Source organism: Schistocerca serialis, chromosome 5, assembly GCF_023864345.2.
Source record: "Schistocerca serialis cubense isolate TAMUIC-IGC-003099 chromosome 5, iqSchSeri2.2, whole genome shotgun sequence".
Taxonomy (NCBI): Eukaryota; Metazoa; Arthropoda; class Insecta; order Orthoptera; family Acrididae; genus Schistocerca; species Schistocerca serialis.
The window spans coordinates 460,573,334-460,717,512 of record NC_064642.1 but is presented as its reverse complement, the minus strand read 5'-3'; the positions used below and the strand labels follow the sequence as shown (position 1 = coordinate 460,717,512).

Genomic DNA, 144,179 nt, shown 5'->3' with positions numbered 1-144,179 from the left:
ACTGTATTCGCAATACATTTCGCAGACAGTGTCTGAGTATGCCGCTAAATGCATATAAAAAAAGTATATCATGTTACTAGATACAGTTCTGGAGATATGACGTCATAGTCACTGAGATGACTAAAAACAGCGGCATGATGCTTGACGCTTGCATTTATTATCCCTTTCATACTAATTCTTCTCTCAACATATTTCGCAGAAAGTACCACATACGCCGCTCAATGTTTCCACACAAATATTGTACGACGTACGGTTGAAGAGATATTACGTCATAAACACTGAGAAGGGCGAAAAATCGCCGCATCATGCATGAAGATTTAATGCATTTCTTCTTGACTACTGTGACACTCGTATAGTCTAGTCCACTCAACGACATTCCTGACCTCCTGGCAGCACTTTTGAGACCTTCCAGCTGCGAAGCGCAGACGGCTGTATGGAAAAACAGTAGCTGTCTGTAGAGCTATGAATCGACGTTGCTTTAGAAACGTTTAAAAAATCGCGTTGTAGGCACGTGAAGCAGCTGCGCGCAGCGTACAGAAACCGTTGGGGATCAGGTACCTTAGTATGGATATCGCACTCATACATTTCTCCGTTACGTACATTTCTTTGTACGACTGTTTCATATTTTCAAAGGTTTTTTCACGAACGGTTATTTTCTTGTGTTCGCTTCTAATAGAAAATTGAGAAAATGAATATCCGCCCATGCCGGTTTTATCAGCTGTTACATAAGTAATGCTACAAATTTAAATTCACGAAACACCTATGAAGAATTTACTAAACAATTATTTCTTTCTATTGCAGAAAATATGGAGCTAGAAAGTTTCTACTTTGCTCAGAATTAAGTAATTGGGAAAAAATAAAGATAAACACTGCATATTTTTGAAACTGCGTTAATTTGTGAATCTATAATTCATTGTTTATCCCTAAAATTAAGTATACTGAATACTTAGAGACTTCACTTGATCAGATTCCACTTTTAAACATTTCTGTGCCATTTTTTCATGTTTGTTTTATGAAACTCCTTTGACTTTTTATAGTTTATCCAGTTAACTATGCTTCTACCTAAGGCTATACCGTTACGTTCATTACGGAATACGCCTCAACCTAAGGTGAATTCTTAAAGGCCTAGACTCCATACGGTGTTATGCAAAAAGTCAATCGCAACAGTGCAACGTAAGGAATGTTTGCCTTTCACTACTGTACGCACAATCCTTCACATTAACTGTACTATCAGTAGGGCAGCAAGAGGTTCGATAACAATTCGAATTCAAGAGAGTAAGACGCAGTGCCGGAGATAGAACGGTTTGGTATTTTTTCCCATTCGACAACGATTTAGCTGTCCTACTGTCTCTAATCGGGCAAACTATAGCACGAAACTGCAAAAATTGGCTTCCCCTCAATGAAGAGCAGCTATGTGGCTAAACTCCTTCCCATTCCTGCGGTCCTACCCCACCGCCACTTGTCACCTCATCAGCTGACAGGAATAATATGAGCAAAGCGAAACGAATGAGGACAATATGTGATTCTAGAATTCCTCTGTTGGTTTCAGCTATAACATCCTTAAAAAATGAGAAAAGTACGCCAGCACTGATAAAATTTGCGAGACATTAACAAAGAACTGTCCGAAGCGATCCAAACTCGAATGACGTAGTTTAGGAACAAGTCCAAGAACTTCCGTTCATAGTGTACACTAGGACGATACAGGAAGCCAATGTATACGTTGAAAGCCTACTCGAGAGTAAGGAAGGATTACCAGCGCTGTAGCAGCAAATACGTTCACTTGAGAACTGATTGCTGTAACTTTGTGCATCACAATGTGTGTCGACGTCAGGGGATTATGCACAAACTACACTAATATTGAATATAGCAATGAAAATTTATGAGACGGAAACATAACACCAGGTTTAAAAAAAAAAAAAATATACTTTCGCGCTGTCAAAAAAAATTCAGGGTGAAGAAACGTGAGTAATACGATTGAATTAGAAAATGTCACTGTAGAATCTGTACTTATATCATCATATTCAAAACCATTCAAAATATTGAAGAGCAGTCCAGATTTACTATTTAAACATGCAGGCGTAAGAAGTTACTAGTTGACAGGAGAGTCAAGAAAAAGTCGAGATACATCCATTACGTTTGTAGATCCACAGTAACGTTCCGATCATACGATGGGCAAAAAGTTGAAGCCACCCAAACTAAACGGAAATAATGAAAAGGGAAAGACATGGAAATCACGTTCCTGTTAGAAAGAGAACGAAACTGTGTTGCGACTAATCACTCTTACCATTCGTCTTGTGTAGTAACGAGGTAACGAACTAAAGGGAAAGTATAGTTGAGGGGGTAGAGCGACTCACGCATCACGCTGTTGTTCGTACTGAATAAAAAAGAATGGAAGTGGACCAGTAGCTTTCTTCGGCATACTGTGTCATCGACATTTCGAGCAGCTGGGCGTATGCTGTTAAAGGGTCACATTTTCGAAACCCGATAATTGTCTCCCACTGCGACGGAGAAGTATGAAATTTGACTCAAAGGTGCCTACAAACTGTGGTGGTGCAGAAGCGTGGTGCCCTGCTACGAACCCCCGGGCTTGGCGACGCTTCGAACGGCAAGACGTCGTCACATCCGAAGAAAAGATAACAGCCCAGAAGTTCATGTGAGGTGTAAGGCGGATTAATGATATCACATTGGCACAAAATTTCACCTCAATCCGTACAACGCCTGCATGGACGTGTGACACGGTAGGAAGGTCGCCACTCCCTCTCTTAGCTACAGTTTATCCCTTCTTTTGACGCCTAAGCAATGGGGGTTTCAACCGCGATGCCTAGCACTGAAATCACGCGATTTTCTTATGTGTGGCCGAGGAAAACATTTCGAACTCAATGCCTCTCAGTATCGACAGAAAAAGGCTTATGGATGAGGCAGAAAGGGCGTCATTGAAAACGCTCCTTCCCTTATGGCTTTGAGTCTGTGACGGGACAACAGATTACTAGTGTCGTCATAGATTCTTTATCGCTTCAACATATTAGTTTATAGGTAGGAAAGATGTTAAAATCAAGTAGATTGTTGCCACTTTATTAATGTTATGTATCTAATGTCACTGTATGCCAATATGTAGGAGAAAAGCGAGTAAACGTTCGTGCTTGAAAGTACGAGCTAGTTGCTGCAAAGACTCTCCATGCACCCACAAAAGAAGCCAACAGCTAACCGCGCAAGAGATCCCATCTCACCTGGGAGGCTCTACAAGACATAGCGAAGGCTGCAGAAGAATAAATATTTAACTCCTAAAAGCAGTCGAATCGTAATGTTATCGTCAAAAAGTTGGTTTTTCTATGGTTAATATGGATTAGGTATTCAGATCTGTTTGAGACAGTGTAAAGTCGCTATTTAGATAACATTCGACTGGGAGAGACAAATGATCGGTGATCTGGCTGAGATGGTGAGAGCTAATTTGTTGGAAATATCGTAGATGAGCTGGTTTGATTTGAGAAATAAATTAAGATGATGTTGGGGATTTTGATCATTTAGTCGGTGTGATCGGTTACTGAATACGAGTTCTGCAGTGTGCCTGCCTATAATAGATGTCGTTCTGTAAAAGAGAATTAGGGTGCGTTGAGGGTAGTCAGTATTAAATTTTCTGGTCGTAAATCTTTGAAAAGTTGAGGTACCACGTTGTATATGGTAGTTGTGATAGTTGCCGCTATAAAGACGTGAATATTAATAGTTAGTGGTCACGGAAGCAATAAGTTACGGGCTATCTTGCTCAGCAAAAGTTGACGCACGAGTTGTAGAAGCTTTGTTATATATTCCAAAAAGCTAAATGTTTAGAGGAGCTTTAGTCTGTCACAGAACTGGACTGTTAGTTACGATTCGTAGTTAACCTGGCGCGCGCAAGACATCATTTGCACGAAAAATTGCAACTATATGGAACGAGTCATTCTACATTGACATCTATTTTTTTTAAAATACGCCTTCATGCTGATGACTTATTTTAGTCAGTAATTCCTACCCATCACCATTTACACATTACAGTAATTGATAATCGTCTGCGGAATAGGAGGAGTTATCAAAGAGAAAAGTTTTCAGTTTCAAATTTTAGTTTTCTGTACGTGAGGCATTTTATACCAATGAGTGAGTGATCAAAACCCCTGTTTGTGCTACACATTATCTTAATGTTGCTCAATGAATGTCATTTTTTTCCTTCTGGTATGGTAATTATGTACATCATTGGTCTTGTTGAAGTGCAGTTGACTATTTACAACATACTTCACGCGGGAGTAACTATACTTTGAAATGTATGGATAATAACTCATACGCCGAGCACAACGCAGGCACGACGAAAAGACTGTTCTCATAAATTTTCAGCAAAAGCCTTTTTTAGATGGGAAGCAAAGCACGCATACACATTCATACAATCATATCCACAAAACTCGCGCACACGAGACCTCTGTGATCGGCCTTTCCAGCCATTTTTTTTAAAATGGGCAGGAAATGTGAACAATGAACAATAAACATCGGCGAGAGGAATGTAGGACATCAGATACCGCCCCTACAGTAAGCACGGACGAGACTGTAGATACACCGCGACTCGGATGTCGGAGCGTTTGCGACTTGGAAGGCAATGAAGATCACAGGAAAGAAGAAGAAGAAGAACGGACACTGAGTAAAGTAAGGCAAATTTAAAGTCAAATGACAATGATAAAGCCATTACAATAAACGGAAACAGTGCACCCATAATTCATGTACACAAAAGAAAATATTGCTTGAATGGCCCCATTTAAGAATGAAATGTGGCTCCTCTAAACCTTTGACTACGATCAGATTGATTACGTATACAGCGGTAAACAACACCCACTCTGGATTCAGAACAAAGTACATCGTAAATCTATAGCGTCATCTCGCTTCTTTTTTATCCTCCATGGTTATTTGTCGTAATTATATTCAATTACAAAAAAAGTCAGTTTAATAGTGGAGAAGGTTTTAATACGAATTTCAATTGAGCGATATCAGAAATTGATAACTTCTTATTTCAAAGGTTTAAAGACAAAGGCGTAAAAATATAAAAGAGATCAGAGGTGAGAGGAGTAAATATTATCTCAGAGGTAGCGACGCTCTATTGTTGGTCCATAGTAAAATTATAATTCTGACTGCATCGATAGGAATTCACTTCCTAATACAAAAGTTTTGGAACTGAAATTATTTAAACAGAAACAACCGTAAGTAAAATTATCAGCAACTACGATCAATATTTATTCTGTTAATATATATCGAATTTACTGAAGTAATTTGACACGCTCCGTTGTAGAGTATCTCAGCGATCGATTGAAATTATTTGTAACAAAAGACGAGTCCTAGCCGAAGTTATCTCTCACAGTGAAGTTAAGAAATATCTTAACGTATTGGAAATTTCAATTGTCATATTTGGTAGCCTCATAGTTTGCATAACATTGCGTGAAAACAATTCCAATACGATTTTTTGATATGACGATTACCATAGCAACATTATTTATACACGAATTAAGAGTTCCTGGTTGACACTCATTTAACAAGTGCCAGCGGCACAAGGTGTATTTAAGTCATATTTGTTATCAGAGAATATACTAGTTCCGACTCGTAATACCTGTTTACAACTTCAAACGTGCCTTAATTTTACTAAGAGGAACAGTTAATTGAGTTCATATCTGTGGTGTGCGTACTGTAAGACCTTCGGTACACACACCATCAGATTGTTTGACTTATCGCTCTAACGAAGTAGGCGAGTGTCAGCAATATGTCTTGTGGTCTTATCGTGGCGTGTTTATCTTCTGCCATTAGGTCAGACGATAGAAATGTCACTTGCACCCTTAGAGTAGCAGATTGATGGTGACCAAATTTAAAGAGAACTTGATTAATTTTCACACACATTTATTAAAACAATAAAAAGCATAGACATTACTTAACTTGATTCAGGATGCTGTTTACAATTGACAATCTGAAGTTCCTTTGGTCTTGGTACGTTAATCTTATTCTCACATATCTCTGATACTGTACATTTCTCTTCATGGCTATATACAGGAATATGATAATCTTATTAGGCGCAGACTGAAACTTGACTATAGACTGGTACAGACTAATCTAGACTGGTACAGACTGGTGCAGACAAATGCAGACTGAGTAATTGGAGGTCTGTATACTCGTTATAATACCTCGCGCATTCAGGTATCACTGCGTGAGTGTGATCCACGAGGAGAAAAGGTTCTACCTTAGCAGCAATCTCATTGGCTGCGTTACATATTAATACGCGGATCGGCGGAAGCAGAATTTGGTCCATCTCTAAGGCAGCGCCATCTCGTAGTGCAGAGACGGACGAGCGCTGCGCCTGCGCTGTTGTGCTTAGTGGGGCGCGCTCTAGTGGGAAAGTAGTGTACGCGCGGACTATGCGGAACTATGTACACAACAATATCTGTTTGACGTTTTGTGCACGTAATAGTGGCTCACGCTCGTGCACTTTTTTTTTCTACTGCTACAGCAGCTGTGTTAACTAAGAGCAGCCACGAGGATGTAAATGTAATAAACAATCCTGGAGTTAACCTCCTATACGTACTAGGGACAAGATTTTGGTAGGACTGGAGTCTTATTGACAAGTTAGTGTAGCATCTCGCCACGACACAGTACAATTCGCACAGATTTTCTGCCGAAAACGACAGCTCATTATGCGATGTGCAATGGAATGACGTTCTCAACAATCTTTGGCACTGCTGACACTCCCCAAGCGATTCTACTGTTGCGCGATCACAATTTTTCCTGTTATACAAGGTGGAACTTCTAGAGACTGTTCAAGACCATCCGACGAAATCTGGATGTGATCCGAAGCAGCAACTGATGCTTACGCCTGTTTAGCTCCTCTGTTTCCCGTCCTCCTGTGGCGTAATCACAGAGCAGTGGGTGACGGGAGAGGGTGCGACATTGAACTGTGTGTGAATACAACGACAGAGGGTCACCCTGAGACGCCCCATTTCGGCAGCATCCTCGGTGCTAGTACAGGTGGACCTTTGTTGAATAGTGTAGAAGTATACTTGTACCGAGACAGAGAGTCACGTTTTACTACGTGCTGGCGTGACAGGCATCCCTTACGACATTCCTTAGATTTCACATGCTGCCAGCAGGAACTACTTCAGCGACATAGTGCCACTCATCTCAGCGGTGTAGCAATGGTGCCAGTCACTCCGGCACTTAGTAATCACTCACTGGCTGTCTGTGGACAGGGTCATTTCTAATGAGTTCAACGTAGGTGCGCAGTGTAACCGAGCGTGTGCTGAACCCAGAGGCACCATTTGCCGTATTATTCGCGCGTGTGTCGCAACCCTCCTGCCTTCCTCCCCCCTTCCCCTAGATCACGCCATAGGAGGGCGCGAAGCGGGAGGGTTGAAAAATCAAAAAGCATAAACACGCTTTACTCCGTCATTCAACTTTCGTCGAACGATTTTGAAGGATCGCTGGTGTCTTCACCCTGTGTACTAGAGAGAAATCTGTTTTTGCACTATAATACAATAGGGAGCGATCACGTTGTTTTAACAACAAACAGAATAGGATGTAAGCGCACATAACTAGCAATATTTCGTAAATATGCAACTCGCGAAATGTGGGAGCTAAACAAATTTCTTATTTGGCTCAGGGTACCAGCAGTATCAAATTTTATGTCGATGTTATAGCAATGTACTGACTGGTGGTTACAAATGTGTGTTATGCTAAGTGCAGATGAGTGAAAACCTGAAACGTGTATTGCCTTAAATAAAAAATAAAAATTTGGTGGTTGCTGTATTTCCTAAACTAACATCTGTGGGATTATCAACAGACGGGAAATTAATCTCATTGCCTGCGCTGCGATCGTCGGAAGGTGATAGATCAATAATCAGCAAAAAAACTATGAGCAAAGTTCATCATAAGGGCCGTTGATAATCGCAGTTAAGTTGAAAGTGGTATAGCCACATATTTATTTAGCGAACTGATAATCTACAAGTTGCTGAACAGTAATACAGAGGAAATACTTACTTCCTGAGCATAAAAATTCAGGTAGAAAAGAAAGATTTTGTACCACGTAAAACAGTGAAAGGTGGTCATGTCATTTTGATTTTTGTGTGTTATCGATGTGCACGTCAGCGAAAGAGCAAGTTACGTTACTGTTAAACCATCTTTGGTCTTGTCGTGACACAGTCTTTGCCTCTGAGCAGTCGGATACATCCTTAGCTGATGTGTGGTAGGTGATGGACGTAAGTAGTAGTGTTATCGACAGTACACAAATTCACTGAAAACAGAAGTCTAAAGAACTCAAGCGCCTTAATAGAAAAAATAAGAAATGAAAACATACCACACACAGCAACAGTGATTTTATTTGATCTGATTTCCAACTACACACACATCCCAACAGACGAAACCATCAACATCATAGAAAGAAACCCCCAGCTACAAGGAAAAATACTGGCAACAAACATACAAGAAATATCAACCATCCTTAGGCTCACCACAGAGCAAAACTACTTCCCACTCAGCAACAGATTTTACTCTCAACAAGGTGGACTACCTATGGGATCCCGTTAGTGGTCTCCTAGCTGACATTTTCCTCAATCAGATAGAAAAGCAAATCATTGACAAAATAGTAATATCAAAACAGTACAAAATAATATATTTGTACAGATATGTAGATGACATAATTTGCTTAATAGATGACCCACAGCCTTGCATAAAAGAACTTCATGACAACATAACCTCCATACACCCACAAATACAGTTCACCATTGAAACACAAACAGATGAAAAAATTTCTTAGATCTCACCATAAACAAAAGAAACAACAAACATGAATTCACAATCTACAGAAAACCCACAATCAGCAGCACCATTATTCATAACCAGTCCAATCACCCCATAACTCACAAAGAATCAAGCTTCAGATATTTAGTACACAGACTGAACAAAAGACCTATGAACAAACACAATTATACACAAGGACTGTACACCATAAAACAAATTGCACAGGAGAATGGATATGGTACAAAGAGAGTAGACAAAATAAACCACAAAATACTGAAACAAACAACACATAACCATGAAACATACACACAAACACAACACAACACACAACAAATCAGCAGACAGTAAGCAACAAATAAAACATAATGACTTACAGCAACAAAGTCACACACAGGGTGGGTAATATACTAAAGAAACAAGCACTCAACATAGCATACAGAATCAACAACAGAATAAAACGCAGAGTTGGAAGAAATACCACCGACACTGACAAATACAACCAGTCCAGTATATATCAACTTACTTGTAACTGTTATCCATCTGTATATGTGGGCCAAACATGCAGGAATTTCAGAACCTGGTACACAGAACACCTCAGACCATTTAAAAACCATAGCCCACACTCAACATTTACAGACGACCTGGTAGCACACAGTCACCACATAACAAACATTGAAACTGAATTATACATCCTTAAAACTAGTAGCAGCTTATACCAAAAATTAACTGTAGAAGAAAACTATCACATCCAAAAATCAATAGCCCAAGGAAAGAAAGTACTCAATGAATACACATCACTGTGCAGTAAAACCCTCTTCGCCACAATAGAAGATCTATACAAATACCACCCACACGAAAACTACTGATGAGAAAAAAATTCTTCCTCTCTCTCTCTCTCTCTCTACCTCAGTCCTGAACACACAAACGCGCGAGCACACACTCAAACAAACCATACCTAACACCACAGATACCAAATACACTTTAAACTCGCACGCCTCACCCATCCAAACGCACTACGAAACAAATGAATACTACACAGCCATAACAACGCGTAATGACGGCGAAAACTCTGCCTGTGTTTTGAGTCGGAGAAAGTGAAGTGCCAAGCAACCATAGGTCACGAATCGGCCTATTTTCTTCGGCAACAACATATGAGAAAGCACCACAAGATCAAAACCGTAAGTTACACACGAAAAACGGGATGTATACTCATTTCCGTCCGTAAATGCATAATAAACAGAAAAATAAAAATTACGTTTTGCTGTTTGCAGATGAGAAGTTGCAGATTATGTAGCAGAATAGCTACCAAAATAAATATCCAATAGTATCATGTAAGATATGTAAACTAATGCATACATTCACCCCTATTGCCAATTAGCTATAAATAGAACTTTGACATGTGTGAACTGCGAACAAATGATGTATAATATTTCACAACAATTATTCAGTCATTGTAAGTATTATGAATCAAAAGTTTCGCAAAAAGTTTAAATTTAATAACAATTTTACAGTTAGAAAATAAAAAATAACCCACTGAAGGTACCACAGAAGTGCTGAAACATGTCTGGGTGAAACAAAACAGAAAAAAACATGTCTTGCATGAGGTGGATTTCCTCTTCTCATTTTGTAGCAAGCACTGACATAACAAGAAGACCTGCAACACAACAAGATGATTGAAATGACATATGTCAGACCAGTTATGGAATGACGCCTCTAATCACACCCAACACTTACTAAAAATTTTTGCAGGTGTGGTTACACTAATGGCTTATGGTGTAACACCATCAATCCAATTTTGTTCCGTTTTTTTGTTTGTATGGCAGGTAGGAACACCATATCACTTGGAGAGGTAAGGTTGTCAGTGACATGGGAAGAAATGTTACTTTCCCTACATTTGAACATAAAATTCATTCCACTGTGGTTACCAAAACCAGCAAACTCATTCATTGCTGGTGTAGGTGCTGCAGGCTTTTATTAAAAGTGTTATTTATAATTGACACAAGTAAAATTCTTTTTAAGGAACATATCCAGTTCATAAATCCTACTCATTCTAAAATCATAACCTTTTTTTACAAATATCATTAGGTTTAATCCCATTCATTTTCTTATGTATTTACATTTCTTTTATATATCTTTCTGACTCACTCACTCACTCATTTGGTCTACTGATGGTTCCCCAGATCTACTCACTCACTACACAAATCAATAATTAGTAGAGAAACACTCTCATTCTTAGTTAATACTAATTCTGATCAATTATTTCTGGCAAACATAATCTTTTGTAGTCCTCTCAGTCTATCCACGTTCATTCTCTCTTACCACAAAAAAGTACAAGTTATTTTAGCAACACTTTAGTGATAAACACACAAAAATTAATGTATACATAATATAATTAATTATTAAGAATAATTGCAATAAAACATGGCTGTCAATGTATAATAGGGTGACATATGAAAAATATTACTTGATATTAATTTTTGCACATAATACATACAATAACATAAAAAGTTATGAAGTTTTACTTCTAATAATAGAATGAAATACGTAGGTCTACACTTCATTTATGTCAATTTATTATTACAAAAGTGTCTCGTCACTGCAAGGCAATCGTTCATGAATTCAGATGTACACACACATAGCTCACATCACATTTTACCGAACAAAATAAATGAAAGATAGTGTTTCTGAAAGAATGCAACCTAAGCGTCTATAACACAAAAGGATCAATGAAATTTACATGAACAGAAAAAGTAACATACTGAATTACTTGAACGTCTTGTCCTTTGTGGAAAGATCAGCTGAAAACAGAACAAAATATACAATAAACATTGACATCGAATCTTCCACTTTTACCTATAGTTGTGCCAACATAAGAGAAACTGTCTCACGACGAAATTGCGCTAACAAGAGATATATACATGCATTGGCCACACGAATGGAAGAACGACGTAGATCTGTTCAACGACGGAGAAAGATTGACCATTGTCGTCAGCTACTGGCACTTACACGTAGCATATCAGGCGATTTCCGCCGGCATGCTTATGCATTGAGCAGGTCTCCTTCGTTCATATGAAACGTTGTTCAGGCAAGCCTAACATAGCGGCCACTTGATTAGGTCTGAAAGTAAGAATTAACTTGGAGGCAAGAAAAAGCATGAGCTGCCAACATCATGTGGATCACCAGTGTTTCGTTGCTACTCAGTAAGGGAAGAAAAATTTGTTTGTACCGGCTCGACTTGGTGTGATAGACCGCACACAGAGAGATGCTAGTGTTACTCACAGAGTGCAATGGAAGGAATAGTTTCCAGAATAACACCGTCAGACATAGCACTGCCGTCTGCAGGTATTCGTTAACTCTGTGTTGCTTTTCACACCCGTTAGGTCAGGGCTGATAGATTAAGGGTTTCTCAAGAAGAGAAAGAAAACGAATAATGCATGGCAAACTGGCCAATATCGTCATCGTCATAAAAGCAATGCAATATGATGAGCACTGACACTACACTGTTTACCTCGCCAACTGTCTCGAGATGCTTTTAAAGCCTATTCTCTGTTGTTGAAGAGCCAGACGCAAATCAAATTTCATGCCACTGTAAAATCTCTGAGTACACAGTGTTGCCACAACAGGAGTGACCCTTCTATATACTGTCTTGACACGCACAGCTGAGGTACTGTCATGTTCTCCCCTCCAGCAGAGAGGCATGTTACCAGCCTTCCCTCGAGGTCTATAGGGTAAGCCGCTTAACAGAAGTGAAAGGGAAAGGGGCTTAGCTCTCACGGTGGCCCCTGATCGGTCTTGTCTGCCTGTCTTATACCGCCTCAGCATGTCTGCTTGTCGCACACAGCTGACCTTCCTGGAATGGCATCTTGTTCCGCAGTGGTGCCACTCTTCCTTCCCACAGCCATCCAACCGGTGTCTGTTACTATCATTCGCGTCATGTCTGCAGAGTACCCAAATGGTAAAATTGCTTTCTTGCCCTAAGTTATTGTTTAAATGTTATTTATAAAACATAAAGGAAAATTACTCCATCAAGATCTCTGTCTATTGGATCACACATTTACAATTATGTTAACTCTTCCAGAAAATTACTCTTCATTGATTACTGATTTATCCATGATATTTAATTCACTTATTGTACAGCTTCTCTTTCGTCGATATCTCATTTTCTGTTTATTATTTCCAAACAGAAATAAAGCTCTCGTCATGCCATCAAAATGTTATAATCAAAAGATAAGCTTAACTCTCGTTTGAGACACTGTTAGATTAATCAGAAGGTCTAGTTATATAAACACTGCTACACTCAGCTAATTGGTCGACCTTCTCTCCAACTCTCCTACGCTTCCGTTCATTTCTTTTTTCGCTCCTCATCGTCTCTCACCCTCTTTAGTTATAACTCATTTTCTCCCGTCATTTCTCATGTTTTTTGCATTCCGTGGGCGGTCATTACTGTCATGTGGCTGGGCTCTTACTTCTAATTACCCAAGAGAACGAAGCAGACAACACACTTTTGACCAATAAGTTGTAAAAATTAGAGAAGTCGTAGCACAACATCCGCCTCCATCGATACATGGGACCATAGTACAGAGAACAACAAACCTTCATATAACTGATCATTTACTTATTGTTTCTATTATGCGTATGCCTGTGTGGTAGCGTCAATAGAAATCATTTTCGTCTTATTTTATCCTTGTCAGTTACTTCCATCCGATTATAGTATTTCCTCCTGAACGTGTTCGTGGTGTTCTCGTGATTCTCTTCCTTCCTTGTGTCATTCCAGTCACCACTGGTTTCTATTTCAGTTACTTAAAGAGAGTAAACAATTGTTATCATATTTGCTCTCACGTCATTTTATCGTCTCTACTAAAGCTCATTAGTAGATTGTTGTCTATTTCTAGCTTTGCGTAACGCATTATCGCAGCTCCTCATCCCTTCTAATCTGCATAATGCAAGTAACTTGCTTACAAAAAATATGCTATTCTCGCACAACCTGCGCTCCAAAACAAAAATAAAAAATAAAAAGTGTTCCCAACTATCTACAACATGAGGTCACAAATACACCAGTAACTCTATCAGTTTCTCTTCTTTCTTCCCTCTCAACGTGGTCCAGATGGTCATTCGACCTTGACAGTAACACTCACGACCTCACCACCCAACTCTTCCTTCCAAATGAGGACAATTAAAAATTAAGGATACTTAGAGACCCGACTCTATGTTGAATACAGAAAACGTTCCCCACTTTTCCAATAACACTATCAAAAAGTGTATCCTTTTTTCCCACCTAACTCTTGATTTACAACAATCATTTTTGGACTGTCAATATTATTATGAACACCACCTGATAACTACACATTTGGCACTCATTTTGCCACAACAACATCACACACATTTTTTTCTTATTTCGGTCATCTCTTTTCTCTCTACACCCTTACAATATCTTCACAAAATGTCACAGGAGAACACACTTCACTAAGATCTCAGTATTGAACAGGGGATAGGCAAAATAATGTGAACAGTGGCAGTAATGGGGTGGTTGTGTTTGACGGTCAACAACGCAGGTAAGGCACGTGTTGGGCTGGACTGTGTGTGTTCAGTACGGAGTAGGCACCAATGCAGGTTGTTTCCGAGTAGTGCACACGTCGTATTTGCATTCAGAGGCTGAGGTCAACGTGCAATGAAAGACCTAACAGGGTTCCAAAGGGGGCATATTGTGGGGGCCCGATTAGCTGGAGCATCGGTAACCAAGACAGCCAACTTACTGAATGTTTTAAGATCAACTGTTTCAAAAGTCATGACAGCCTACATAAAACATGGAAAGACATTATCGTCTAAATGTAATACTGGGGACAAATCAACACTAAATGACAGAGATGGTGGTACGCTAACACAAATTTTGTCCAAACAACACAATAGTAAGGAGGCTAAAGTGACTGCCAAGTCAACAGCCATCTTCAGGACCTTGTATCTATCGACACCGTCTGCCGAGAGCTCCATGAAGCGAATATTCATGGACGAGCTGATATACCGAAACCATTAGTGACGACAACCAACGCAATGAAGCTTAAAACATGATGTCAGGAGCATAAAACCTGGACGACTGATCCGTGAAAACACATCAAGGCTCCGGTGAGTCAACGTTCTCGTTATTTCCAACATCGCGCCTGGTTTACATCTGGAAAACGCCAAAAGAAACCTGCAGTCCTGACTGTTTGATTCCAACGGTTAAGCATGGAGGTGGAAGTGTGATTGTGTGGACAGCCATATCATGGTATTCTGCTGGTCTCTAATGCACCCATTCACACAGCCATGACAGTACAATCGTGGTATGAGGAGCATGCAACTGAACTGCAGTGTTTTCCCTTGCCAGCACAGTCTCCGGACTTGAACATTGCCGAACCCTTGTGGGCCGTATTGGAATGCAGACTCCGGAGCAGATTTCCGCCTCGCTCGTCACTGCAAGAGTTGGGTTCTGATTGAAGAGTGACATAACATTCCACTGGAGACTACACGATCATTATATGCCAGTATTCCAAGAAGAATCGCAGCTGTATTACAAACAAATTGGGGTCCAACCCCTTATTAATAAACCATTCCACACTAAGTATAGGTGTTCGCATTGTTTTGCCTATCCCCTGTAAATCTATCAAGAATCCTACCTGTATATCCTACCTGTATTTCTTCTTATCTACTACTAGTAAACAGAACCCAAACTCTCCCTCCTGGCATCTATGCGAAAGAAGGTTACAACATATGAGTATCAGAGTAGATAAGTATCTTCCCAGGAATAGCAAATAACAAAAAACGTAGAAAAGTCATGGTCATGACAAACATAGAAAAAAAGATATACAATTAGACAACATCCACAGAGAACTATCTGTATCAATGAACGTAAAAAATTCCCAAGATCTCGAATACAGCTATAATAGCGTATTGCCCTTTAGATTTCTTGTACAATACTACGTACAACGTTTCACCTCACAGTAGGACATACACAGGATTTCACTCTTTATATCCTTCATTACTCATATTCGTCTCATCGTTTTCCATTTGTTTCTCATCATCATGGAGACACCACTTTCATTTTTCCCCTGCAGACATCCCAAACATTTCCTCTGCGTCTAGTCTCTCATCCCTGGTATATAGACAGTCGACCGCAGCCACATCTCCAATGTCGTCATTAAGCCATACTGACAGAAAGATAGTGTTATCCTTGTGATCAGCCCCTCCTTCTCGTTTGTGACTCGAGTGCCATAGTTTATGCAGCAACTCCCGAAATTCCTGCACCTCCTCGTTACCGCGAGCAGCGAGACCTAATTTATAGCCGGTGAGTAAATTCTGATAACATGTTCTTATGATCTAAGAACGTCTAAACGGAGCGTCAAGATACTGATTTTTATGTGTATCTCTTCCAAAATCTTTATCGGGTTACCATTGTGATCTTCCTCAAAACTATCGCTGAGCAACATCTCTTGTTTAGTCCTTCCTTGTTTCTCTCGGCACCAATAACTAGCCAAAAGCTCTCCCTTAACTCGTTATGTGATTTACAAAGTAACATCACCATCGTCATTTTCATTGCTGCACCACGGCAAGGTAGTCACACAATTATATCCAACTTTGTCTCAGTGATCAAGGTGAAGCCAATTATGTGAAGTGCCAACAAAGGTATGAACGGGACCCTTGTGGCTGCTATGAGGATCTGTATCACCTGGGCTGCTCAGTGGCAGATCGCTCCCCAATGAACTCAGATACTTCATTTAGAACTGTCAGCAAATGATTTCACAATATTAAATTTGCGTAGATCTGTAGTTAAGCTGACTAGGTCGTATAGAAAGCCATACATCAGGTGAAGAACAACATTATTGGTCGCAAAGTATGCATAACGCGTTTCTGAGTTGAAATTTATGTACATAACAGGAGATCTTGGTAAAGTTTACGGTAATGGATTTGAGGTTCAGAAATGATTATCATTCTAAGAAGATAATTACATGAAACATAGCCACGAGTAAACATACATTTCTTGTAGGATCATGACAATCGGAGGAGAGAAAACAACATCCAGCTACCCGTGTTTGCTTGGTCAGGGAGGAGTCAGCAAGACATTATGTTCCCAAAATGCCTAACTTCGCTCCGTCCTAGCCATCCAGTGCCGTCACATAATCTCGCCACAATCGTTGTGGAGGAATGTAAACTGCGTGCAATGGAGCTGGCTGCCATTGACACTCGTCAGACGACGTCCAGCCCACCTCTCCGTACAGAGGTTTCACTCTCTACCGTCGCCGAGGTCTGAGGCCTCTGGTCTTAACCCTGATGGGTGCATTGCCTCACGTCTCCTACCAGAGTCTCTTTTTCCTTCGCTTTCCTGTCCATGCTGTGAGCAGAGTCTGCGCCATAGAAATAATCCTCCAATGAAAAACGGTTTGCCGAACTCTGGCCAATGAGGAAGTTGTTATGACACTGTCTGTTAGCCCACCAAAGAACCAGCGTGCATAGTTCACCTGTCAGCTACCTACTCGCCAACGGTGTTTCTAGAACACTGTATGTCACTCTAGTCCAACGATTCATGGTCTTCCAAATTGCAAAATTTTGAGAACGTTGCTCGTAGAATTTGTTTAAGAAAATCCATTGAGAACAACTCCCATCTTTTGGTGGAAGAATTCCTCAGGACACCGGAGCTGGCACAACATTAAACCAACTCACTTTCACCGGTAGGCAGAAAACTCAGTAGACAAAGCCTGAATACCGTCGCTCCCTTCAGTTGTGCAAGAGATAGGCGTGATTTGACCGAATTGGATATGGTTGTAAAATGACCATTTATTTACTTTGGTGAGTCTCTGCCACGACTGATTATTCTTAACGTCTTTACTGTACTTGAGCTGCATGCACTGCCAACCTAAGACTTCCGTCCCCTACCCCTGCCTGTAATTACTGATTCAAATTAATTATTTTAATTCTGTCTCTGCGGACTTTCAGGACACAGACTTCGTCCTTCGTAACAGCACACTGGACAGGAACGGTGGAAAGTTCTGAAATGTTGATTGATAAAAATAGTTGGAATTTAGCTGGTAAAATTCTACTTAGTTAGTTTTCGTGGTTCACGTCAAGGTGTCTTCTTGCTAGCTTTCCTGTAGAATATCGACAAAGTATTTGGATTTGCAGAAGTTCACGGTCTTGATCTTGTTGTGTCAATTCTAATCAAAACAATGAACGTTTCAGTTTTCACTTTGTTGATATATTCTGGAAATCATTCCACAAAATGTAAATAACACTCTTTCTTTGAGGTTCACAATTATAAAAAGGCCCTTTTCAGTATTTTCATTTAGACATTATGGGAAACAATCACCCGACTTCGACCACATGTGCCCATACGCAACTTTTCTCGGGAAACTAACTTACTTTACCCGCTGATAGTCCATAGGTTGTTAAATGCAAAGAAAACAACACATTGGTCAAAGATTATTACATTTCTCCATGCTTACATATATCCCTGACATTTACATTCATTAAAATGATCTAGACCATTTTTTATAAGAATTATTTACAAAATTTCTGACAATCAAAAGAAAGGTATCGCAAAATTCACGAGAAAACGTCTTGTGTCGGAAATTACACTTGGGACATAGAACACGATGTACTCACACTAGTTTCATTACAGGCTCGTGGTAAAATTGTGCTGGGTCACCAGAACAACGCCCATCAGGACAGTGATAGTTTGGTGGTCAGAGCCACTACCTCTTCTCCTGCCGGCAGCTTACGGAGGAGTCAGCCCCTGTCCTTCAAAAAGTCTCTCAGCAGGGATCTCGGCCCACAGCACCAGCTGTGACATGCACTGGCTGCCAGGACGGAGGCTTACAAGCGAAGTTAACTAACCCACATGCAAAAATTCCCAATCAGAATAGAGACGGTTAATATATAGGAGCCGGCCGCTGTTGGCGAGCCGTTCTACGCGCTTCAGGATGACTAAAGCCGGCCGTGGTGGCCAAGTGGCTCTAGGCGCTTCAGTCCGGAACCGCTCGACTGCTACGGTGGCAGGTTCGAATACTGCCTTGGGCATGGATGTGTGTGATGTCCGTAGGTTAGTTAGGTTTAAGCAGTTCTAAGTCTAGGTGACTTTAAAATTTATTTACGAGACAGGGCAGCAAAATGTCACATATGATTACTTGGTTCGATCGCTAAAGGATCATCATCTGATCTGATTAGTCACCAGTTGTGGAAAGTCAAAAATTTTAAATATCTTTCTTTCTTTCTCATTTCTATTCTTCTTTCTATTCCCTCTCTCTCACAATTTATTGTTAGCAGTTCATAGTAGTTATTATTAGTTTTTTCTGTAATATTTGCTGGAGAGTAATTTCAAAGAGTAGTTCTAATGGATAAATTATGAATGGCTACCTTATAGACGAAACAAGTCCAGAGCAACACACTGCCACAATGGACGTCCTCTGGCAAGCAATGAAGTAACTAGTATTTATAGTATTAAGTACCCTAAGAGACAAGAACAATTTATGTGTTTTTTTTAAACCTGATTTAAAACATAATGTATAAGAAACGGCTGCCTTGGTTAACTAGGTGACTGAGCATCTATAAAGGTTGTTGTTGTTGTTGTCTTTAGTCCTGAGACTGGTTTGGTGCAGCTATCCATGCTACTCTATCCTGTGCAAGCTTCTTCATCTCCCAGTACTTACTGCAACCTACATCCTTCTGAATCTGCTTAGTGTATTCATCTCTTGGTCTCCCGCTACGATTTTTACCCTCCACGCTGCCCCCCAATGCTAAATTTGTGATCCTTTGATGCCTCAGAACAAGTCCTACCAACCGGTCCCTTCTTCTTGTCAAGTTGTGCCACAAACTCCTCTTCTCCCCAATTCTATTCAGTACCTCCTCATTAGTTAAGTGATCTACCCATCTAATCTTCAGCATTCTTCTGTAGCACCACATTTCGAAAGATTCTATTCTCTTCTTGTCTAAACTATTTATCGTCCATGTTTCACTTCAATACATGGCTAAACTCCATACAAATACTTTCAGAATCGACTTCCTGACACTTAAATCTATACTCGGTGTTAACAAATTTCTCTTCTTCAGAAACGCTTTCCTTGCCTTTGCCAGTCTACGTTTTATATCCTTTCTACTTCGACCATCATCAGTTATTTTGCTCCCCAAATAGCAAAACTTCTTTACTACTTTAAGTACGTAAATGTAATGTACGGAAAACTACAAATTTCTCCCGGAAAATAGGGGTAATTTAACGAAAAACCACTCTGTGAAAAAACCGTTGCTTTATTCTCATGATACATTGGAAATACACCGACGAAAACGGACAGCGCTACACCATGAATTAGCAGTCCAATATTATCCAACTTTTGTGTAGATGTTTATCACACAACAAGGGTATTAAGTGATTCAACTTTTAAGGCCGTCTACTTTGACGTGAAACACCTTTCAGTCACGGTAGTTACTTGTCTGCCTCAAAGACCTGAAGTAAACCATTTGTCTGCCAAAGCAGTACACATCTGGGTGGAAACAGTAGGGTTTGTCTTGACATGTCATGCAATCTTTGACTGGTGCCGTTCGACAGATTTGCGAGGTGGCAAAATTTGTTTTTGGGAGAGTCTTGGTCGCTCACAAAGGTAGTCTGCTCTCCTTCTAACTGCCGTGATGACAGGACATGCCGAAATGCCTCGTTGTTAGATACTTTGTTCTAGTAATAGTGAAATAGGTAGACTCATCCAAATTCGTCCTCGGTTAGGGTCAGATTCTTTCTGGCTTTGGGACTTTGCACTGTATTTAGTTGCTTGTAAATTATGTGACTTCTCATATCAGGGAGAATTAGATTTCTCTCTGTGATAAATCTTGCAGTTCTGTTTAACATGGGAATATTAGGTCTTTGCTTGCGCCTTCTCCTTCTTTGGAACAAGTGCAGATCAGTAACTTTTCACTCAGTCATCCGAGGTCGGACGTGACTTATCTCCACGTTCTTCCACTCGTAAAGCAATATTCAGAAATGACTCACAATAAACTGTGATTTCGTTTTGGGTATAGTATCCAATGGCATGTAAAAGCAAATTGTCTATTGCGTTGTGTTTATGTAAGGGTCGGTCAAATTTAAAACGGGACGGATTGAAGAAATGTAAGTAAACTGTTTATTTCAAAAGTAATCGGCAAAACTGTTAATATATTTATGTCACTTTGAGACAAGACGGCCAGTTCCTTCATGGAAAAATGTTTGCGGTTCCTGCGGAACCATGATTATACCCAGGTGTGCTCCTCTCCTTCCGAAGAAAATCGACGGCCACGAATGTATTTCGTCAGTTCTCCAAAAATACGGATATCACGTCGGGAGAGATCGGTACAGTATTGGTAAGGATTTTCCAGCGAAACATCTCCGATTTTGTTTGCTTCTGTGGAGTGTGCGTTCCTGCCCATTGCCCCTGACACCAGGCTGCAGGACAGTGCAGGCAACCCTTGCCCTGCGCATTACAGGAGAAACCGTGGCGCCGTTACTATTCTTTAAAGTCTAATATTTCAGGCTGTATTAGGTTTAGAACAATGCAGCCAAGTCTGCCATCACTAATTCTATCTCTAGTTTTTATTATTGTAGAAAAAACATATATGTATCATTAAAGAAACTAATTTTGTGTTTAAAACGGTGTTCGTTGATATTTAAGGATTATGCGTTCCTGCCCAATGTATAAGCGCCTGACATAGGTGCATCCATTGTCAAATGCATTTTTCAGTTTTGTTTCATTTCGGAAATACATGAAATAGGAGAGTTAGGTAGGACACCATGTATACAGGTAGTTCTTTATATTATTACTTAGCAAATGCTTGAGGTTTAAGGTGAGGATTGGGATTTCAGTCTAGCCTCTGTTGACTTTGATTACTCCCCCTCCTTTTTTCTTATCCTATTGCGCTTTTCGAAAGTACTTGCTTCTTTGAAACTTCAATAATTTCTAAGAGATTGCGTTTGTTTACGTACGGTTCAGACGTGATGCAAAGGGTTAACACCTCAAGCTATACTCTCTCATAAGCCTCAGGTCAAAGTAAAAGGAGTACAGAATTTAAATTGTGTTTCTTTTGCAGTTGTTGTCCATCAGTAACATTAGCATCAAGTATGATCCCAACAGTCACAAATAAACTCTACTATTCTTAGTGGTATGGAAGCAGACTGCATCGGAATGTCACTTTTAGCCACTTTCGCCCATTTCTAAAACACATCCGGTGTCAGTTGATGAAGATTGCTCGCTGGAGGTGTTGTATGAAAGTACTGTGTATCGCATCGTAGACATACTCTGTGACTGACAGATCAGAGGACTGGGCAGGCCAATCAAGGACCCGTACATTACTCAAGGCGTTTTTGACGCGAAATGCAGTGTGTGATTTTTCTTTATTCTACAGAAACATGTCATTTGGAAGCTTCGTCATCATGGGTACGATAACAGCGTTTATCTTGCTTGCCACATACTGGCAAGCATTCGACTTCCGTTCAGTAATTGTAAAATCAGTACTGTTGCCACACCCAACAGCTCTACACAGACTATGAATGTAGTTGGAGGACTGTGAGTCTCGGTAATCACTGCTACTTGTGACCTTCCAGCACTTCGTCCACAGACAGGAGCGAGATTTTTCATCTAACACCGCAAAATGCCACTCAGTGTCCCATTTGGCTAGGGTCTACACCATGTCAGTCTCTCTTGTTTGCACCCAACGTCCATTAAACTGTTCCTTATAGTTCGTGACGACAGTCCGCTTGTAGCCTCTGCGGGAATCCCAGCTGTTATCAAGTTTCTTTTCGTTAGCTCCAATCGAAAAATCGTAAGATCTACTCTGGGTGTAGTCTGTTTGAAGAATCTGGCCTGCTCTCCTTGTCATACTTTTAGTACCGAGTCCTCCTTGCGACCACTTGTTCTGCAACCATTTCACTACTGCCAGTTGTCTACGCTATCTTTCGGTATGATGCTCCTATGTCCTTCATGTCACTGGCTGTATTTTTCTTAAAGTTCGAAAGGAGGTGATAAACTGCACTGGCACGTTCTATGAGCATGATGAGTAACAATAACTACGTTAGTAACGTTAGAGATACCCCAGTAGTCACCATATATACCCAACAATCTTCATCCACAGGAATGGTTTTTTTTTCTCTTTAACGAAAATAATGAAAATAAGCTCACATGGACGATGAAATTTTAATAAACGTATTGCACATAGACTAAAATACTGGAATATGAGGTTGATAGCGTTCAATAAAAGTGTTCATGGTGTAACATTATTCATTTCCATCGGTGCAGTACATGTCGATGACCAGCTAGATTCCTCGTTCGTTGACTGTGGAAAGGAGCTGGACACTGTACGTGACTGTTGATTAATAAGCGAGATATGATTATACGGAGAAACTTTCAGATGTGTGGTTGGTTCGCAGAAAGTTTGAGTAGCATAACCGAGTACTTCATAACGGTTGGTAAAAGTTCAACAGAAAAGAAAATACCGTACGGAGTGACCCATGGATAAGTATAAGAGCGGCAACGTTCTAAAAATACATTAGCAATTTAACAGAGTATTAGTTAACAATGCAGTAATCTACGAAAAGTATCATCGTTGTACATCCATAAGGATGTAGATAGTGATGGACAGAAATTCCAACTGATGTCGTGTATAGCAGTACTCTTGAAATGTGAATAGACGCAAGTTAAGGCCCATAATAATGAGAAAGAATCAGACGTGCTTCATTACAAGATCAATGATAATTTCTGGAGCTTGTAACTCTTTAGCTATTTAGGAGTAATAGTAAGATGCGATAGCGATGTGAAATTGGAAAACATAAAATCAATTACAAGGAAGGTGAACGAAAGATTTACACTCGTTGGAAAAGGCCAGTGTACCTACAAAGGAAATTGTATACAAGGCTAGTACGATCTGTTACAGAGAGATACTGCAACGTTTGGTATCCTTATCGCGTGTACTCAGTAACAGGCAGCGAAAGAATTTAGAGACTCGCTGCTGTGATAATTATAGATCTGTACATCCCGCACAAAAGACCAGCTGAGACCCAGAGAATAGGGGCCGCTTTTCTCGTAAAACCCTGGTGGGTAAATATAGATGTTCAAGGAGAACTAGGTCTGCCGCCTCTGTGATGTGACTTGCGTAGGGGATATGTGGATAAAGGAGAGAGAGCCTCTTCATCTCAGAATAACTATCGCAACCTATGGCCTTCTAAATCTACTTGTTTGGTGTAATGTACAGCAGCTCTCCTGAAATGTGGATAAACGCAAGATAAGGCCAATAATAGTGCTCCCTCTACGATTCCCCCCCCCCCCCCTTCCCCACACTCACACAAATACACAGTTCCCACCAATACTGATCTATGCATCTAATCTTCGGCATTCTTCTGTAGCACCATATTTCAAAAGCTTCGATTCTCTTCTTGTCTAAACTGTTCATCGTCCACGTTTCCCTTCGATATATCGCTACACTCCATACAAATACTTCCATAAAACCTAACACTTAAGTCTATAGTCGATGTTATGAAATTTCTTTTTTTTTTTTCAGAAAGGTCTACATTTTATATCCTCTCTGCTTCGACCATCATCAGTTATTTCGTTGCCCAAATAGCAAAAATCACCAACTACATGAAGGGTTTCGTTTCCTAAGCTGATTCCTTCAGCATCGCCTGATTTAATTCGACTACAGTCAGTTATACTTTTTTTTATGTTCATATTATATCCTTCTCTCACAACACTGACCATTCTGATCAGCTGCCCTTCCAAATCCTTTGCTGTCTCTGACAGTGTTACTATGTCATCTCCATCAACTTTAGTTAGTACTCAAAATTTTTGTTTTGTTTCCTTTACTGCTTGCTCAATGTACAGATTGTATAATATCGGGGATGAAATATAGAACCCTGTTTCACTACCTTCTCTGTCACTGGTTTCCTCTCACGCCCCTCGACTCTTGTAACTGCCGTCTGGTTTCTTGGCAAGTTGTAAATAGCCTTTCAGTCCCTGTATTTTACACCCGTTTCCTTTAGAATTTCCAAGAGAGTGTTCCCGTCAACGTTGTCACAAGCTTTCTCTAAGCTTACAAACGCAATAAACGTAACTGCACCCTTCCTTCAGGTGTCTTGTGAGACAAGTCGTACATTAGATGGCGTAAAGAGGCACGTAAAGAAATATTTTTGTCTCGCTCAATATGGATCGATGAGCTCTCTTTTTGATTCCATCGATCAGACTTATTCATCCTCGCTCAAAATGCGAATGGAATAAGATAGATGCCTCTGAGCACTATGGGACTCAACTGCTGAGGTCATTAGTCCCCTAGAACGTAGAACTAGTTAAACCTAACTAACCTAAGGACATCACAAACATCCATGCCCGAGGCAGGATTCGAACCTGCGACCGTAGCGGTCTCGCGGTTCCAGACTGCAGCGCCTTTAACCGCACGGCCACTTCGGTCGGCTAAGATAGATAATCACTGTTAGGGGGAAGACGTAACCAATGCGACGCAAGGAGCAGTGGCTTGCCGAGTACGTAGAAATACCAAAGTAGTTGTTCTGTTTTTCTCTTCACCTGCGAATTACAGAAGACGTGGAAAGAACAGCACTGGTATTTAGCAGTCGCAATCACACTTTGGGTGGAGATAACATGGGAAGTAAATTAATCACGTAAATTATTTTCTAAAATATTAATTACATGTCGTCAAGTGACAGCAGGCTTCCAAGAGAATATTTGCCTCCACTGTCTCATTAATCTCCGTTCACTTCTATGAACTAAGTCATTTCCCAACAAATATATATTTCTTTTTTCCTTTTAAGGACTTTCAGATTTCAAGAAATAATGGTCTGGTTCTATTGCATACTGTTTTAACCCCACGTCCAACTTGCACAGTATCCTCCGTAAGTTTTCTTCAGTTACACACCTACGAGCTAATGCAATTATTCAGTCAGGATGAGCAGGAAATGTTTTCTGTAATGTAATAATGGAAAAATTGCTAATTTCTTTCAAGCAGAGTCACGTATTAATCTTGTTTGCGGGAAATCTTCACGTACATCGTTCTTAGTTGCCTCGTCTGACTGTTTAATGAGACTCATTTCAACGTGTAGTACCAACGATTAAAAAAAGAAAAAGATTACAGTGATCGGTTGCGACATTTTGCTCGAGGTAGAATAACCGAGTTATGAGGAAATATCTTTGAAGTAGTGCGGTAAGCGTTCTCCTAAAGATTAAGAACCAAAAGAGTTTGGAGGTTTTGGCTAGAATAAGACAGTTTTCCCATGACAAATTATTCGACATGGGACAGGTCCTCATAATTCTGAAGACATTTTACTTGGAGTTTTCTATTATAACTTTTATTTATGCTGATACGGTATTATACGATTAAATGAATATGCTTACATGTTGAAAGTGTCCCTGAGACTGCTCTTTATATAGCACCTTCAAAACTTCATTTGTTAGAAACATCGTCGTACACAACTTGTGAGTTACTATATGCTGTGCAGACAAGGGTACGTGTCATTGAAGTGTAATAGTTTTTCTCGTTTCTTTTACGCAAGGAACACGAGGAGAATGACTGTTACTACGTATCTGTGCTAGCTGTTGTTAGTCTAATTTCATCTTAACTGTCTCTGCAAGTCGGGTAAGTTAATGCCTGAAGATTATTCGTAGTTCCTGCCCGAGAACTGGTTTTTGAAATTTCTGAGCCGCGAACCACGAGTTCTACAGCGTCTTACCCCCAGCCCCAGCTACTTAAGAGTTTTCAGTCTACAATTGAATGAACTGTGGTGTCGACCAGAGTTAGCAGCAAAATCCTTCCAACTGACCACAAAAATACGCAATAAAGTATCTGAATAAATAATAAAACTACTAGAACCATTAGAAGTAGGTATCAAGCAGACTACATTAGTATTACACCGGATACGTGCAAATTCTGGACGATATTACTATTTCACTACGCTCTAGGACTGACCCCAGCGTAAGACAGCTAAGTCTTCATGTGCGGAAATGACACAAAAATAACTTTGTCACAGCAACTACAATTGATAACGATGTTATTTGGCATAGTGCCGAGAGAGATAAAGAATTGTACGAAGGTCGTTTGGAAACTACGAGGGCTATTCGGAAAGTAAGCAAACCATAGTGAAAAACACAAATGTTCTATAAGCAGCAGTTTGATACACCTTCCAGCTACTTCTGTACATGGCCACCGCTCTGACCTACAAGGAACCGCTTGAGTGTGATATCATAAGGTCAGTCTTTAGTAAAGCTCATTTGAACGTATTGTGTTAATAACTATGCCAGGAAAAATATTTTCGGCTAGTGGTTCTCAACGTGCATCAGGACGGCGGCAGAATACGAGTGTCTGGAAGGCGTAGAAATCAGCCTTCTATCGGATGTACGTATTACACTTCACCAAACGAACGTCGTCAACAGTGAAGAAATTAACTTACACCATGGACACGGTATGAAAAATGGCGTGCCACAGTGGTCACAAACGTTCGCACCATTAAGATCTAAGGATAAATTGTCGCAAGTTAGAAACCGTACCGGACGTTCAGCCAGTCATCTAATCTTAAACAGTGCATGTAGAACCATGATGGTGTAACGAGCGACGAGATCTGATGGAATGTGACAGCATGCAACCGAATGGGACATAGTCTTTCGCGGAACTTATCGTGAAAGTGGCTACCCTTTAAGGCACAGCTGCAGATAGTGCGATAATATGCTTTATAGGCACGGAAGAAACAAACATCCAGAGATTGAATTTATTCAGGGGTTCCAGGTGGTATTAACTGCAATGTAAACACTTTTCGGGAGGGATAGTTTTCTCTGAAGGACCATGACTTCTATACTCAGACCAGGAATGAAACAAAAGCAAGTTTTTTTGACCAGACATTGGCCAAAATCAGTGCTCGTACCATAGTTATAGTTCTCTTACGTCCATTTTCCCACTATTGCTTGCTGTGACGTAAATATTCCGTACTGCTCTTCCAAATTCACGCATACGAGAAAGATTCGGAACAGATCACCTCCAACTTCTCGCAGCACAATAAATAACTTTCCAGAAAATTCACCACACAGAGTAAAAGTCCGCGTAATTCTATACGAATGCATTAAGTCAATGATCTTAGCTGATCTTGATCCAACTCTCTTGGTACCTCAAATTTTCAGTCTTTTTTTTTTTTTTTTTCATGTGCATCTGGTCTTGAAATCGCGATTGGTCAGAGGTGGAAACAAATTCTTTACTGAACGGTGGGATAACTTTGTTTAGCTTATCTATAAATTTTCGGGCCGATTCCGCAGGTAGCTGTGCATTATCGAGTTGATGCTTCGTTTGAAATTTCGTTACCTTACGTCTTCTAATACTGTAGAACTATTTCAAGTTATGCAGCCATTCCCTGCTTCTCTTGAAATCACGTAATCTATGTCGCGTGCAAAGAGGCGACGTAGTAGTCACATACTCTGTACTGTATCGAGCATCCATGAAACACCCAAACGTTAGTTTTGTAACAAGTGCCCTCTGTTCTACCTTGAATATCCGTAATTTTTCTGGTGCACTACACGGTCATATTGCTGCAGACTGATTAGAAATGTGGTCTTTTTTTTTTTTTTACTATGCTGCGGATGATCTTCTGTGTACGTAATTATGCTTAAAATGGTTCAAATGGCTCTGAGCACTATGGGAATTAACAGTTATGGTCATCAGTCCCCTAGAACATAGAACTACTTAAACCTAACTAACCTAAGGACATCACGCAACACCCAGTCATCACGAGGCAGAGAAAATCCCTGACCCCGCCGGGAATCGAACCCGGGAACCCGGGCGTGGGAAGCGAGAACGCTACCGCACGATAATTATGCTTAAAACCCGCTAGTTGGACAACGACTGTCCTTCACTAAATTTCGTTGGAAATGGGCGTTCTGGCTCACTGTCCGACAAGTATGATGAACTACATGCCTCGACTCCTCTTTAAAAATCACTTTCACTTGTTAAGGACGTATCATCATCATTCTGCTCCTCGTGTGAATTATGCGCACAGCCGGGCGCATACGAGAGCACACATTACACTGATTTATCTTGCAGAAACGCTAATATTTGATCTGTCACTTTGCGAAATTTCTTGGGCTCCTTTCTGACGAAAAGTCGACTTCGGAAACTGTTATTGTACATATATAATGCAACGTCCCGTATTCTCATGCTGTCCTCATCACTGGACATCTCCAGTCCCGCCCCCTGTGGCCACTAGCAGCCCATATTGTGGGAGCATGGTCGCCAATGTGTGGCGCGAATGTCCTAAACATCTTCGGTCTTTTGCGACCTCGCACTGAAACTTAAAAGGGTTCCTTGTTAGATATTTGTCGTAGCGTTGTACCAACTTTCCAATACCTTCGTCATAGAAGGCAATCATATGTGTTTTCCGTCACTTCTCTACGGTGGTCTGCAGTTAGTTGTCTGTGTAAAGATGTTGTCTTCAAATGCAACGCTTCATGTGAGCAGAGATGAGCATCAGCGGGAGCCAGGTCCGGGTTGTATGAGTGGATGATCAAGGCTGCATTCTAGTTTAAATTTAGTAACTTATATCACCAAGTAAAACTCCCAAAGTAAACTCATGTAGAAGCAGTAGCACGTAAAACAGACGGCCTAGGAGAGAAGTATATGAAGCAGAATACTTATAACACTGGATATAATGATCAAAGGAAGATATTTTACTGAAATAAGCTACAATCACTAAGGGAGCTTCTGCGCTATGGAACACCTTAATTATGATGCTGTTAGTCCGTAATCCAGTGCTCTTTACTTCACCACAGGAAAGAGAGCGATAAAACGTGTGAATAACATTTTTATCAACTAAATATAAATTGCAGTTGTGGGGAAACAACTGCAGGACATAAAATACCGCGGCCAAAGTTTGTAGATTATAGAGGTGCAGTTCTCAACTGGACTGCACTCGTGAATACACATATACAGTATATTAATGAACACACAATTTTTGAACTGCCAACGAATGATGAAGACGCGACACGAGTAAAACATTTTATTTTTCTCTAAAGACGTTGAAATGCTAAATTTTTAACGAGTTTCTCCGACCCTTGTGACCTACTCGCGTCCCTATGAAAAACAAGAAGTCTATTATATGTATAAAGAACGAGAGAAATACACAGTTGCAATTACTTTCCTCGCTCAGCATGATTAGCTTACGCTGCAACACTACTGCACAAAAGGCGACCATCGCGACTTCGGTTTACTCCACTTAAAACAACGAATACCGAATTGCGCACTTTCTGTTATCCTTTTTGTTTGATGCGACTAACCACAGTTGTATGATGATGGATAGCGGTGTAGTGAAAGCAATCTTTTTGTTATCGTAATAGCCGGCTTTGAATAACGCTCGAGCACAAACTAAAGACTTTCATACAAATCTCTGGTCATTCCAGAAGATCTTGAGTTTCCCTTTCTTTTTAGTCCCTCACTACCTCTGATGATCTAGAGCCGCAGGGAATCCTAGTCCTAATAATATTTTTTTGCTCAAGTTTACTGATTATTCACCTGTCACAAATGAAACGCAATTCGTTACTATTATTACGTGATTGAACGAATGGACCATCCTAGTGGGAATCAATCTGACATTTCTCACATTCGCCACCGTTATATCGACCATTAGGGGTGTCCAGGGAGGCATCTGTCTTGAGTCAGCTAATGGGGTTTAAAAAGTGTGCTGCGACATTAAATTAACCTCGTCCTTCTGTAGCATATCTTACCATATGGGTATCAGATTATGTAACGTTGGGTATCTGCCTTTGCATTTAAACAGCTGACCATGATATGTCGTTCAATATTCCTTCCTCGAGTCCCGTAAGACGCACTTTTGTATGCAGAGATGCACCTACTGCCGTCGAGTAACTCGCTATCTCTGCCTTATTATGATGGCTACAGATTTCTCAATATACCTTGAATATCGTTTCTTGGAAATTACATTTAATATGGTTCATGTACTACTTTAATACCTGTGTTTTTTTTAAAAAGATTGTATCTAGCTATGTATTTCACTGTATCATCCTTTTGCAAAGACATGCCGTCAATTATGATAATCAAATATTCTAACCTATACGTTACCTCCATTGCATTATTCAGTCATCTCTTTGTTATAATTGTAGAATATTCCAGGAGTACTGAAATATAATAATACTGAAATATAATAATATTGTGATGTCCATGAAGTTACATCCCTCTGTTAGTATCTTTCTGGACAGGAGAACAGTTGAATCACTGATTGCAGAAACAGCATTAGTCCATGCTTGTTGATTTTGAGAAAAACGGAAAAATAGGTTTGTGGGCCTGAGTATTCTATTTTCTTTGACAGCTATTTTTTACTTTGAACGGCACAGTTTCTGGTGATGTTCAGACACTAGTTTCAATGATGTAATGATTAGATTATATAATGATTTAAATACGCAAAGTTCGTGGACATGTGCTGTTTCTGAAATCAATCGGTTGCCAGAAATGTAGGCCTGTGTTATTCAGCAGTTTATTTGTAAATTTATTATGTTCAATACAAAAATTGTTATTATTATGCTACATAAGTTTCTGAAGATCCGCTATATTATTTCTCATTACCAAAATTCTTATTTTGTGTGTACGTAACAGATTCTGAGCAACTACTTTTAACTACAAATTGCAATCGGGTAAATAGCAAGCTTAGTGAAATATTGCTTGTACCCATGTGTATTATTCACTGTCAGGCCCTCTGCTGTCTACTGAAGGTCAGATGTAGAGATCTCTGTAAAAGGATAGGTGATGTTCAGGGATATACGGCTCCAATTTCTTGTCAGCTATTTTCTTCTCACTTAGTGGTACACATTTTTCGTATGCTGCAGCCGTCGGTAGAGTTACTGTTTTTAAATCAAGAAGTAAACGAAACGTGTGCGTCACCAGGCTTCCAATGTATGATTTTGCAATGTCGTTCCCATTACACTCACTGTTGTATTCAAATTCCATGAATTCTGAAGCGGTGAAGGATTGTTTCTCATTCCGTGTGAGCACTTTGCTGTTCGTTGTTTCCAAAGACAAGGCATTGCGTTTGTAAAACTTAGGCCACCATTGTTTGAAAGCCAGTACAAACTCTGTTGAAACAACTTTAACCTGGTATTTGTTAAAGATACTTGCAGCAACAATAAGTTCTACAAACTGCATGATGCTATAAATCCTCTCGACAGCTCGAATTTTCCTCTTAATCTCTCCAAAGTCTCTGTCACAGGGTAAGAATGAATGGCCTCTGACCGGGAGATAATCATAAATTCTGAGTAAACGTTGAGATGCTGCAACTGCCATGAGGAACCTGACTGTAGTATTATTCTTATTCTGCCCTGGGCAGCCATCTGAAAATATATGCAGGTATTTTATGTTTGGTGGCAACTTGTTTCGTATGTAATCCAGCAGAAGCGTGCGGACTTCATCGGGACCCTTCTTTGCTACACCTTCGTGATAAATGTAGAATGCTGCATATCCTGTCTTCAGGTTGTGGATATTGAATACATTAACATTGAGTTGCCGAAGGTAAAAAACTTCCTGAACTGGAATGGTAGCAAGGGACAGATTTTGCATAAAATCTATGGCAGTACCTGCAACATCCTCATCTTTTTGACACAATACTTGTACTTCACGAATACGAGCAGAAAACGTTGGAGCCCTGCGTTTATGAACCATCATTTCTGCAGCGGCAACCCTCTTAGCCTTTTCATTCAGTGTTTTGTTTCGTAATTTATTTTGAAGCGCTTCACAAATACCACATGTGTCAACTTGTGGTCGACCAAATGTAAGTGAAAAACGTTCTTTGAATATTTTTAAATAAAATTCGTACTTAATATTACTTGCTTGGGAATGTCATAATCTGAACTGCTCATGCATGATTTTGACATTAAGTTGGCTATTTAAAGAACGCTTTTCTCTTGTGCCATAGTGAGTAATTTTTTGGGGATAGGAATTTATGTGATCAATTATCGAACTTATTTCTGCACCACCCAATTGATTTCCCGATGTATTTTTACCCCTCTGATCACTAGGCGAGTTTCCACAAGCCAGCAGATTGCTTATTCTCCTTACCCTTTGGTTTGGGACACCGTGGATGCTTAAGAAAGCTTTCTTGAATACCTCTGATCGTCCAGTGCTGGAATTAATAAAATACTGAAAATTGTTGCATCTTGGTTTGCAGTTGCCTCCTTCTGGTTCTCTTCGTCGTCTTCTGGAAATATTACCTACAGTAATCAGCCCTTGGAGATAAGAATCTTGTGCGTCCTTTGATGTAGAAAACTGAAAATACTTCATTTCTTTCCTCTTCAGGAATTCTTCCAAAGCAGTTTCTACGACATCTACAAAATTACACAGATATTTCAGTCACGCAATAAATCATTAGTTTACTATTTTACTGACGTATAACCTCCCGCATTAGAACATTACTTACTTGCAGTCCACATCAATGCTTTTCTTTGAAACTAACTTTCCACTGTAGTTTTTGTATTCTAAACCTTTAATTCGCGACCTTTTTATGATTTCACGCTGATACTCAACATTCTTTACATCTTTTTTCCTCTTTCTACTTTCACCACCATCATGTACATCCATATCTTCCCTGTTCAACATTGCTGTGCTTCACAAAGAAAAACCGTGCGAACACAGAGGTAATATTACACAACAGGCTAGCCAACGTTGGCTGCAGAAATAGCACTAGTCCTGGACAAGTGTTCTTTCTCCTCTCACTCATAACGTCGGGATCTTGTTTGTCCCGTTAAGAATGATGGACAAATGCTGTTTCTGCATTCATTCGACAGAGGGAGCGCCATAACATGGAAATCAGCTCTTAACTCAATTTAACCAAAAAGTGGACAAGTTTTGTTTCTGCAATCAGCGATTCAGTTGTTTTAGAGAAGCAGCTTTTGTGTAGTTCGCATGTTTTCTGCTTGTCTGCAAAAATAAGCAAGCTATGCCACATTTTACCACGTAAGACAAAATGCACAAGTTAAAGTAAAACTAAAATCATGGGCTCTGCAAGACATTGTCTTCGAGACTAAAAGTACATATCAAAAAGAAAGCAGTTGCTTAGATAATTTCAAGAGAGGACAACCAGCTCAATTAGCTACTTAGTAGTTCATAGTTATACAGCGTACTTTTAAGGTAAACTTTCTCTCTCTCAAAGTGTGAAATGTATTTCATCACTTTCAATCGTTCTTCTGGTTCTGTAGTTTGTACCTACATCTCAAGAATTAGAAAAAAATTATGAAAACATTAATTTTCATTTAGATCAAGTGTCTCATTGTAATAGTCTTTCGACCAGTGTCCTGAGATATATTCCGTAGTTGAAACATCAGGTGACAGTATCAATTGGAATCGACTTCTGCTTAATCTGAGTAATTCGTTCACGGAGACCTCCTACCTAAACATCACTTGTTTCAATTTTACATCATGAAGGCGCCTCTTCTGTGAGTGCTGTAACGCATATTAATCGCATCAAGTAAGTAACATAAATTCCTTTATTTACAAATTATATACATATAGCATACATAAAATACTGTAAATATAACGGAATGAGTAGACTAGATGAGGGGCCAAGTTTCTCGCCACCTGAAACAGTAAGAAAATTCAGCACGTTATTTTCAGTAAAGACTTACTCTAATTAATATGTTTGATTATTGGTAATGTATGAGGGACTATTTACAATATACAATAATGATTAATTTTGAGAACATTTCTCGGGAGGAAAACAGTAGTCTGGTTCAAATGGTTCAAATGGCTCTGAGCACAGTAGTCTGGTTAAAGTACTGAACCAACAACAGTCTTGAAGGCAATAAAATATTTATTTGCAATTGTTACCAGTTTCGGTCAGGATGTGACCATCTTCGGACCGTTTATACCATGAGGGTAAGCGGTGGCGATGAACGGAGCATATGTGAGTTCAGGAACGTCAAGTGCTTGGGTTAAGTTCACCGCCACCGCCTGTTGTCATGGTATAATGGTCTGACGATAACCACATTAGGACCAAAACCAGTAAAATTTGCAAATAAATATTTTATTGCGGTCAAGACTGTTTTAATTCATTATTAAACAGTAATGAATATTTTTCTAATTTCATTCTGATGTGTGGTTCTGTTAATATTTGAGGAGCGTTTACGTTCACGGAATTTGTACAATACAGTGAAAGTAGTTGGCAGAATTAGAAGTTTTATTAGCAATCTCTCACCCTGACGTCTTCTCCGTTTCCAAGATTATTCCATAAACGTAACGTCAAAGCTGACTTCGATTAAACTTAAAGAGCCCAGTATTGCCGCTGATGGTAACACCTGCACTTTTGAAACTGAATAAATTACTGTTTTAAAAATGAAAGCAGGTTTTTTTTAATATTTGGCCCATTCATTTGCTTAGAATCTTTTTATACCACAGGGAACATTGAAAGCAGTTAGAAAATAATAAACATAAGATATCATCGTTGTATTCGAAACACAGCAACAATGCTTATTAAATAAACTAAATGAAACTGAATCCATTATTTATCTTTCAGACACAGTTGCGGAAACACTGTACATGGAGTAGTGCAATCAGTGACCGACTAACGCGGCTCGATAACCATATTACAAGATGAGTCAATGGAAGTTACAAGTCTGAGCATTACAATCAATGATGGTCATGTTAAATGAAATACTTATGTTAAACAACTTGGTATACCAATATTCAGAAATATTTACTGTGCAAAGGTAAAGGTTGCAAATCGGCTTCAAAATACAGCTCATCGACAGTCAAAACAGAAATTATGTACGATATTGCACAGTACTTTTTATTGCTGTATTTTTGTATGTCTTTGTGTGTGCAATTCATGATCTTTAACACTATGTACTTCGGTGTATATTCACTCCTTACTGTTGTTTTGCGGCATATCTGATGACGGCGCTAACCCGAAATGAGTAGTGTTTGGTGACTCATCAAAACATAATTTTGTCGACCAAGACAAAAAGACCTGGTACTCATGAGAGGCTGCTGCATATAAGGACATTACATGTTATCCTATGGGACCAAGACACTGCTGTGTTCGAATATATTGTTTATTACAGTAGCCTTATTTCGGCATCATTGCCATCTTCAAGTTATATCAGGTGGTCTCCATCATGACATCAGTGTCTCAGTTGCTGTCACACTACTGTATAAATTTGCTTCTTTGATGTTGATGGAGCTATAGCATGTTTTAAACTTTTGCTGAAGCAGTTATTTATGAAGTTATCTAATTATAAAAATTTATTTTGCAAAGACACTACTTGACATCTGTACCGACAGTTGAGTCTGCGGTGTTATGTCGCATTATATAACAACAATCTGCTCTAGCAAACATATATCACCGGGCATAGCTCCACGACGGAGCAAATTCATACAGTAGTGTGACACCGACTGAGACGTCGATGTCATGTGGAGATCAGGACCCCTGATATGGCTTGAAGATGCCAATCACGCCGAAGTAAGCCTATTGTAATAAATAATATAATGGAACACACTAGCGTCTTGGCCTCATAACATAATATGAAATACAAAAAAACGGTTAAATGTTCAAATGTGCGCGAAATCTTATGGGACTTAACTGATAAGTTCATCAGTCCCTAAGCTCACACACTACTTAACCTAAATTATCCTAAGGACAAACACACACACCCATGACCGAGGGAGGACTCGAACCTCCGCCGGGACCAGCCGCACAAAAAAATGGTTCAAATGGCTCTGAGCACTATGGGACTTAATATCATAGGTCATCAGTCCCATAGAACTTAGAACTACTTAAACCTAACTAAGCTAAGGACATCACACACACCAATGGCCGAGGCAGGATTCGAACCTGCGACCGTAGCGGTCGCACGGTTCCAGACTGTAGCGCCTAGAACCGCTCGGCCACCCCGGCCTGCTTATAAAAGACAAAAAGAATTTACCAACAGCGCAGTAAAATGGTCTCAGATCTCTCAAAACGCTGTACATTCAAAGTGATTAACCACTGTGCCTCAGTGATTGGCAGTTCTGCCAATACAAAGGAACTGCTAGTTAATGATACTGATTGGGTAAAGAAGTCTTACGTAACCGCATTTCGAGTCAGTCACATACAAACATTGAGATGGTAGGCTCTCCGCAGAAACCGCGCGCGCACCGCCTTTGTTTGGGCGAGACGCCTGCACGTGGGCGGCAGGTGGCCGCGTGGCTTCTTCGTTCATCTTGCCCGCGTGCCGTCGCCCTTGACAGCAGCAAGGGCAGCGCGAGAAAGCGCGGCCTCTCCGTGAACTCTCACTGCTCCGCGACGCGTGGCTGGCCAGCCGGTGTGTCTCTGGACGCAGCAGGTTTCGCCTGCAACTGTCGGCGCTGGAGCCCCTGATCCAGATGACCAGCACTCTAGCGACGTGGTACTTTCTATCCCTTAACATGGTTCACCGAGCGATTCACATTCTTTGAGACTTAGGACGATTTTGTTTTCAGTGCCCATATGTTCTATGGCAGTCCAAGGGCTAGCCGCATCAGGTCTGAAATGCACCTCAATGTACGACGGGCGTTCAATAGTAATGCAACTCATTTTTTGCTAGGCAAATTTCGGGTGGAAAAGTTTGTTATGGGACATCGTGGAAAATTCTCGCTTCAGTCCCTATAGTTTGATGAAGTTTCAATAGTTGGCGGCGGTATACGTAGCCTTCAAAATGTCGTCTTTAACGGATATGAGTTTCGTTTTGGGGAAAACGAGATCATCGCAGATATTCGCTAGCACTTGCGGAATGTCTGCGGAGAACTGGCAGTGAACAAAAGCACGATGAATCGACTGTCGCCATCGCAGTCAAGTCGAGCAAACCTGTCCGATCTTCCGTATGCCGGCCGGCCGTGCACAGCTGTGACTCCTGCTATGTTGGGACGTGCGGGCACTTTCATTCGGGGTAATCGACGAATCGCAATCAGACACCTGTGCATTCCATTTAAAGAACATGGAGGCAAATCGTGAATTAAATGTAATATGGAGAGGTCAACGTCTCGAGCATTGTAAAACGCCCAAATATCTTGGTGTCACTTTGGATCGCACGCTGACCTATAAACATCATTGTAATGCCACAAGGGAAAAAGTCTCAACTAGAAACAACATCATCAGGAAACTAACCAGCGGATCCTGGGGTGCAAACCCAAAAGTCCTCGCGACTGCTACGGTCGCAGGTTCGAATCCTGCCTCAGGCATGGATGTGTGTGATGTCCTTAGGTTAGTTACGTTTAAGTAGTTCTAAGTTCTAGGGGACTGATGACCACAGATGTTAAGTCCCATAGTGCTCAGAGCCATTTGAACCATTTGAACCCAAAAGTCCTGAGAGCTTCAGCCCTTGCGCTCAGTGTGTCAGCCGCGGAATACGCCGCTCCAGTATGGTCTGCATCAACACACGCGAGAAAAGTTGATGGCGCGGTGAATGAAATGGCACGGATTGTTACCGGATGCTTGAGGCCAACCCCAGTGCACAAGATGTACTTAATCATGGGGATCGCACCGCCCAATATGCGACGTGACATCGCTGCCGAAGCCGAAAAAACCAAGGAAGAAAAGGACATGCGTCATCCTTTATATGGACACCAGCCTGCTGACCGACGGCTTTGTTCGAGGAAGAGTTTCCTGTCGCGTACCCGAGACCTGGAAGGGTCGGCTGCAGAGAATCGTTTGAAAAGGTGGGAAATCGACCTGAGAAACCCCCATAAAGATGTAAAAGAACTGGCGCCTGGTGGAGACCTACCATACACAGTCTGGAGAACCCTAAACCGTATGAGGGTAAAAGTGCCAAAGTGCAAGACAAACCTGAAGCAATGGGGTTTCCCAAAAGAGAATGAGAACACTCTGTCTGTGTGGCTCTGTTCAGGATCCTCAACACCTGCTTATCTGTCCATTTTTAGACCAGCCCTGCACAATGAATGACTTATGGGAGGCAAATGACAAGGCCATATTGGCCGCTGATTTTTGGAAGTCTGAAGTCTAGTTCCGGACACGAAAAGTAAGTAAGTACCTCTCTGCAGAACCAGACGTCTCTGCCGATAGTGCCGACACGCTCGTCCACCAGTTGGGGTACTCAGAGGTGTGTGCACGCTGGTTTCCTCGCCACCCAACAGAAAACCATAAAGAGCAACGAAGGATCATCTGTACGAAATGGCTTGCGTGTTACGAGGCTGACCGTGCCAATTTTTTGTCGAACATCGTCACGGGCGATGAAACATGGTTTCATTACTTGGAACGGGGAACGAAACGGCAAACATGGAGTGGCGCCACGCCACCTCTCCTCCGAAGAAAACGTTAAAAGCCGCGCCCTCAGCCGTTAAAGTCATGCGGATGGTATTCTGGGACTCTGAAAGAGTTGTTCTGTTTGATATCTCCCTCATGGTGGAACCATCAATTCTTCAAACGGCTCTAAGCGCTATGCGACTTAACATTTGAGGTCACCAGCCCCCTAGAACTTAGAACTACTTAAACCTAACTAACCTAAGGACATCGCACACATCCATGCCCAAGGCAGGACTCGAACCTGCGACCATAGCAGCAGCGCGGTTCCGGACTGAAGCGCCTAGAACCGCTCGGCCACAAAGACCAGCCCTCCAATTCTGAAGTGTATTGTGCTACCCTCAGGAAATTGAGGAAACGACTTCATCGTGTTCGTCGCCACAAAAATGTAAGCGAATATCTCCCTATCCACAACAACCCAAGGCCTCACACAAATCTGCGCAACCGAGAGGAGCTCATAAAACTCCATTGGACCGTTCTTCCTCATCCATCCTACAGCCGAGATCTCGCACCTTCCAACTTCCATCTGTGTGACCCATTGAAGGGTACACTGCTCGGAAAGTAGTAGGTGGATGATGGGAAGGTTATTGATGCAGCAAGACGTTGTTGGCGCCGACGTCGACCAGTAGAGTGGTACCACGCGGGCATACAGACCGTCCCAGTTATAGCGTGTAAGGTCGTCGCGTTAGGCGGAGATTATGTTGAAAAATAGGCGTTTGTAGCCAAATGAGTGGGAATTATTATGGCGTATTGAAAACCTGAATGAAACCAACCTGCTTTCAGAAATAAATTTGTAGCATTACTTATTGAACGCCGCCCGTATCTTCATGTTCACCAACGGGTTTGCTGTTTGGTGTTTCTACTTCTTGGATAAAGGGGATGGCGACGTATTATTTGTATGACAAGAACGTCATAGACTTCTGGTACGTACTGCAAGAGCAACACCATATCTTGCGGCGACACTTGAAATATGGAACACGTTTTCCCAATTACTTGGGTACGTTATTCACGGACTCTCTGTCTAGTTGCTGTGTTCCGGGTATGAGAAGTGAAAGGAGGAGATAAATCAACGTTCAGAAACTAACGTTCAAGCCTGATGTAATTCAAGGGGCTATACATAGTTTCTAAGTTAACGAGAAGCCGACCTGAATGCAGGCGAACAGGGCCGTTGCAGGGTCCTACTTCCTTTTCGTTCTTTTTTTTTTAGTGAATTCTTTAACTCTAGACGGCGTTAGGAGCCGTTTTTCTTTACGTTTGGATGTGTTGAATGGCACCTTTAGTTTCTGTATATAGCGCCTGTGAAAGACAATAATAATCAATAAAAAAAAAAAAGAAAACTGCTTTACCGAAGCTCTATGCATATGGAGATACTGCTATACTATCTGACCAGTAGTTTCGGAACACCGCAGTGTAATATCCGCCCCCAGTAGCTGAGTGGTCTGCTTCTTTTATTTTTGTAGATTAAAATTGTCTAAATGAGAAGATAGGTAAAAAAAAGATGTGGTCAGCACGACAGAACGTCAGTCCTAAGGGCCCGGGTTCGATTCCCGGCTGGGTCTGAGATTTTCTCCGCTCACGGACTGGGTGTTGTGTTGTCCTAATCATCATCATCATTTCATCCCCATCGACGGGCAAGTCGCTGAAGTGGCGTCAAATCGAAAGACTTGGACCCGGCGAACGGTCTACCCGACGGGAGGCCCTAGTCACACGAAATTTACATTTTTACCGCAGTGTAATGCGGAATTGGCAACTAGATGTCTAGAGAGGCGGACCCGACAGCATAAATGGAGGCGTGTAGTACTGTGTTTTTCGCAGAGAAACAGTGACAGCGGAATGAGTGGGAGAGCTCAGTGACTTCGAACGTGGATTGGTGATTGTTTGTTACCCGCGCTCCAATTCCATCAGGGACCTTTCGAAAGCTGCCCAGGGCGCCTGTTGGTGACGGGACTGTGAAGTGGAAACGCGAAGGAACCACCACAGCTAAAGCAACATCAGGCAGATCTCATGTTCTTATGGACAGGTTCAAAATGGTTCAAATGGCTCTGAGCACTATGGGACTCAACTGCTGAGGTCATTAGTCCCCTAGAACTTAGAACTAGTTAAACCTAACTAACCTAAGGACATCACAAACATCCATGCCCGGGGCAGGATTCGAACCTGCGACCGTAGCGGTCTTGCGGTTCCAGACTGCAGCGCCTTTAACCGCACGGCCACTTCAGCCGGCTTATGGACAGGGATGGTCGAGCATTGCGTAGTGTGATTGTACAAATCCTCAAGAAGTCGGCAAAAGTAACTACTCGTGAGTTCCAAAGTGCTACCAGCAGTTCAACCAGAGCAGTGACTGTACCAATGAAGTTAAATGGAGTGGGGTACAATGGTCGAACAGCGTCTCAAGAGCAACACATTTCTGTAGTCAGTCTTAAGTGACACTTAAGATGATGTAAAGGGCGACGCCGCTGGACAGTGGATGACTGAAAACGAGTGATTTGGAATGATAATTCAACGCTATATCCTGTGGTAATCCGATGGAAGGGTTTCGGTTTGGCAAATGCCTGGGGAAAGTTATCCGCCGTCATTTGTAGTGCCATCAATGAAGAAGTACAGAACGCATTTTACAGTATTGCGTAATGAGTGCAGTAGAGCCCCAATTCGAAGACGACATTTGTTTGTATCAACATGGCAAAGCATGCTGTCTTAAAAGAGTATCTGTCAGCCAATGGACTGTGGGCAATAACAGTCGTGAAATGGACTGTCCAGCCCAGAGATTCGATCTGAACCCAACAGAACATCTTTCGCATGTTTGAATGTGTCGGCTTCGTTCCAGACCCCAGTGCCCAACATCACTACCTTCTATGGTTTCCGCTCTCGAGGAGGAAAAGTACATCAAAGATGATCGCCGGCCGGGATGGCCGTGAGGTTCTAGAAGCTACAGTCTGCAACCGCGCGGCCGCTACGGTCGCAGGTTCGAATCCTGCCTCGGGCATGGATGTGTGTGATTTCCTTAGGTTAGTTAGGTGTAAGTAGTTCTAAGTTGTAGGGGACTGATGACCTCAGCATTTAAGTCCCATAGTGTTCAGAGCCATTTTTAGAGAAGATCCGATGGGTGAGGCACTGTACTTCGTTTCAGGGAAAGCGGATTTTAAATCATCTGCGATACATCAAGTTTTAATTTCTCGGCCTTTCCTTATATTACTTAATCCAATCGCTGAGTCGTTTTATTCCACAGCAACACTACTTACACTGTGTACTTTCAACTGAAATAATATCCTTCTCCACTGAGTACATTAACGACTCAACAATATGTTCTAATCTTCAAGTTTTTCTTTGTTAATCTCTTTGCTTAACTCCTGTTCCTTCAAACGACAATTTGTATGTGTATATATAGGTTCACTAGCAATTAGAGAAGTATAATCGCCTCTAAGCTTAAACCAAAACAGTTTTTGAAATTTTATGAGTGAACAGAAAGACAGCTTCCAACTAGATAAAAATTCTCGTTTAGCCATAATTCCATTCTGATTAAAAATGGCCCCACCTTGACATGTTAATATGTACAGAGGGTGGACAAAAATATGAAACCGCCGAGAACACAACACGTTACGCTGACTTTAAATACAGCTTCCAGTCGTCTCGGAATTGATAAATACAGGTCTCGTGTGATTTTTAAGAGTATCTTACACCATTATTCCTGCAAAATAGTGGCAAGTTTTGATAGCGAAGACAGGAGGTGGGTAGCTATACGCGTTCTTCTCTCCAAAGAATTCCACTAGGGCTCAATAATATTGAGATCCGGTGCTATGCTTACCAGAGGAGATACGGCAGTTCATCTATTTTTTTTTTTTTTTTGTCATCAGTCTACTGACTGGTTTGATGCGGCCCGCCACAAATTCCTTTCATGTTCAAATGGTTCAAATGGCTCTGAGCACAATGGGACTTAACATCTGAGGTCATCAGTCCCCTAGAACTTAGAACTACTTAAACCTAACTAACCTAAGGACATCACACACATCCATGCCCGAGGCAGGATTCGAACCTGCGACCGTAGCAGTCGCGCGGTTCCGGACTGCAGCGCCTAGAACCGCATGGTCACCGCGGCCGGCTCCATTCCTGTGCTAATCTCGTCATCTCAGAGTACACTTGCAACCTACGTCCTCAATTATTTGCTTCACGTATTCCAATCTCTGTCTTTCTCTACCGTTTTTGCAGATGTCATGTCTTAGCAGATGTCCTATCAGCCTGTCCCTTCTCCTTATCAGTGTTTTCCACATATTCCTTTCCTCTCGGATTCTGCGTAGAACCTCCTCATTCCTTACCTTATCAGTCCACCTAATTTTCAACATTCGTCTATAGCACCACATCTCAAATGCTTCGATTCTCTTCTGCTCCGGTTTTCCCACAGTCCATGTTTCACTACCATACAATGCTGTACTCCAGACGTACATCCTCAGAAATTTCTTCCTCAAATTAAGGCCGGTATTTGATATTTGTAGACTTCTCTTGGCCAGAAATGCCTTTTTTGCCATAGCGAGTCTGCTTTTGATGTCCTCCTTGCTCCGTCCGTCATTGGTTATTTTACTGCCTAGATAGCAGAATTCCTTAACTTCATTGACTTCGTGACCATCAATCCTGATGTTAAGTTTCTCGCTGTTCTCATTTCTACTACTTCTCATTACCTTCGTCTTTCTCCGATTTACTCTCAAACCATACTGTGTACTCATTAGACTGTTCATTCCGTTCAGCAGATAATTTAATTCTTCTTCACTTTCACTCAGGATAGCAATGTCATCAGCGAATCGTATCATTTATATCCTTTCACCTTGTATTTTAATTCCACTCCTGAACCTTTCTTTTATTTCCATCATTGCTTCCTCTATGTACAGATTGAGGAGTAGGGGCGAAAGGCTACAGCCTTGTCTTACACCCTTCTTAATACGAGCACTTCTTTCTTGATCGTCCACTCTTATTATTCCCTCTTGGTTGTTGTACATATTGTATATGACCCGTCTCTCCCTATAGCTTACCCCAACATTTTCAGAATCTCGAACAGCTTGCACCATTTTATATTGTCGAACGCTTTTTCCAGGTCGACAAATCCTATGAAAGTGTCTTGATTTTTCTTTAGCCTTGCTTCCATTATTAGCCGTAACGTCAGAATTGCCTCTCTCGTCCCTTTACTTTTCCTAAAGCCAAACTGATCGTCACCTATCGCATTCTCAATTTTCTTTTCCATTCTTCTGTATATTATCCTTGTAAGCTGCTTCGATGCATGAGCTGTTAAGCTGACTGTGCGATAATTCTCGCACGTGTCAGCTCTTGCCGTCTTCGGAATTGTGTGGATGATGCTTTTCCAAAAGTCAGATGGTATATCGCCAGACTCATATATTCTACACACCAACGTGAATAGTCGTTTTGTTGCCACTTCCCTCAATGATTTTAGAAATTCTGATGGAATGTTATCTATCCCTTCTGCCTTATTTGATCGTAAGTCCTCCAAAGCTCTTTTAAATTCCGATTCTAATACTGGATCCCCTATCTCTTCTAAATCGACTCTGTTTCTTCTTCTATCACATCAGACAAATCTTCACCCTCATAGAGGCTTTCAATGTATTCTTTCCACCTATCTGCTCTCTCCTCTGCATTTAACAGTGGAATTCCCGTTGCACTCTTAATGTTACCACCGTTGCTTTTAATGTCACCAAAGGTTGTCTTGACTTTCTTGTATGCTGAGTCTGTCCTTCCGACAATCATATCTTTTTCGATGTCTTCACATTTTTCCTGCAGCCATTTCGTCTTAGCTTCCCTGCACTTCCTATTTATTTCATTCCTCAGCGACTTGTATTTCTGTATTCCTGATTTTCCCGGAACATGTTTGTACTTCCTCCTTTCATCAGTCAAATGAAGTATTTCTTCTGTTACCCATGGTTTCTTCGCAGCTACCTTCTTTGTACCTATGTTTTCCTTCCCAACTTCTGTGATGGCCCTTTTTAGAGGTGTCCATTCCTCTTCAACTGTACTGCCTACTGCGCTATTCCTTATTGCTGTATCTATAGCGTTAGAGAACTTCAAACGTATCTCGTCATTCCTTAGTACTTCCGTATCCCACTTCTTTGCGTATTGATTCTTCCTGACTAATGTCTTGAACTTCAGCCTACTCTTCATCACTACTATATTGTGATCTGAGTCTATATCTGCTCCTGGGTACGCCTTACAATCCAGTATCTGATTTCGGAATCGCTGTCTGACCATGATGTAATCTAATTGAAATCTTCCCGTATCTCCCGGCCTTTTCCAAGTATACCTCCTCCTCTTGTGATTCTTGAACAGGGTATTCGCTATTACTTGCTGAAACTTGTTACAGAACTCAATTAGTCTTTCTCCTCTTTCATTCCTTGTCCCAAGTCCATATTGTCCTGTAACCTTTTCTTCTACTCCTTCGCCTACAACTGCATTCCAGTCGCCCATGACTTAGATTTTCGTCCCCCTTTACATACTGTATTACCCTTTCAATATCCTCATACACTTTCTCTATCTGTTCATCTTCAGCTTGCGACGTCGGCATGTATACCTGAACCATCGTTTTCGGTGTTGGTCTGCTGTAGATTCTGATTAGGACAACCCGGTCACTGAACTGTTCACAGTAACACACCCTCTGCCCTACCTTCCTATTCATAACGAATCCTACACTTGTTATACCATTTTCTGCTGCTGTTGATATTACCCGATACTCATATGACCAGAAATCCTTGTCTTTCTTCCACTTCACTTCACTGACCCCTACTAAATCTAGATTGAGCCTTTGCATTTCCCTTTTCAGATTTTCTAGTTTCCCTACCACGTTCAAGCTTCTGACATTCCACGCCCCGACTCGTAGAACGTTATCCTTTCGTAGATTATTCAATCTTTTTCTCATGGTAACCTCCCCCTTGGCAGTCCCCTCCCGGAGATCCGAATGGGAGACTATTCCGGAATCTTTTGCCAATGGAGAGATCATCATGACACTTCTTCAATTACAGGCCACATGTCGTGTGGGTACATGTTACGTGTCTTTAATGCAGTGTTTTCCATTGGCTTCTGCATCCTCATGTCGTTGATCATTGCTGATACTTCCGCCTTTAGGGGCAATTTCCCACACCTAGGACAAGAGAGTGCCCTGAACCTCTATCCGCTCCTCCGCCCTCTTTGACAAGGCCGTTGGCAGAATGAGACTGACTTCTTATGCCGGAAGTCTTCGGCCGCCAATGCTGATTGTTTATCAGAATTTAGGCAGTGGCGGGGATCGAACCCGGGACCGAAGACGTTTTGATTATGAATCAAAGACGCTACCCTTGACCACGGATACCCATCTCAGTTTGTCTTAGTGCTCTCAAAACCAGTTCTGCGCGATGCGAGCGGTGTGAATATGGGCCGTGTCGCCTTGGAGTACAGCATCATCATTGAGGAACAAACCATTGGAAGGATCTGGTAGTCAAAATGATCACATAATCCTTGGCATAGCCATGCGACCCATGGAATATGACGATATGACTACCCCAATCGTCACCGAACCCCCGCCATTTTTCACTCTTGGGACGTAAACCCGGTCAGAAGTTGGAAAAAGTGTCAAACAAGACTCATCAGACCAAATAACTTTCCTTCATTACTCCATAGTCCAGGTTTTATAACTTGGGCAGTACGTTTTCCTGTTACGGGCATTTGCATCACTGTCGAATTCCATCTCGTCCTCCAACTCCCTGCTTATGAAGTTCCGCTCATGTTGTTTTGATGCTGACAGGGTTCGTGAGAGCGACATTCAAGGCTCCAGACTTTTACAACTGTCGTCCTCTAACTTTTTGTCAGAGTCCTCTTCAGTCACCATCTGTTACGATCATTCAACACAGACTTTCTTCCGTGTTGTGACTTGGCGGCTGATGTATTTCCTCTCTCTTTGAATGCGGTATAAATCTTCGATACGGTGTCTCTTGAAACATCAAACAATTCGGTTACCCTCGTTACGGAATCATCCACCATAGGAGCATGAACAGTTTTCTCACGTTAGAATTCACTTAGCTCCGACATAACACACTCACAACTGCAAGCAACACTGTTCTGATCGTCACTGGTACCTGCAACGAATCGAGGTCATTTCACAGATGCTGTTCGAGCTCAAATACAACAGCGCAACCTGTAGCGCTGGCTGGCATATGCAAGCATGGTGTTTCTCGCCGTGTTTTTATATTTTCCCAACACGTTTTAGTGTGTAATGATACACTATATGATCGACAGTATCCGTACACACCTATGTAATGCGGATTTGACCTACAGACACCACGAGAAGTGGACTCACCAGTGCTGGATGTACTGTGTTGTCAGTAGATATGCAGTTTCAGCAGAATGGGTTTGCCAGGACAGCTCAGTGACTACGAACTAGATCATTGGGTGTCGCCCGAATGACATATCCATCAGGGACATTTCGATCTTTCTAAAGTTGCCCACGTCGCTTGCTCATGATGTGATTATGGAGTGGAAAAGCCAAGGAACTACCGCAAAACAAGACCAGGCCGACCTCATGTACTCACGGACAGGACTGTCGAGCTAGCCGAGGGTGGCTGTATAAAAATCGCATGGCATCATCAGAAGAAATAGGTGTTGATTTCCAAACTGCTGCCAGCAGTTCAGCTACCTCACATATTATGTATGGAATTACTAGAATGTGGTACAATGGTCCGAGAATCGTTATAAGCTGCTTATGCCTGTACTCAGTACTAAGGGATAATGAAGGTGGTGTAAAGAGCTACGTCTCTGAACAGTAGATTACTGTAAACGAGTGATAAATCACGCTATAGCGTGTGGTAATCTGATGGAAGGATTTGGGTTTGGCGAACGCTTGGGAAACATTACTTGTCATCACTTATAGTGCCAACAGTATGGTGCGGAGGAGATGCTGTTGTGGTATGGGGCCGGCCGAAGTGGCCGTGCGGTTAAAGGCGCTGCAGTGTGGAACCGCAAGACCGCTACGGTCGCAGGTTCGAATCCTGCCTCGGGCATGGATGTTTGTGATGTCCTTAGGTTTAACTAGTTCTAAGTTCTAGGGGACTAATGACCTCTGCAGTTGAGTCCCATAGTGCTCAGAGCCATTTGAACCATTTTCTTTTTTTGTGGTATGGGGGCATTTTTCGTAATTTAGGTGTAGTTCCATCATTACGCATAAGAATACGTTAAATGCGGAAGGATACATTTTACAGCATCCTGTATCGGAGAGGGTTGTACCTAGATGCTGGTGACCTTGGCACGCACACATACTGGTTTTTATTCGGTACTTCGGTTCTAGTGATTGACTTTAGCCTCACATGATGAAACGACCACTAGAGTCTGCCACAAGCAATTTCTGCCATTTTCTGTAGTTTTTGTTGTTAAGTCTTAACAAATATACATGTCTTGAAAATGGAAATTTGTGGTAGTCTCCAGTAGCTTGTATGTCATAATGCATTCAACTTGTACCCGGTTTTTAATAATATTTCTGCTTCTTTTGATTTGACTTGCTGATTATTGTCATATAGCGGACCAATAATATAACAGATATTAAATACAGTACTGACACGAGTTTCTCGATTGCAACGCTTTTAAATTTCAACCTAATTTTTGTTCCTGGGTACATGCCCTTGTTGCAACTTGGAAAATGTTTCCACATTTCGCGAAAACTTTAACTTTTGGGGTTAGGTTTAAGTAGTTCTAAGTTGTAGGAGACTGATGAACTCAGATGTTAAGTCCCATAGTGCTCAGAACCATTTTTTTTAGATTGAGATTACAGTACATTTAAAGCGAATATTATCATTTAAAAATGGAATAAGATTACAGGGCATACTAGGCGCGGAAGGCTGAAAAGCATTATAAGGTACTGGAATGTCTCCTACTTCATACAGCATAACAATAATTCGGAGACGATGTTTGTATCAGCATGATGATGCAGCCTGTCATAAAGTAACAAAAGCAGCATCTATGTGGCGATTTTTGTGGACAATAACGCTCCTGAAACGGAATGATCTGCCCTAATTCCCTATCTGAACCCAACAGAATATCTTTGGGGTCAGTTAGAACGTCTATCTCCCTCTGGAAACCAGTGTTCAACAGTACTGTCTTCTCTGCTTTCGGCTCTTCAGGAAGAATGGGCTGCCATTCTTCCACGGACATTGCGTACACCACATTGAAAATTTCTCTAGCAGAGTTCAAGCCGTCATAAAAGCAAACAATGGATACGACCTGTATTAATGTCCGCTAGTAGGTGTCCGGGTGCATTCGATCAGACAGAGTAATTAATGTTGTAGTATCACGGCATGCAGATCTCTCTAAAAAAAGGTTTCGACTATTTTCTTCTTTCTAGAGCCTTCCAGTAAAATCACTTTAGGGCGTTCCTCCAGTGAAGACACGCATTACTCTAAAGCCACTAGTTTTGCTGCTGAGATGAGAATTTTCAAAGCACTTCCTCATTGCTTGTCAGTTAATCTGCATTTTAACACAAAAGAGAATAACGAAGACGTACCTGTGGGGGCCATCAGTAGTGGACGTACTGATGCTCAACAAGCGCAGGCGGCGGCACTGGGACAGCCAGCGGGTGGACGTGGTGGTGGTGTAGCGCGTGGAAGTAGTGGTGCACGGGCACCTTGTGGATCTTGTGGTGATGCACCGTGTGGATCGGGTACTGCACGCGCACGATGAAGTGTTGGCTGCAACATTGGAGCACTGTCTTACATGAGGTGTTCATAAATAGCGCTTTATCGCGTCCCAACACGTAAATGAGTGTGACAGCATGGTAATATCGAAGGTGAAAGTCAAAGAAAACTGATCAAGGAGAAATGAATTACTGTAATTCATACGATGGTCAATACTGTGCAGCCATGAAATCTGTTCGTAAACAAGAATAAATCATGCTGAATTGAGACCGTTTCTTAGAGTATACTTCTGATTTCCCTGTCCACCCAATTCACTTATTAACGAGCTACAAACCAAAAATATAGAAGTTAGAAAATATCTGACAAAATCTTTCGACCCTCGGCAAGGTACCCAAATAAAATTAAATTTATTGAAAAGGAAGTAAACTGCACAAATATATAAACTAAAAAAAATATTGTTTCAATGTGTCTATTCCCCGTTGTTTGCTTCCAAGAACTGCTAGAAGGTCTTCCCCTGCATTGATTTCACATGCATGTGTATCGATTCTCGGAGCCATCGCGCAAACTTTTTATTCTTTTTCTGTGAAATAAGAGGGAATTAAAACCTTCAGTTACCTAGATGGAAGTCAAATGCCATATACCTGCATCTTGCTTTGCTAATGGGCCCCACATCTGGCTGCCTGTTCTTTTTAAAACAAAATATTCCTAACTGACTTCTGGCTCATAACACAATATCCAGTCATGTCACCAGGCCGTTCAAGCACATAGTCTGAACTTAGTCTGTTCTTTATAACTGTTGATGTAATGATAGACTTAAAACTGCATATAAGTTTCCTATAATACTGCAACACAGCTGTGTCCCACATGTAATTTCTCATAAGTTATGTAAGTTACTCATCGCAACCCCTTAGTCTCTATGTTCGTCAGATTAATGCAATAAACACATCTTCAAAATTCCTACTAATGTAATGGGTGGTTTGTGTTGCCATACGTATTATGTAACCCTTTACCCAGCTTCTATTACTCCCAAGGCACTTACCGAGTGTGATAAAACTATACTTTCATGTCCGAGGAGACTTCAAAAAGAATTTTACACATTATTATGACAAGCCAACTAACTTTTATTCATTGCTATATTAATCCTGTAGTGATACAGGTAAAAGACACTACTTTTACACATAGTCACCAAATCTTGTAAACAACGGTCGGAACTCTCAGTTACTCGACGATAGAAATTCGCTCCTTGGTCGCAGATCAAGGAGCCGTTCGAGAATTATGCAAAAACCGACATAATGTCTGATGGGATAGCAGCAATCAGTGATTGTACAATGTTACTTATAATCCGTCTTGATTGCAAAATTTTTTTATTCATATGACCGGTTTCGGTTCATCCAGAACCATCTTCAGATCTGATATTTCGGTTACAGGATTAACCTTACTACTGAAGTGGTGTCAACCTCTTCTATAATGCTCAGTTGCGGATGTTTCTCTGGCAGGATTTTTTATCTTCTCGAACGGCTTTACTTATAATCCGTCTTGATTGCTAAATTTTTTTATTCATATGACCGGTTTCGGTTCATCCAGAACCATCTTCAGATCTGATATTTCGGTTACAGGAATAACCGAAATATCAAATCTGAAGATGGTTCTGGATGAACCGAAACCGGTCATATGAATAAAAAAATTTTGCAATCAAGACGGATTATAAGTAACGCCGTTCGAGAAGATAAAAATTCCTGCCGGAGAAACATCCGCAACTGAGCATTATAGAAGAGGTTGACACCACTTCAGTAGTAAGGTTCTTTTTATTTTTCAGTAGTTAAAACACGACCTGTTTCTGATTCTTAAATGCCAATCATCAGGTGTTATTACTTTGTGCTGTGGCCCTGAGTGCCGCGGTGGACGAGTACAGGACACTATGTATCACCAGCAAGCTCAGAGGACTTACTCAGTGCTCTCCGCTCGAAGTTCTTAAACTGTGCGACACAACGTTCTACTCAGTACAGCACTGAGCAATAACTAACAGACATATAACAATGTAACTTCCGGTGGTTACAGTTTAAACAAATAGCTGGAAATAAATAAAGCAACAGGGTTTAAGATTAAACGAATGGTATTGGTGGAGTAATATTATACAAAGCTTCTAAATCGTAAACATTTAACAAATGTCCAAAATGTCCTCCACTTCCGTTTACATATGCATAAAGTCGTCGAATCAAGGAGTGCCGCACACTTTCTGACACCCCTCGATGGGGTCGACTGCTTTCGCAGGCTTTCAAGGCACATCGATGAAGTGCCCCTGTATTATTTATGTTGCCTGTAAGAACCAGTTGCTGTGGCTGGCCTCACAGATAATTCAAAAGACTGAGGTCGGGGAACTGGTTCCTGTCTGCCAATCCATCCGTCACCCATTCGGATAACATTATCTGAATGTATCTTGCAGCAGCCCCATCATTGATAAGCTAAATAATTCCTCTAATTTGCAGGGGTACTTCCGTAGCAAGACTGGAAATGTTTGTTGAGTAAGAATCGTGTAGACAACATCTGTACGACTTGCTAGAAAAACACACAGACCTGCCCAACGCTCATCTACAAATCCAGTTCACACAATAACCTGAAATTGCTGCTGCTGCAGACTGCACCAAGACTGTTTACATCTACTCGTATCTACATGTTGTATGGGCGAGTTCTTACGTCGAAGCAAACAGAAAACATTTTGATAATTATTTTGAGTGTTGCACTTAAGAAATTTGTGTAACCTTCTTTCATCAACAACTCAAAAACAAATGAGTTTCGAATATTTGGTCGGGACGTATTTTCTTCTTTTAATTGGAAGAATGAGCCCCCAAAATTTTGTAAGAGTGTTACTGATACACCCTGTAAATACCGTGCGGTAACTGATTTCCATATTATCCATTAAGTATTCGTGGCACTCGAAGAAGTGCGAAAATGAAAGCCCAAATTGATGTCGCTGCCAGAGTCCAACACTTCTTCATCAAAGTAGCGACGCTGCCTGCAGACAACGGAAGCCGACTTCGGCTGTTTTTCGATTAGAGTATTCCAACCTCTTTCAACTTCTGCGGTATAGAAACAAGAATTAACCATAACTACACTCTAATTAGTTTTGTATTCTACAGATTTTTTCTTTCATTCATCAGTTTTCTGAGTGGTTTGATGCGGCCTGCCATGAATTTCTCTCCTGTGCCTACCTCTTCATCTCAAAGTACCACTTGCAACCTACATTCTCATTTATCTGCTGGATGTATTCCAAACTCTGTCTTCCTCCACAGTTTTTGCTCTCTACAGCTCCCTCTAGTACCACGGAAGTCAGTCCCTGATGCCTTAACAGATGTCCCATCATCATATTCCTTCCCCTTGTCAGTGTTTTCTATTGGTTCCTTTTCTCTCCGATTCTGCACAGAACCTCCTGATTCTTTATCTTATCAGTCCGGCTAATTTTCAACATTTGTCCGTAGCACCACTTCTCAAATGCTTCGATTCTCTTCCGCTCCGGTTTCCCCACAGTCCATGTTTCACTACCACAGAATCCTGTACTCCAGACGTACATTCTCAGAAATTTCTTCCTCAAATTAAGGCCTATGTTTGGTACTAGTAGACTTCTCTTGTCCAGGAATGCCCTTTTAGCCAGTGCTAGCCTGCTCTTGGTGTCGTCCTTGCTCCGTCCGTCATTGGTTATTTTGCTACCTACGTAACAGAATTCCTTAACTTCATCTACTTCGTGACCATCAATCCTGATGCTAAGTTTCTCGCTCTTCTCATTTCTGCTACTTCTCCTTACTTTCGTCTTTCTTCTATTTACTCTCAATCCATATTCCGTACTCATTAGACAGTCCATTCCATTCAGCACATCATGTAATTCTTCTTCACTTTCTACAGATTAGGGATGGAAAATAGTATTCAATTCACAGGCAGACCTCACATAACTGGAAAGGAGAAAATTCATATCTATTCCGACTCTTAACGGAACGCATTCGAAGAAAAAAGGTCTGAAGGACGTAATTCCTTCTAGGAGTTCCACGGGAACATCACAGTCCTAACAAAAATTCTTACACACGGACTCCCTGTGCGCGTAATGTCTTCTTGGTATTATCCCCCTACCCTAGCTATCTCTGAGTGACCATGATTAACTTGACTAGCAGGACACTCATTTTGGGCATTTGTTATTCAGAGATGCTTATTGTCTTGTAGTGCTCTGTTTAGAGACGTCACTTACTGTAGGGGTCCCGACGGCTCGGCCCACACGGCAGCAAGCGCGGTCAGACCCAGCAGCAGCGTCAGCATCTGAAACAACAGACGATTAAGTCAGGTACGGCGTCGTACTTTCTTTAGTCGTGGTGGAGAGGGGTGCAGGGAGGTGTGGGGTCCAACACCGTCTTCGCGACTGCCGCCTGAAGGGTGGTAGAGGAAGGATTCGTTCGTCTTGGTAGCTGCGTTGTCAGCGTGACGGTTTGCAAAGCGAATGAACCCGGGTTCGATTCCCAGCCGGCTCGGAGATTTTCTTCGCTCGCGGACTGGGTGTGTGTTGTCATTATTTCTGTACCGTCACTGCTATTGAGGCGTCTGAATGGCTCGAAAGCCAATACAAAATGGCCTGTCTTACCGAACAGTACTGCCAGCCTGGACCTAGAGCGTCCAGAGCTATACATGCAGTCAGAAAACACTATGAACGCCTCGTAACGACGTAAAGGCTTCTGAGGGCTACGTGAAGCTTGGACACGGAATACCGAAGTAGTGGTCTGTTTCCCAGATCTCGTCTCTAGTTGTATTCCAAAACGACATATGAAAAGATGATAATGAAATAATTGAATTCAAACACGTAATCATGGCGTAATTGCTTAAGCCAAAGCATATAATGCCTATAATTCACGTTTTCATTAAGCGTCACTTGGTGCATGTACTTGGATAAAGGGTCGTTTCCTTCGGTGACATTTACGAACAACATTCACGTATGGAAATCCATGTTCAGTAGCAGTCTCAGAGCTGAGCTGTGTGAGCAGACGCCAGTAGATCATCACGTCACGCCTAGAGCAATCAATCGACTTCTGGACAAGTGATGGAACAGAATAGTTGACATTAAGGTCATGGTACTGTAGATAGAATACTAGGTCAACTGGAGAAGTATTGAGGAATAAAACTGCACAGTCCTTGTCGAAACCTGAGAGATCTGCAGTAACAGCAAAAGAAGGGAGATTGGTTTACCGTCGCCTCAAAGGCGAGGCTACTAAAGGCGGAGCACAAGCTCATATTGAGGAAGTATGGAAAGGGAAATCGGTCGTGTCGTTTTCAATGTCCTCACTAAAAAGTAACAGTTATCATTGCGCGGCCTACGTAGAGGAGATTTATAACGGTCTATTTCCTCCCTGTTCTAATTAATGTTAAGTAGGCCTAACTCACTCACAATAGCTAGAAAATAAAAATTCTCCTGACAGATTAGTGGCCTAGTTGACGAATCACAGTAATTCGCAATCTTATAGGCATAAGAACGTTTTCAGTCAGACCACTTCGCGGCAGACTGCACAGGAAGTGATAAGTAATGTGGATATCTCTCTTTCGGAATATGTGTTTGCTCTTTATGTATTCCGTCGAATCTCAGTTCCTGCAGAGTTGCTGAAGAACTGAATTCTACGTTAATGCAAATAAAACATGTCATACGACACAGTGCTGTAACAGAAGTGTTCACTTTCTTGTAACGTTCGTGTGTGATACAAATGAGAGACCATTATGTTCTCATTCATTTCTCTTTTGTCCCTTTACACTTTCATTCCTACCCATAATTGGTTAGGTGGACTGATTGATGTGTTATTCCGGTAAAGACGTTGATTGTTTTCCCTGTTAGAACCCAGCGAAACGTGATTTTGGCAAGAGATTTCCGAATTAGGAGTATTTAGAAGGGCGTATCCGATTTTGCTGTTTGCAAACAACTAAAGAAAACCTACACAAAACATTGGTCGGAAGAGCGGAAATGTCAATACCCTTCGTAGCCAGACAAAAAATAATGGGGTAGCCGAGTGGGGTGGTGGATCCTCTATCTTAGAGGATGTGGGGGTTAGGGCTGTAGCTAACTGGATAGGGTTTATTCACCACGAGTAGTTGCTTAAGGTGTTTTTGAATGGTATGAATAATCCCCCATTCCTAGCTCTCCAATTGAAATGTTTTTTGAAGGAATCGTTCTGTAGCAGAGTTTGTAATCCTACTGGAACAATAAAACTGTTTGGTGGACTGCGATTCTAACCAGCAGCATCTTGGTCTTTCGCGAACAATGTTGCTGTTGACTATTATATCCAGGCACGACTGACGATCCTCCCTCACAGCTACACGTCAGTATCTCTCTCCCACTTTCGAGACTTCACACAATCTGTACTGCAGACGTTACTGGAATAGCACTTCTCTACGAAAAGATATTATGGAGAAATGGCTTATCCACAGCCTAGGGGATTGTTCCAAGAATGTATCACTTTACAGTTGAGTGATCGTTGTTTTGAAACTTGGACATAGGAAATTTGTAGTAAGGGCTATGGGGTCAAACTGCTGAAGTCACAGGTCTCTAGGCGTACACACTAAATAAACTAACTTACGCTATGGCCAACGCACACACACACACACACACACACACACACACACACACACACACACACACATGGCCGAGGGAGGACTCGAACCTCCGACTGGGGGAGCCCCGCAAATCGTGACAAGACCCCTCACACCGAATGGCTACCCCACGAGGCTCTTGAAACTTGCTGACAGATTACAACTACCCCTCACATCGTATGGCTACCACACGTGGCATTTGAAACTTGCTGACAGATTACAACTAAGATCCAAACTGGCACTCGAGCCCAGGAACTTGCCTCTGAGAGGCATTGCAAATGAAATGATTCGTTTCCCCTGTGTATCCATTAAGGTTTGTAAAAATTAACAGCCACAAAGCATGGCTTGAGCTATACCGCCCCAATCGCCAGGTTGCGGCAAGGTTGGATGTGTCTGCTCGCTGCGGCACAGGGAGCGGAGAGTGTGAATACAACCGCCGATTGCGACGCCGTTGTCGGCGAGAGGGCGAGCGCAGAATGGTTTAAGAGTCTTGTGTGCGGCTATGAACCAGCCGGAACAGGTAACCAGCGCCAGGGGATACGATAGGAGACTGTTGACTGACAAAGACGTGACGGTTGTAAAATGCACCAGCGGCGCATCATGTGGTGTTGATTTGATTCCTAAGAGGTTGGTCCCTGACTCTTACGTCTGGCAGCTGACTGATTGGAGCTTGAAGCCAGAGCCTGGGAAGATGGGCATTTACTGGCTGACAGAGTTTGGGTTTGGGTTGTTTGGGGGACGAGACCAAACTACGAAGTCATTTGTCTCATCGGATTAGGGAAAGACGGGGAAGGAAGTCGGCCGGGCCCTTTCAAAGGAACCATCCCGGCATTTGCCTGGAGCGATTTAGGGAAATCACGAAAAACCTAAATCAGGGTGGCCGGGCTCGGGATTGAACCGCCGTCCTCTCGAATGCGAGTCCAGTGTGCTAACCACTGCGCCACCTCGCTCGGTACTAGCTAACAGCAGAGAGGTGGAGGCGCTGAGTGCACCCTACGAGCAATCCGGTACTGTTCTGGTTATCAAGGGGTTGGTCCCTGAGTCTTGTGTAGGGCAGCTGACTGGTTGGAGCTTGAAGCGAGCGCCTGGAAATACGATCGGCAGCTGCTGTCTGATAACCGGAGTGGTCTGTTGCTGGAATCTTACGGCGAACGTGGAACAACTGGAGTACGGAGCCAGTGCCTCGGGCTGCTGCTGGCTGACAACATACGGATGGCGACACCGAGTGCACATGGGACGAGCCATTCAGTGTTGTCTTTGTTCCGAGAAGTCTGACCTGCGTCCGTTGAGAAGCAGCGGAACAAGCAGGACAAGAAGCGGGTGGAGCCGAGTGGTGATAGGTGGCTGAAGGCTCGAGTGAGAGAGAGAGAGAGAGAGAGATCTGCCGAACGTTTGAAGAATGGTTCGGCTGCAGTGCATGGGCAGCTCTCATGCCTTTGAGTGTGCAGCTAACAGTTCCTTGGTGCCAATTATGTATTCCTTTGGTGTAACGCCATGATTTCGCTTAGATAGGAGTTGTATTTTGGAGACTTTGTAGCCTGTTGCAGACTACCTACTCACAGGCAGTCGCACACACATGATTATTAGCCCCATGAGCCTGCTCACATTGATCACCGTCACTGCAACTTGTGTTATGGGAAGCCTTTGCAGTAGATTGGTGTTGATGTTAGTAAAACATTGTTTCTTGAATTGATAAGGTTCTGGTCATTAAGTTTTCTGAATGGTTTAAGCTGTATTAGTTTCTTGTTATGAAACGTATTTGATATTGTTCTGTTAAGTTAAATGACACATTTGTATGCAAGGAAGCAGGTTTTCAGTTCTGGTACGAATGTTGTCTCACGCCAGGATTGCTTGTTCATCTACTTATACTTCTGCATCCTGCATTTATTCTGTGTTATTTAAATTTTAATTGTGATCGTATCTTTTGTGTCTTAGGTCAGGATTTCACTGGTCTATTTATTCTCTAATTGAGGACTTTTAGTATTCTGAGCCAGAACTCAGTTCTTGATTACGAGATTTTATAACATACCTTCGAATTTTTATGTAATTCCACTGTTCTTTGAACTGCAGCTATTACTAATTCTCTCGTGGAGCAGTTTTGGTGCTGTTGTTTTGCATATTATTACTAAACGTGAACCAGCAAAGTTTTTCCCGTAATGAATGTAATAATTTTAAATTATGTGTTTTGGAAGTTTTTTACATAGTATTTTAGAAATTGTTTTCAATAATATAATTGTGAACGAATGGTAACATTGCTTAATAATAATTGTGCCTTCATAACCCCAATCATATCCACAACACAGCTTATGTTGCTGTTTAAAACTGCTCATAATACAGTATCAAAGTAAATCTGAGGTCAAAGGATATGTAGAACATTATACCGATAGTAAATAATTGAGACTGCAGCGAAAACGGTACTGGAAGTTCCAGTAACGTTTTCCATTATGTGGTGGACAATATCACTGTTATGTTTAGCTCATGCGCTTTGAAGCAGGCTAACGATATTTGCACAAAAAAGAAAGCGCCAGTATGTCTCTTAGTCATCAGACACGAAGTACGCCAATAGAGTGAGTTCGAACGAGTGAGTTCTAACCAGTGAGTTATAGTTGTTTGTTGAAGTAAACTTGCCACGCCTTCGTATTTCGGTTGGTTTAGGGTCTCCTTTTACTACACGATGTGTGGAACTACCTCTCCTTTTACTACACTATGTGTGGAACTACCTCCATATATGTGGCACACACACACACACACACACACACACACACACACACGAATAACCAACATCAAAGTGCAATTTTTGAATGCAAAATCCGGTGAGTAATCCATCCTCAATAAAACGTTAACCTCTACATCAGGAAGATTCTAGAGCCAGCGCTATTGGCATTCTTTCAGGTGGCCGCTCAGGGGGGTACTGTCCGGTTTCGTTGAATGGGCACGTCGTTTTCCCTCCCCAACCCTTCCCCAATTTTAGATTTTTCTCAGTCTGCAATGTCTTAGTCGTCGACGGGACGTTAAACCCTAATCTTCTGTCATTTAATTACGCATTTACACAAATCAGTTGTTGGATGATAAATCTCCATCAGTGGTCACTGTTTGATTGGGGGACATAATTTATTTACTAACGAGATAGGGTAGTCTCGAAAGCTTCTGATTGCTTCTGTCTTAAGTCTATTGTTCCACAAAAAGATCCAGTTATAAATTTTTACCCACAACAAAATCCTACCAATGAAGCGAAGGTGCTATGTTAACTTATGATGATCTGCCTGAAGAGTTGCTCAAGCTTTTTGGTTCAAATGGTTCTGAGCACTATGGGACTTAACATCTGAGGTGATCAGTCCCCTACACTTACAACTACTTAAACCTAAGGACATCACACACATCCATGGCCGAGGCAGGATTCGAACATGCGACCGTAGCAGTCGCGCGATTCCGGACTGAAGCATCTAGAACGGTTTGGCCACAGCGGCCGGCAAGCTTTTTGGTTGGTTGATTGATTTTGGGGATGGAGTAGGGGGGGGGGGAGGAGGGGGGGGGACCCAACAGCAAGGTCATGGGTCCTATCGGATTAGGGAAGGATAGGGAAGGAAGTCGGCCGTGCCCTTTGAAGTTTTCTCAGGTAGTGCTTCATTATAAATAACAACGTCATACGCAAAATTTTTGAGCTTGCTAATAATAAGGCCTGCTAGACCATTAGCATTAAACATGTTCAGAAAAGGTCCCAACACAATCAGCTTCTGCTAAGCGTCTTGTTTCGGCCACCTGATCTAGTCTTTCTACACAGACAGGAAACATTTCTGACCTCTCATCTCTGACTTCTTCTACTGTGCACTGCCTATTTTAGTTAACTTTTACAAACCTTTCTACAAACCTTCAGCTGTTTGTTTGTTTGAAGTAGGATCGTAGTTAAGAAATTACCGTCGCATTCGGGACGAGAAAGTTTCAAATACTCATCCGACCAACTACGGTTTGGTTTTCTGTGATTTCCCAAAACAAAGTAAGATGAATCCCGGGATAGTTCCTTCACGCTTTGTGTCCTTTCTCTCCAATGTCTTCGACTAGCCACTAAAACCTAAACCTTTCTTTCTTTTTGAGGGTTCTTAATCAAATTTGTTTATCCTTAATGCACAATCCGTTCTTATCTCGAGCAATTATTTCAAATTTTTTGTTATCAATTTAATTAGCCAAACTTAGCATTGGTGATAATTCCTTTTTCACTCATGTTGCATCTGCTGAAATTTTGGTTTACCTTGGTTCTATGGCGTAGACCTACTACAAGTGTAAATTACCGTAGCGAGAAGCTGTAGCCTCTTTCTTCCTGAAAACAAAGATGTCTTTCCGTGACGTCTTTAGACTTCCAGCATATGCATTTGGTTTTTGTAGAAAAAATGAAATGATCGTATGCATCTTTGGCTGGGAGACCCCGTCTGTGGTGTTCAACTGCCTGGTTCAAGTCTTCCTATTGTACGCCACTTCGGCCATTTGCATGTCGATGAATGTGAAATGAAATGATTAGGACAACAAAAGCACTCGGTCACGGAACGAAGAAAATCTGCCACCCAACCGGGAATCGAAACCAGCGCCCCAAAGGGTAGAGGCGGTGACGCTAAGCACCACACTTGCAGACTGTTGTTGTTAATATTGCGTACACACGCGCCTGTTAGAGACTTCATCCTCTTTAGTCTCTGAATTACAGTATTTTATATCACGTTATGCTGTTCAACGCCTTGCCTGGTCCACTAGTACTGAAAGGTATCTTGATTTTAGTCTTTCGATGTCCTTGGATTGCTAACTCTAGGTTAGATTTGAGCTGGGCTAGAATTTACCATTTCCGAAGCTAAACTTATCTCTGTCCAATAAATCCACAATTTTGCTATCCAATTGTTTGTATGCAGGTATATTTAAAAAGCGCAGACAAAGCTCTTGTGTTGGAGAAGAACGGAAATCAAACTTTTCATAAATGATGCTCAAAGTGGACCAAAGAGCTTAACTAGACAGCTCATACATTCGAAGACGAAAAAAAAAAAAAAATAAATAAAAAAATAAACCGAGGCACCACGAAGGATTTTTTCGAATGGGATGGGTATCGGTAGATGCCGTGTACATGTACGGATAAACAAATGATTATAATTTTAGCAAACGTGGAAGCTTTAGTGAAGAGAAACAGCTTCACAAATACAGTAAGTCAGTAACGCGTTGGTCCACCTCTGGCCTTTTGCACTGTTATGATGCTAGCCTTTGATGATAAATTTGGATGGCCTCATGATGGATATCTTGCCAAATTCTTTCCAAGCTGCCCGTTAGATCGTCAAAATCCCGAGATGGTTGGAGGGCCCTACCCTAATGCTTCAAAAGTTATCAACAGGGCAGAGATCCGGTGACCTTGCTGGCCGAGGTAGGTTTTGCCAACTATGAATAGAAGCAGTAGAAACCGTCGCTGTGTGCTGGATTATCTTACTGAAATGAAGCCAAGGATGGCTTCCCACGAATGTCAGCAAAAAGGAGCGAAGAATATCGTCAACGTACCGCTGTGGTGTAAGGATGCCGGGGTTGCCAGTTGCGAAAATAAATTGCATCCGACACCATCAGTCCAGCTTTTTGGGGTGTATAGCGGGCGACAAACAGGTTGGTATATCCCCGCTGTCTTGGACGTCTCCAGACCCGTTTTCGCTGGTCCTTGGGGCTGTTCGAAGAGAGACTCTTCACTGAAAGCAATTCTCCTCCATTCAGTGAGACTCCATACCAAAATAAGGTCTGCAGGTGAGAGGGACAGAGGTAGGATACCAACCTGACTGTCTTCCTCCAATGGCCCAACAACATGGGGTGTCATATCCTTTCATAGTAGGAGCCGTTTGGTTGTCAACTGCGACACCTTTCACAGCACAGAGATTCGTCGACGATATATTACGCCTCGTTTTGCTGCCCTTCATGCAAGCCATCCTAGGCATCATTTCAGCAACATAATCACCGCCCACAAACTACGAGTGTTTCTACTGTTAGCCTTCGTGCTTTCGAAATTCTACCTTGGCCATCATGGTCACCAGATCCTTTGCTAGTCGAGAACGTCTGGAACATAATGAGCAGGGCCCACCAACCAGACCGGACTTCTTACTATCTAACGTCACAGTTGTACAGCATTTGAGCCCATATCCCTCAGGAGGACGTCCAACAACTCTGTCAATCAATGCCAAGCCGAATAACTGCTTGCATAAGGGTTAGGCCTCCATAGCCTCTTCGGGCGGAGTTTATGTTCAAATGTGTGTGAATTCCTAAGGGACCAAACTACTGTGGTCATCGGTCCCTTGACTTACACACTACTTAAACTATATTGTGCTAAGAGCGACACACACGCCCAAGCCCGAGGGAGGACTCGAACCTCCTGTCTCGGGCATGGATGTGTGTGATGCCATTAGGTTAGTTACGTTTAAGTAGTTATAAGTTCAAAAAATGGCTCTGAGCACTATACAACTTAAATTCTAAGGTCATCAGTCGCCTAGAACTTAGAACTAATTAAACCTAACTAACCTAAGGACATCACACACATCCATGCCCGAGGCAGAATTCGAACCTGCGACCGTAGCGGTCGCTCGGTTCCAGACTGTAGCGCCTAGAACCGCACAGCCACTCCGGCCGGCTAGTTCTAAGTCTAGGGGACTGATGACCTCATGTGTTAAGTCCCATAGTGCTTAGAGGCATTTTAATAACTTACCAAACGAAAGCGTTGGTATGTTGATAGAGACACTAACAAACACAACCACACACACAAAATTCAAGCTTTCGCAACCCGCGGTTGTTTCATCAGGAAAGAGGGAAGGAGAGGGAAAGACGAAAGGATGTGGGTTTTAAGGGAGACGGTAAGGAGTCATTCCAATCCCGGGAGTGGAAAGACTTACCTTAGGGGGAAAAGGGACAGGTATACTCTCGCACACACACACACACACACACACACACACACACACACACACACATATATCCATCCGCACATATACAGACACAAGCAGACATATGTAAAGACAAAGAGTTTTGGCAGAGATGTCTACATCTGTACCACTGTACTACATCTCTGCCCAAACTCTTTGCCTTTACACATGTGTGCTTGTGTCTGTATATGTGCGGATGGATATGTGTGTGTGTGTGTGTGTGTGTGTGTGTGTGTGCGAGTGTATACCTGTGCCTTTTCCCCCTAAGGTAAGTCTTTCCGCTCACGGGATTGGAATGACTCCTTACCCTCTCCCTTAAAACCCACATCCTTTCGTCTTTCCCTCTCCTTCCCTCTTTCCTGATGAAGCAACCGTGGGTTGCGAAAGCTTGAATTTTGTGTGTGTGTTTGTGTTTGTTAGTGCCTCTATCAACATACCAAGGCTTTCGTTTGGTAAGTTACATCACCTTTGTTTTTAGATATATTTTTCCCACGTGGAATGTTTGCCTCTATCATTTAAGACTGATTATGCCTTTTAGCGCTCAGTCTGGAGCATATTGCCCCTCATAAAATTCCTCCATGATCCCCTATTCAGTGCTACCGTTGGTGCCTCTCCTGATGTTAAGCCTATTACTTCAAAATCATTCTTAACCGAATCCAGGTACCTTCTCCTTGGTCCAACCCGACTCCTCCTACCCTCTACTGCTGAACCCATGAGTCTCTTGGGTAACCTTGCTTCTCCCATGCGTGTAACATGACCCCACCATCTAAGCCTGTTCGCCCTGACTGCTACATCTATAGAGTTCACTCCCAGTTTTTCTTTGATTTCCTCATTGTGGACACCCTCCTGCCATTGTTCCCATCTACTAGTACCTGCAATCATCCTAGCTACTTTCATATCTGTAGCCTCAACCTTATTGATAAGGTAACCCGAATCCACCCAGCTTTCGCTCCCATACAACAAAGTTGGTCGAAAGATTGAACGGTGCACAGATAACTTAATCTTGGTACTTAGTTCCTTCTTCTTGCAGAAGAGAGTAGATCGTAGCTGAGCGCTCACTGCATTAGCTTTGCTACACCTCGTTTCCATTTCTTTCACTATGTTGCCATCCTGTGAGAATATGCATCCTAAGTACTTGAAACCATCCACCTGTTCTATCTTTGTTCCTCCTATGTGGCACTCAATCCGTTTATATCTCTTTCCCACTGACATTACTTTCGTTTTGGAGATGCTAATCTTCATACCATAGTTCTTACATTTCTGATCTAGCTCTGAAATATTACTTTGCAAACTTTCAATCGAATCTGCCATCACAACTAAATCATCCGCATATGCGAGACTGCTTATTTTGTGTTCACATATCTTAATCTCACCCAGCCAGTCTATTGTTTTCAACATATGATCCATAAACAATATGAACAACAGTGGAGAAAGGCTGCAGCCTTGTGTTACCCCTGAAACTAATCTGAAGCATGAACTCAATTTCTCGTAAACTCTAACTGCTGCCTGACTATATATCTAAAGACTTTTAATTGCTTGTAAAAGTTTGCCTCCTATTCCATAATCTCGTGGAACAGACAATAACTTCCTCCTAGGAACCCGGTCATATGCCTTTTCTAGATCTATAAAGCATAGATACAATTCCCTGTTCCACTCGTAACACTTCTCCATTATTTGCCGTAAGCTTAAGATCTGTTCCTGACAACCTCTAAGAGGCCTAAACCCACACTGATTTTCATCCAATTGGTCCTCAACTAATACTCGCACTTTCCTTTCAACAATACCTGAGAAGATTTTACCCACAACGCTGATAAAGAGATACCTCTGTAGTAGTAGCAATCTTTTCTGTTTCCATATTTAATGATTGGTATGATTACTGCTTTCGTCCAGTCTGATGGAACCTGTCCCGACTCCCATGCCATTTCAATTATCCTGTGTAGCCATTTAAGACCTGACATTCCACTGTATTTGATGAGTTCCGACTTAATTTCATCCACCCCAGCCGCTTTATTGCACTGCAATCTATTGACCATTTTCTCCACTTCCTCAAATGTGACCCTATTTCCATCATCATTTCTATCCCATTGTACATCGAAGTCTGAAACGTTACTGATCGTACTTTCAGCTACATTGAGCAGCTCTTCAAAATATTCCCTCCATCCGCCCAAGGCATCAACAGGATTCACCAGCAGTTTTCCTCACCTGTCCAAAATACTTATCATTTCCTTCTTACCTCCCTTTCGAAGACCGCTAATTACACTCCAGAATGGTTTTCCAGCACCTTGACCCAAAGTCTCCAACCTGTTTCCAAAGTCTTCCCAAGATTTCTTCTTGGATGCTGCAATTATCTGTTTGGCTTTGTTTGTTTCTTCGACATAACTTTCTCTGTCTACCTGAGTTCGAGTATGTAGCCATTTTTGATACGCCTTCTTTTTCCTTTTACAGGCTGCCTTGACTGTGTCATCCCACCAAGCTGTTTTGCTTCATCCTACCTTTACACACTACTGTTCCAAGACATTCTTTAGCCACTTCTAGTACTGTGTCCCTGTACCTTGTCCATTCCTCTTCCAATGACTGTAACTGACTACATTCAACTAACTGGTACCTTTCTGAGATCACTGTTATGTACTTGTGCCTGATTTCCTTATCCAGAAGTTCCTCCACTCTTATCCTCCTACATATGGACCTGACCTCCTGCACTTTCGGCCTCACAATACCAATTTCACTGCAGATTAAACAGTGATCAGTGTCATTAAAGAATCCCCTGAATACACGTGTGTCCCTCACAGCCTTCCTGAATTCCTGACCTGTTATTATATAGTCATTGACAGATCTGGTTCCCTTGCCTTCCCAAGTATACCGGTGAACGTTCTTATGTTGTTATGCACAGAAAATTCATGATCTATAAAGATAAAGTCTCAAAAATCAAGAATTATTCTTCCTATAACAGTAATAATTTCAACAATAGGATTAATTTCAACATCAGCCCTAATCTCATTATACGAAGGACTTAAATTAATTAAACTAATAACCTTCAAAGTTATAGGAGTTTGTGATTACTAAGCCCATACTGGCACAGAAATCCAAGAGTTGTTTCCCGTTCCTGTTGGCCTCCATATCCTCTCCAAATTTACCCATAACCTTTTCATATCCTTCTGTTCGATTTCCAATCCTGGCATTAAAATCACCCATGAGCAGAACACTGTCCTTATCCTTTACTCTAACAACTACATCACTGTGTGCGTCATAAAAACTATCCATCTTATCTTGATCAGTCCCTTCACAATGCGAGGATACTGACACAATTCTAATTTTCTTGCTAGACACTGTCAAATCTATCCACATCAGTCGTTCGTTTACATACCTTATTGCAACTACGCTGGGTTCCATTTCTTTCCTGATGTAAAGCCCTACACCCCATTGTGCTATTCTTGCTTTGAGTCCTGACAGGTACACCTTGTATTCTCCCACTTCCTCTTCTTTCTCATCCCTTATCCGAACGTCACCAACAGCTAAAACGTCCAACCCCATCTTACTTGCAGCCTCTGCCAGCTCTACCTTCTTCCCAGACTAGCCCCCATTGATATTAACAGCTCCCCATCTCGTTACCATTCGTTTGCCGAGTCCTATCTTAGGAGTCCTTGGTTTGTCAGTTAGAGGTGGGACTCCGTCACCTCCAAAGGTCCGAGGCATTTTGCTCTGATTGTTGCCAACATCATATTTAAAGCACCAGGGAAGCAGGTTGCTTGCCTTACTTGCCCCGGGTCCCATTGGGTTTTACCCCTAACGGTTCAGGGACTAACCTGTGGATTTGGTAGTCTTTGCCGTCTGAGCACAAAGGTGACCACGACTCAGAGTATGTCCGAGATGCCCAGCCTTGTTCCAAAGTAACTGGTATCCCGACTGTCAGGACCACTTACTTGGCCACTCATACGTTGCCCGTGGTTCATGAACTAGGACATGACAACGGGAACCCACACCATGAAAGAATAAATTTTTCTGCAATTCTAAGAAATTGTTTGTCTTTACATACACAACATATCTACCAATTTCTAACCCATTTGTACAACTGGCAATTGGACAATTCGTTCGTGATGTGTGATTTTTTAATTTTTTAAATTTTATTAGAGCAGTACTCTTCCTTTCTGATGGTGTGGTACAATAAACATACAGAAACTTTGTTTAACATGTGGCCTTCTGGTCATGTGCATTGATACCACCACCGAAATTCTTTTTAAATTATGAAATGCCAACATAACCGAAAGTTCCATGATCATTCAAATTATTAATCGCAACACTTTTGTCTGTTTCACAAGTTCACAAGTAACGTTCACTTTCCACATCAACGGGGGCACTGTCTTGTGTCACATTGACGAAGAGAATACTAGCAGTTATCATTACTACGTCATTGTAGCTACAGAGCAAACACTCGTATTATCAGTTCCTTTTTTTCACATCGCCGTTCGTAACAAGCACCGCTACGGCAAACACTGTACGATTTTAAACGTACTGCACTGCGAAGCGGAGGACACTGCGTGCGGAAGCGCGGCGACTCACCGCGGTCCTGGAGGGTGCCATGTCAGAGGAGTGACGTCGAGCTGTGCGTCTGCGACACGCGGGCTGCCTGCGGGCCGTCGCCCGGTGGCAGGCCTTTTGTAGCCTGGCGACGCCGACGCCGGCGCCGGCGTCCCCCCACTGGGCCGTCCATTTCCCGAAAAATATGCGGCAGCCGGCGGAGAGCCAGCGATGACGCCGTGGGGGGCTGATTTCTCCGGAACAATGGCGACAGCGGCCGCCCTTGGCACTGGCCGCAGCGCCACGTGCGGACACCGCCGGCTGCATCCCAACGGAGGCGACGACGAGCAGACTAGAGATGGGTCGAACTCGTTCATTCCCGTGAACTATTTCATTCACTTCACTCTTTGCCGTGAAGCGTTCAAATTAAGTAGTTCATTCATGAAGGACGGAAGCCTGGCGAAGCTGCCCAGTTCGCCGCTCAGCCGCGGCTACGCTCGCTTCGCCTCGCTCGTACAATAAAGCTTCGTAATACTTCATAATTTTACCAACAGATGGCTGAACTATGCAAGTAACGTGCACGCAACGTTTTAAGCTCTTACAGCGTCTGAGTTAAATAGAGCATGGTCGAAGGGGATAAAGGAAAGATAAACAGAGAAGCCTATCACATGTAAAGAAGGTATTACATTTGATCTTGCTCGACATTTACTCATGAAGCGCCCACAAAAGTCTTTATCTGCCAATTTAAACATTATTTGTCGTATTCGTGGACTGAAAACTAGGGCTACCAACGAAATGCAGTCCAATTTTATGTTCCTTTTAAAATTTAATCCAAAATAGAATGAGAATGTTTACCACTGTCACAAAGTCTATGTACCTATGTTAAGTAATTATTCAGAAGTTTTCCTGTAGATTTTATTTTTGTTGAGAATAATAACCCTCCTTCAAAACGTAAACTGTCACCTGTAGTCATTGGTACGATTTCAGGTAAAATCCCTCTTTGGCTCTGAGCACTATGGGACTGCTGAGGTCATTAGTCCCCTAGAACTTAGAACTAGTTAAACCTAACTAACCTAAGGACATCACAAACATCCATGCCCGAGGCAGGATTCGAACCTGCGACCGTAGCGGTCTTGCGGTTCCAGACTGCAGCGCCTTTAACCGCACGGCCACTTCGGCCGGCAAAATCCCCCTTTCAGTGTTATTAACAAACCTTTTATTTTCATGTTGGCTGTGCGTGCTCACAGAGCCAGCCTCTTCGTTTATATCTTTAATATTCGTTTGTCTGCAAGCGCTGCCAACGGTAGGCTACCCGTAGACGCGAAGTTTAACTGCACAAATAGTCACAGGTAATGATGTCAGCACTGCAGGTAGCAAACTGACGCTGCTTTCCCCTCGCCCCTCACCATCCCAACTGTCGTAAACCTATCGTTCTCCACAAACACCGAGCGATTCGTCCACAGGCAGTAAAGGGAGGTTTGAAGTGAAGGGAGGATGAGTGACGTAGCGCAGATGTAGTGCGTGAGGGAGAGGGGAAGAGAGTGAGTGAACTAGAAAAAAGTGTGGAGTGTGCTATCTGTGAAGAGTTTGAAGTACCAGTTAATTGAAATTGAGTGGTTAGTTCACACTTCACTGGAGTGAAGCGTTCATTTGAAAGACTGATTCACGAGCTCCCCATCACTAGAGCAGACACACGAGGCAAGGCGGCGGTGGCCGCCGGCGCATCAGCACTCGATCCCAGCTGCACCAGGACCGCACTAACGGCCCTAACAGCGGAGCATCCAGATGCAGAGACCTGAAACATTACTTTGAACCTTAGCCCGGTATTACACTATCAAATTTCTTCGTCAAAGATTTGATCAAACATGTGATACTGAAAGGTCTCTGTTGGATTCCTTTCGTGTTAACTTCTTAAAACTGTTGTCATTTACGGCATACATTCCACTTCTATATTTACTGTGGTGTTTCTGACTATCTGGGAGCACACTGAGCAGTGCAACGTGTTACTTTTACACACAATCAAGAACGACCTGTCACACTAGTACACTTTATAACACAGTTAATACAGGGTGTTACAAAAAGGCACTGCCAAACTTTCAGAAAGCATTCCTCACACACAAAGAAAGAAAATATGTTACGTGGACATGTGTCCGGAAACGCTTACTTTCCATGTTAGAGTTCATTTTATTACTTCTCTTCAAATCACATTAATCATGGAATGGAAACACACAGCAACAGAGCGTACCAGCGTGACTTCAGACACTTTGTTACAGGAAATGTTCAAAATGTCCTCCGTTAGCGAGGATACATGCATCCGCCCTCCGTCGCATGGAATCCCTGATGCGCAGATGTAGCCCTGGAGAATGGCGTATTGTATCACAGCCGTCCACAATACGAGCACGAAGAGTCTCTACATTTGGTACCGGGGTTGCGTAGACAAGAGCTTTCAAATGCCCCCATAAATGAAAGTCAAGACGATTGAGGTCAGGAGAGCGCGGAGGCCATGGAATTGGTCCGCCTCTACCAATCCATCGGTCACCGAATCTGTTGCTGAGAAGCGTACGAACACTTCGACTGAAATGTGCAGGAGCTCCATCGTGCATGAACCACATGTTGTGTCGAAGTTGCAAAGGCACATGTTCTAGCACAGGTAGAGTATCCCGTATGAAATCATGATATCGTGCTCCATTGAGCGTAGGTGGAAGAACATGGGGCCCAATCAAGACATCACCAACAATGCCTGCCCAAACGATCACAGAAAATCTGTGTTGATGACTTGATTGCACAATTGCGTGCGGATTCTCGTCAGCCCACACATGTTGATTGTGAAAATTTACAATTTGATCACGTTGGAATGAAGCCTCATCCGTAAAGAGAACATTTGCACTGAAATGAGGATTGACACATTGTTGGATGAACCACTCGTAGAAGTGTACCCGTGGAGTCCAATCAGCTGCTGATAGTGCCTGCACACGCTGTACATGGTACGGCAACAACTGGTTCTCCCGTAGCACTCTCCACACAGTGACGTGGTCAGCGTTACCTTGTACAGCAGCAACTTCTCTGACGCTGACATTAAGGTTATCGTCAACTACACGAACAATTGCCTCGTCCATTGCAGGTGTCCTCGTCGTTCTAGGTCTTCCCCAGTCGCGAGTCATAGGCTGGAATGTTCCGTGCTCCCTAAGACGCCGATCAATTGCTTCGAACGTCTTTCTGGCGGGACACCTTCGTTCTGGGAGTCTGTCTCGATACAAACGTACCGCGCCACGGCTATTGCCCCGTGCTAATCCATACATCAAATGGGCATCTGCCAACTCCGCATTTGTAAACATTGCACTGCACTGCAAAACCACGTTCGTGATGAACACTAACCTGTTGATGCTACGTACTGATGTGCTTGATGCTAGTACTGTAGAGCAATGAGTCGCATGTCAACAGAAGCACCGAAGTCAACATTACCTACCTTCAATTGGACCAACTGGCGGTGAATCGTACATACTGACGAAACTAAAATGAGCTCTGATATGAAAATTAAGCGTTTCTGGGCATATGTCCACATAACATTTTTTCTTTATTTGTGTGTGAGGAATGTTTCCTGAAAGTTTGGCCGTACCTTTTTGTAACACCCTGTATGTAATTCATGTCACACAGTCTCATACGGAACCTACATCCGCTTTCTTTTATATACTGTATATGATAAGATACTGTCATCACCCTTCCATTCTGTGTGAAAGGATGAATGAGCAAATGTATTTCTACTTGCATGCTTGCTGGTAGCAGGCAAGCCCGTCTGCCAGAGAACAGTAGGACCAACATCGGAACAGGTAGCTACGCTTTCTAAAAGCAGAGAGGTTTCTATTCTTAGTATGGTCCTGTCCGTCCCTTGTCATGTTGGTATAGGAAGCTGCCTCTCTTGTCACTTCCGTTTTGTATCTGGAAACACACTCGGTAGAGGCCCATGGCAGTCTGTCCGCGGCGAGCGCCTGAAGTGGTAAGACCTCCGACTAAGCGCGTCTCTGCTAAATCCGTAGGGCAATGGATTTCTTAAGTTCAGCCTAACTGAAAATTTAATCACCTTTATTTCAGGTTTAGATCTAAAATATCTAATGTTATCTTAAATTGCAACGCAGTGTAATTCGAGTGTGAAGTTCAGAATATCTTCCAATAGTTGCTTTGTCGATACTTTGTGAGTAAAGTGGAACCACGTGTGGATGATTTGTAACTCCAACTAAGATCATCAATCTTAAATGCGAATGTGCGTGAGATTATAACGTCTCGTCTTGACAATATTTTTCAATATAGCAACTTTTCTTTATGTTCAACCACGTGGGGTGTACTTTGTGAGACCAGTACCACGTACTTATACAATTGTTTGACCCATCAGGTTAATAGTAAGACGATAGTAACCAGTTCGAGGCCTTTCTTTTGTAAATTGCGTTTCGATGTAATTTATTTTAATTATCAAAACTATTGTGGAGTTACACTCTTTGTGTAAACCAAGTTGACCACGTGAAGCATGTGGTGTAATCATCAAAGTAGCCCTCAGCTATTCTTTTCGGGAAGATTTCACAGAGAGTTAGTATGAATTTAGTATATCAGTGTGTGGTAATTTCATGACGGACAGGGTTGCACTACGAACGTAACTTCTTTGGACGAAAATTGAATCGGCTGATTGTGGTTAATTTCCTCTTGCATATGTTTCAACGTTCATTGTGTGTTATTTTATGAACGCAGTGTTGTATGCAGTCTCCCAATCTTGGCTCCATATTTGATGTGTTCCGTAAGATTACAAACTCACATTTTCACAATCCTAAATAAGACACCAGTTTAGTTATGAATCAAGTTTAATATGTTAAAATATATGTCCAACCATAAACTGATTTATTTCTTTTTATTTAAATTCTCTTTATATATATATATATATATATATATATATATATATATATATATATATATATATCAACGGTTGTCATAAGATGACTATTAAAAGATTATAATTAATGTTAGTCTGGTTGGGAATTTGGTAAGCTAGACTGGATAACTGGTGAAACAGTTGCTCAGTAATGCAAGGTTAACTTCCCCAGTTACCTCACAGCTTTTCACCCGCTTTTATTGTCTTGAATATCAGCACCGCTATCAGAACAAATTAATGCATCAACATTACAATACATATTCCGTCAAATATATTTGACAATGATATTTGACGTAGCGCTAGAAGGGCTATTACACTGTCATCATATTTTTCGTCAAATTTCAATATGGATGACAACAACAACTTGTTACTAACTGCAGGAGTTGCATGTACCACAATCGCAGTGTGTGCACATGCGGATGAGAAGCGAGGCAAAAAAAAAGGAAACATACCTGGGTGAAGCCGTGGGTTTTACGACCACACGATAAAAGCATTCAACAAAACTTGTTACGTGAGCTTATAGTGGAGGACGTCAAGTCGTACATCAACTACTTAAGAATGGATGAGCATACATTTCTGTATGTGCTCAGTGAAGTGTGTCCTCATCTTACAAAGCACAATAATAATTTAAAAACTGCTAATCTGCAGAAGACATCCTCACTGTAACATTCCGATTCCTTGCTACAAGAGAGGGTTAGGTTAGGTCAGTTTAGGTTAGGTTAGGTCAGGTCGGGTCTCCAATCTTCCTAATCTATTTTTGTATTCAGGGTGCCTCACGATGTTAAGCGCCTCATCAGCTTTATACATCTCTATTAATTTTGTAGTTGTCGGCACACACCAATTATATTTACCGGCAATGTTTATAAAAACACTACAGACGACAGAACGCTGCAGCGATGCTAGCGCTCCATGTCGTAACATGTCACATTGCAGTGAACAGAAGACAAGCGACTTCTTTGATCAAATCTACAAAAAAATGGTTCAAATGGCTCTGAGCATTATGCGACTTAACTTCTTAGGTCATCAGTCACCAGAACTTAGAACTAATTAAAACTAACTAACCTAAGGACATCACACACATCCATGACCGAGGCAGGACTCGAACCCGCGACCGTAGCGGTTGCTCGGTTCCAGACTGTAGCGCCTAGAACCGCAAGGCCACTCCGGCCGGCATCAAATCTACAGCGAGGCCGTAGATTTGATCAAATATTGGACAACATTTGACAAAGTACCCTATTACACCATCAAATATCATTGACAAGTATTTTTGACAAAGATATTTGACAAAGAAATTTGATAGTCTAATACCGGCCTTACGCATACTTCCACATGAGATGCACCGCGTTTAAATTTAAACTCACTGCAGCCGTCGTGTAGCTTGTGGACTCAATCGACGTTACTCGATTTACACAGAGTCAAAAGGGAGTTTAAAGACGCCAATAGACAAGGGTTTGTCATCAGCCGTGTCTTAACTGGCCCGCGGCTCGCGCTCAGCTTCTTCTCGTGTGGTGTAATAAAGGGTTTTGGACCGTGTAGTTGTAACCGCTCTTTAGAGAGTGGTTATACAAAAACTAGTATTACATTAAATTCTGTAATACGAAATGGGCTAAGAGCCAAAAAAGCGGTAGTAGTCTTTGTATCCGTCGTGGTTGAAAATGTATGAAATGTCTCTGGAAAACGCGACCAATTTTCAACTGCTGGTTCACACGACTAAATTCACAACGTGATTCAGAGATGTTTTATGCCTGACCAGCACGGCAGGGAATGGTTCTTAACTAGACGGGACAATATATACTCAAACTTTTTAGAACGGCTCCGCTGTTGGGGGGGGGGGGGGGGGGGGGGGCTGGGGTGCGGGGTTGGGGGACGGCGAAGCAATATCTGTGCAGTCGCGACGACGGTGGGTGTGCGGGCATACAGTCTAGTTCAGTTAAGCGACGGTCGGTTTCACGTATGTTACTGCCCCTCCGTCCCATCCCTCAGCCAAATATAATTTACCGACGCACGTACATTCAATGTGCCACATGTACTTTTCTACATCTACGTCTACATACATACTCCGCAAGCCACCATATGGTGATTGAGGAAGGTACCCTGTACCACTATTGGTTATTTCCTAATCAAAAGCGCGAACAGAGTTAGGGAAAAACGACTGTCTATATGCCTCTGTATGAGCCTTCGTCTCTCTAATTTTATCTTCGTGGTTCTTTCACGAAATGTACGGGGCAGTGTCTAACGCTTTAGACGACAATTTAACTATGAAGTAGATACCCTAACTTCCACTCCTTTTACGAGATGACTTACTTGTAGTACGCAGCCGATCTTCTTCACTGGCTTCTGTAATCTCTTTAAACTTCTCCGAAGAGTGATGCTATGTACAGGAGCATTTAAAATTCTCCCTCTACTTGCGAAATAAGTAGATACACGAAGGTTATTTTTCATCAACTATCGATATACAGGGTGAAAAGTATGTAAACCGACAAACTCTGGGAGGTTGTAGGGGACATCAAAACAAATATTTTTCCCTAATATCATTTTTTCCTATGAGGATTATTTAAACCGGTGGAGGCCGTATTACGCTCTTCAGTGTTTAGAGGCCGTATTACGATCTTTAGTTGTTAGAGGGCGTATTACGCTCTTCAGTTGTAGGCAACTGCTGTCCACCAGTGTAATAGTGCATTGTCTCTGTTTACTAATGGAGCGATACACCTGCGGTTGGTGCATACTACGTAGCGCACCACAACGGACGAGCCGCACAGCGGATTGATCAACAAGTGCAGTTCTTCGTTAATGTGTGAGTCGGTGTTGTTGGGGACTGTTTAATTGGGCCGTATCTGCTACCTAGGCCATTAAATGGCAGGCACTATTACAATTTTCTCGCCAGAGCCTTTCCAGACTTGCTGGAAGACGTCTCGCTCCCTACAAGACAACGCATGTGGTTCCAACATAACGGGGCGCCAGCGCATTTCAGTCGTCGTGTGCGTCGATTCCTGGACCGACGGTTCCCAAAAGCGTGGATTGGCAGAGGTGGTCCTGTACCATGACGTGCTCGATCCCCAGATACGTCCCCTCTGGACTTTTATGTGTGGTGAGAGATGCGCAACCTTGTTTACACATCTCCGGTTGCATCAAAAGAGGATCTGGTAGCCCGGATAGCTGCAGCAGCAGGAACAATTCAAGATACTCCTGGGGTTTTTGCCCGTGTCAGACAGAACATGATCCGACGGTGTAAACTTTGTTTACATGTCTATGGAGGCATTTTTGAAAATCTACAGTAATTCAAATTGTGTTGTGTTAATCTGTTGTCTCTTGGTCATAAAAAAGTGGAAAAGTGTTTGTTGGTTTAATTAATTTGCCGCCAGAGAAATCTTCCTCTACCGGTTTAAATACTACTCATAGGAAAAAATGACGTTAGGGAAAAATATTTGTTCTGATGTCCCCTACTTTTCATCCTGTATTAAAGCTTCATACAGAACAAACCTCTCCCGTCTCACATAAATATCTGACTTCTTGTAAGTCACTCGTATCGCCTCACGTCAGAAACGAATCTAATTACATCCACAAAATAGTTGGTTTAATAACCATAACTCTATATCACAGTATTTATGAAATACGTCTTGCCTCTAGCAAGGCTGTAATAAGAGTTTTTTAAGAGTTCTTTTGTCACTAACAATAGCCACTGACTCTATTATCACAGAGCTACATAAATACTCCTTAGTCCTCTCGTCCGCACTCACTAATCATCCATGGACTGCCCGACAGGTACTTGTCTGTGCCGTTAGACCGGCGCGTCTACATTCTTTCTACGACTGAATTTAAACCTGCACACACAGACATGTGGCGCTCAGTAGGTAGGATTCCGCTATCTCACACTCAAATCTAAAATATCGTGTGTTCGAGACGGTAGAAGGTTGAGTGGATCTAGATATTACGCAGAAATTCTCGAAACACTACAGGTGGAATTTTTCTACATTCTGCTTCAAATGCTGGTTCTGTAATTTTTTTCAATAGTGCTCCTCGAAAAGGACGCAGCCTTTCCACAAGTGATTCCCACATTTGAGTTCCCGTAGCACCTCCGTAATACTTCATGTTATACGAGCCTACCGGTAACAAATCTTGCAGCCCGCTTCTGAACTGCTTAGATGTTCTCCCTCAACCCGATCTAGTGCAAATCCAAAACAGTCTAGCAGTTCCCAACAATGAGTCGAACTTGTTTCGTACATGCGGCCTCGTTTACAGAAGAACCACGTTCCATAAAATTCTCCCAATAAATCGAAATCGACCATTCGCCTTCCCTACCGTAATTCTCACATACTCATTCCATTTCATATCGCTTTGAGACGTTACCTCTATATATTTAATCAACGTGACTGTGTCAAGCAGCACACCAGTAACGCTGTATTCGAACATTATGCGTTTCTTTTTCCCACTCATCTACATTAACTTACGTTTTTCTACAGTTAAAGCTAGCTGTCATTCATTATACCAACTAGAAATTTTGTCTAACTCGTCTTGTGTCCCCCCTCCCAATGGAGGTCGCATCACACTTCCCTGGGGCACTCCTGACGATACCCTTGTATCTCATTAACACTCGCAGTGGGGAACAAAATAGTGGGTTCCGCGACTTAAGAAATCTACGAGCCGCTCACATATCTGGGAACCTATTCCGTGTGCATGTACCTTCGTTAACAGTTGGCAGTCTGATACCGTGTCGAATGCTTTACGTAAGTCTACGAATATGCCTTTAATAATAATGACAGTGAAGTACAGTATGTAAAATGTTTATACAGTACCAGAAAAAAATGTTATGCAACCAGAAAGGCAGTGCAACACAAAATATAGCTTCGCGGCTTTAGGGGGTATATTACAATCGTTGAAAATGGCGTTGCATACCCTCTGGCCTGGGTGTATGCACCGATTCGGTTTGGAACGGTGTCATAAAGCCGTTGTATTGTTCCCAGGGGCGAGATGGCCCGCAACTATTGTAACTGCCTATTGATATATGATAGCTCTGGGGGTCTCGTTGGCTTCGGGAGTACCTCAAGATAACTCAGTTTTTAAGGACACGTATCATTCGGTGGATGAGCGTTGTCCTGTTGAAAACTGACGGTAGGAGTAACACTGGTGTGGCTCTGCAAAACATTACAAGAACGGGACCTCTCCTCAGCCGGCTGGTGTGGCTGAGCGGTTCTAGGCGCTTCAGTCTGGAACCGCGGGACCGCTACGGTTGCAGGTTCGAATCCTGCCCCGGGAATGGATGTGTGTGATGTCTTTAGATAGGTTTAAGTAGTTGTAAGTTCTAGGGGACTGATGACCTCAGATGTTAAGTCACATAGTGCTCAGAGCCATTTGACCCATCTTGAACCTCTCCTCAGGTCGCAGCCATATTCGCCGGCGATAGTCATCCCACGTAGTGGAGTACCGCAGTTCATCGCTGAAAATGTGACACAATTCATCAGCAGTCCATGCTTCGAAATCACGGCACTGCTCCAAATTCAGCCGTTGGCGTTGTGGTATTAAGGGCAGCCTACGCATGGGACGGTAGTTCTCTAGTCCTGTTGCTTCTAGTCGCTGATTGATGTTGTGTGATGTCACAGAATGTTGAAGGGACTCCGTCACTTTTTCTAGGATGGCAGGCGTAGAAGCGAAGGAGTTCGGTGTGCTTAGTGCACAATAGGGCGTCCCTCCCTCTTGGTGCTCAACGTGGTCGACTGCAACCTTGGAGATAAGTATGCCTGCCCTCTAGTTCCATGCAGCCGAACATCTGGCCGTTAGCACAACCAGATGCCCCAAATATCTCGGTATAGCACGTTTGGATCAGCCGGCAAAATGGAGACGCACAATGAGGCCTCTTTCAAACTCTGTCAGGTGCTGATAACGCTGTCTCACAAAAGTACGTAGCATCTGCGTGTCCGCAGAGTTCACTCAGCATGTGGCGCTGCTCACGCCCCTTGCATACCATACCACGCCTGGAAACAACTCTATACAGCAGTAATGCACTATTTCAGCCGTTCTGCCTGTTACAGAAAATTGCAACTAATCATTTACATACGTACCGATGCATGCATAAAGTGACACTGACATCAGATTATGTCTTCTGGGTGTTTTATTTCTTTTCTCAGGCAGTGTACTGTTGTTATTATTTTTATTACTCATATTTAATCCCTACTGGACCACATGATGTACAGCGAGCGAAATTTTATTTTTTCAGCTTTTTTGTGCCCGTATTACTTTCATTTTCTTAGAATTGGCTCCTCTCCGCTCCTCTGACCAATTTGTTCCGATTTTCTTCGGCTCTGTTTGGTATATGACATTGTTATTCCGATTTCCTTCAATTCTTCTTTCGTTCCACCGATCCACTTTATTGTTTCAGCATTATGTTTAAGACGACATTCATAGAAATCCACACTCTGTCTAACTGATCACGTTAGTTCCAGTCTTTTAACATGACCACAAAATCATAGTATGCGTTTTTTTCGTATATAAATAAATCTAGTTACGTTTTTGTATTTGTTTATTTGCTCTTAGTCTATACGTTCCTTCTCCAGTATGATTACTCTTCATTCTCTCTTTTTAGATTTCTTCATTATCTATCTTCCTATTTATTATAACTTTTATAGCTTTATAATGACATTCTGTTTTGATAACTGTATTTCAGCATTTCATTCATTTGTATTTTTAGATGCATTTTTTTGTTGCAGTCTCCTGTTGTAAGTCTGAAGACTGTTTGCATTTTGTACCAACGAATTCCGTACCCAACCTTTCCCAGACACTCTAGACTTCCGTATTTATTTTTTAGAATTTTGGGTGCCGGTGCTAGACATGTATCTTGTTTCTTTAAATATCTGTGGACCTACTCGTTCTGCTGTTTCTTAAAGAATTTATATTGATTTTTGTGCTGTTTGTTTGTCCTGACTTAGAATCGCAGATCGTTTGCCAAAGCTAAGCAGTCTATCCTAAGATAACGTCTTCGTAATATAATTTGTTCGTCACTTTTAAGCTCCGATTTCTGTTTTTCCATATGACTTCTTCCAAGAGGCACCTGAAAATGAAGACAGTCGACAACGTTGTCTCACTCCTGTTTTAATTTCAAAATGTTCCGAAATTCTTCTCCTAAGTTTTATCTTAGATTTTGTACCCTTCAGCATTTCACTAATAACTGCAGTAGTTCTGTCGTCCAGACCTTGTTCTTTCAGAGTTTAAAGGAACGGCGTTATTATGTTAACGATAATAATAATTATTATTAACATCATAGTAGTTATGTATATACATCAGCACTTAGCATATCACTCCGGCATAACTGATAAAAAATACATTTCACTGGAATACGACATTTTAGAGCACTCGTCTGCTTTCTGACATTCCGTTCCGTGACTTACATGTTTACAAAAGAGTAAAGCTTCAATGTTATTCATGTTCGATTAAAAAACTGATCATCTTCACCAAACACGTGACGTCCTTTGCAAATTTTAACAGACGCCCGCTTCTCGATACAAAAATTTAAGTAGACATCAACTGTGGTGTCACCGCCAGACACCACACTTGCTAGGTGGTAGCCTTTAAATCGGCCGCGGTCCGTTAGTATACGCCGGACCCGCGTGTCGCCACTATCAGTGGTTGCAGACCGAGCGCCGCCACACGGCAGGTCTAGCCTAGAGAGACTCCCTAGCACTCGCCCCAGTTGGACAGCCGACTTTGCTAGCGATGGTTCACTGTCTACATACGCTCTTATTTGCAGAGACGACAGTTTAGCATAGCCTTCAGCTTCGTCATTTGCTACGACCTAGCAAGACGCCATATTCAGTTACTATTCTGAACAGATAATGTTGTGAATCATGTACCGTCAAGAGCGACGTTCATCATTAATGGATTAAAGTTAAGTATCAAACTAATTACGTCCGCTTTCTGAATTCTCATTCCTTGTCATGTTCCAGACCTCACGTCAGTATAGTTCTTCCCTCCTCACGCCAGCCTGCGTGAGCTAAAACGCGTGCATTTGGGCCTCCACTAGTAACACGGTGTTAGCTCTTCTGCCAGCACAACATGAACCAACATAAACCCTTCCTATGCTTGGTTACATAAAGGTCTGTCAACTGAATAGTTGCCACGCGCTCGTATTATCCAGCCCACGAAGGAGTCACATTAACTTCATTTACTTGCTATAATCTCTTGACACAGGTACCTGGCCTTCATGCACTCAGTTACTTTTGCCAGAAGTACTTGCACTTGATTATTTGAATGGTCGAACATGTCAGTCTGAGCGCGGATTGCCGTATAAAAGCTCCTCTCACACTAGAGGGAGCATAGTAATGTGGTTACGATCGATGAGGTAGCTCTTTAAACAGTGGGTAACTCAGTGTACTTCCAACGAGTTGTTATGACAAACGTACAAAATAGCCAACGACACGTAATTGAGATTTTGCATTAACAGACGTCACAAGTTGACATGATACGAAAAAAGCTCGCCAAGTAATCACTGCTGAAGGGCAGATCAGAAGTGGATGACCGTGGAGAGTCCGACGGCCAACAAGCCGCGGAGCACTGAAGGGTACAGAAAGCCCTGGAGCGCAACCCACGCCGCCCACGCGTAGCCAGACAAAGGAGCGGCGTCCGGTTTCACATGTAAGGGCGAAACCTGTTTTGCCTCTGGTGTCGAGACGTACACTGCGTGTGAGTGACGTCTTTCTAACAACAGCCTATACTGCGATCTCATTCAAAGTGACCGCATACCACTGAGGCGATGAACTTGTGTTTCATACCGTATTTATCACAGTGATACTTTGGCGCGAGCCAAATTTTTTCGTTATCTTCCTCCTATCTTGAGCTAGTTTCACCGTACGCCGTCATGTTTTTCGTACACAGCCAACTTTTTCCTTCAGCTCCTAATATGACTAACAAGGGAACCTCCCCATCGCACCCCCCTCAGATTTAGATATAAGTTGGCACACTGGATACGCCTTGAAAAACTGAACACAGATCAATCGAAAAAACAGGAAGAAGTTGTGTGGAACTATGAAAAAATAAGCAAAATATACAAACTGAGTAGTCCATGCGCAAGATAGGCAACATCAAGGAGAGTGTGAGCTAAGGAGCGCCGTGGATTTCACGTACTTACGTTAATTAACGAGCGAGTGAACAACCGAGCTACACCAGGAAGACCTCAGCCTGCAGCATCATGGACCGGCAACTTACAAGTGGCGCCAGAGTAAAGTTCTAGTTTCGATCAGACGGAACTGTATGGTCCAGAGACTTTTCCAAGTCTGAAACTTCGCTGATGTACATACACAGACTGAAGCGACGAATGAAAATTTGTGCCAACGCCAGGATTCGTACCTGGATCTCCTGATCACTAGACAACTGCGCTAACCACTGTGCCTCCTTCGCACAGTGACTTTGCACCTTCCATTTTTCGCTTCAGTTTGCGTATACAGGGTGGTCCATTGATCGTGACCGGGCGAAATATCTCACGAAATAAGCGTCAAACGAAAAAACTACAAAGAACGAAACTTGTCTAGTTTGAAGGGGGAAACCACACGGCGCTATGGTTGGCACGGTAGATCGCGTAGCCATAGGTCAAACGGATATCAACTGTGTTTTTTTTATTTAGGAACCCCCATTTTTTATTACATATTCGTGTAGTACGTAAAGAAATATGACTGTTTTAGTTGGACCACTATTTTCGCTTTGTGATATATGGCGCTGTAATAGCCACAAACATAGGGCTCACAATTTTAGACGAACAGCTGGTAACAGGTAGGTTTTTTTAAACTAAAATGCAGAACGTAAGTACGTTTCACATTTTATTTCGGTTGTTCCAATGTGATACATGTACCTTTGTGAACTTATCATTTCTGAGAACGCATGCTGTTACAGCGTTGTTACCTTTAAATACCACATTAATGCTCAAAATGTTGTCCGTCAACCTCAATGCATTTGGCAATACGTGTAACAACATTCCTCTCAACAGCGAGTAGTTCGCCTTCCGTAATGTTCGCACATGCATTGACAATGCGCTAACGCATGTTGTCAGGCTTGTCGGTGGGTCACGATAGCAAATATCCTTCAGCTTCCCCACAGAAAGAAATCCGGCGACGTCAGATCCGGTGAACGTGTTGGCCATGGTATGCTGCTTCGACGACCAATTCACTTGTCATGAAATATGCTATTCAATATCGCTTCAACCGCACGCGAGCTATGTGCCGGACATCCATCATGTTGGAAGTACATCGTCATTCTGTCATGCAGTGAAACATCTTGTAGTAGCATCGGTAGAACATTACGTAGGAAATCAGCATACATTGCACCATCTAGATTGCCATCGATAAAATGGGGGCCAATTATCGTTCCTCCCATAATGGCGCACCATACATTAACCCGCCAAGGTTGCTGATGTTCCACTTTTCGCAGCCATCGTGGATTTTCCGTTGCCCAATAGTGCATATTATGCCGGTTTACGTTACCGCTGTTGGTGAATGACGCTTCGTCGCTAAATTGAACGCGTGCAAAAAATCTGTCATCGTCCCGTAATTTCTCTTGTGCCCAGTGGCAGAACTGTACACGACGTTCAAAGTCGTCACCATGCAATTCCTGGTGCATAGAAATATGGTACGGGTGCTGTAATCTCCCCACGGAAAATTGCCCTCTACCACGCAATAATTAATAATGGTCAATCAAATCATCCACATTTATTCACTTTTGAAAAGTATCTGATCGGATTTTCTAGTAATATATGCGCCGACAGCTCGTCGACGCCAAGGTATTTTTCTAGTACGTTTATTCTTTGGAATAACAGAGATACAGATATGGATTCTCCATGGTTATTATAGACGGATATCTAGGACAGCTTCGGAAGTATCTGTTGGAAGATTGTCGGGTTGCTAAAAGAGACATATTTGCTCTTCTTCTCGCTAAAGCGAGCTATTAACGTTTGTGCCACTAGCGGGTTATTTGAAGAGAGAGAAAAATTGTAAACGCAAATAAAGTAAGACTGGGAATCAACAGAGAACGGAACATGTAATGGAGATGGATTGAATATACAATTTTCCTCAGAAATATGGTTTGTGACCCTTTTATTCTAGAGTGAATGACGAATGAGTTCTCTGTCTGAATCATTGACGATTGTCTTGGCCCTGTAATTAGTGGGGAAGTTTCAGTTGTGACGAAGAGAGCCTGCAATCACCGAGATTTTATAAAATCGTCCAAAAAGGCTTCGGACACATCTGAAATTCTAAATCTGTCGTAAAATGAACGAATTGTTCAAACGATCGATTTTCCCAACTGAATGCAGCGCTTAACAATAATAATAGATATAAAGATCTTTTACAGCAAGCCAGCCGCTGAATATTAAGACGAAGGGCTCCACCAGAGATTCTATTGGGCTGAGTTCACGTAATGAAATATTATATTTAAAACTGTATATAGATAAAGGACAGAGAGAGAGAGAGAGAGAGAGAGCGAATGAAATTAGAGAAAATACGCAGAATCCTCCATTAGTATAATTGTTTGCCTGTCTTATCACGGATGAGCCTAAAGATAAAACAGGAGGCCCTTACTTTACTGTACAGGTTTATGTGTGAGAGACATTACACCAAGTTAGCGGCAAGCTGCATTCACATACTTTCATCATTTACAGTATAATCCATTATTGTGCAATCGATGTTGATGTAGCATTCTCAACACCGTCGTTTTTGAGATTCCCGATTCTCGCCCAATTTGTCTGCTACTGATGTGCGGATTAGCGGGGACGGCAGCTGATACACCTACTTGGGCATCATCATTTGTTGCAGGTTGTGGTTGACGTTTCGCATGTCGCTGAACACTTCCTGTTTCCTTAAATAACGTAAGTATCCGGTGAACGGTCCAGACACTTGGATGATGTCGTCCAGGATACCGAGCAGCATACATAGCACACGCCCGTCGCAATTGGTAAGCGGTCCATTTTAACATGGGTAATGTACCACGGAGCAAATACCTTCCGCACTGGCGGAATGTTACGTGATACCACATACTTATACGTTTGTGACTATTACAGCGCCATCTATCACAAAGCGAAAAAAGTGGTCCAACTAAAACATTCATATTTCTTTACGTACTGCACGAATATGTAATAAAAATGGGGCTTCCTATTTTAAAAAACGCCGTTGATATCCGTTTGACCTATGGCAGTGCCATCCAGCGGGCCAACCATAGCGTCATCTGGTTTCCCCCTTCAAGCTATACGAGTTTCGTTCATTGTAGTTTTTTCGTTTGACGCATATGTCGTGAGATATTTGGTCCGGTCACTATCAATGGACCACCCTGCATACATCACAAATGTGTGAGACTTGAAACTGGCTCTGGAACCTTGAACCTACATTTGGTTTAAAGCGCCTATGCCTAGGCAGAGTCTCTCATTTCTTTCTGTGTTGAGGACTGTTCCAATACAGTTGGAGATTCTCTGCAATACTGTTCGAATTTAGGGGAATGCTAAGTGGGCTGAGGCACGAATGAGAATTTGAACTGAGGAGAGAGGCGTGTTAGGGCAGTCTGTGCCGTTGTCCAAAGCCGCTGTGTTACTGTGGCGTAGTGGGTAGCATAGACCTAACTGCCTAGTAAGTTGAAGTGCCGGGTTTGAACTCTAGCCCTGGCACAAATTTTCATTCGTCGCTACGGTCTGCGTATATACGTTTTAGTTTCGATGTGTAAGTTAAAATTTACCTCAGGTTATCTGTCTTGATTCATGTAGGAAACAGTCTTATGAAATGGGATTAATCTTTTTGAAACACCATAATTTTTATTGCATCGTCGACCACCACACCCATAATTAGGTACAGTTTCTTATTTTTAACCAAAGGTTAAGACTGCAGAACACTATCTAATTGCAGGAGATTCCAGTTGGAGAGGAGCCTCTGATGACGACAAGAAATTAGCCCGCGCCGCAATCACACTGGCAATGAACTAATCGGACACGAAATCAGCCTTAGTACAATTAATATTGCAGCCACCTTAACAGCTGACCTTGCAAACAGCCTGTCTGCCAAATAAGGGGAACAGCACCCTGCCTATACACCACGCCGAAATCGTACCAAGCCACGATAGAACTACGAATAATCACTTAACAAATTCACACGCCAATGATTACTGAAGTTAAGCAGTAGTGAATAAATGGGCCTGTTTAATGAACCACTCTCGTTGTCTACGATACTGATCTCGTCAGAGCAACAAATTACTTTAATTTCAGTACCGGATTATCTTGCGTGATGATAAATGCGACATCCAACTATTAATTGTTATCTTTCGCAACGAGCTTTTCACAACGCAGTACGTACTCTCTGACATAAACTCGGAACTATTTTATTACTTGTACTAAAATACCAATCTGGCTACCGTCTTGAAATGATTATTCTGTTTATGGACACTTCCATCACTACTGTTAGAAAGTAAAACATTTGTAATTCTCCCTTAAATATTTTTGCAACTCGACACAGCGATAATATGTAAGTGATGAGATTTCGCATGCGTCACAGAATAACGAATCTTTGTTAGTAGCAAAATCTTTGGCCTTTCCGTAAATAATTCAATTACTTCAATTAAACTTATTCATCACTTAGAAAACTTTTTCCCTTAATTGAAATCTTTTCTTTCATATTGAAATGATCTACTTCCAGTAGCTTATTTATAATTTCATTCGTTCAAGAACCTTGTACCAAACACATTTAAAAAACACCACATTATACGTGATATCGACTCCACTGTATCAGTATATCTGAATTACACTCTTTTATACTTCCGAAAATGATATAGATATATTCACACTATGACATCATTTAGGAGTGTATAACAAATTAAAAGAATATGAATCCAACTCATTATCGGCTGAGGTGGGTTATATGCTCGGTGCCACACATAACGTACAGGAAGAATTTCTAAAGTAATAGTAGTAAAAGTATACAGTAAATAACTTCTGGCAAACAGCGTTAAGCAACTTTAATGTTGAAACATCAGCTTCCTTTCCTGCACAAAACAGTTCTTCTTAACATATTAAGCTAAGAGGAAGGACGCCTAGAGAATAACTTGGCACTGCCGGTTGGACAGTGGGTGTAACGAAGCGACAAATTAGCTGACCTTCAGGGCGGCCCTACAGTTCACAAATAAGTGTATGTGTATGTAGTAGGAGCATTCCTCCTCACAGTTCAGACACTAGCGGAGTTCTTTTTCCGTGTCACAGTTCATGTGTGGTACACATTTCTCTCAGATGTCTCTTATTTCAACTTAACTATCCCACAATATTTCACACTTTGGGTACTAATCTGTGCCTGCTAATTTTTTGCGTCTCTACGCGTCTCGCTAAGAATTTCTAACTCCCTTTGCTTCAGATCTGTGTTTAGTGACTGTACAGCTTTTGGTAAAAGGTGTTGGACGCTGTATAGCAACCGATTTTGGTGCTCCATTAGAAACACTTATGCTCTATACGTGAGCTCTCCGTATATGGAATGGTGAATCTCCTAATCCGTAATGACCCACATCCAGATTAACTACGAAAAATTCGGATGTGCCGTACAGTCACATATAAATGTGTGAATTATGATCTCTTAACACATGGTATTACACTGCAACAAAGTATATTGATATAAGAAACAGAGTCTCTTATAAAGTTGATCTTGAGCTGTATTTGTACGTAAGGATTTCCAAGAAATGGACTTCAGTCGATCAAATGGCGAACGCTAGATACGATAAGAATCTGTAGTTCTATCTGCTAAGACGTGGGACACGTGTGGGTGAAATTCAAAATCTACGAATTGGATATCTGATGGAGGAAACTGGAAGAAGTGACAACTGGAGTATCATGGATGCAAGGAAAGCATACGGTATAAGAACAGTTTCAGTTACTACACCGTAGACGACGTTGATAGAAAGACAATGGCTGCGGCAATACTGCCGGATCAACACATCACATCACTGGCGTAATTACGACAATAGGCATACTTGAATACTTCGGTGGTTGCCTGTTAAGGACTGAATTCAGGTCGCTCATGTAAGAGTTCCTCCTTCACTGGAGGCGACAGACTAAGAAAGTACTGGACATTTTATTTCTGCGGCTTGGAAACGGCTTCAATCCAGTTAGCTGAGCGTACCGTGACCTTCGAGTTTGTGCAGTGAATACTGATATGAGCTCCAGTGCATCAGGGATGACTTTGTAGCACTCTGTTACTTTTCCATGTGGTATCAGTCTTTAAGTAGAATGTTAGCTGAAATTACTGTAGACTTTTTATACCGATTTAGGTGGCTGGTGTGTCTTGATGTACACTCTAAGAGTATACTGGGCTACGGTGTCAAAATTTTGGGGGTGGTTCTCATTAAGATTTAGAAAAATTTCCTTTTTTGCCTTATTTTTTCTCTCTCTTACGTTTTGTTTTGAAATGTGGTGCTGCACAAAAATGTTGAAGATTAGATGGGTAAATCAGGTAACCAATTCACAACAAGTGAATCGAATTGCAGTGACAAAATACTTACGGCACAATCGTCAAAAGAGTACATCACCAAGGAATAGTAAATTTGGCAATGGAGGGAAGTGTACGGCGTAAAAACTGTAGGGTGATAAGAGGGTTTGAATGCATCAAGTGAATGTAGGTTACAATAGCTACGCAGAGATAAACTGGCCTACATACGATAGACTTCGGTGGAGAGCGGCATCTAACCAGGCTTCTGATGGAAGACCACATTATTGTAAATAATAATAGAATGATTACACAGTTATTACTTATTCCGTGTAACGTATTCTCACGGACTGCCTTAGTTGCTCAGGTGACAGACGTGGTCTCTTTTTCAGCTGAGCCATACGTCCACACAAATCTCAAAATGAATGTACAGCTAGCACTTTGCCTCCATTAACATTTGTTTTATGTGTAGGTCGCATTACAAAACGCTTATTAAAGTTTCCTCTCGGTATACAGCCACTGTAACGGAGTACAGTGAATACAAAAACTATCAGATTCTCTTTCACCGGTAGGAATTTTAGCTGGAATTTATAAGCATTTAATATATAAGCTACTATTCATTAAGCAATGTGCATATTCTCCCTGATCCTTTCTAAATTGCCCAAATTCTCACAAGGGTTGAATTTTGCTGTAAACTATACTACTTCATCAAACAATCCAAGTTTGCATCTCATACTTTCGTGTACTGAGAGTGAAAATGGTTCCACTCCACTTTCAATAGCCACCCTGGAAGTTACCTCCACTTCTGATTCTCGCCAACCTCAGTAACTATCTGTGCTGTGTGAGTGAAACGTTCTTCGAGCCTTTCACTTGTTAGGGAAGATACTCTGTCAGAGACGGTACCTTTGACATCAGTCACTGGCGATGTACTGCGTCGAATACTTTTTGGGAATCTAGGAATACCATATATATAGTAGATCACTGGCACCCATCATTTCTAAGATGATGATAGAGGCTGGTACTTGAAACCGGGTCTCCTTACTTACTAAGCAGGTGTGCTAACCATTACACCAGCGTAGCAGTATAGGTAACACGGCTGCAAGGACTATGCTAGTCTAATATTTTTCCTGACAACAACGTACACCTGAGGTACAGGCAGGATTTCCCCACTATGCCCAATGCTGGGGTACTCTTCCAATACTGGAGAACATCAGCAATAGTGATGATGTGCGAAGGTGAAAATAAGCTGAAAACGTGAACTGAAGTTTGTTAGGAATGGAACTGAACTACGGTAGTCCATGGAGATCTGTTACATATACTGTTACGGTGGTGTAATGTCTAGCCACCTGCCGGGTAAGCAAGGGGACATGGGTTCAAGTCCCAGCGACGGCACGCATTTTAAATCGTCTCTTCAGCTTCTATCATTATCGTTGATAAAGTTGAGATTCACATGTTTCAAGAAAAATTCCACACGAGTTATGCTTCTTACGGCGGTCCTCATATTTTTTATTACATATATCTTTCTCTTTCTAGCTGTCCACAGGCGTCCGCAAGAGGTGCGAAAGGGGCTCTTTCTCGCACCCCGCTAGAATCTCGACTACAAAGCTTTCATTGACCACAGAATTCTCACACAGCATGGGCAATCATCAATTCTTTGTGATAGAAAAGATCTTTTGCATCACCTAACAGATTTAGTTCATAGTCGCTATACACGTCTCGAAAGGGCCAACAGATTTACGTAAAAAATGGCAATTTCAGAGTCTTTCATCAGGTCCCCTACACACACACACCTCTTTCTGGAACGCTAGTGGCTGTGTCATAAATGCCAGAAGTCACGAATGTTAGATTGGTTGGTTGGTTGGTTGTTTGGGGGAAGAGACCAAACTGCGAGGTTATCGGTCTCATAGGATTAGGGAAGGATGGGGAAGGAAGTCGGCTGTGCCCTTTCAAAGGAACCATCCCGGCATTTGCCTGGAGCGATTTAGGGAAATCACGGAAAACCTAAATCAGGATGGCCGGACGCGGGATTGAACCGTCGTCCTTCCGAATGCGAGTCCAGTGTGCTAACCACTGCGCCACCTCGCTCGGTGGGAATGTTAGAAAATCATGAAACACACAGCTGGCAATGAAATTGGCCTATAATATTGGGCATACGTTCTTTTACCTTTCTCAGAAACAAGAGTAACCAGTGCTTTTTCCACTGACTTGGGATGTTTACCATGTGAATACTTTGGGACATATCTAAGCCAACTACGGAGTTAATTCTGCAGTGTACTCAGTCCAAACGTTACACGGATTTAATCACGACCTGGAAACTTACTTGTTTTAAACATTGCCTTTTGTCTGTGTAGTGTAGCTTGATAGCTAAGCTGCAGGGTACAAGTACAAAAGTCTGGGGTTCAAACTTCTGCCGCGAGGGATTAGCCGATCGGTCTTAGGCGCTGCAGTCATGGACTGTGCGGCTGGCCCTGGCGGAGGTTTGAGTCCTCCCTCGGGCATGTGTGTGTGTGTTTGTCCTTAGGATAATTTAGGTTAAGTAGTGTGTAAGGTTAGGGACTGATAACCTTAGCATTTAAGTCCCATAGGATTTCACACACATTTTAACATTTTTTTTCAAACTTCTGCCGTCCAGACGCTTTTCTCTGTCTCCGACCGTTTTTCACCTCTGACAATGATTTGTTGGTGTGAAAATGCCAAATGGCACTGCAGCTCAGGAACTGCTGTCCCTCCAGTACGCTGAAACTGAATCAAAAGCTTTCTCAAAATTCGTAAATTGCACACAGAGTAACAATTCATATACATTGTTCCCTTGTATAATTTCGCTCACGACTTCAAAATTACTGATTGAACTATTTGTTTTACAGTTTAACATCTAATTTATTTCTATGCGGGTAGCGAGTGTTTTAATTTTTTTCAGAGAACTGGTTTTTTTCGTTTTCCTAAAAGATCTTCTAGCAATGTCTGAGTGTGTTAGTTGTTATGGGCACGACTCCTAAGATGTTCCAGTTTACGCACGTGTTATATACCAGCATACTTTTAGTATTTATGCTATTTCCTCTGCAGTTGACGGACATTTCTTATCCAAGCACTCACGTTTTACTCTTACGCATCTGCGTTACACGACAGGGCGTCGACGCTACATTTTTATTATTTGTTTCAATCCCTAATATTCTGTAAAGCGAAAAGGTTTATATAGGGCCGACGACGTCGCTGTCATTGTTGCAGCTAGGAGCCGTTTTATCTCAGCAACGTTTACTCTGTATAGAGTCGGCGACTACGCGATGATGTGGGTGAGGTCAGGTACTGTTTTGACTAACGTCTTATGCGTCTTATACAAAATCACAAATCTTCAGTGTTTCGTGCTAGCTAATTGGAGTTCAAATGAACGTTGATCGATAACAATTACAAGCGATGTGCTTAAAACTGCGGTCTACGATTGACACCCATGGAAAGCGTGTGTGGTAGACTTATGATGATAGTCTATCAAATCAGAAGGTGTTGCCACAATGGCAAATTGTGGTCTCGTATACAGGAGGACGGCGATTCAAACACCTGACCGACCTTCCAGACATTGGTTTCCTGTGGTATCTGCCGATTAAATAAGGCAAATGTTGATATGGTTGTTCTCAAAGGCCACGGCCGATGTCCTTTCCCGTCCTTCCCCTTGCTGAGCTTGTGCTCCGTTTCTAATGAACTCATCGTCGACGTGACCGAATCCAGTCGTAATAAAGTATGCAATCATACAACTGCGTGCCATGAGTTTTTGAAACTACATAAGAGCTGTTGGGAATCACTTAACTGAAATGTTGAATAGAGTGTAACTCGAAGACTTTTCTTTGAGATTTTTGAGAAGTGGAGAAGTGGCAACTGCAGCCGTCTCCAGTTTCTTCACAAAGAGAGATTTGCTAAATAAATAAAATTTATATTTTCAGTCGCGGATACACGTTTCTCGTGTATTTACGAATCAAATGACATCAATCACAGATTGACCCATTTATTAAATCGAATATCAATAAAATTAGTTAAAGAATAAACGATATTAAATCTGTTTTCGCCAGCAGCCTGAAACCGCTGGTGGTCAGTCCGAATTGGGAGCTATCGTCTGGTGGGGGCGCAGAAATTTTGAGGGCACAGATAGTATTGAACAGGGGACCAAGAAACGACGTAGAGGCTCCGTCCCCGCCGCAGCCGCAGTTATCCACAACCCCACGACGACTACCGCAGTCCACTTCACCCTTCCGCCGCCCCACACCGAACCCAGGGTTATTGTGCGGTTCGGCCCCCGATGGACCCCCCCCCCCCCTCCCCATGAACGTCTCACACCAGACGAGTGTAACCCCAACGTTTGCGTGGTAGAGTAATTATGGTGTATGCGTACGTGGAGAAAGCGTTTGCGCAGCAATCGCCGACGTAGTGTAAACGAGGCGAAATAAGGGGAACGAGCCCGCATTCGCCGAGGCAGATGAAAAACCACCTTAAAAACCATCCGCAGACCGGCCGGCTCACCGGACCTCAACTCTTAATCCGCCGGACGGATTCGTGCCGGGGACCAGGCGCTCCTTCCCAATCCGGAAAGCCGTGCGTTAAACCGCACAGTTAACCGGGCGGGCTGGGCACAGATTAATTATAGTTTATTATGGACAAGATTGAGAAATTCTGCAGAGGTTGCACGTCGTTACTTTAATTTCCAAGCCACGGTTACATCGTCGAGCAAGGGTACAAAGCTTGCCCACTTTCACAGAATTGGCGTCACTTCTGTCTCTCGAACTCCTACACTGAGAGGTGGGCTGTCACTATCCCCTGTTTAGTTGATTGGGCGAACTTCTTTCTGCAGGTGGACGCTTACCATTGAGGGGTATCCGAACTGACAAAGGTGCTGAGAGCCTCTCTCAAGCCCTGTTTCGTTGCAGCGCTAGGTTGAAGTCACTTCGCGATAGGAGAACCCATGAGCTTACATTCGTTATTTTCTAGCAGCAATGGACCGAGCAATTCGGATTAGCGCCGCAGTTTTTGAATAACAATCTCGCGGTAATTTCGGTGGCAATTTTAAAACGATGCAATCGTTTAAGTCTCGATCGACGGGCATGGCGACTTTTTCCATGCCGACTTGGTAAACTAGTCGTGCTGACCCCTGTGTTGGCTTTTGTTCAAATGCGAATGTTGTACTACTGAGTACTTTCCTTTCAATTTCAGACTCTCAACCTTCTTCGTGACTTTTTTTACTACCACACCCTCTAAAAGGGGCTAGATGTATTGTTCAGGTTTCCTCGTCTCATTGTATCTCCTGGAAAACGTAATTCCATCAAATCAAATTTTTATGTTTCGTTCTAAGTTCGTCGTATTTTACTGTTTGGCTTTGACCTAGAGCAAAACATTTTCGTGATAAGTTATTTTATTAATTTTGAGTGAATCGATCTCTTAATAGTGTGTAACTGGCTACCTATCGTGACGAAGAGTTATATTTTGCTGAATAAATTTAGTTTATATACCAGATCTGTCTGTCTGCTGATCTGTAGCATTTCCATGTTGCCCCAATTTTTTTTTTTTTTTTTGTGTCATTTAGGCACCGGTATCTCTGTTAGACATGAAGAAGCCCGATATAGCCACAGCTGATGAACAGTGGATTGTGAGGTGAGGCTAATGATCCACCTAATACAGAATACCCGGTAGGCAGCTGACACACTTCTTTTAGAATCACGCAATGTCCTACAAAGTGCAACAGCTACAAGATTACCTTTTCTGAAAAATGCAACATCCTGAAGAATGGAACTGATGATTCAGAATGTGTAGATACATTCCGTGAATCCATCGCTTTCTATCTTTATATATCAATACGAAGCTCGTTTCGATAATCGAACGGTTGTTTCGACTAAGAACTCCTTCATTTTATCACGCTGAATTGATATATACATAGGGACCTAACGAAGTATGTTACACATGTCGTCCGTTGCTAAGACCATTCAGCAACAAGAGTGGCGCATTGTCAGAAGAGAGCAACATGTTTCGGGTTTCCTGCAGAGACAGTTCCGCTGCAGTACAGATAACAGGTGCGTCGCATTGTGCGACTGAAATGACGCCGCAACTGGAAACGTATTCCAAAGTGGAAGTACGCAGGACAGTGCGGTTCCTGTGGACAAAACATCCAAAACGCAGCCAGAGTCACTGTGAAATTTCGGCAGTATATGGGCCAAGTTCAAAAATGGTTCAAATGGCTTTGAGCACTATGGGACTTAACAGCTGTGGTCATCAGTCCCCTAGAACTTAGAACTACTTAAACCTAACAAACCTAAGGACATCACAAACATCCATGCCCGAGGCAGGATTCGAACCTGCGACCGTAGCAGTCGCACGGTTCCGGACTGCGCGCCTAGAAACGCGAGACCATCGCGGCCGGCCTATGGGCCAACTGCAGTGTCGCGTAAAGCCGTAGTGAACTGGTGCCTACAGTCTGACAAAGACCCCGCACTCGTGCCTGATGTATATTTCAAATGAAGGATATTCACTTCAACACAGACAATCGAGCAATCTAGAAACTTAGTCGCAGCAGTCGCAGACTGACTGTAGCGGACAATGCTTAGCAGATGCGTATCTCAATAGGCAATACACGTTCCACCATCCGAGATCGTTTGGAGTATCGGAAACTGTGCTCACGTAGGTTTCCGTAAGGATTGTCATCTGCACATGAAGGCACAGGCTGCAAGGTGTTCCATTTAACTGATGACCGCCTGTACAGCGCAGTAGGCGCTGGGCGGCGAGCGCTCCGTTGCCCGGCGATCAGATGCCGTGTTGCCCCGTCTTCTACCGAGCGGGGTGGCGCAGTGGTTACACTCTGGACTCGCATTCGGGAGGATGACGGTTCAATCCCGCGTCCGGCCATCCTGATTTAGGTTTTCCGTGATTTCCCTAAATCACTCCAGGCAAATGCCGGGATGGTTCCTCTGAAAAGGCACGGCCGACTTCCTTCCCAATCCTTCCCTAATCCGATGAGACCGATGACCACGCTGTCTGGTCTCCTTCCCCAAAACCAACCAACCAACCCCGTCTTCTGCTGCGGTACGACATGAATACCGTTAAAATACAAGCAAATAAATGTTCTACTCCCCCATGTCACAAAAGGAGATACTGGAACTGCCTGCTACTATTTTCCACGCATTTCTGACATGTTGTTGTTGTTCTGGTCTTCAGTCCAGAGACTGGTTTGATGCAGCTCTCCATGTTACTCTATCCTGTGCAAGCTGCTTTATCTCCCAGTACGTACTGCAGCCTACATTCTTCTGAATCTGCTTAGTTTATTCGTCTCTTGGTCTTCCTCTACGATTTTTACCCTCCACGTTGCCCTCCAATACTAAATTGGTGATCCCTTGATGCTTCAGAACATGTCCATACTCAAGAAATTATTAATCACACAATGTAATTCTCTCAGGGATAATCAGTTAATTGATTCACGGATAATATCCTTAAGTTCCTCTATAGTGTGAGAAATTGTTGTGCACACTTTCTCTTTCAGTACTCGCCATAAACAAAAATCGCACGGAGTTAAATCAGGTCTTCTAGCGGGACAGATATTGTTATTAATCACTCTTTCGTGGAACACATCGTGCATTGCGTGCAAAGAAAAATTGGCCGTATGAGCCCTTGTCGAACCCTGTTGGAAAATTCGGAAACTTCGTTCTCTCTCACTCAATTCATTAGAAAACGGCCGCAAAATGTTTTGCGCATATCTTTCACTTGTAACTGTGTCATTAAAGAATTGGGTCTGTTATTCTGTCACCACTAATTGCGCGCCACATCCCTATTATCTGATCGTGAATGGGTTCCTTATGAAGCACAACAGTTCTATTTGTGCTCCATTGTCGATAGTTTTGGCAATTAACATACCCATGTAAATGGAACCAAGCCTCATCTGAAAACAGAACGAGGTAAGGATTCATTTCACCGTCATGTACTTGTTTTAAAACCCATTCGCAAAACTTAATCCTGTGCGCAGGATCATCAGGTCTAATTTCTTGTACTACTGATACTTTATAAAGTTTCAGCCCAAGCAGCTTAGCTTCTCTTTGTACAGAGGTACACAACATTTGTGTTTGCTGTGAAGGACGTCTAAGAGACATTTTAGGGGAATTTTCCAGGTGGTATGCAATGTCATGGAGACAAGCTGCTATGAGCACTGTACGTCGTCATTTGCGCTTCTTGTCCTGAACACTTCCAATTTCACGAAATTTATTCATTAATTTGTTAGTGCATCACGACTCGGAACTCGAACAACTGAAAACTTCTGTTCAAACAATCTCCGAACAGTACGAGCGGACTCTGTACGCACATACGAATCGTAAATAAACACTCATTGCCGCGCGGGGCAGCCGCGCGGTCTGGGGCGCCTTGTCGTGGCTCGTGCGGCTTTCCCCGTCGGAGGTTCAAGTCCTCCCTCGGGTTTGGGGTGTGTGTCTGTTGTTATTAGCGTAAGTTAGTTCACGTTAGATTAAGTAGTGTGTAAGCTGGGGTCCGATGACCTCAGTAGTTTGATCCATAGGATCTTACCACAAATTTCCAAAAAAAAAAACACTCGTCGTGGAATTGAATTTTCGCTCTTGCCATGGTTGTGTTTGCAAACTTCACCGTTACGCTCATAATGCCTGTTTCACCGCTCGAATGACACTGGTCGACAAGGCGCGTATGTCTCTACTGCCTTCAGGCTAAAATCACAAAAAGGGGGGCATAGTGTGGTCCCGTGGGACCCATTCGACCGGCAGGCGCGGCTTCCGTGGCTCGCCTGCAGTACCCCGGGTAGGCGGTCATCAGATAAATGGAACACCCCGGATACCGCATCTCTGGACTTCCCTGAAAAAGTTGTGATAAATTCCTATTGGACCAAACTGCTGAGGTCATCAGACCCTAGGCTTATACACTACGCAATCTAAGTTACGTAAGGACCACACAGACAGCCATGCCCGAGTGAGGACTCGAACCTCCGACGAGGGCAGCGGCAAAAACTGTGACAAGGGGCCCGAGACCACACGGTTACCCCGCGCGGCAGACTTCCCTGAGCGTCACCACGTGGAAGGCAACATTACAGTAAGCTGCATGTGTACGATGAGACATGGTCCATCATTTCACACCTGCAACAATGAGAGCGTCTATGGAATCGAGACACATCTCCTCCCCACTGCAGAAGAAATTCAAAGACGCGCCGTTTTCTTTGGCTGTGCAGGAACTGTATTGCAATACACCACTAGGGTCATGGGAATAAGATGTATGTATTAAACCAGTAATCTATATCGAGCATCGCCTCTCGATGTGCAGATCCCCCCACTACAGCTCAGATAACGAGGTATGAGCTAGGAATCGGAACAGGTGGGTGACCCTGACAAATGTAGCTGTGGGTCTTGTGTTAAATTAACAATTGTAGGTGTGGGGGAGGGAACATTCATCATCTGAAATTAGAGTGGAATTCATTAAAATTATGATTACTGGCAAAGTTTTATTTCATGTAAAACAACATAGGACATGAAAATGCAAATGTCATTATCTGAAAAACTGGAAATGTGTGCAGGACAGAATCTGAATCCACGCAAGTCAGTTATCCTCGTGATAGTGGGTCAGAAGGGATACTCTACGGAAGAACGGAAGTTCAAACGGTTCAAATGTCTTTGAGCACTATGGGACTTAACATATGAGGTCATCAGTCCCCTAGAACTTAGAACTACTTAAACCTAACTAACCTAAGGACATCACACACATCCATGCCCGAGGCAGGATTCGAACCTGCGACCGTAGCAGTCACGCGATTCCAGACTGAAGCACCTAGAACAACTCGGCCACCACGGCCGGCGAAGAATGAAAGTAACTCTGATAATAAACACTCAATGTACGTAACTGAACAGAAAATGTGGGGTCATATTCATCATGACTGCGTGGTTTACGAAAACTGATTGGTACAATCTTGCATGAATAGCAAACAGCGAAGCCACAGTCAGGGTACCAACTTACAATGTGATATCAACCTAAGTCCTTACTAACGTAAAGCATAAAAGTGCACCACTTCCCACGTTAGTGCTACAAGCTCACCTCATTGCTGGGTGAACTCACAGGTAATATGATCAGCTGCAACGAGCTACAGCAAGTGATGGACTGCAGAAGGCCGTCGCTCATCTCCAGACAGCCGAATCTCCAATGTTCGGTCTCGAATGTCGAATGTGGAAGCCCTACTCTTCTCCAAGCCTGAATCTCTAATTCGAATGACGCTGATCTTCCGCTCCGCCGCATCTTCGACCTAGATGCCAGCAAAATTACAAGTAAGCCAATCTGAAGGATTGTCTCAACTTCGGCCAGTGTGAGTATACATCTCCAACATTTCTCTCCGTCATGCAGAATTTTGTTATTGTTTTAGCCAATGGTATCACTTTTGTTAGTTTAAGCAAGTAGTGGGAGACCGCTGTTGCAGAAAGCTGAGATTTCCAACTAATGGCAGAAATGTTTTACTAAAGTTTGTAAAAGCTAACCTAACAAAACGCAGCCTGGTTTTCGTGTCAGAATTCCGCGTTATTGTTCCTAAATAGCGCCAATAGCAAGGCGTCAGCAAACTACAGAGTTGTACCTTAACGCTGGTGCTATGCATTCCTGCGTTATGAGCAGATCTTATAACGCTTAGCAACATGGAGGATCTTCAATGTGGTCGCTATCAGTCGCGAGGTGCACTACTGATAAACGTTATACCTCCAGTATGTGCTTTAAGCCGCTTATTCACAGACCAATGAGTCGGCCCATCTCCTTGTCAGTGTTTTCCACATATCCCTTTCCTCTCTGAGTCTGCACAGAACCTTCTCGTTCCTTAACCTCTCACTAATTAATTTTCAACATTTATCTGCAGCAACACATTCTCGCTGGCCGGTGTGGCCTAGCGTTTGTAGGCGCTTCAGTATGGAACCTCGCGACCGCTACGGTCGCAGATTCGAATCCTGCCTCGGGCATGGATGTGTGTGATGTCTTTAGGTTAGTTTGGTTTAAGTAGTTCTAAGTTCTAGGGGACCGATGACCTCAGATGTTAAGTCCCATAGTGCTCAGAGCCATTTGAACCATTTGAATCACATTCTCCTTTGTTCTGGTTTTCCCAAAGTCCATGTTTCAGTACCACACAATGCTGTGCTTCAAACGTACATTCTCAGAAATTAGTTCCTCAAATTAAGGCCTATGTTTGAAACTAGTAGACTTCTCTTGACAAGGAATGCCCTTTTTGCAGGTACTTGTCTGCTTTTGATATCCTTCTTGCTCCATCCTTCATTACTTATTTTGGTGCCTAGGTAGCAGAATTCCTTAGTTTTATATACCTTGTGGTAAGATCCTATGGGACCCATGTTTTCCTGTAAACTTTTCTTCTAATTCTTCCCCTATAACAGCATTCCAATCCTCCATGACTATTAGATTCCGTCTCCCTTTACATACTGTATTACCCTTTTAGTATCCGCATATACTTTCTCTATTTCTTCATCTTCAGCTTGCGACATCGACACATATACCTGAACTATCGTTGTCGATGTTGGTTTTCTGTCGATTCTGAGAACAACAACCCTATCACTGAACTGTTCACAGTAACACACTCTCTGCCCTACCTTCCTATTCATAATGAATCGAACTCCCGTTATACCATTTTCTGCTGCTCTTGGTATTACCATATACTCATGTTTTAGCTTCGCTTCCATTTTCAAACTTCTGAAAATGGCTCTGAGCACTATGGGACTTAACTTCTGAGGTCATCCAGTCCCCTGGAACTTAGAACTGCTTAAACCTAACTAACCTAAGGACATCACAAACATCCATGCCCGAGTCAAACTTCTGACAGTCCACGCTCGACTCGTAGAACGTTATCCTTCCGTTGGTTATTCAATCTTTTTCTCATCGTTAACTCCCCCTTGGCAGTCCCGTCACGGAGATCCGAGTGGGGGACTATTCCGGAATCTTTTGCCAATGGAGAGATCATCATGACAATTTTTCAATTACAGACCACATGCCATGCGGTTACACGATATGTGTCATTAATGCAGTGGTTTCCATTGCCTTCTCCACCCTCATCCCGTTGATCATTGCTGATTCTTCCGCCTTCAGGTGACTTTGCCACCCCAAGGACAGGAGAGTGCCCTGAACCTCTGTCCGCTCCTCTGTACTCTTTGACAAGACCGTTGGCAGAAAGATGGTGACTTCTTATGCCGGAAGCCTTCGGGTGCCAATCCTGATTATTAATCAGAATTTAAGCGGTGGCGTGTTTCGAACCCGGGACAGAGAACGTTTTGATGAGCAATCGGAGTCGCTATCCCCAGACTTACAATAACAGAAAAGAACGACTCGAAGGTGGTTCTTCCCAAATGGCCCGGTGACCAACGAGTAGATTTCGTCGTAGAGGAACTGTACCATTTGTACAACGTGGCGACCATTGTTTACATATAACTGGCTACTAGATTGAAAAACAGCGTCCTGTAACTGTATCACTTTGAAGTGTAGTGCAGCCTTCGATAAAAGTTACTTGGCCACAACGATTTATTGCAAATTTTCCCACTAGTCATCTCCTACAGATAATGCATAAGAAAATGTAAGTCTACCATGGGCCACTGCTTATTTATAATGTAATTTTTGACGAATCACTTAAAATATCAGGCAACTGTCGTCACTGACAAATCACAGCATGTATTGTTCACAGCTACACTATAACCCCAAACATGATGGACATCTTAACACCGCGTTTTACGTTGTAATTTTGTTTATTTCTTCGTTACGTCTTACTTTGAAATCGAAATGGTTCAAATGGCTCTAAGCACTATGGGACTTAAGACCTGAGGTCATCAGTCCCCTAGACTTAGAACTACTTAAACCTAACTGACCTAAGGACATCACACACATCCATGCCCGAGGCAGGATTCGAACCTGCGACCGTAGCAGCAGCGCGGTTCCAGACAGAAGCGCCTAGAACCGCTCGGCCACAATGGCCGGCTCTTACTTCGAATGTGCTTAAAGTTTGATATCATTGTCCAGTCCCTTCTTGGTTGTAGGTGATGACATAAAGAGTTAGAAGTGTTACCCCGAAATAGGGAATGCAGAAGAGGTCCGGGTGCAGCCGCTTTACCTGCTCCTGGAATGTTTACCTGCCCCTCGAGTCGTCACATCTGTTTGCCGCTTTCGTTAGCGCTTCCATCTGCCATTTAGGCTGTTGTGTAATTCGAAGTTGCTAGTGAAAACCAAACACACTGATCGGCTTTCAGCTCGAGAAGTTTGCGTCAGATGTGGAGGCATTTGGTGAAACTGCGGAACGGCAGCGCGTTTCGGATTCATTCTCACGTAACTCATTCTGTGACTTAAGCGATCATTTTACTGTGTTGTGCAGCGAAACTTTCGTGCTTTGTCATTTTTTTGCAGATTGCTTCCTACCTCCTAGGCACCACTGATGTTTTCTACTCACTGATCTTTATTTACCTATTACACAAGAATGTGCAAGTTAGCTACACTTTTTTAATGAGATATCTAATCTTCTGAGAAACTGGAAGGTCACAGTATAACATCTTGTTGATACGAATGCTCTTCGAGACGGAGCACTTGATTCGTCGCGTAAAGGGGATTTGACGGCAGCTCACAACATGGGTTGGGAAACCACGCGTCCGCCACATTTGCCTTAGTGTGAAAGCGCGCCGTAGCTCTGGTCTTACCCCAGCTAGTGTATCCTTTTAGCCCGTCAGTCTGACAGTATTAGTGCGGTCACCTGCTCCGCGGTGCACTATGACCAGAAGTATCCGGACACTCCCAAAAACATACGTTCTTCACACTAGGCGCATTGTGCCACCACCTACCGCCAGGTACTCCATATCAGCGACCTCAGTAACCATTAGCGTGAGAGAGCAGAATGGGGCGCTCCGCGTAACTCACAGACTTCTAACGTGATCTGGCGATTGGGTGTCACTTGTACCATACGTCTGTATGCGAGATTTCCCCCCTCCTAAACATCCCTAGGTCCACTGTTTCCGATGTGATAGTGAAGTGGAAACTTGAAGGAACAGGTATAGCACAAAAGCGTACAGTACGAGCTCGCCTGTTGAATGACAGAGACTGTCGACAGTTGGAGAGGGTCGTAAAGTGTAATAGGCAGATGTCTATCCAGACTGTCACACAGAACTTACAAACTGTATCAGGATTCACTGCAAGTACTATGACAGTTAGGCGGGAGGTGAGAAAACTTGGATTTCATGGTCGAGCGGCTGCTCATAAGGCACACATCACGCCGGTAAATGCCAAAGTACGCCTCGCTTGTTGTAAGGAGCGTAAATATTGGACGACTGAACAGTGGAGAAACGTTGTGTGGAGTGAAGAATCGCGATACAGAATGTGGCGATCTGATGGCAGGGTGTGGGTATGGCGAATTCGCGGTTAACGTTATCTGCCAGCCTGTGTAGTACCAACAGTAAAATTCTGAGGTGGTGGTGTTATGGTGTGGTCGTGTTTTCCGTGGAGTGGGCTTGCCCCCTTTGTTGTTTTCCGTGGCACGTCCACAGCACAGGCCTACATTGATGTTTTAAACACCTTATTGCTTCCTACTGTTGAAGAGCAATTCGGCGATGGCGATTGCATCTTTCAACACGATCGAGCACCTGTTCATAATGCACGGCCAGTGGCGGAGTGGTTACACGACAATAACATCCCTGTAATGGACTGTCCTGCACAGAGTACTGACCTGAATCCTATAGAACACCTTTGGGATGTTTTGGAACGCCGACCGACATCGATACCTCTCCTCAGTGCAACACTCCGTGAAGAATGGGCTGCCATTCCCCAAGAAACATTCCAGCATCGTATTGAACGTATTCCTGCGAGAGTGGAAGCTGTCGTCAGGGCTAAGGGTAGCCCAACACCATATTGAATACCTGTATTACCGATGGAGGGCTCCACGAACTTGTAAGTGCTTTTTATCCAGGTGTCTGGATACTTTTGATCACATAGTATACGCATTAGCTGGGTGGGATTGGTTCAAATGGCTCTGAGCACTATGGGACTTGACATCTGAGGTCATCAGTCCACTAGAACTTAGAACTACTTGAATCTAACTAACCTAAGGACATCACACACATCCATGCCCGATGCAGGATTCGATCCTGCGACCGTAGCGGTCGCGCAGTTCCTGGCTGAAGTGCCTATAACCGCTCGGGCACTACTGCCGGCCGGGTGGGATTCCACCCAACCTTGTTGATAACTTAGAGTCCACCATGTGGGCAGAGGGTTAAGAGAATGGACTATGGCTTTTTTACAGAAAGCTCGCCCTGCATGATTTGCTAAATTAGATGATCCAAATGATAAAGAAAACCGGCTCTACATTAGTACACGACCTGTTTTTTAATTACTAAACTGGATCATTCCTTATTTCTGCTGTTACAGCGCTCGAGAAAGTATTGAACAGAGATCTTTTAAACTCTATTGTATGTACAGTATAAATACATTGCATATTACCCATTTTTTGGTTCCAATTTTGCAAATACCATTTAATTAATGACTACTGAAAATCACTTCATTTTTAATTAAGTTTGCTGCAAGTATGCTACAGTGTTCTCATTAAATGTTGATTGCAACGACTTACAGCGGCGTAAAACACTACTGTGAATGAAACTTCCAGGCAAATTAAAACTGTATGGCGTACTATGACCCGAACGCGCAACCTTCGGAAAGCAGGAGATGAAGTACTGAGGGAAGTAAAGCTGTCATGAAGCGTCGTGAGTCGTACTTGTGCAGCTCAGTTCGAGTCGCGGTCCGTCACAACTTTTAATATGTCAAGAAGTTTGATATAAATGTACACTCCACTACAGATTGGAAATGCATTCTCGACTGCTGTGGCTGTTGACAGTAATCAGCTTTAGTCTACAGATATATTATCTAAAGGGTTTCACATTGCCTTGTAACGTAGAAACCGGTGTTAGAAACATCTAAACGTTGCTGATATGTATGTCTGAAGTGGGAGTGTAGGGAAGGATTTTTATTCTGAGAAAACAGGTCACAATTAAAAAGCTGCACCAGACACAGCGGAGTCTGTTGAGAGCTCTTACACGGATGGAAGTGTCTGAATTGATGGGCTGGACGGAATGCTAAAGGGTTTAATCTTTGCATTCCTTAGTCTGCAAGATATCAAATGGTCAGCAGTCGCACTTCCTTGCCTCATTGTATGTTGTGCTCTCGTATTCAGTGAGTTTGTGTTCATGTAACAGCTGACACTTTTCATTTTGTGACATGATTTAATAGTACCGCATTCATCGATGTTTAAAAGACACCACAGATTTTTAGCAGTTATAAATGGGTAGGGACAGTGCATGTTATATGCAGATATATAGTGAACACGTCTGTGTATTGATACAGCTGGAACCTGCATTGGTTTCGGTCGATAGGCTTCAGGAGGCTGCTTTTAGCTGCAGTGACGCTGAGGCCTCTCTGACAACATCAGTGTCACTGCGTCTTCAGATTCGCAACATCTGACCGGTTTGTCCTCTCCTGAGAATATGTTCTGGATAGTGGTTAGTTCACCTGTCTCTGGTCGGAAGGTGGAAGTGGGAAACGGACACATGAGTGGCCCCTTAAGCCTTAGCAACAGGAACATGGTGGCACCCTGTTGTGACAACATACTTGAGTCATCACAGTATGCCTCGTCCGTTGGGCCAGTGGCCGATTTTCGTGCAGAGTACAGACAATCACTTCTTTCAGGAGTGCTAGTTCTGCAAGGTTCGCAGGAAAGCTTCTGTAAAGTTTGGAAGGTAGGAGACGAGATACTGGCAGAAGTAAAGCTGTGAGTACCGGGCGTGAGTCGTGCTTCGGTGGCTCAGATGGTAGAGCAGTTGCCCGCGAAAGGCAAAGGTCCCGAGTTCGAGTCTCGGTCGGGCACACAGTTTTAATCTGCCAGGAAGTTTCATATCAGCGCACACTCCGCTGCAGAGTGAAAATCTCATTCTGGAAACATCCCTCAGGCTGTGGCTAAGCCATGTCTCCGCTATGTCCTTTCTTTCGGGAGTGCTAGTTCTGCAAGGTTAGCGGGAGAGCTTCTGTAAAGTTTGGAAGGTAGGAGACGAGATACTGGCAGAAGTAAAGCTGTGAGTACCGGGCGTGAGTCGTGCTTCGGTAGCTCAGATGGTAGAGCACTTGCCCGCGATAGGCAAAGGTCCCGAGTTCGAGTCTCGGTCGGGCACAGAGTTTTAATCTGCCAGGAAGTTTCATATCAGCGCACACTCCACTGCAGAGTGAAAACTTCATTCTGGAATCACTAGAGAGTGTATTTGTTGGTCATTGGGAGTTCAACGTCAGGCAAATAATGGAGAAACTTATTTTTCACAGTGTCTAAAGAGACAGACATTGGTGACGATTTTGCTGCTTTACTAAATTTATAAAGTTTATTCGCAATTGCGAAATCTATCTGACATTAGGTGCATTAGGTATGAAGATGTTACCTATTGGTTACACATGACAGGCACAAATTTTTATGTGTCACCAATAAGGTACATCTTCGCAACTAATGCACCTAAAGTGTGAGAGTAGGGAAGACCCACAGGGAAACAGCAGGCATGTCGAGAAAAAGGCCAGTACGTATTCAGTATGGGTATCGGGAGGTCTTGTCTGATATGTCGAGAATAATCTGCCGGCGGCTATTCAACACACTGGGTGCAATCGGCTGCGTGTAGTGGTTTATGGTGGCACTTGGCACCTGAGACCATCCCCGGATCTTCTGGACGTTTAGTTAAATTGCTGAAGACAGCTAGCGTCGCTTATGAAGAGAAAGCATGATTCACTACTTGCTGCACCATATCCACCTTCGATCAAGGTCCTTTGCTTTGCAGTCGGGTGGCCAGTCTAAACCGGAGGCACAGACGAATCTGTGTGCGACTCGGATGCAAATTTCTCGACCTCCACTATCGGGTGGAGAACTGTTGTGCCTCTTCTCAATAGGTTAGATGCGCACTTGACAAAAGAAGCGGCTGCCTGGGTAGCAGAGTATTTGTGGCGAGTACATGGCGGCTTCTTGAGCAGAGAAACCCCGCAAAGAAACTACTCCTTAGGGCCAGTGAAGAAGAAAGCGGCGAGGGAAACTTCCGTCCTTGCAGATCGGAAAGAGAAGATTTTAACAAGGTATTCGTAAACCCTAGGTGCACCCGTGGTCTAGGTCTCGGGATCGGTATCAAGTATTGTATGCAATAATGATGACATAGTTTAGGAACAGAAAGGTTACTGCAACAGAAGTGAATAACAACGAAATTCAAAATCCGTGTTAAAACAAACATCGCAAGGATTTGCTAGATACCACTGGTGACAGCATGTTTATTGCTGCAAGGAACCTGATGATATTTAGTAAAGTTATAACAGAACCAGAATGTGCAATTAACTGGTTAAAGTAAGCATCAAAGGTGGATGAAACATGGTAATCACATGCTTTTATAGACGACCTGCCTCGAGAGCTATAGTGGCAGAGAGCTTCAAAGAAAACTTGGAGAATACCACGAGAAAGTTTCCTCATCATGCCACTGTCGTAGAAGGAGACTTCAATTTGCCGACCAGACAGTGGGAGACACATGTGATTAAAAATGGTGCCCAGATACACGGTTTCATGTGACATTGATCTGAATGAGATTTTCACTCTGCAGCGGAGTGTGCGCTGATATGAAACTTCCTGGCAGATTAAAACTGTGTGCCCGACCGAGACTCGAACTCGGGACCTTTGCCTTTCGCGGGCAAGTGCTCTACCATCTGAGCTACCGAAGCACGACTCACGCCCGGTACTCACAGCTTTACTTCTGCCAGTATCTCGTCTCCTACCTTCCAAACTTTACAGAAGCTCTCCTGCGAACCTTGCAGAACTAGCACTCCTGAAAGAAAGGATATAGCGGAGACATGGCTTAGCCACAGCCTGGGGGATGTTTCCAGAATGAGATTTTCACTCTGCAGCGGAGTGTGCGCTGATATCAGCGCACACTCCGCTGCTTCGGTAGCTCAGATGGTAGAGCACTTGCCCGCGAAAGGCAAAGGTCCCGAGTTCGAGTCTCGGTCGGGCACACAGTTTTAATCTGCCAGGAAGTTTCATTGATCTGAATGTCTTACTTGAACGCTGCAATTATGGACTGTACGGCTGGTCCCGGCGGAGGTTCGAGTCCTCCCATGGGGATGGGTGTGTGTGTTTGTCCTTAGGATAATTTCGGTTAAGTAGTGTGGAAGCTTAGGGACTGATGACCTTAGCAGTTAAGTCCCATAAGATTTCACATTCATCTGAACACTTTTCTTCCTTGAAAATTACATCGAGCAGACAGAGAATCGGCTTCTGAGGGCACTATCTTAGACCTGCAAGTAAACACCTGATACAGTGCAGAGGGGGGCTAAAGTGATCATTAGATTCCTGCAGCACCAATGACTATAGCTAGTAAATGCAGTGTTAAAAAGGTAGTAAAATGTCTTTCCTTTGGAAGGGCGACAGAAAAAGAATTTGTAGCATCTGATTTGTCAAGCGAATACTCAGCTCTGAGAACGAAGATATGGTACAAAAATAGTTTTAGGTCTATAGTCTGCTTTAGAACAGTACACGCTCGCAACGTTCTGAGGAATGGCAAGGACTGACCATGCCACAGCAGCCGTTACAGAAAGTTCTACGAAAGCAAAGAGACGACTTGCCTGTAGGCTTCTGTCGCGCGTTTTTCGGCCGACGTTTTTGTGATGATTCTTCTGACTTTCGTCCGCACGTGTGGCTGGTACTGTCAAAGCTTCACCATCCATTGTTGGTGGCGAACTGGAGTCGAACTCACGATAGCAGATTACATACAAATGGTGCGCCAACGTCCAAGGGCTATTCTGTGGTCATTACCGTTGTTCTCCGTTTACCATCTGCAACGATCGTTCGCCGCAGCACCAGAATCCTGGATCCATTAACCTGGAGGTCTTTTTGTTTCTGCTGTAGAGAAGAGTTAACACACCCGCTTTTTTCATGTAAGTTATAGAAATACTCAAACATGACAATAACTTCAAAGAGAAAGAAGAAAGCCTCGAGGTGAAAGGATTCCGGATTCCCGTGCTGCAGCGAACGACCGTTGCAGGTGGCGACGGGATAACTACAGTGATAATGGCCACGGAAATGCCCTGGTACGTTGGCGCGCCAGGTAGACATATGAAGTATGCATATTATTTTGTTAATCCTGTAAATTCTGTTTCTTATGCAAGTATCGACATGCGTGGCTCACAAAGAGCAGAACCGTGTAGCTCAGTAATCTTTGACTTTTGCTTTAATATCTTTGTGTCGTTACACCGCCTCTGCCTGAGAGCGCCAGCAAACATACACGCATGCCAGCCACTCGTGCTGGCGATCGTCAGAAAAATCGTCAAACAAACGTCGGCCGAAGAACCCGAGATAAACATCAACAGGCAAAACGTCAGGAATTGGGCACGAAGGCCTTAACAATTTCGTAAAGCGGAGAGAGGTTCATCACAGATTTCAGTTAAGTCGGAGTGTAGCTCACAAACAAAAGCTGAACGACGTCAAAATCAGCCAAAGGAAAGCAACGCATGAAGAAAAGTTCGCTGAATCCGGAAACAAAATTATGCCAACCGATCTCGTGATATTACCAGAAGCTGCGTTGTGGAGAGAAAGGTAGTGATTAGCGCTTTGAGGTGGCTGGGCTACTCGGTCGATCTGGTTACTGTGCGCTGGTTGAGGGGATTTTCCCGAAGCTGGGGCACGCGTGCTTGACTGATGGAGGAGACGACTCATTGAGTGCTATGGGGGACGAAATGAAAGGGAATACTAGATTTTCAACGAAACTTCGTGACAGACACCACAAATACGATACATAGAAGCCACGTACACCCGAAAAATCACGACAATGAGCTGAGTTCATTGCAGTTTTAAGTATGATTCTAGGATACATATTATATAAAGTTAAAATTCTTTTAATTGTGACAGATTATAGAAATTCAACCACGGGAGCAGTCTGATCGTGTAAAGTGTAATATATAAAGTCTAAAATGAAAGGTAGCCACGGCAGGAAACGCCACAACAGACTACTTTTCAAATCGTGCTGATGTGTAAAGAATTATAGACGAGTTTATAAAAAGTTTATGTGCTAATGTGTTAGTACCATAAAAGCTCCACAATGACATGTAGTAAGAAGGCAGCATCAGTTTCCTATATCCTTACCTAATCTTCATAGTGGACGGGTACTTCCAGTTTACTATTCATTATGCATTTATAATTTTATTTAAATTTGATAACATTGTAAAACCCGTTGCAGGCATTTTCTTTGAACGTCATTCAGACCTTTTTAGTAGGGCATAACGTCGTCCTAGCAACACACGTTCCTTTTTTTTTGCTGATACTTCAGTCCAGTGGCTGATTTTAGAAATGTGAACCAATTTACGTTAGAGAATTCCGTAAGCAGTTCCCGCCATTTTCTACAATTTCTGCTGTCTTTAAATACGACATTGTTTGTTTTTGCTCAAGTTGTAAATATTTCACCTTCTACATGTGTAAGTCGTGTATAATATATGAAAGCTACTTCGAATATATTGTCAATAATTCAGATACAGAGTCTTAGGTGAGTAAAATGCTATCCGTTTGTAGAACTATTTGTATAACGTGAGGACAATTCAGTTATACTCCGTCCGTCGTGCGCTATCTTGTACCTTCAAACAGAAGAAGGACTTCTATCAAGGAACATGTGATTCTTGCAAATGAACTGAGTTTCTTTTGTGTCTGCATAATTTTACCTGTCTTGTGGTAGTTCCGGCAGCTTCTATTTTAAAACGTATTTAACTTGTAATTGTTTTCTGATAACACTTCTACTTCATTTGATTTCATTAAATGATTATTGAAATTTAGTAGGGTAATAATGTAACAGGTAGACTATTAAATAAAGTACTGACAAGATTTTCTCGATTAAAACACTTTTACATTAGTAAAATGTAAACATTGACTGCCAGAAATGTCACAGTTAATAAAATATTACGTGATATTATACCGTGGTTGAATGGACTTCACATTAAAACCTAACGTTTGGTAGAACTCAAATACCGGCACCCACAAGCGCAAACCATGAACAGTTATACAGAAAGACCATAGAGATTGTTATACACCCTAGAAATTTCAGTAGAAAGGAGGACGGTATGAAACTGAATGACATCTGTATCGCGGTACTGAGGAAGGTGTGCACTATTTTTCCACCATTGCGTGATAGCAACAGTGGACGACGGCAACCGACAACGGCCAGCAGGGCCCAGGTCTTCACAGCGTGTGCCGTCACGACACTGCGGGCGAAGACGCGTAAACGGACTTTTGCTGCAGTCAGACAACGAACCACAGTGTGAATCGAACATGTAAAGAAGCTACGGTCCTCCCTGAAAATGTCCTCCGCAGATGGGAACGAGACGTTGGGTTTCAGCATGAAATAAATTTGACCATGGCATAAGAGCCCGGAATGTTTTATTAAATGTGAATTTCAAATTTCAATCGAATAATATTTGTTCTTGGACGCATGAAATACGTTTTCACATCTTTTCCAATTTGGAAAACCGTAATTTGCCGGAGTAATTTTTTTGTAAATCTTCAATGGATAAAAAGTGAATGCCATAGTTTAAAGAATGGAACAAGAAAATATATTAAGCTTCTGTTACAGAGAAAGGCTGAAGGTACGACACTGTACCAGCTGTTCTGTTATTTTAATAAAAAGTCGCAAAATGACCGCAATAGTTTTCTTTTTTTTCATCTGACTTATACGAATGTGCAATTATCTTTAAGTACGAATGGCTGTCGTTATTTAAATACTGAACATAGATACTGTAGCGTGTGATGTCACAGGAAATATTTAAGGGCCAACTGTGGGACGAGTATGGTCTTATGCTGGTCAGTGGTCATTGGTCAGTTTGTCGAAAGAGCTCTGCAGCAAGTATTCATGTGCGTTATTACTACACAAAACGTGCTTCTTTGATGCTTTGTATCTGAGAGTGATTATAGCAAGCAGAATTCACATGCACATAGCACTGCGCAGGACTATAACCTACGCTTCATTAGATATTTTTAAGCTTCGTGAGATAATTGGGGCGACTGCTCGTGTTCTTCCTTTTGCTATACTTATTGCAAATCGTTGAACTATAAAAAGTGTTCATTGTCTCCGTAATTTTCCAGAGACCTTTGCAATTGGATCGCTTCATTAATTTGATACATGGATCTACACACTGCACTTTATGAGACATTTTTCTTAACTTAGGTCATATTCTGACTTGCATTCATAATTAATCTGTATCTAAAAGCTAGTAGAAACCTTACAAGCAGTGCTCAGTTATTACATATTCTGAACAATTACTTGGTACAGCGAGGTAAGCATGAAATAATTGTGCTGCAGACCGATCGTAGGAGGGCAAAGCCACTTCTGGTGCACATTTGATATCAAATTGATATGAAATTAATTACACAAATTAATTAAATTTATGAATTAATTACCCCCAATGAAGTAATTGGGCTTCTTCAACAGCCGGCACAGCGATCGATCCCTTCCCTCAACTCCCTCCCCCCCCCCCCCCCCTCTGGAAATCGTGGGAAATTCAAATTTATTGGTGAGAATACGAAATTTTGTGTATTCACCTTGAGATTCGAAGACCAGCTGACCTAGTTCACAAGACGTAGCTCACAAGTTCACCAGAGATCGTTGTTAGTCCTTTCCCCCTCTCGCCACTCCCCTCCTCGACTTGTGAGGGAGCTTCAGCGTGTGCTGACGTACTGGATACGACCGACGTAAGTCATTATTTTGTACGATGTGCTCAGTGGACAAGATTACCTTATCAAATCGATTGCAGTGTATGGAATATTGTTGAAACAACTCCAGGGATTGTATTTATTTATTTATTTAAACAATTTGAAGGAGGGAAGGCAGTGCAAAATATTGTTTTATTTAAAAAGTTTGAGATGGGCATGGGTAGTTGGCACTGATCGAGCACTAGAGAGTAGCTCCATCTTGTTTCATGAGTAACTTCTGGCTGGGGAGTGCATACTTTCGGTCTTAGTTGGTCCAGCCAGTCTAGCCAATAGCACTATATTGTAGTGATGGATAATAATAATAGGGCAGCAAGCTATCACTGAAGTAGAGGTGAGTGGCCTCCTGTCGATCCACAAGTGAATAGCTGCTGGGAGGAACATAAGAAAGGATAATACTTTAGAACCGCGACCTACCGTCATGTTGTGGCTATAAAATCCTGCTCTTACTTACAGGACTCCTGTAGCAACATCATTTGGGAATGAAACAGACTTACACCTATTGACTAGTCGCAAGTCGCATCCCAGCCAACAGAAATATGGAAAATATATAGTACGATAATTTTTTATGAATGTAGTGCACATTGTCTTACCTCCAGTCTCGTCCAGCACCATCTACCGAGTGTATTGTGTACCTGAAGAGAAGGCCAGTCAGGAAGCTGCCAATCGCGACAGCCCTAAGGTGTGAATTCTCATCACCTGATCCCGTCGTGACCACTCCTGCCGCTATGGCACAATGCTGCGCTACTTGGAGTAACTGTAGTTCCACCCCTGATATAGACTCTTCAGTTGAAAAAGTATTAAATGGGGTCATTGTTTTGACAAAACACCTCGAATTTCGTACGCAAAATGCAGATTCCTCCAGCTTATACGAGAAGAAATCAGACCATACATGTGTTTCACATCCCTAAATTATCGTTGCTTGTTGTGTAAATCCTGCACAACACTATGGCATAGGGTATATTTCCTCTAAGTATTTTATCATCAGGTAAAAAATACTTTTTCTTATCAGCTTAGCATCGGCCACATTCTATATCTATCTATCTATATTTTAAACTCGTTTTTGGCTCATGACAGAGTCCTAAGAGCATACTCTACCTCTGTCACGGGATGCCCCCTCACTGAAAGTAAACAAATGTCTTGTCACATACAAAGTCTCTCATCATAACAGCACATAAAAGTTGTAAATATCAAGTTTATACCATGTATCACTTTATAAATTCGGTAATATAACTAATTTTGATACGATGGTCATCTCTCCCAGAGTGGCTGGGAGAGTGAAAGTCTGTTAAAAGATCTCGCCGCAACGAAGAAACGCCTTATTAGCTCTCCAACTCGGGAATCATATCCATGGTACAATCGTTCTCTTTCCCACCCACCCAGCAGCACATCATTGTTATCAAATGATAGACTAATTAATTAAACTGATCATGACTGTCACATTGCATCACATTGCATGGTGAGTAATTTTTCTGTAGTCGGATTATACTCGCCAGGTAACTGTTACAGCCGTTTCTGTAACGTCTCAGGAGTCTTCCCACTAACTAGGTAGTCACTTCCATACCAGAGTGGCTGGTAAACATTGTCAAGTAGCTGAATACATCCAACGCTAATTGCATTCTGTCTATATGTTGCATTGTCATGCTGGTGGAAGTGAGTCACTTAGAATTCTGATATACTGCTCCCAAACTAATCCTCCTAAGACCGGTCGGACTAAGGGGGCAGTAGGATATATATATATATATATATATATATATATATATATATATATATATATATATATATCACCCTCTCCTCAACCCCCCCTCCCCCCACCGACAACACAGCCACTAGATCACTTGTGAGTAGCTGTTACGGGATCATGAACCTTCACCCACGCGTCTGGGCTGTACCTCTCCTGGCTGACAGCACTGTGCTCGACGAGCAGGACAGATGTTCTGTCCTTCTCAGAAATACTGGGCGCTTAAATGCCACTTGGGTATTGTTGAGCAATATGCTTCCCCTCATCCCTCCTGCGAACAGAAACGTTCTGGTACATGTTTTCTAAATATCCCAGAAAGTCTGACCCAGTGAGCAGTAACAATATACCTGTCTAATGACTGCCACATCCTAAACATGCATTTGTCTGTAGAGCTAAGTTTCCCTCAGAATACAGCACTATAGAAGCATTTCTATTGCATACCGCAAATTAGTTTGGTGGATGCTTCGAGAACTCAAATGGAAAACCAATTGCGAGTAGAAAAGGAAAGGGAATGACTAGTTGTGGTAAAGGATTACTCTCCACCACGCACAGTAAGATGATTTGCGGGATATGAATATAAGATCTAAATTCAGTCTACCTATCAAGATGTCACTCCATCTATTTACAGGCACACAAAACTCACGAAAGAATATTGTCTTTTATTTATCGAGAAAAAGACTTCTACTGCTGGCTGTGCCTCTATAGGAACCGTATCGTCACTAATTTTCTCATTTCAGTCACTTTGCGACACGTATGTCAGGGGTTGTAATGTGTTTGCCCACAGTACTTACAAGACACTGTACGGAGTTCACCTCTCAACTCCCCTTTCGTTAGAGTATCGCTTAACTGCCATATTCTCACGAATCCTTCAGCGTTTCATACATAGAATTTGAATCCAACTGATTTCGACGAGTAAGAGATGACCCCCATCAAGCTACAGAACCCTGCCAATGATCTCTAAAACCCACCAAGTTCCGACTACTATGTTCCATTAGTTTGAAGACCGTCTAGTCTCTCTAGGTAGAGAACTAACACAACAAGAAAAAGAGCACACTAACACCCAGGTGGATATTCACAACCATAAGCCGGCCGGAGTGGCCGAGACTTTCTAGGCGCTTCAGTCTGGAACCGCGTGTCCGCTACGGTCGCAGGTTCGAATCCTGCCCCGGGCATGGATGTGTGCGATGTCTTTAGGCTAGTTAGGTTTAAGTAGTTCTAAGTTCTATGGGACTGATGACCTCAGAAGTTAATTCCCATAGTGCTCAGAGCCATTTGAACCATTTTTTTCACAACCATACAAAATGTGCATGGACTGCACAGAGAAATTCAGAAGCATAACAACTACAGTTTATCGATATTGTACGACTGTATGACTATCCATAAATGTCCCCCCATACATTACCTAAACTCCTTTACCGTATTCCTATGAACGCCACACTGGAACCATGAGAGTATAACAGCATCCAAGTCTTCATTGACAGCACAGTGTCTCTCTCACGCCTCATTATTTTTATAACATCCAGTAAACTACAAATTATATAACCTTCGCTAACGTCACCTGGTGAAAACTCAATAAGATGTTACTGAATTTCTCTCTTCCAGTATATCGGAAACAAACACCGTCTGTGTGCTGTGATCGCCTATATTAAATATATTTATATTGGTTCACTGGAACAGGAGGTCAATGATTGAAGTCGCTGTTGGCTAGACTAATAGCGAAAACATCCACTCCACATCCAGGGGTTATGGATGAAACTGGGTGGAGCTACTGTCTAGTGCTCAATCAATGGCAAATACTCCTGCCCAATTCAAACAGTTTAAATAAAACAATATTTTGCACTGCTTTGGCTACTGCAAATCGTTTTAAGAAATAAATAAATACTATCCCAGAAATTGTTTGAACAATATTCCACACACACTGCAATCGATTTCATCAGATAATCTCGTCCATTGAACATGTTGTACAAAGTAAAGACTTACGTCCAATGTATCCAGTAGCTCAGCACAGCCTGAAAGTCTCTCACAAGTTGAGGGGGGAAGATGGGAGTGGGGTTGGTGGTGGCCAACGGTGCTGTTTGGTGGTAGCGTTGTGAATTAGGTCTGCTGGTGTCTGAAACGCAAGGTAAACACACAAAATTTCATATTCCAAACAAAATTGAGTTTCTGGCCAATTCCAGCGGTGGGGGGAAGTTGGACAAGGTTCAAATGGTTCAAATGGCTCTGAGCACTATGGGACTTAACATCTGTGGTCATCAGTCCCCTAGAACTTAGAACTACTTAAACCTAGAATGAGATTTTCACTCTGCAGCGGAGTGTGCGCTGATATGAAACTTCCTGGCAGATTAAAACTATGTGCCCGACCGAGACTCGAACTCGGGACCTTTGCCTTTCGCGGGCAAGTGCTCTACCAACACACAGTTTTAATCTGCCAGGAAGTTTCATACTTAAACCTAACTAACCTAAGGATATCACACACATCCATGCCCGAGGCAGGATTCGAACCTGCGACCGTAGCGGTCACGCGGTACCAGATTGAAGCGCCTAGAACCGCACGGCCACAATGGCCGGCAGTTGGACAAGGGACACACGTGTCAGCTGGGGAAAACCCATGAGGTCATCAGGAGGTGTGGGTAATTAATTGATCAATTTAATCAATTTGATGTCAAAAGAGCACCAGAAACTGCTTTGCTGTACTACTACCGATTAGAAACGGTGTACATTTCCACAGTAAACTGTGCGACGAGAAATAAAGTACTGGCTTTTTGTCAAGAGAGATAAACTGCATTTATAGGATCTGAGGACACTTACACGTGGTAGCACATGGGTTTTTGATAAATTGTATATCGACTAAATAACATATGTTTGAAGTATGCCTTTATTTTATTGTTTTGTTAGTCTTTCATGAGTCATTAATGTGGAAAGCGTTCTGGAAAAAGTTCGTGTTTGCTTAAGTGGTAAAGTTCGGTGTTAAATTAAAAATGGATGTAATCTTAGTTATGTATATTGCATGACAATCTAAACTCTATTGTTTTGTTACCCACGAAGTTACCGATGTGAAACTACAGTTTTCATTTGGGTGAGGATATCATCAATACAGGTGGAAGACAATCCAGAGTTATTCTGTTATGATTTGTTAATGGTTGTCTGAAAGCTGGCTTTTTGGGGCTCTGGTTGTGCATTATTGAAAATTTCGTTGTAACTCTCCATGCATATGAGTCTTTTGCGCAAAAAATTAAGAAATTTTGATCATTCTTCTGTATTGGTTTTACAGCTGTAGGTGAGTCCTTTGCTTTATCAACTCCAGTTACATCATTTGCGTAATTATGTAAGTTTGGAATAATGTGACCTTATCATTATCCACACAACTTTTGTGACTAATTTTGTATATCTCCATGCAGGTGATAAAATTTTGCAATCAGAGCGCTTACAGTCGTCATTGAGTGGTAGGTGCTACCTGTAACAAGGGGAAGTCTAACTTTAGTGTGTCTTGAAATCCAACTTTAGTCGGACTTGAAGTTGTCTGGGTCGGAGCAAATTCTTCATATAATTTTCGGCTACATGGTAGTATCGATACCAAAATATCCACTGATGAAGTAGACGAAGCACATAGCAAATTGTTCGTAAAATTGTATTCTGTCAGTAATTGAACGATGTATATCATCATCGTGGAAATTTCCTGGCAGGTGAAAACTGTGTGCCGGACCGAGACTCGAACTCGCCTTTCGCGGGGAAGTGCTCTACTGAGCTACCCAAGCACGACTCACACCCCGTCCTCACATCTTTACTTCTGCCAGTACCTCGTCTCCTACCTTGCAAACTTTACAGAAACTCTCCTGCGAACCAAGCAGAACCAGCACTCCTGAAAGAAAGGACTTGCCCGCGAAAGGCGAAGGTCCCAAGTTCGAGTCTCGGTCCGGCACACAGTTTTAATCTGCCAGGAAGTTTCATTCAGCGTACACTCCGCTGCAGAGTCAAAATCTCATTCTTGGATCATCATCGTTAATTATTGTGAGTGATATAAGAGCCTTAGTTAACGCATTTGTTTTGTGCTGGTAGCCAGCAGTGACCCATCATTCATGACAATTCTGACGTCAATAGAAAATAACGCTGCCTCGTATACCAGCACCATTTGCACTTTCCTCTTCATTCTAAAAACCACGACCGGTTTTGGACCACAACGCCATTATCTTATGGTGAATGTCAGGTATCTCTCATGGCTCCTGACATACATATATGTGACAAAAGTCACGGAATAGCGATACACACGTAAACAGATGGCGATAGTATAGCGTACGCAAGGTATAAAAGAGAAATGCATTCGCAGAGCTGTCATTTGTACTCAGGTGGCTAATGGGAAACGTTTCCCACATCATTATGTCCGCACGACGGGAATTAACAGACTTTGCACGCGGAATGGTAGTTCGAATTAGTCGCATGGGGCACTCCATTTCGGAAACCGTTAGGGAATTCAGCATTCCGAGATCCATTGTCAAGAGTGCCAAGAATATCATTCAGGCATTACCTCTCACTATGGGCAACACAGTGGCTGACGACCTTCACTTAACGACCTAGAGCAATAGTGTTTGCATAGACTTGTCATGCAAGCAGCATTGCGTGAAATAACCGCAGAAATCAATGTGGGATGTACGACAAACGTATCCGTTAGTACAGTGCGGCGAAATCTGGAGTTAATGGGCTATGGCAGCGGACGACGGACGCGAATGCCTTTACTAACAGTACGACGTCGTCTGCAGCGAATCTTCTGTGCTCGTAACCATATAGGTTGGAACCTAGACCATCGAAAAACCGTGACCCGGCCAGATGAGTCACGATTTTAGTTAGTAGGAGCTGATCTTAGGGTTCGTATATGGTGCAGACTCCACGAAGCCATGGACCCAAGTTTTCAACAACGCATTATGTATGCTAGTGGTGGTTTTATAGTGGTGTTGGCTGTGTTCACATGAATTGGACTGGGTCATTTGGTCCAGAGGAACTGTTCATTGATTGGATACGGTTATGAACGGCTGCTTGGAGACCATTTGCGGCCATTCATGGATTTCATGATCCCAAACAACGAAGGAATGTTTTTGGATGACAACGCGCCATCTCACCGAGCCACAATTGTTCGTGATACGTTTCAAGAACATTCTGAACAATTCGAGCCAATGATCTGACCACCCAGATTGCCCGGAATGAATCCCATCGACCATTTATGGGACATAATCTAGAGGTCAGTTCGTGCACAGAATCCCGCACCGGCAACACTTTCGCAGTTATGGACGGCTATAGAGGCAGCATGGCTTAGTATTTCTGCAAGGGGCTTCCAACGATTTGTTGAGACCATACCACATCGAACTTCTGAGCTGCGCTGGGAAAAAGGAAGTCCGACGCGATATTAGGAGGTATCTCAGATCACCTCAGTGTAAACCACTGGGGAATGGCCTACGGCGAATACCGCACGTGGTTCTTAAAATAAAGAGGTACGTGCAATTGGTGACGGCACTTTATTCAGAAACAATACCAGAATTATGGAAATTGGGCCAAGATGTTCCATATGCTGCATAAGAAATTTATCTTGCAGCGCTTTAAAAAAGAGGTGTTTCCCATTCACTAATTTTCACTCCCGCAATACCGCATAAATTTGTGTTTCAACACAGTTTTGAACTGATCCACGAAGTCAGATAAGTATAGATATTAATTTAACTGACATGGAACAAACACTTTTGCTTTTTTTCACCGTTAAACACTGATGGTTTTTTTACCGTTCGCTGAGAAACATGCAAAAGTTTTTGCTGTCTACAAAATTAGTCTAACAACAAAGACACTAGTAATAGTGCAACTAGGAAAGAATTTAAGACGCATTCAAGAATCTAGTCTTTATTCAGTAAAACATGTCGTATAGCTCCTGTAAACGTGAATCGATTAACCAGTTTAGCATATGCAACCATTCTATGTTTTATATATCTTCGAGCAAACAAAAAATCTTTCGAGCTCTAGGAACGCCTTAGAACGTCGAGGCAGAAAATTCTGCTGTCTCTTTCAGAAACTACCCCTCCACAGCAGATGTCAACACTCCACTGAATTCCTGTAATTAAAAAAATATAGATAAAGAAAAGGAAGGTAGGTATTAATGTCTCTTGATCAGCAGCATTCTTAGAGACTGAAGAATACTTGGGACTGGAAATGAAGCTGAAAAAAATGTGCCTTTTTTCAAGGAATTACCGGCTTATTCAGATGAAGAGATTTTGGTAAACGTAAAGACAACTCACAAGGGAACCTCCCCATCGCATCCCCCTCAGATTTAGTTATAAGTTGGCACAGTGGATAGGCCGTGAAAAACGGAACACAGATCAATCGAGAAAACAGGAAGAAGTTGTGTGCAACTACGAAAAAATAAGCAAAATATACAAACTGAGTAGTCCATGCGCAAGATAGGAAACATCAAGGAGAGTGTGAGCTAATCAGCGCCGTGGTCCCGTGGTTAGCGTGAGCGGCTGCGGAACGAGAGGTCTTCGGTTCAAGTCTTCCCTCGAGTCAGAAGTTCAATTTTTTATTTTCAGACAATTATTATCTGACCGTCTGTTATGTTTTCATCACTTTTTTGGGAGTGATTATCACATCCACAAGGAAACCTAAATCGGGCAAGGTAGAAGAATCTTTTTACCCATTTGCCAAGTGTACAAGTTAGGTGGGTCAACAACATATTCCTGTCATGTGAGCACATGCCGTCACCAGTGTCGTATAGAATATATCAGACGTGTTTTCCTGTGAAGGAATCGGTTGACCTATGACCTTGCGATCAAATGTTTTCAGTTCCCATTGGAGAGGCACGTCCTTTCGTCTACTAATCGCACGGTTTTGCGGTGCACTAAACTTATTACAGTGAATAGAGATGTCAATGAACGAACGGACAGATCATTACTTTGCGAAGATAAAAAAAGTAGACTTTTCACTCGAGGGAGGACTTGAACCAAGGATCTCTCGTTCCGCAGTCGCTCAAGCTAACCACGGGCCCACGGCGCTCCTTAGCTCACACTCTCCTTGATGTTGCCTATCTTGCGCATGTACTACTCAGTTTGTATATTTTGCTTACTTTTTTCATAGTTCCACACAACTTCTTCCTGTTTTCTCGATTGATCTGTGTTCCGTTTCTCAAGGCCTATCCACTATGCCAACTTATAACTAAATCTGAGGAGGGTGCGATGGGGAGGTTCCCTTGTCAGTGATATGCCTTAAGCCTATTCTGACTGGCCGACCACTGCCTTCAAGGCAGTACGAAGAGCGATCTATAATCAAGGGGCATGTGATTAGCTTGTAGCCCGATCGCTCCAGCCGTTGTTGCTATATGAAAACCCGTGCGCCGGAGAAGTTTTCTCCTAACTCATAAGATGTAGAGACGACCACCGAATCGTACGGTGAATGATTCAGTGCTCTCCACTTTCTTTAAGCGGCTTTATAGCGAAACAGAAACATTCACCTAAATGGCCAAACCACACCGACTCCTCTGTATAGCCTGCTGTAACATCTTTGGTGCCGTAATACTTTCTCTCGTCCATGATTTCTCTTACAGTACTTTTCCCTTAATCGTAGATGATACAGCGGCCGGCGGTTACTTATGCGCGGGTTTTCCCATTCATCGTGTTACTGTCGGCATTACTATACACTTTCCTGTTCCTTAAGCCCTAGAAATCTACTAAAACCGTGTGTCTATAATTCTTTGACATTTAAACATCTTTAGTGTTTCTTGACTGTAATCAACCTCTCATTTCACTGAATAATTGGCGGCATTTTCGTTTATTTTTCTGTTCATTTTAGCTTCAGCAGCCACTAGAACTGGGACTCTATACCTCGTCTCAAACTGCAGCTTTTACCGATGAAAAATCAGCCGAAGAAAGTCCGAAGTAGGTCTGAACAAGCCCAGACATTAGAACTTAGATAAAGGTAAAGTTGAAGCTGAAATAAACCCGAAATTTGGTTTGAACATTGCGTTAGTTCACTAGGCGTGGTCCAATTTTTGATGGTGTATCATTGCTTTCTTCCGAACTTTTTTTTTTAACTGACATACCCAGCCGGTTACAAAGAGACCTACAACTTAACACGGACTTCAAGATATACTGCACATAATACGGTAATCCAACCATGAGTTCTCTAAGTGGCAGAAAAAATGGACAGATAGGAATGCAGACAGAAAGAAGCTCGACATAGGAAGTAGGATGGCGTAATGAATTTGTGGAAAAACAGAGACATTGCAATAATGAAGAGATAGACACTACTGGCCATTAAAGTTGCTACACCAAGAAGAAATGCAGATGATAAACGGGTATTCATTGGACAAATATATTATACTAGAACAGACGTGTGATTACATTTTCATACAATTTGGGTACATAGATCCTGAGAAATCAGTACCCAGACTTCTGGCCGTAATAACGGCCTTGATACGCCTGGGCAAAGAGTCAAACAGAGCTTGGATGGCGTGTACAGGTACAGCTGCCCATGCAGTCTCAACACGATATCACAGTTCATCAAGAGTAATGACTGGCGTATTGGGACGAGCCAGTTGCTCGGCCACCATTGACCAGACGCTTTAAATTGGTGATACATCAGGGGAATGTGCTGGCCAGCGCAGCAGTCGAAGATTTTCTGTATCCAGAAAGGCCCGTAGAGGACCTGCAACATGTATGGTTTCACGGGGATCGAATGAAGGGTAGAGCCACGGGTCGTAACACATCTGAAATGTAACGTCCACTGTTCAAAGTGCCGTCAATGCGAACAAAAGGTGACCGAGACGTTTACCAATGGCACCCCATACCATCACGCCGGATGATACGACAGTGTGGCGATAACGAATATACGCTTCCAACGTGCGTTCAAAAAAATGGTTCAAATGGCTCTGAGCACTATGGGACTTAACATCTGAGGTCATCAGTCCCCTAGAACTTAGAACTACGTAAACCTAACTAACCTAAGGACATCACACACATCCATGCCTGAGGCGGGATTCGAACCTGCGACCGTAGCGGTCACGCGGTTCCAGACTGAAGCGCCTAGAACCGCTCGGCGACACCTGCCGGCTAATGTGCAACGCCGGTCTACTGCCGTTTGTGTATGAGAAATCGGTTGGAAGCTTTCCTCATGTCAGCACGTTGTAGGTGTCGACACCGGCGCCAACCTTGTGTGTATGCTCTGAAAAGCTAATCATTTGCATATCACAGCATCTTCTTCCTGTCGGTTAAATTTCGCATCTGTAGCACGTCATCTTCGTGGTGTATCAATTTTAATGGCCAGTAGTGTATGTCTGACATTATGGGGGACAGCAGATGACAAGCACACACCGTTTCATCAGAAGTACCCCGACACTCTTTGCAATGTGGAATTGACCACTATATCACACTAGAGGTGTACACACCAGTATAAAATGTAGCGGAGAGTACTCGTGTGTCAGTAAAGAGGCAGTAATAGCATAATGAGTCGGTTAGGTGCGGTCAGTGATTTCGAACGTGGACTAGTCATTGGATGTCACCTAGCAGATCTCTCAGTGTCATTTCAACCCTTCTAAAGCTGCCCATGTCGACTGTTGGTGATGCGATTGTGAAGTGAGATCGCGAAGGTACAACCAGAGCTAAGCCTAGACCGAGCTCTCTCATGTACTGACCGACAGGTACAGTTGAGCACGCTGGAGGATGGTTGTAAAAAGTCGCATTAAAACAGCAGAAGGAATCATTCGTGTGTTCCAAATTGCTACCAGCTGTCCAGCTAGCACAATTACTGCATGTACGGGTGCAATCATCGAGCAGCTACTCATAAGCCATAATGGAAATGCTAAGCTTGTGGTGGTGCGAGGAAAGACGCTACTGTTTTATAGTGGTTGACTGAAAACACTTGATTTGTTGTGATGAATCACACCATATCTTGTGACAGTCCGGCGGAATGGATTGGGTTTGGCGAGTGACTGGAGAACTTTATGTGCCATCAGGTGTAGTGCCAACAGTGAAGTACGGAGGTGCTGGTGCTGCGCTGTTAGGTTAGATTTACTTTCATTCCAATTGATCCGTAGTGAGGAGTTCCTCCAGGATGTAGAGCATGTCAGAAAAACAATAACACATGACAAATATTTACAATTGAAACATATAAGCTAATGTACAGGTCCCAATTGCAATGATTGTCATTTTTTTAATGAACACTACACTACTGGCCATTAAAATTGCAACACCACGAAGGCGACGTGCTACAGACGCGAAGTTTAACCGACAGGAAGAAGATGCTGTGATATGCAAATGATTAGCTTTTCATAGCATTCACACAAGGTTGGCGCCGGTGTCGACACCTAAAACGTGCTGACATGAGGAAAGTTTCCAACCGATTTCTCATACACAAACAGCAGTGGACCGGCGTTGCCTGGTGAAACGTTGTTGTGATGCCTCGTGTAAGGAGGAGAAATGCGTACCATCACAAGTCAGATTGTAGCCTATCGCGATTGCGGTTTATCGTATCGCGATATTGCTGCTCGCGTTGGTCGAGATCCAATGACTGTTAGCAGAATATGGAATCTTTTCGTTCAGGAGGATAATACGGAACGCCGTACTGGATCCTAACGGCCTCGTATCACTAGCAGTCGAGATGACAGGCATCTTATCCGCATGACTGTAACGGATCGTGCAGCCACGTCTCAATCCCTGAATCAACAGATGGGGACGTTTGCAAGACAACAACCATCTGCACGAACAGTTCGATGACGTTTGCAGCACGAGGGACTATCAGCTCGGACACCAATGCTGCGGTTACTCTTGACGCTGCTTCACAGACAGGAGCGCCTGCGATGGTGTACTTAACGACGAACCTGGGTGCACGAATGGCTAAACGTCATTTTTTCGGATGAATGCAGGTTCTTTTTACAGCTTCATGATGGTCGCATCCATGTTTGGCGACATCGCGGTGAACGCACATTGGAAGCGTGTATTCGTCATCGCCATACTGGCATATCACACGGCGTGATGGTATGGGGAGACATTGGTTATACGTCTCGGTCACCTCTTGTTCGCATTGACGGCACTTTGAACAGTGGACGTTACATTTCAGATGAGCTACGACCCGTGGCTCTACCCTTCATTCGATCCCTGCGAAACCCTACATTTCAGCAGGATAATGCACGACCGCATGTTGCAATCTGTACGGACCTTTCTGGATACAGAAAATGTTCGACTGCCGCCCTGGCCAGCACATTCTCCAGATCTCTCACCAATTTAAGACGTGTGGTCAGTGGTGGCGGAGCAACTGGCTCGTCACAATACGCCAGTCACTGCCCTTGATGAACTATGGTATCGTGTTGAAGCTGCATGGGCAGCTGTACCTGTACACGCCATCCAAGCTCTGTTTGACTGAATGCCCAGGCGTATCAAGGCCGTTATTACGGCCAGAGGTGCTTGTTCTGAGTACTGATTTCTCAGGATCTATGCACCCAAATTGCATATAAATGTAATCACATGTCAGTTCTAGTATAATATATTTGTCCAATGAATACCCGTTTATCATCTGCATTTCTTGTTGGTGTAGCAATTTTAATAGCCAGTAGTGTACCTTACGAAGGTTCCAAGTGGAATGATAATCATTTTTCTTAATGAGCACTATATGAAAGAATCATTTTACAAACACTGATGTACTGAAATTGAAATTTAAAAAAAAGTTTTTTTATTTATAAGGTAATACACATGTACTAGAACTACTACAATACTTATTTACAATTGTAAGTAGGCTGTTTTATGTATTCTTATTGGCAACGTTACGTAGCGCTCTGTATGAAAATCACTGGCTGTGCTGTGTGCAGTCTGTGGCTAGTTTGCATTGTTGTCTGCCATTGTGGTGTTGGGCAGCTGGATGTTAGCAGCGCGTAGCGTCGCGCAGTTGGAGGTGAGCCGCCAGCAGTGGTGGATGTGGGGAGAGAGATGGCGCAGTTTTGAAATTTGTAAGACTGGATGTCATGAACTGCTATATATATTATGACTATTAAGGTAAATACATTGTTTGTTCTCTATCAAAATCTTTCATTTGCTAACTATGTCTATCAGTAGTTAGTGCCTTCAGTAGTTTGAATCTTTTATTTAGCTGGCAGTAGTGGCGCTCGCTGTATTGCAGTAGTTCGAGTAACGAAGATTTTTGGTGAGGTAAGTGATTTGTGAAAGGTATAGGTTAATGTTAGTCAGGGCCATTCTTTTGTAGAGATTTTTGAAAGTCAGATTGCGCTGTGCTAAAAAATATTGTATGTCAGTTTAAGCACAGTCTTGTATAATTTTTCAAAGGGGACGTTTCACAATGAACACATTCCTGCAATGAAGTGGTGCAGAAATTAGATTCTACTCACACACACACACACTTATTTACAATGAACACATTACTGCACATAAATGGTGCAGAAGTTAGTGGTTTTCGTGGTTAGGTTGTGAACTCCTTACTACACTATGAAAGCGCTAAATACTGATGATATGAACACATTTCATAGCGTTATGTACTGCGCACAGTAGAGGAACAGTTAAGAGACTATGACTGGTTGTGTCTAAATGATATTCCACCCTTTCTTAAAGCAGGATCTGTGAGGAAATGTTATGCGGACAATAACATTCCTTAAATCGTCTCGCCTGCGCCGTCCCGACCTGAGCACAATGGATTTATTTAGTGTACGGCACAAGTTCCAATTTATAAAAGACACCAGTAAAGTATATAAATGCGAAAGAATAATACAAATAAAAGCTGGAGATAGCTCACAAATATTCAAAGAAAAATATAAACTTAAGTATAAACAAAGGTAAACATATAAAAACATAAAAGACTTAGTCAGGGCATAACGAAATGAGAAGCAAGTCAAAAACATATGTCCAAATTACAAATACAATCGGTAGCCTCTTCGGCCACATTCACGAAATCAGCAAGTCTGGCCTTGATACTTGCTAATAGTGTATTCCTTGACGATGTGTCGAATCAGTTGTCTTTCAGCATCGCATTCACACTCAGGGAGAAGTAACCAATCGCCATTTATAGAAGGAGTCGGCACATCTTTCGTGACTCGTTATCCTATTTAGCACACACTCTCCTGAGAAGGTCATACCTTGGTGGTTTTCCGGTTATGCACTGGATCTGTGTGAGAAGTGTCAACAAAGCCATTTCCCACTTTCGACGCCAACATTCTATCAGGTCGAACTCATCTCGTTGCATGCCTACAGTAGAAACGATTAGAGGATTTCTTGACCAAAGTCTGTTTATGTTTACATCTTCAGTAAGAGAATACGAAGCTGGCCGTTGTTTTATATTTTCCTGTACTCTCCCACTAACGCATCTCTCTGTGAGCGGATGTGATATGACTAAGCATCGGTAAACAATGGACGGGTGTGGTTTTTATTGTCCCATGTATCATTATCAAGATCGTATTCCGTTCCACGTCGATTTTCTTCATGTGATCACCATTTAGCCATACAGGTGAACAATATTCTGCCACTCAGTATACCAGTTCCACAGCAGAGGCACCTGCCGTAGTGTTTCAAGTTGTGCCATATAGCTTTTGAATTATATTGTTTCCGGTTCGCAGTTTAGCTGCTGCTTTTGTCAAGTTCTGTTTGTAACTGAGGGTACTATCCCACATACTTCAGTGTTATATTCTGGGAGAGTCCGTGGCTGCTAACGTCAACCGTGAGAGAGGCCGTGCCGAACTGGGTCCCCCTTACCCGTCAGTTACATAAGTTAAGCACCTTCACGCGCGGTCAGTACTTGGATGGGTATCCGTCCAGGTACGCCACATATTGTTGACGTTTTCCCTTTTGCCTTTACGGTAGAGGACAAGAGTGGTGGTTGTGTGGAGTCCCTAATGGCCGGTCTTTACATCAAACGACCTGAATTCAATTTTAAACCTCTCTACAGCGACTCACGAAGCGAAAACATACGACACTGTTTCGGTGATCCGTCCGTCGGATGGGGACGCTAGGTTCGGTAGCTCCCTTGGCGCTCTTCTAGAGAAGTAGGCTACATGCTGATACCAAGCTTCACTCTCTCTCTCTCTCTCTCTCTCTCTCTCTCTTCTCATCATCTCCAAAACGAACATGACACTACAGTACACTCAGACCCATTATCAGATACACAGCTCTCTTAATTCACGAAGCAAAGATGCCTATGGTGGTGAAGGATAGAGAACACCTGCCCAATTAGGCGGCTGAACCTCCAGTGGTTCAAATGGTTCAAATGGCTCTGAGCACTATGCGACTTAACTTCTGATGTCATCAGTGGCCTAGAACTTAGAACTAATTAAACCTAACTAACCTAACGACATCACACACATCCATGCCCGAGGCAGGATTCGAACCTGTGATCGTAGCGGTCGCTCGGTTCCAGACTGTAGCGCCTAGAACCGCACGGCCAGTCCGGCCGGCGTTGAACCTCCCCTTTGTGGTCCCCCAGTACTTTAGTAACATAAATCACTAGCTCTTTATTTGCATTTTTTTATTCAAATGAATGCATGTAACTTTTGTCTTTCTTGGGCTTAGTAACTGTCTCCAATTCCTGATGTAGTTACTCATCATGGTAAGATCGTATATCAGTGTGTTTTCAGGTTCCTCCATGTCTTTATGCTGTGTGAGCAGAGCCAAATCGTCAGCATATCCAGATTGTAAAGATCTTGTTTCAGGCATATCATCGATGCGCATGCTAAACAGCAGCGGTGCCAGGGCTGACACTTGTGGAAGGCCATCACTGAGTATCCTTCGTTCGTTTGTTGTGTGCTCAGGAGTAACGTAGAATGTTCTATCTGTTAACATTTCATGTGTCAGGTTTGCCATCCTTCTACATGGAATGGCGGAACAATCGCTGTATCATCTGAGAGAGACAGAGGCGACCGAGTGTACCGGGCTTAAGAATGGTTCAAATGGCTCTGAGCACTATGGGACTTAACATCTGAGGTTATCAGTCCCCTAGACTTAGAACTACTTAAACCTAACTAACCTAAGGACATCATACACATCCATGCGCGAGGCAGGATTCGAACCAGCGACCGTAGCAGCAGCGCGGTTCCAGACTGAAGCGCCTAGAACCGTCGGCCACAGCGGCTGGCCTGCCGGGTCTTACCCCAGTTCACTGTTAGTAGCGCCACGTCACCACAACGCGTCTGTGCATAGCACACAAGTATTGCATCATAATTAAGAATTGAATTAAAAGTTAAAGTTGTTTTTCTAAACTTTGTCAGCATATGCTTTAGCATATTACTGTTTAAACTGTCAAATTTCGGATTAATCAGATGAATATTTTGCCCGGAATACATCGTTTTAAGAGAAAAATAAGTGGCGCGAAATAATAAAGCTGGGAACCCAAAAACTGGTCATAATGTGCGCATTATCTCAAAATTAACTGGTACATGTCTCAACATGATTAAAGCAATATTTTGGTCAGAATCCACATTTTTAAGAAAAATTAAAGCCGCTAAATATTAAACTTAGAAATATGAAAATTTGAATGAAGCTTCATTTTAGTATATAAACGTTAATTATTTAACCACAGTGAGCTACTTCTAATAGTTTTCTAGCAATTTACTGAAAACTAAGTTTGTAACAAAAATTTTCTTAATTGTAGTAAGTTAAGTATCTGTTATATCAATGCTAGAAAGTTCTGACTATAGCACTTGAAGAAATCTATTAATTAACAGAGTTGTAACAAGTTTCAAGGCCTGGATGTGAATAATAACAAATACAAGGTCTCTTAAAATTGTAGTTCAGAGGTCGTGTTCTACTGTCAGTTCCGTTCTAAAAATTATAGACGGCAAGGTTTACATGTTGGCGAGCTAAAACTTTTTTTGTAATTTTAGGCAACTTAACTACATTCATTCAAAAATTACCAAAATTCAAAATTAATACAGAACTGTGTTATACGAAAATTCAAAATTAGAACAGAACCGTGTTACAAAATATTATGAGTCTGAGAAATCGGCCATTTAGAGGTTGCTGCGTGGGCATAGAACGGATAACAGCAAATGTTCTCTTGGCCTTCCGCTGCGCCTGTACATAGGTGCAGCCTGAGAGGCAAGGCTGGTCTTCACTTCACACCCAGCCACCATACGATCCGCGTCAGTCAAACGGCGGAGTATGCATTGACTTGGTTGACGTCACAGTAAGACCGCAGCTAAACTCCTATTTTCGGTACAAATAGGAATTGAAATCGCGATTGACTATACACCGTCCTTGATCACTTAGATTTTGCAGGAGTAACTTTTAGTGTGCCACCTGTAATGTTAACAAATCTGTTTGAAAAGTGGTGACCGTTATTTCCCACTTCTGTAGCGAGCAGTTATTTTGATTTTCAGGAGCCAGGGCGAAAGGCCATTTAATGGGAACTTACTGTAAAGGTCCCTTTTGAACTGCTCATAGTGCTGTTTTAAGATAGATTTACCAGAATGTGATTTTCACTCTGCAGTGGAGTGTGCGCTGATATGAAACTTCCTGGCAGATTAAAACTGTGTGCCCGATCGAGGCTCGAACTCGGGACCTTTGCCTTTCGCGGACAAGTACTCTACCATCTGAGCTACCGAAGCACGACTCACGCCCGGTCCTCACAGCTTTACTTATGCCAGTATCTCGTCTCCTCCTTTCCAAACTTTACAGAAGCTCTCCTGCGAAACTTGCAGAACTAGCACTCCTGAAAGAAAGGATACTGCGGAGACATGGCTTAGCCACAGCCTGGGGGATGTTTCCAGAATGAGATTTTCACTCTGCAGCGGAGTCTGCGCCGATATGAAACTTCCTGGCAGATTAAAACTGTGTGCCCGATCGAGACTCAAACTCAGGACCTTTGCCTTTCGCGGACAAGTGCTCTACCATCTGAGCTACCGAAGCACGACTCACGCGCGGTCCTCATGGCTTTACTTCTGCCAGTACCTCGTCTCCTACCTTCCAAACTTTACAGAAGCTCTCCTGCGAAACTTGCAGAACTAGCACTCCTGAAAGGAAGGATACTGTGGAGACATGGCTTAGCCACAGCCTGGGGGATGTTTCCAGAATGAGATTTATTATCAATTTTAACATAATGAATATTACAATGTTGTGCATGTACCATATATGTATCAATCAGAGCTCAAAATATTCATTTATAATCATAAATCTGATCCCACTGAGCAAACAGAGAATATAAACATTTCTTCCAGTGGGATGAATAAGAATGTGGACTTGCAGTCTGGAACCTATGGTCAGTATGTTCTCCATTGCTCTCTAGCTGACCACAAAAATAGGTTCCAGGCTCTCATAAAAGATGGTCAACAATGTTTTAATATTCTCTCCTGTTACTTGTGACTGAATATCATTGTTATTACTAACCTGCCACCCCACAATGGGATAATATGTAAATATTTGTAAATTATACCTTGCTTCCAAACTGTGTTGCACACAGATATACAAGATCTACAAAGGCAATTGACGTTTTGAGTTTTCCTTGGTATCCCGCGTCAGTGAATGCTCTAAGAAGTATTATGGGCGGTAGTTTTGAGGTCTGTCATTGTGTTCGCTGTTTTAAGTCGATTAGCATAATACCAAATTGTAAAATGTGGCTAAGAAATTCTGCCAATCGTACTCTTGTATAATTGCCACAGTTTCTTAAAAATCCTGGATGAGTACCAACTTCACCTCGGGCCTTTCCATATTTTATGCCAGTATGACTCGATTAACTTCATCTATTGTAAAGAGATCTGAATATGGAGTTACTGTTCCTGCTTCTTTCAGTGCATTGAGATACCACTTTATCTGAGTGGTATGACTGTGACCCTGAAATACTTTGTATGTTTTTACTACATGGGCAGCTATTACATTATGCAACAAACTTATGCAACAACGACCATGCCTTCCTATTTGATGTTGCAAAGTTCATTTGCTCAACTTTCTCCATCGATTTTAGCCATATTGCGGCATCCTAACTGCGTTACGGTTTTCACCACCGCAACGCTCCAGGAAACTGTTGATAAAAGTGTTTGGAGTTTCGCTCCATCCTAGGTCGTTTTCTTTTTTGTAACCTTTTTCTTAGCCGCACTTATTACCACTTCAACAAATCTTCGATAGTTATTGTATTTCAGGGATATCCAGCTGAGTGTTCTTTCAAGAATGTCTGAAAATTTCTTCCAATTCTTTTCCTCAAGTTCCGTCTGGGGTGAAGATATGAAAATTTGAGGGGGATAGTGATATGTATGTCAATAATTACGGGTCTATGTTGAGAGGGACGGAGATCTGTGAGAACTCTTAGAGAGGCAAGCAGAGGAGTGAGAGAGGACAAGTTACTCTCTCACCTGTTTCCCGTATATGGGAAATTATTAAAGATTTTATTACAACCTGATCCACCTTGAGTGAGACACTAGGAAGTTAACAGTCTGAGCAGACAATGATGGGGCCTGGTGTGGCGCTAAAAGCATGAGGTATTTTCATGGTTCTTAGCTCATAGAAACGACATGTTGGGAGTTGGAAGCAATTGGCGATGAGGCCATTCCTCAGTAAATCTTGCTGGACAGGCCCACAGCTGTACATGGCAGACAGAGCAGCCCCTCGTCAAGACCGGTCTCCAGCAGAACAATGCCATGATACTTGCATTGGTGCCAACCAAAGCCTGGGCTGAGGGTGACAGACTGAGGGAACATGTCTACACAGTGGAGTCATAAACTGGGCATTGTGTGCAGAGCCACACGTAATAAAATTCACAAGTTTTCTTGTTCGCCTATATTGCAAATAGGCCTGTGAACCACTTCCATCGAGCAACTCGGTTGTATAAGAAACTCTGGTGTGTGAGAAACATTAGGAGATAGAATCTTTATTAGGCCTCATAGCTTGGACTAACAAGCTCCAAGGCACAGGTAATTTAGATAAAGATCTTTAAGATTGCATGTGTTCACTTGTTGGCGTGGGAAGCATCACGACTTTGGAGAAAATTATCTTCCCCCTACGTGAAAATTTTAAAAAGCCAGTAATTGGCGATTTCCTTTTTTCCAGAGACACAGGTCTCTTAACTCAAGATGAGTTTGTGCTATCGTGGGGGAGGGGACATTTAGCGCCTCTAGAGCCCCGTGATTGGCTCAAGATGGTGTGAAAGCAGTGTCGTTCGCGCACTTTGCGGGAAAACGGATTTTTGTTTTCTTCTGGAGAGGTGCAAGTACTTCGGTGCTGGGCTTCGGTCTGGTCGAAGCTCTGCCACGTGTAGTTGGTACTTGGGACCTGTCGTAAGACTGACTTCACTTGCAAGTAGGTAGACTATGGAGCCTGTGGTGAAGTTCTTACTGTACTGACAGTGTGACTTCAAACGTCTCTGACTACTCGTTTGCTGAGGGCACACTTATTCGTTGTTGGTTTACCAGTCTTGACGTTTGGTATCCTTGTGGGCTCTGTCGTATAAGTGAGCTAAATTGGTCCTTGGTTTGACCATCGAACAGGTGGATCACACACTGAAATCTGCCTTGATTTCAGGGCTCTGGTGGAGAGTAAATTGCGATCCGTCTGCCTGATCGCAAGACCGTGACATTTCTGCATTTCTTTCGTGGCTGCGGTCGATTCACAGGTGCCACCTCCGCGTCTCGCCACTGCCGCACACTTCTCGCCAGCTGCAAGTTACATCACCGCACGAAGCAAACAGGGTAACGTACTGCAGCTCCGGCCCTGTCAGGGTGTACAGATCTCAATCGCCACTTGCTCTCAGCCGCACCTGTATAGAGAAACTTCAGTAGATTTGATCAATCAAAGTGTGCACAGCGTCAGATCTATTCGGATTGCGTTATCCACGTTCTTAGGGCCAGAGTAGTTGACTCATTTCTGCCACCCAGGATCCTTGTCCATTGTTCTCTTAAGATGACTTCGGTTCGCGGAAGGCCGGGGTTCCTCAGATTCGTGCTAATGTGACAGGACAAATATTGGACGAACTGTGAGCACCAGCGGCATACGCGACTAATGTACCTCAACAAGTCAGCGGTCGCAGAGCACTCTTTTGCCAGAGAATCATGTGATCATGCGATGGAATACTAAAGCACGAGCATTTTAGCGCAGACTTCCAAATACCGGGACAATGTCGTTATAGAAGCCATCGAAATTCGCAACATGGGTGATCTTATCAACCGAGACTGCAGCTATATCAGCATGGCTTGAGAACGAGCACTGTGTCTAATTAAGAGGATGATTAGCAAACACAGTGATATGGCGACCAGGGCGGACAGAGTAACTACACTGACGTACCACAGGCGCCAATGGAAGCCTCTCCGCGACTACTGACTCATGCTCTCAGGTGCATACCGTGGAGTAAATGGCATGCATAGGGAGGAGTTGTAAGTCGGCCGCACATCGTCTGTAGCTCAGTATGTCAGTGAACCTGACGGTGGTGACATGTCTGATCGCCGAAATATTGTGCCCGTTGGACACCATGGACCGGCAGTACACCCGTGGACTGTTCAGTCATACATCCAAATAAATGTATTGTTTTCATTCTGTTGCTCCCATAGACCGGTTTCACACAAAAAAATTAATGAATAATTCAATCAATACGCAACAGTATAGTCGAGTAAATCAACTGTTTCCAACAACCGAATGAATCAATTGCCTTCGGTTGTTCCCAATACTACTAAATCCTTCGAGGTAGAGGCATCTGGTTGATGCATCGTGTAGTATTCAGTATTGATGACCACGGATTATTGCTGTAGCTGCTGCTTATGATGATGATGATGATGATGATGATGGCAGGTGATGGTTGCGCTTTCCATAAACTATGCAAAAGGCAAACTCTGTCATGGGAGACTATCAGTTGAACACACTGTACATATTACCTTTCACGGAGAACTAACAATATTCCCCTCCGTGCCAGTATTCCAGACCAGTTCAAAAACTCAACCTATAAAACGTTTCTCTCTGGCCGACAATTTTAGCTTGATGCAAATGTTCATCGCACTGTATAATCCAATAATCAGCAAACATCATGCAATATCAGTTGTACAAATTGTGTGTTATTGACCAATTATTTCTCTTAATTCTGGTATATTACCGGCGATGATGTGAAGCAGAAACAATATGGACTTCAAGCCGTGACAATGGAGTGAATTCGAATCCCACCTAAAATATTGCGTGGGTTGTTCAAGGATATTTTCTGAGTATTTTGGTATAAGGCAAGAAAAGCTGTTGATTTGTAACCAGCCACCGGGTATCACAGACTCATATTAATGCAGAATCTCCAAAATTTTGTCGGTGGTATTCCAGTTCACCGTATATAGTAAAATGAGACCACAATAGAGTGTTGATTTTCATTCATCTACTATCCGCACATTTCATCGTAGGCCACCAACTGGAACTGTGATGGAGGAGGAGGAAGTTAGTGTTTAACGTCCCGTCGACAACGAGGTCATTAGAGACGGAGCACAAGCTCGGATTAGGGAAGAATGGGGAAGGAAATCGGCCGTGCCCTTTCAAAGGGACCATCCCGGCATTTGCCTGAAGTGATCTAGGGAAATCACGGAAAACCTAAATCAGGATGGCCGGACGCGGGATTGAACCGTCGTCCTCCCCAATGCGAGTCCAGTGTGCTAACCACTGCGCCACCTCGCTCGGCACGATTGTGATATTTATGCGTTTTCTGCACCGTGTTTACCGCTCCTTTTCAGTGACAAACAGTCTTTCCTGTCGCTTTAGGAAGTCAGTGTTTATTGCAGTAAAAGCCAAAATCGTGAGTAGTGAAAGTGACAAGCTGTTTTCCTATGAACCCTCTGCTAAAAGACAACAAAAAACTGTTGTCATTAAAATATATAAAATAGAACAATGAACATCTTTTGAACGTAGAAAACATCACTTAAGTAAGAAAAATTGTTTTTTACTATGTATGAATCGAAATGCCAAAAGTAATTTGTTCAGCACGTTTCCGTAACCACTCGTAATGCTTTACAAGTAAACAGAAACACTTCTGATGAAATTCAGAGTGTATCAAAAACACTCATCCGATTTTTAAAAAATCATAACTATTATGTTATTTGAGGTATGTGCGCGAACGACATACTGTTGGAAACAGCAAACTCTCGAGCTTTACATGGTTCCCACTAGGTAGCAGCAGTGTGTTTCGTGCAGTTTCAAGGGAAAAGGTGTATGGCACAAATTTCTTTGTCTAAAACACTGTTACAGGAAGGGCATATCTCGATACGCTTATGAACTTTCTATTCCCGCACACTGAACGACTTCATTTACCAACAGGATGGGACACTGCCACACCCGAATGTAGAAGTTCGGGAATTTTTCAGTCAAAAGGATTACTGAACAGTGAATCGGCTGCATGGTCCAAATGATTCAGCCCTACATTACTGGTCTCCAAAGTCACCGGATCTGACTGTATATGATTATTTCTTTTGGTGTTTAATGAACTTCTCCGTTTATATGCCTCTGTTACCAACATCTGAATTGACACATCGCATAACAGCAGCTGTGGCAGCTGTAACTCGAAACATGGTAGGTGAACTGTGGGAACAATATGAATTCCACATTGACATATGCCGTGCATCTCAATGGGGGCATACTGAAAAACTATCAAAAAGTATTAAAAAGAACTTTTTGAGTTTCCTGTTCATCAAAATACAAAATTTATTGTATACGTTTATTAGTTTCAGAAATATAGATGTGCCAATGGAGAAGATTCTTTTTGATACACATTGTACTTTAAAGGGAAACGCTTCTGGTGAAATACTTCCTTACTTTACAGAGGACAGAAAACAACTAATTAATATTATTCATGAAAATAATATGCACTCAATTCCATGTCAACATATTTTTCATACTTCATATATTTTACGTTTATCCTAAGATTCACTCAACACACAAGGGTATAAATATTGCCTTTAGGTTATCCAAACTTACAACGTAATTCGGATGAAAGTTACTGACTTCAGCTGCGAGTGTTCTGTTGAGAAGACAGCTGCCCATAGGAAAAACGTCGTATGTAACGAACCTATCTGCGCTTATCCAAAATTGGTCCCTGAGGTCAAGCAATTATCTTGCAGCTGTGCTTGGAACAAAATAACCAACTTAGATTGCTTGACAGCACTAGGACCCGTCAAGTTTTTTGCTCACTTCTCGCTGCTATGTGTGCATCAGAATATCAGCTCCACTGGCAATACGTGATTTTCTGAAGTCTAGTTGCGAACAACCGATCGTGCGTGCTCCTTTCGTCTTCCCTCTGAAATGTTCTTCTACACAGGGACTACTGAATATGTCATGTTAATAAGATGTATATCCAATCCATTTTCCACATTAAAATTCCAATCTACTATTCAGTTAACAGATGGTTCAAATGGCTCTGAGCACTATGGGACTTAACATTTGAGGTCATCAGTCCCGTAGAGCTTAGAACTACTTAAACCTGACTAACCTAAGGACATCACACACAGCCATGCCCGAGGCAGGATTCGAACCTGCGACCGTAGCGGTTGCGCGGTTCCAGACTGTAGCGCCTAGAACCGCTCGGTCACATAGGCCGGCCTATTCAGTTAACATTTAGTCAGCTTTCTTAAATATTTGAATAAATTTTACAACAAGCCTTATGTCAGCTATGCTCTACAATCACCTAGGTGGAGTGAAATAGGTTAAACCTTATGAAAATTATTGATACCTGCGCATATCACAGAGCGAATTGAAAAAATATGAATGTATTTAAATTTTTTTACTATTAATTTTAAATCGTAAAGTGTGTAAATGGGTTGTGTATTACTAAATGTTTTTGTCTAGGTCACTATGAAACTGTTGTTTAGTCTTTTCTTTCTCGATACTATCTATGAAAGTGAACGATTTCCTCCGATGTCCTCTTGGTATGTGTAAATTAATGAACTAGTCTACTAAAATGTTTTTTCTCGAAACAGGATATGAGTGAATTGGGCTAACAACGTGCAATAAGTCTTACAATAATTTACTCAACAGTAAATACTACAAAATATAATTTAAATAAACACTGGTGTCCAAAATTAAAACAACACACAGATATGTTACAGGGCTGCGTTTATTGTCCCACAAAACAATATAAACAGGTGACAGTAATGTAAAAACAAGGTAAACAATGCAGCAGTAACCAAGCAGAAATAACATAAGGAATACAGAATGCAAACAAATGCAACACGCATAATGGTAGACAAAAATGTTCTTCATTTTTTTTAAACTTAACGGATTTGCACACACGTTCCGAAAACTGGCTTATGTGCTCGGTATGGAGTGCGTCCACCTCTGACAGGAATACAGGCCTGACAACGACGGAGCATGCTGTGAATGATGTCGTTAATTTGATGTTGAGGCAATAACGCCCATTATTCCTGCAGAGCTCCGCACAAGTTTTAAAGAGTCATTGATGGATGCTGACATGATGCAACCCGTCTCCGTAGTGCATGCCGGCCAAATCGGGAGACCGAGGAGGCCACGCTATACATGCAATATCTTCCGTTTACAGGAAAACATCAACCCCTAGGTCGAACATTATAGTCCCTCAATACCTCGCAACAACCGCACACGAGTTTCTAAGATCTTGTCACGGTACCTGACAGCAGTTAAACCTTGCCAAGTCACCTGCACATATTTCGTGAAGAGGTGTTCGAGTTGTCAACATAATCCCTGGTCACACCATTGAGGATTCTCCTCGATATCGCTCTCTTTGGTTCAAATGGCTCTGAGAACTATGGGACTTAACATTTATGGTCATCAGTCCGCTAGAACTTAGAACTACTTAAACCTAACTAACCTAAGGACATCACACAACACCCAGTCATCTCGGTCTCTTTCCACAATGTTTGGATCCAGAAATCGTATTCCAGGTTGCCTCCAGATAGGAATCCGTCGAGAATCACTCTCGACGTCAATGCAGGATTCATCTATGAAAAGAATATTGGCCCTCTGTTCGACTGTCGAGGTGACATGTTGGCGACACCGCTATAGACGTTCCCTTTGGTGAAGACGCATCAGAGATACACGTACAGTAGGCCTCAGACGACAAAGATCAGTCGCCGGAAGGCTTCTCGATACAACACGTCCAGAGAATGCTGCGAGGTCAGATGCCAGTTGACGTGCAGTACTGAAGCGGTGCCGTTATGCCGCTACAGCCATAAACAGTCCTCTCTTTCTGACGTCACATATTGTGGGCCCAGCCCTGCTCTTCGAGTTGCAGTTTCGGTCTCTACACACTGTCGCCACATCCGAAAAACAACAGAACGATTCAGATTAAGCCATTGGGATTCATCATTTTGCGATTGTCCTGCTTACATTCTTCCTATGGCCCTTCCGCCGCAGAGAGTCTGGTAAGCGTCTACTCTGTGACATACTGTAACGTCTGCGGCACTGTACAAGTGACTGCGGATGTGTGACTACCCGCAAACACTACCCTGTCTGATAGGTGCCCTGAAGTAATCCTTCGCGTGGTCGTCCGTTGACGCTCTTTATAAAATTGATCAAGTATATTCTAGAAATGAGGATCGCTTTGTCGTCCTTCTGTCTGTGTCTGTCCGACTGTTAAGAACCCTTTTTCTCAGGAACGGGTAGACGTATCCAGCTTATATTTATGTCACATATTAAGATCTATGGTCTCTTGGGAGCGTAACATTTATTAGCTTTTAAGACAGTCCAATAAAAGGATACGGTCATTTTTGCCACTCGAAAACTTACTCATCAAAATCTGTAGTGTACTTTCCGTTGACCAAGAATTATGAAATCTGGCAAGAAGGAAGATTTCACAGAACAAGTAAAGGAAAAAATCCGAGTGCTATTAATTTGTAATTATATTACAGGATTTTTTTGTCATTTTTCATCCGTCTGTCTGTTCTCCGACTGTTAAGACCCCATTTTCACTTCAACAACGTGGAAAATCGAACTAAAATTTACACCCGATACTAAAGTTGATAGTCTATAGACGGTGTAAGATTTTTAAGTTTCGAACTGATTGCAATCACGGGTCGTCAGTCCTGCTTGGGTAGCTCAGTTGGTAGAGCACTTGCCTACGAAAGGCCAAGGTCCCGAGTTCGAGTCTCGGTCCGGCACACAGTTTTAATCTCCCAGGAAGTTTCATACTGACACGACCTTGGAGAAGATAAGTTTGGATTCCGGAGAAAAGTAGGAACATGCGAGACAATACTGACCCTACGATTTCACATAGAAGAATACTAACGCGAGTTCTTTACAGACGAATGGAAAAACTGGTAGAAGCCGACCTCGGGGAAAATCAGTTTGGATTGCGTAGAAATGTAGGAACACGTGAGGCAATACTGACCCTACGGCTTATCTTGGAAGCTAGATTAAGGAAAGGCAAACCTACGTTTATAACATTTGTAGACTTAGGGAAAGCTTTTGACAATGGTGGCTGGAATACTCTCTTTAAAATTCTAAAGGTGGCAGGGGTAAAAAACAGCGTCGAAAGACTATTTACAGTTTGTACAGAAACCAGATAGCAATTATAAGAGTCGAGGGACATGAAAGGGAAGCAGTGGTTGAGAAGGCAATGAGACAAGGTTGTAACCCGTCCCCGATGTTATTCAATCTGTATATTGAGCAAGCAGCACAGGAAACTAAAGAAATGTTTGGAGCAGGAATTGACGTCCAGAGAGAAGAAATAAAAACTTTGAAATTTTCTGATGACATTGTAATTCTGTCAGAGCATTTGGAAGAGCAGTTGAACGGAATGGACAGTATCTTAAAAGGAGGATATAAGTTGAACGTCAACAAAAGCAAAACGAGGACAATGGATTGTAGTTGAATTACATCAGGTGATGCTGAGAGGATTAGATTAGGAAATGAGATACTTAAAGCAGTAAATGAGATTTGCTATTTCGGGAGCAAAACAACTGATGATGGTCGAAGTAGAAAGGACATAAAATGTTGACTGGCAATGGCAAGAAAAGCGTTTCTGAAGAAGAGAAATTTGTTAATATCGAGTACAGATTTCAGTCTCAGGAAGTCCTTTCTGAAATTGTTTGTACGGAGTGTAGCCATGTATGGGAGTGAAACATGGACGATAAATAGTTTGGACAAGAAGAGAATGTGGTGCTTCAGAAGAATGCTGAAGATTAGATGGATAAAGCACATAACTAATGAAGAGGTACTGAATAGTAGTAGTAGTAGAGGGGTTTTGTGGGCGCACGACAGCAAGGTCTTCAGCGCCCGTACTGAATAGAATTAGGGAGAAGAGAAATTTGTGTTACGAACTGACTAAAAGAAGGGATAGGTTGGTAGGACACGTTATGAGGCATCAATGGATCACCAATTTGATACTGGAGGGAGGCGTGGGGCGTAAAAGTTGTAGATGGAGACCAAGAGATGAATACAGTAAGCGGATTCAGAGGGATGTAGACTGCAGTAGTTACCCGGAGATGAAGAGGCTTCCACAGGGTAGAGTAGCGTGGAGAGCTGCATCAAACCTGTCTTTGGACTGAAGACCACAACAACATCACATAAAAAATATCTTTTTGCCATTAGAACGTACATTCCATATATGATCTGTCAAAAGCATAATACACGAACGTTACTACATGCAAACATAAAATGTAATTAGTAATCGTGTTTAAATAAGTAAATAACAAAAATTTTCTTAAGTCTTGTGTATCAACAGCAGTCCCCTGCTCGCTTCTTTTGTATATCCGGGCTTTTCTGAGGATCTACTTTACAGATTTTGATATGGTCTTGAAATTCCCGGGACCGATATCTTACCAATATTTACATTTAAAACAGTCAAAAATCGTTGAGATCCTCGATTCCCAAATCGATGAACTGTACATACACGCATAATTATGTTCGCACGGATCCCTCAGTGGCTGAGTGCTACTCGCTCTTGGCCAATTTTTTCATGTTAACTATTGATGAAAATGCCTCCCCAAGGGGATGGCAGAGAAGCAGAACTTCCGGGCACGTTACAGAAACACACCACTCTACTCTGTGTAGATAGAACACAGTTTGTGATATCTTACACTGATGGTAACGTAGAGACTAGTGGAACGAAACAGGCAGTTACGGAAGTAAATGACGGCGGAGAACACGAAGTAAACGAATGACCAAAACAAGACCAGGGCGTAGCAAAATCGTCTTTGCGTATACGGGAAATCAGGGAGCAATCAAAATCACAAACATAACTCATACAAAGTCAAAACTCTACTATTCAATGGCGCGTAACTCAAGGCTTCAGTCAGTAGCGACAAATTGGCTAGAAACAGCGGGGCAGCGGTATTAAGCAGTATACACACCCCATAGGGCAACGCCATCTAACAGACTTGCCGCGGCTGCTGCGCCTCGCGCGCGTGCTAGCCATGGCTGTCGCCTGGAACTACGAGTATCTCTGGTATGTTCTTCCTGTCGATCCGAATCACCGTCCGATACTAAAACCAGCACCACGTCCGACCATCATAAAGTGTTATAGGAGTTTCAAGGATACCGGAAGAGTCGGGAAGAGGACAAGTTCTGAGCTTCCAAGCACGAGTGATGCATATGTGGTACAGGTGAAACAGTCAATTTAAATGAGTCCACGCAAATCAGTCCGTCAAGAGTCTCAGAATTCCAGGTATCTGCAGCCACTGCGGACAGGGTGCTACTCGACTGAAACGTCATGCCAACAGGGAGCAGCTGGTGCATTAACTTCTACCTGATGACAGGCCAAAGCGCAAAGTATTTGAAATTGAGATACTGAGTCGCATCGACGATGACCAAGAATACCTGAAACAGGTATTTTTCATCGACGAAGCTTGCTTTCATGTGTCCGGAAGATAAACCGACACAGTGTAGGACCTGTGGCCGTGAAAATTCCCACTTCAGCACTGAAAGAATGCGCGACATTTCAATGGTAAACTTGTGGTGTGATCTGCTTCACAACCGTGTGGTGGGATCTTTCTTTTTTTGCAGAGGCGTCAATAATCTCTTTTGTGTATCTGGACATGTTGGAAAAATTTGCATTTCCACAGGTCTTAGAACTGCAACCTGACCTCATGCTGGAACAGGATGGTGCCCCTCCTCTATGGACGTCGATTGTTAGAAAGCTTTTGGATGACATATCTACAGCTCGCTGGATTGCCAGTGGAGGACCCATTTTTTGGCCCCGAAGTCTGCAGACATAATCGCATTAGATTTTTGTTGGAGGGAAGGGGGCTATGGAGGATGCTGTTCACCAGGTACCAGCGTGGCACCTGCAGAAACTGCAAGCTAGCATCACAGAAACAACTGCACACATGAATGAGAACACCCAAGGGTGGACATGGGTCGAACTATCGCTTTGATGTCCTGCGTGCTACAGATGATGCACGCATTGAACTCTGTTAAACGGCTACTAAAACTTGGTGTGTGTGAATGCGTCAGAGATAATCCTGGTACATCCTGTATGTAACGTCACAGGACTCCATTTCATAATAACAAACTCTACAATAAAAACTATTTACAGAATTAGAAATTACAGACGGTACCAAGTATTGGCGAAGATGTGAACAAGTTTCCACCACCAGAGTAATAAAGGAACCGTTACTAAGGCTGCACTGGGACTCGTGACAGTGGTGATGCATAGGAAATAACTCAATCAGATTATTTCGAACAACTAACGGCACAAAGTACATGTTACTACCCTGCAATGGATCCCAACAATATTCATGACTGCATCGCTGACACATCGGGGTCCGCAGCTTTAAATTAGTGAGTGCGTCTCGCACCAACACAATCGCGCCGGCCTGCTGGTTGCTGTTCAGTCCATCTAGCGCCCCGCCGAAGACTCACCAGCGGAGGCACGTATCCGCCCACCTCGGTCAAGGCGTGGCAATGACGGATGGCCCTGAAACAACCGGTTTTCGGTTAAACCGGGTCTTTTCGTCTCCAATTTAGCCTAGATATTAACAATTCTAAAAATAACCGCCTTTTGGAGTAACCGATTTTCGGTTCTATTGTTGCTGTTACTTCCAGTAACAAACGTGAATTTCGAAGATGGATTTAAAAATTCTAATCAAGGTGAAGGAGTAGGAGATTAGGATCGATAAGGGATTGAGACTGCGACAGAAATCGGTCTCATTGTCCCCAGCAAAGATGGCGAAGGTGGAGTAGACGGGCGTTGAGACGGTGAGAGCGAAAGGTCGCAAGTTCATGATTTCCCGGTATCGTTATGTTTGGCGGGTATCAATTTTTCACCACGAAGCAAACACAAAATTAAGATTCCAGTTATTACCCTGAGTTTATAGTACGGCAATAAAACTATATATTTCAACGAAGTTCCACGGGATATTGTAGATTTTCTATCCTTATATGATGGAGTCAGTTTGTTGCGTGTCCACCCGTGTTTGGTCTTTTAAAGGAAATGGAGCATTTTACTTCACTGCTACTGCACTTTTTGAAATACTTCAAAACTGGGGATGGTACCATTCTGCAATACAACTGTTGTTCGAAGACGACAGCGAGAAACTGTTCCATAGACCACGTGGGTTAAGTCTTGGACACTGCACGTAGATACATACCGCCTAATAGGCCAAGCAGCACGGCAGCAGGGGCACTACTGTTCTTGGAGCGCTGTATTGTGATTGTTGCTAATTTCTTCTGTAGGCGTTGTTATTAAAATTGTGCTAATGGCTTTT

General features: G+C 42.6%; 1 protein-coding gene across 1 annotated transcript; it reads right to left on the bottom strand.

The window, feature by feature from the left end:
• Nucleotides 1-34,352: 34,352 nt before the first annotated feature.
• LOC126482385 (putative uncharacterized protein DDB_G0287191) lies at nt 34,353-143,371 on the bottom strand. The gene is made up of 4 exons (XM_050106485.1): nt 143,335-143,371; nt 53,951-54,018; nt 49,587-49,770; nt 34,353-34,380 (listed from the first exon to the last, which is right to left on the bottom strand). Exons 2-3 carry the CDS (start codon nt 54,016-54,018, stop codon nt 49,599-49,601), a joined length of 240 nt encoding a protein of 79 aa, XP_049962442.1. The 5' UTR covers nt 143,335-143,371; the 3' UTR covers nt 34,353-34,380; nt 49,587-49,598.
• Nucleotides 143,372-144,179: the final 808 nt, after the last annotated feature.

Excerpts from the sequence above, each read along its gene's own strand:
- LOC126482385 (XM_050106485.1), bottom strand. The coding sequence starts at position 54,018 with ATGCTGACGCTGCTGCTGGGTCTGACCGCGCTTGCTGCCGTGTGGGCC. Across the intron at positions 49,771-53,950 it reads GAGCCGTCGGGACCCCTACA|CCAACACTTCATCGTGCGCG; the intron begins GTAAGTGACGTC and ends CCAATGTTGCAG.